The sequence below is a fragment of the Cnephaeus nilssonii genome (genome assembly GCF_951640355.1).
Source record: "Cnephaeus nilssonii genome assembly, chromosome: 9".
Lineage (NCBI taxonomy): Eukaryota > Metazoa > Chordata > Mammalia > Chiroptera > Vespertilionidae > Cnephaeus > Cnephaeus nilssonii.
Window position 1 is genome coordinate 14,536,083 of NC_137080.1, and position 138,525 is coordinate 14,674,607.

The following is a 138,525-nucleotide window of genomic DNA, read 5'->3' on the forward strand; positions in this document are numbered from 1 at the left end:
AAATCTTGATGCCCAGCACTGGTTATGGGAGTAACAGAAAACAAAGCACATGCTGGCCCATTGGCTTTTGGAAGTTCCTGGTCCACAATGTCAAGGAGCTAGAAGTGCTGCTGATGTGCAACAAATCATTCTGTGCTGACATTGCTCACAATGTCTCCTCTCACACCCAGAAAGCCACTATGGAAAGGGCAATCCAGCCCGGCCAGTGTGGCTCAGTGGTTGAGCGTTGACCTAGGAATCTGGAGGTCACAGTTCAATTTCCAGTCAGGGCTCATGCCTGGGTTGCGGGCTCGATCCCCAGTAGGGGGCATGCAGGAGGCAGCCAATCAATGATTCTCTCATCATTGATGTTTCTCTCCCTCTCCCTTCCTCTCTGAAATCAATAAAAATATTTTTTTTTAAAGAAAGGGCAATCTCACTGGCCATCAGAGTTACCAATCCTGATGCCAGGCTGCACAGAGCAGAAAACGAATAGACAAGATTGTATGCACATTGTATTTGTGTTACTAAAACATAAAATTCTGCCAAAAAAAAAATAGTTGGGTGACAGCTGTATAACAGATACTGTTATTCCATTAAGCATCTCACTACAATATAATTTTGTGGTGCTAATCATATTCCTAGACATGGTTATATAAAGAAACTTTTTATAAAATCAACAGAAAACAGATTTTTCTCTTGTTTTTGTGTGTCAGAATTGTAAAGGCATTCTGCTATATAAATTGTACATCACTTTGTGCTCATTGTATTGATGACAGTGCAAAACTAATTATGGGGCAATTCCCTGGGGCTCAGTAGCTTTGGTCTTCCCTTTAGGACCAACTACCTACAATAAATGAGCCCCCTTAAATAAGTGGTTTTGGCTCATGTCATTTCTCATTTTTGCCTTAGTAAACATGAATATTCATAAAAACTTGTCGATTTCTTAAATATGCTTTTTATTGATTTCAGAGAAAGGAATCTGATTGGCTGCCTCCTGCATGCCCCACCCTGGGGATCAAGCCCTCAACCCAGGCATGTGGCCTGTCGGGGCATCGAACCGTGACCCCCTGGTTCATAGGTCGATGCTTAAGCACTGAGCCACACCGGCTGGGCAACTTGTCACATTTTAAACAAGGTGTCCTGCTTCCAAAAGTATTTATTTGGATTCACTGACAAAAAAAAAAAAAAAAAAAAAAAAGTATGTCAGAAACCAACCTAAGAAATACAGTTATGCCAACATTTATCTTTTAGCCCGCGGGCAGCCCTTGGAGGGTCAGATTCACAAATTTGTTTCTTTAAATTCAAACAGTGCTGGGGCAGTTCCAAAGTTTTGAGGACCTGAAGAACTAATATTATAATTCAATTTAAACATATTAATGGGAACTTCCTTTCTCATCGGTATCATCAAGTCAAGCAAAAGAGAGATAGTGAGAAATTATGAGGCATTCTCTCAATTATAGCAATCTTAATACTTCTATGCAACGTAACATAAAAATAAGGAGTGTACACAATATAGAAGTAAATGTGTTTGAAAGGCAATAGGAGTATAGGTGACTTTTTCCCTTGACAACGCTAATAAAGCCTTCAAAAGCAATGCACCCAGACCATCAGTGGCTTCGATGTGTTTAATGCACAGTAAAAGGCTTCACTAGCCTCTCCAGTGAATGATTTGACAAAATAAAACTCTCAATTTAAACCATATTACATGGTATATTAGGCAGAAAATGCCAGGAGCAGAAGGCAAGCCTCCGACGCGGGATCCGTGAAGCAAATTTACTGGAACTGTTAGTAAATTTACTGGGTCATTGCTTTTGGAATGCCACATACATCATGCAGGTCACTGTGTTTAGAAAAAGTGTGTAACTGCCTAAATATAATGTCAAAGGATGGTAACAGAAGGCTCCCTGACATTACTTTTGTGGCGAGTGCCCTGCTTTTGGTTCAGCTTTTCCTTTCAGATCCAGACAATATGATTCAATTCTTATTCAAATAAATGGTATAGGATAGCTTTTCAAAACCAATAACGGAAAATTGCTTTTGGAAAGCCAAGTAGAAAATACACCTCCACTTGAGTTCCTTAGTGCATAGCCATCGCAGATTGCAGTCTTAATCTAACTTCAGGCGCTCTCCAACCAAAGTGTTTACGAGGAGCAAATACCCAATCACAGAAAGTTGCTGCCATCTACAGGCTTAAAAGAACTTTATCCTAACTATTCAACAATTTTTCTGAAATCAAAGGACAAAAATCTCATATGGTAAACAGATATGATGTATCAGCCTACTTTCCCAATAAATGATATACAAGAAATCTCCGTTTATTAGAAACTTCCAGATGATCTCTGAGATATTAGACTTTATGTTTTAAAACCAGATACATTTAATAAAAAATTAAAACCTAAAATAATTTTAGTAAATTCGCTTTCTTGTATCAAGTAACATACTGGTACAAACGGTAATAAATATCTCTCATGACCTTACCTATATTTTCATAGTACTCTTAATCATTATCTAATTATTCCTCTTATAACCACTTAATTAGCACTTATAAATTACTATTAAATGCAGTATGGCAAAAAAGCACTAATTGCACAGAATCTGAATTCAGAGGGCTCATCTTCAAATCCTGGCTCTATGACTTATCAGTGGTATTACCTTGTTGTAGTTTGGCATCTCTATACCTTGGTTTCTTCGTCATTAAAGTGGATATAATACATACTCGATAAGGGTATTATGAGGTTTAAATAAAAATTGCACCCTGGCTGGTTTAGCTCAGTGGTTAGATCAGGCATCCTCAAACTACGGCCCGCGGGCCAGATGCAGGTGCTTTTGCCGTTTTGTTTTTTTACTTCAAAATAAGATATATGCAGTGTGCATAGGAATTTGTTCATAGTTTTTTTTAAACTATAGTCCGGCCCTCCAACGGTCTGAGGGACAGTGAACTGGCCCCGTGTTTAAAAAGTTTGAGGACCCCTGGGTTAGAGTGTTGGCCTGTTGACCAAAGGGTCACAGGTTTGATTCCTGATCCAGGGCATATGCCTAGGTTGCAGGTTCACTCCCTGCCCCCAGTCAGGGTGTGTGCATTATGTGTCTCTCTCACATCAATATTTCTCTCCCCCCACCCCCACCGTTTCTTCCACTCTCTCTGAAAAGCAATGGAAAATATATCCTCAGGTGAGGATTAACCCCCCCCCCCAAAAAAAAGCATTTGTTGTAGGCAGAATAATGGCTCCCCCAAATATGTCCACATCTGGAACCTGTGAATATATTACCTTAAATGGCAAAAGGGACTATGAAGATATAATTAGTTAAGGATTTTGAGATGGAGAGATTATCCTTCATTAGCTGGGTGGGTCCTAAATTTAATCACAAGGTCTTTACAAGTGAACGAGGAAGGCAGGAGAGAGAGAAGGAGATGTGATGATGGAAACAAAGTTTAGACTGATGCAATGCTGCCGGGGATGAGCAAAGGAAGGCAAGTGGGCCCTGGAAACTGGAAAGAGGAACCAGCCCTGCCAACATCTTTATTTTAGCCTCATATAACCCATTTCAGACTTTTGACCTCCAGAACTATAAAATAATGGGTGTGCCTTTTTGAGCCACTAAATTGGTGGTAAATTGCTATAGTAGAAATAAGAAATTAATACTTTTCAGTTAAGGGGTTAAACTGGTTGCTGCTCTTCACATAAATGCTTGAGCTCTGGTATTAAAAAATCTGAAACCAAATCCCACAGCACAAGTGACTTAACACTTCCAGGCTTTGTTTTTCTAGTCTATAAAATGAGGCTAATAGTGCCTACTTCACAGTGTTGTTGAGAATATTGAATGAAATAGCACATGTAAAATACTTAGTGTCCAGCATATAGCAAGGGCTCAGTGAAAGTTAATTATTATTATGTCACATAATAAAGGATTAAGGCGTACCCTAGGCAGTGAAGAAGTTAGGCAGTAAGGCATAGAGAAATCTGAGACCTGAGACCTGTAGAAGCTCAGTGATCTCAGGGTCACAAAACTACTTTAAACTGATGCAAGTCATAGTCCCACTGATCTTGACCTCTGATCCAATAGAGTTTTTGCACTGTATCACCGTATTTGTGGCAAAGACTGCTTGCTAACTGTCCCCTTCACTCTAGTGATAGAAACCCTGCATTTTCTTCTGACACAAATCACACAACAGACTACCTTTCACAGCCTTCCTTATAGACAGATGTCCCATGTGACTATATTCTGATCAGTGGGTTGTAGATAGAAATAAATCATGCCACTTCTGAGCCAATCCTCTAAAAGAAATATGACTGATCTCTGCTTTCTCCTTTCCCCATCCTAAAGGCTGGAACATGGGCAAGGTGCTAGGGAAGCAGCTTCATCCAGGTAAGAGAAGACTTCATCCAAGCACAACATAACGAACGGGAACTAGACTCTACATCGCCTCACTGATCAGGGCCTTGAACCACCCACCTACCTCTGACAATCACATGAGAGAGAATCAAATTCAATTTTGTCTAAGCCACTTCATCCATCCTCTATATACTGGTACTCTTCCTATAAATAATTTAGTGAAATAGAAGAGAGGAAAGAAAAGAAATATAGAGCAAAAATAGAGGAACTCTGAGACTTCACATTTCTAAATCTAATCATTACTCTAGGAAAAGATTGAAAAATAAAATATTAATAAAAATATTAATAATAATGTTAATAGAAAGCATATTATGTTCCAGGCACTAGGCTAACCCCCTTTTTTGCACACATTCCCATTTAAACTCTACTATATGTCTATAAGAATCATCTTAATATATATATACCCTTTTATTGATAAGAAAGGTGGTTCTTAATGATATTAGCTAAATTGCCAAAGGTCACACAAATAGAAAGTGATAGAGTTGAGGTTTTAACCAAGGTTAGCCTAATTCCACAACCCCAGCTCCCAATCACTATATATCCTGCCTCTCCTGCAGGAATGGTAAACAACAATTTGGCCATCTTGGAGAGTAGCTAAAGTACTATCACATATATTTTATATCCAGTCATGGTTTTTAAAAATATTTTTACTGGGAAACATCCTATATAATAAAGATGTAATATGCAAATGGTCGTTACGCCATGAAGCATAACAACCGACTGCCTAACGATGGGATCACGGATCAGCAGGAGGGTGGGGCAGCGAGCTACAAGCAGGCAGCGGAGAGCTACATGAGGGGGCAGGGCAGCAAGCTATGAGGGGCGGTGGGGGCGTGGAGGAAGCTACAGGAGGGCGGGCCATGGGTGGAGAGCTACAGGAGGGCAGCAGCAAGCTACTGGCTACAAGCGGGTGGCAGAGAGCTACAAGAGGGGTCAGGGCAGCAAGCTATGGGGGGGCAGGGGAGCTACAGGAGGGTGGGGCAGCGGGCGGAGAGCTACTGGAGGGTGGCATCGAGCTACTAGCAAGCTACTGGCGCACGAATTCGTGCACAGGGCTACTAGTTTACATAATGATCTCTTACCCACATTTTATGAATATGTGGACATTTTTTTAAATTAGAAATGTAAATTTGAGCTGCATGTCATGTACACACACATACATACACATCCCCATTTTCAAGAAGTTAACAGTGGAATTGGCTGTCTCAAATCGTAAACTGAATGTGAGGGAACAGCTGTATAGGATTTAGAACCTAAACTGCTAATCTGCCACTTGTTCAAAGGAGCCAATATTAAGCAAATTATAATTTTGAATTATTATATATTTTTCAAATACACATTCTTCAAACAGTTACTAAAGATTATGTCTGGAAATTGAAGCCTATTTCCTAATTACATGTTTTTTGATCTTCGAATGAGACTTCTCAAAAGAATAGATTGTAGTTTTGTTTAAAGACTGCCCAGAAATTTCAGTCCTTTTTCTAAAGCTTATTATTTCATTCACATGAAATATATATAGTTAGGCATGAGTAAAGACCACTAATTTGAGATTTCATTTCTAGAGAAGCAGTCAGTTCAAGAAAGGACAGCTAAACCTGATTGTGACATTGTTACTGACTTTCGGGCCACATAGCAATGAAAGAGTATAAAAAGTCTTCCATTAAAACTATATTACTGAAGCAACCCAACGGCCCATCAGTAAATGAGTGGATAGAAAAGCTATAAAATTTACACAATGGGCCGAAACTGGTTTGGCTCAGTGGATAGAGCGTCGGCCTGCGGACTCAAGGGTCCCAGGTTCGATTCCGGTCAAGGGCATGTACCTTGGTTGTGGACACATCCCCGGTGCGGGGTGTGCAAGAGGCAGCTGATCGGTGTTTCTCTCTCATCAATGTTTCTAACTCTCTATCCCTCTCTCTTCCTCTCTGTAAAAAATCAATAAAATAAAAAAAATTTAAAAATTTACACAATGGAATACTACTCACCTGTACAAACGAAGGAAATCCTACCTTTTTCGACAGCATGGATGGACCTGGAGGGTGTTACACTAAGTGAAATAAGCCAATCACAGAAAGACAAATACCATATGATTTCAATTATGTCATGGAATCTAATGAACAAAATAAGCTAACAAAATAGAAACAGACTTAGAGATACAAAGACAGACTGACAGCTGTTAGAGGGGAGGAGATTGAGGAGCTGGGAGAAAAAAGGTGAGGGATTAATTTAAAAAACAAACACCTATAGACACAGACAACAGTAAGGTGATCACCAGAGGAAATGGGATGGAGGAGGTAGAAGAGGGTAAATGGGGGATAAATGGTGACAGAAGGAGACTTGACTTTGGGTGGTGAATACACAATGGGCAAGGTCACTCTTTGGGGTCTCTTTTATAAGGGAATTAATCCCACTCATGAAGGTTCTGTCTTCGTGACCTAATCACCTCCCAAATGTCCCAATAAAGGTGGTGTATTATAGAATTGTACGCCTGAAATCTATATAATTTTATTAACCAATGTCACCCAACTAAATTCAATATAAATTAAAATAAAATAAAAAGCTATATAATTGAAACCATGTAGCATATTCCAAATGAGCTGCAAATTTAGTGTTCACTACTAGATTTACTAGAACTCAAGTCTATACCTAGTGAAAGAGGTATCAGGTAATTCCAGATTTGTAATCAAAGCTTTGTTATTGCCATAAACTGTTTGTATTCCCCAAAGTTCATAAGATAACTCCCGATCCTCAATGCAATGGTATCAGGAGGTAGGACATTTGGGAGGTGATTAGGTCATGAAGACAGAACCGTCATGAGTGGGATTAATTCCCCTATAAAATAGACCCTAAAGAGTGACCTTGCCCATTCTGTCATGTGTGGACACAGCGAGAAGCAGGCAGTCTATGAACAAGGAAGCCAAAGCAAAGACCCCATTGTCTCGGAGCTCTCAGTCTACGGGGGGATTTGATTTCTCCTCAAAGCACCATGAATAAATGTTAAATCACAGCCGTGATATATTTTATGATGAACGACCATTGCAATAGTACAAAACAGGAGGACATAATATAGTTTGTGATATCAAATAAAACTTCTCTGAGGAAGAAATGTTTAAGCTGTGTCCTAAAAGAGAAAAGGAAGTTACCAGAGAGGAGAAAAGTGTACAGGCAGACGGAACTATATGGAAAAAGAAGAGAGCGTTCATTAAAGTAAAAGAAAGCCAGTGTAGAGCTTGGGGCCCGATGAGGTTGGCGTGGGAGGCCAAGCCAGAACTGTCGGGGCTTTCTACACCATATTAATGATTTTGGTCACTGTCTTAGGAAGAATGGGGAGGCAATGAAAGGTTTTAACCAAATAATGACAGGGTGATATAAAAATATTCTGGCTTCATCGTGAAATTTGAAGGGGAGCACGAATGAATAATAAATAGGAAAGCAGTTTGGAAGTGTATCAGTTCAGGTCTTCCAAGAAGTGGATGCCAAGATGGAATTAGAAGTGCAAGAGATTTATTGAGGGTAATCTATTTGAAAGATAAAGAGAAGGAGCTTGAGCCTGGCCCGCATGGCTCAGTGATTGAGCACTGACCTATGAAGCAGGAGGTCATGGTTCGATTCCTGGTCAGGGCACATGCCTGGGTTTCGGGCTCAATCCTTAGTTAGGGCATGCAAGAGGCAGCTGATCAATGATTCTCTCTCATCATTGATGTTTCTATCTCTTTCTCCCTCTCCCTTCCTCTCTGAAATCAATAAAAATATTTTTTTTCAAAAGAAAAGGAACTTGAATACCCAAGGAAAGATTTCATACTGCAATACACGAATGTAACCTTTAAAAGAGAAAGGTCAGAAGGAGGGAATGAGCAGAAAGGCCTGAGACTGCTATATGTCTTAGACAGAGTCTCCGTCAGCCCAATACAGAGCCCCAGTGCACAAACTGTTCATAAAGGTTGTTCCACACTGGTCATCAGAGACCAAGCCCTACCACCCCTCTGTGATTAGTCCTTGGCTCGGCCTCTTTATGGTTGATTCTCTCTTGGAGAGAAATCTGAGAAATGCCTCAGTCACAGGAAGGAGTTGACTTAAAAAATCAGGCAAGAGATGAGGTAGGCAGTGGTGAAGATGGGACTGAAGCCAAAATGATATATTAAAGAGATATTTAGGAAGAATAAAAATGAGTAGTGAAAGGAAAGTCAGCATTTAGTAAGTTCTTGGACTTCTGGCTTGCACAGGAATATACTTCTAATATCTTAACGTTGTGAAAGGATTTCAGAAGAGATAGAAAAAATTAAATGGATTTACAAAGACTATTTCTAATACTTTAAAAGTATTTTTATAGGACCTTAATTTCAAGTGATAATAAAATAGACAATAAACTCTTCTAGAATAAAAAAAAATTATAAAGAGGAATGAAAGAAAAGAAGGAAGGCAGGAAGGAAAAACCCAGAGAGTCTAAATTCTTATTTAGAGAAAAATACTCTCTATATTGAATTCTTGTCACTTATAAACTGATTAAAGGAACTGCTAAGACCTTCTATATTCCAAACATCACAATTTCCTCAACTTAAATCTTTTAGGTTTGGGGAAATAGCTATACCAAATAATGATAAAATATGGGCCTTTTAAGAAAGATTTCTGTATAGTAGGTGTTAAACTTTACTGAGATAATAGAGAACATTTAAATAAAATTTTAATGACAAGAAATTGTCTCTAACCGTTAGATACTGAGAAAACCTCATTTTATGAAATAGACATGCCATGAAACATTGTTCATAACTCTTTTTTTCTAGTGGAATCAGATTTCTCCACTAACTTGTAATTTCTAACATGCTTTATCTTTATTCAAAGTCATTCTTCAATTGGCAGAAATGACTAACAATTTGGCTTTCAGTTTCTTTGTCAAAAACCTGTCCTGCAGTAGATGATTTATAATTTTAAAATAAAAGAACTAATACCCACCTTTTTTAAAGGGGGAATTACTGTGAAGATTTTTATGACACAAAACTCATGTAACAGAATAGCAGTTCAAAAGAATAGTCATCTTACTTTTGAACTGTATTATTTAGAATTTGATAGCCTATTTTGCAACAGCAAATAAATCCCCACATATCAGTGGCTTAACATACCAAAGTTTGTTTATCACTTCTTGATATTAGTTAGGAGCGCTTAAAAGTATCTCTTCTCTCTTTCATGTGGTGACTTGGGGATTCGGATTCTCTCCATCTTAACTCGTGGCTCCGAGATTGCTGTGGCAGTAGAAAATGCAGCTAGAAGGTCATAAAGGACAACTTATGGCCAGGCCTCTAATTTGCACACATCATTTCTGTCCACCATCCACTGGACAGAATTACAACACATTGTCTCCATCTGTCTGCAAAGAGACACATAGCTATTTGGTGGGGTCTTAGTCTTTTAGCTACCACTTTTCAGGTTTTAAAGATGCATTTATAGATGCACTTCAAAAAGTATCTGCAGCACACTGGTTTCTATAAAGTGTGTATGTTTGCATGTTTGAACACACAGGAAATCACCGAACCATGTGCTGCCAGACTGAACAGTAAAACTCTCCTTCCCTCACCATTCCATTAATTGGAAGCTTTCTCTCCTCTTCCATCTCTTTTTCTTTGCCTTTCTTTGATTGTTGCTAGGAACAGCATCTCACCTCCAACTTGTCCATTCTCATTTAACCCCAGAGCTGGTCCAGCATGTAATCTACCACAGTAGAACCAGTTATAACGCAGGTGATTCAGGAGAAGAGAAAGATAGAAATCATTAGTCACCACTCAGTTACCCACTGCTACACTAAACCTTTAAACCCAATGTTGATTTGGGGAATAAGATGCATTCTCTTCTACACAACCACCAACTAACCAAAGGAAGGAAAAGCAACAAATAGACGTTTGGGAGTCCTGAGAGAGGAAGAGAATATTTTCTGCTTTATAAAGCACCAGAGAAAAAACAATATTCAAGAAATAAATGAATTTATGGTACATCTAGGCCAGGGGTGGGGATCATCCGGCCCTCGGGCTGTATACGGCCCTAGAAATCATTTGGTCTCCCCCTGCCAAGGTAACCACAGGTCAGACTTGAAATTCAATAAATCTAGGAGCTTTTTTCATAGCAACATAAACTTACAAGAAGTGAATTACATTAAGCACATGATGTTATAAATATCCCAATGGCCCTTGGCAGAAAAAAGGTTCCCCACCCCTGCTCTAGGCAGAGATGTAGTCTTTCAAATGATCCCCGTGCCTCAAGTGTGGCAACCAAGAGGCAGAAAACTGCCAGAGCTGAAAGAGCCAAACTTCTGGGAACACAGAATGTCATTGCTGCCACACACACCTGCGTGCCTGAGTGAGACCCGAGAACGCTGGCATCTGCTCGAGAGAGTTCCAGGAAAGTTCCAGCCTCAATCCACTGCAACAGCAGAGAGGAATGAAAATGCAAAACGCAAATTGAGCTGTTCCAGAGAAAATTTAGGTACGATCTGCTTGTAAACAGATCCATATCTACCACAGTTAGCTAGAATTCTTTTAAAATATGTGTATACATGTAAATTATAACAGGAAGGGAAAAACAAAGATAAAGCATACTAACTTCTAGGAATTATGAATAAATGTTATGGTTAAAATGTTTTAATGCAGTTTTAATATGCTAAAAGTGCATACTTTCTCAAATTACAGATGACTATGGTTGTCAAGCTCTCAATAAAACAATTTAGAGAAATTTAATAAAATATGTGAAAAAGTATTGGCCAATACTATTCTCTTTAGCAAAATTTCCAATGAAACAGTATAACCAGGCCGTCTTAACAGTTTTTAAACCATTATTACATTTTAAAAGTTGACTTACTGATGCTATTTAAATTCATGTTGATTTTCCTTAGCTTTAATATCTACCTTCGTTATGTAATAATTGATTCATGGCTGAACAAGGAAAAAATATTAATGTTTTCTTAACTGCGTAAAAATATTATTTTATTCTCTAGACATGCTTTATATTTTGATTAAATCTAAGATATTTGACTATCAATATTACCTACTGGTAAAATAACGAAACAGGCATTCTAGTGGGCAAACAACATCCTAATTATTTGGGGCATAAACAAAATTAGCATTGAATGAAAATGAGTCCTTGGCATTCAGTAAATTGTATCAGCCAGGAGAACTACTTTATCCTTTATTTTTATGAACAGTGAAAAATAAAATGTATAGCTCATTATAGCAGTAATTTAGGTTCTTGATGCAAAAATATTGAGAAACCAATAAGACACATAACTATTTTATGAGTCTCATGCAAGGGTCCTTTGGACTTCTTAGTAAATGTTGTTCTAGAAGCTATGCTGAGACCTCAAAGTGCTTTCCTCCACTAAAAATGTTGCTGTCTGTTGTAAATAATTTTGTTGCAACAAACCTTGTAGTAAATCAAGTAAAATGCAGCTCCTTGCTATCATTTAGTGAGGTAATGGTAGCTATTAAAAGACAAAGACACATATAATTTGAATTGCTTCCAGCTAAGCAGCTGTTATCTAGATATTATGCAAATAATACTCCTCTTCCTGAACTACTCTGCATTTAGTGCCATTAGTTGTTTTTGTTTTTAATATATTTTTTATTGATTTCAGAGAGGAAGGGAGAGAGAGGTAGAAACATCAATGATGAGAGAGAATTATTGATTGGCTGCCTCCTGCACATCCCCTACTGAGGATCAAGCCCCCAACCAGGACATGTGCCCCTGACTGGAGTCGAATCCGGGACCCTTCAGTCCACAGGCCAATACTCTATCCACTGAGCCAAACCAGCCAGGGCTGGTGCCATTAGTTTTATCTCCCAAACTTTGACACTGAAACAAAAATAAAAGTTTTTAAACAGAAATTATGCAATTAAACCACAAATAAGGTGAGGTATTCTACCTAACCCAATAAAATATAGTATTTCATTATGGCTAATATTATTTTTTTTATAATTTTGTAAATTCCAAGGCAAATATAATCATCTGATGTAGGGAAAAAATGTCTTCGTACTGTAAGGAATTATGGAATAAAATCATAAGCAAATATTTCAATTTATCAAATATACTGAATGATTATAAGAATGAGGCTTATAGTCATGAATAAACATGCTCAAATTTTAACAAATTCCTAAAAGCAAAATGTGGGCATATAACAATTTTGAATAATATAGATCCTCAGACAGAAGGCATCTCAAGTATATAAGAGACCTCTGGGACATTTCTACCCTCTTAGTCATGAATGGTCACATACTCAATCCTGGTATTGGAAAAGTATCCTTTAAATATGAAATAACAACAACAATAAAGAGAAGAGCTGCTGATATCATGACAATTATTAATACCAATTTTAAAAATTTATTTTCACATAAATCTTGTCTCAGCTATAACGAGTTAGAAAGGCTTAACCTCCTAAAAATTATAACAATCTTAAGTCTTTCAATTGCCGGCCTAAAAACTGTTAATTATCGTTGTAATGGTCAAGGAGCAAGCTGATTTAAAATAGCATTTTCTGCCCAGCTGGCGTGGCCCAGTGGTTGAGCATCAACCTATGAACCAGGAGGTCACAGTTTGATTCCTGGTTGGGGCACATGCCTGGGTTGTGAGCTCAATCCCCAGTGTGGGGTATGCAGGCAGCAGCCGACCAATGATTCTCTCTCATCATTGATGTTTCTATCTCTCCCTCCCTCTCCCTTCCTCTCTGAAATCAATAAAAATATATTTTTAAAATAAATAAAAATAAAATAGCATTTTCTTCTGTAATATTATTTACATAGTAATATGGGTGTGTTTTTGGAGTACAATGACTATACATTTCCCAAAATAATTCAACTCAACAAAAAAATACTTGGACACTTATTATATGCTAGGTACTATGAATAACAGCAAAATTTAAAAATATAAATATTTTCCCTTGAAGAATGGATATAATATTTGGCGAGAGAGTTACAGAAAAACACAAATATAAACACAAATATACATGTTAGCTATTTCCTTATACCTGATTTAAGTCAAAGTAAATGAGCTTTACAATGGTATGTTATTTTCTCCCACTTTGCACTGCCCACAGTTTGTGCAACTAAGAACTCCTCTTCTGTCTATATGTCAATCCATTACATTTTGCAACACTACATTAAAACAACCCATGTGAATCTATACTTAACAAACTGTAGGCACTTCTACACCAATTTATCTTGAACTTGGTTACACCTTCAGTATGCAGTAGACCCTGCATCAATGTTCACTGGCACTGAATGAAATTGATGCTGCCTATCCTAACTTGAATTACAAAAGGAGGACTCTAGGAAGTGTAGTAGGCAGCTGGCCTGTCTCTCTATTGTCCCAGCATGTTTCGAATACCCTCCCTGTGTTTGAGGAATTTCCCATCATTTAAGGCCTGCCTTGCGTACACAGAAAATATCCCTGCAGTTTGGAGCAATCCTGACACTCCGTCAGACATTCCAGTAGGAGACCTTGGTGAGCTATGTGAGGAAGCACACAGAATTCATTTTCCAGCGAGGGTGGAGGTGAGAATGTGACCAGCTTCCAGCCACAAAGGGACCCCAATGTTCCTAGTGCAAAATGGCAGCAGAGACATTTCTAATATCTGGTAGCAGCTTCTCTTCAGATAATTCTGCCATCTCTGAAAAGATCAGACAAGTCCACGTGAAGAGATCAGCCTTATGATCACTCCAGGCTCATGCAGGGAGAAACTTAATGGCCTATTTTTCATATTTCAACCACTATTCCCAAGATGTACTTATGCGCAGGAACTCGATAGCAAAATTATGCAAGGACAGAAACAATAACATTTCTGAGGACCTATGAAGCCAAACATATCCTATGCATGCTGGGTTCTTATTTAAATAATGTGGTGCACACTGTGTTTTCTCAGCTGCAGTCTATTTAATGGGGTAATTTGACTTTCAGTGTCTGAGTGATTCTCAAGTACCATTGGAGTGAATCCACCAGCTCTTGCCAATGGTGTGGGACAATAATCCTCTGACCAGTGGTTTCTCAAGTTTTGCTGCACATTGATATATCCTGGGAAATTTTTTTAAAGCTGAAGCCTGGGTCTCAGCATCAAAGATTCTAATTGTTTAGGGGCATGAGCTGAGCATCAGGATTTTTTCTATTTTCTCAGGTGTTTCTAATATAGGCCAATGTTCAGAACCACAGTTCTAGATCCTGTCTACTCCATAGACCAGCAGTCTGTGGAAGTTTGTTAGAAGTACACCATCTCAGGCAACACCTCTGGACTACTGAATCAGAATCTACATCTTAAAAAGGTCCTACATGATTTGTATAAACACCAGATTTTGAGAAACACTCGCCTAGATCATTTTACATCATTTGGGACATTTGCAAAAACTTCATAATCCGTGTTGGTAAATAAAGATTGTTCTTTCTTTTTTTAAATATATTTTTATTATTGATAGTATTATATACATCTCCCATCCTCACCCCCTTTCCTCCTCCTCCTCCCAGCCCCTACCCACCCACCCTCCAGGTCTTCGCTACCTTATTGCCCGTGTCTATGGGCTATGTGTATAAGTAAATAAGTTCTTTGGTTTACCTCTTCTCGTTCTCTGATTCCCACATCAAGGTATGTCAGTCTGTTCTATGCCTCCATGATTTGGATCTTATTAAAAGTTATTCTTTCAACTCACATCTTTTTCTTTCCCTTTTCCCTCTTTCTCCATCCTCTCCCATCATTTCCAGTTTGTTTGAAGCATTCTGAACAAATTTTTCCCTCCAGGTAATAATTTATATGACTGAGATTATGCTTAAAATCTTCATCATTTTCTGGAAATTAACCATTTCACAATTAACCTGGCTATGGCTTAAGGAACTGAATATACTGAAGCATAAGCTAGTACTAATCATGAAAGCAGCATATAATGAAAACATTTTTGATAAGGATATTTTGCATTAAAAATATATTTATTTTTAAATTGGAAAAATACAGTATTTTATACATTATTCTAATTTTTCGATTGAAAATAATTTTGTCAATTGAGATTTTTATAGAATGAAATAGCAAGCCTCTAAAATTTAAAAGTAGTTATATTTACAATGTCTCACACCAAGGAAAAATCTTATAATAAATTATTTTACAAAAAAGTAGGTTGGTTTTGCTTGGCTTTTTCTCTCGTGTATTATTGTTTTTCTTTTTTATATAAAAGGAGTAGCTTAAGAAAGAAAGAAATTAAGGAAGCATAGAAATCCATTCTTTCAAATTACCATTAATTTATCTCATGTTATTACACAGTATTTAATACTATTTTATGAGATCATGAATGCTAGATGCAAGTATTTTAAATTTTAAAAGTTAGGGTTTTAGCTTAGAAAGTGGAATATAAATATTTGCTAAGTAGGGGAATTCCAGAACCTTGATAACACTTTTGAATTGCAAAACCAAGAGACTCCCTTCGGAGGTGCAGGTCAGTTCCACTAGATTTAAACAAAACATTCTCTAATCTTTTGCTTGTCATCCCAGAATTTCACAGTATCTGGGCTAGGATAGGCTTCTCCATGCTCTAAGTTCCTGTCACCTCCACACTTTCCCATCTTAAGAGTGCTCACACTTCATAATTATTCTTTTGGTGCCTACCTTTCCTGGAAGACATTAATTTCAGTGAGTGAAAAGTACAGATCTAGTTGTTCATGGCTATATTCTCAGCCCCATAATAAAGTACCTGACACAGTGAGGGCCAAAAAAAATGTGTTCCAAAAAGCAAATGATCAACTAATAATGATATCCAGGTATATATTTTTATTTACTAAAGTTACAACAAAATTTTCCCCAATTGGAAGACAAAAGAATGTATAGAAGTTAGGAACTCTCTTATAAATCTCCCCATGTGTAATTATTGCCCCCCCCCCTTATCAATGTTAGTAATTAAAAATGAAGCACTCAGAAAGACAACAAATCCTGCTGCATTTTTCCAATTTGAAAGTTGTGCTACTCAGCACAGGATAAAAATAAGAAGTCCATCTCCTCATAATCATCTGTGAAAATTATACCTACAATACAGGTCAAACAGTTCTTACCCAGAATATAACTTAAAAACATTTCCCATTTTGCTTGTCCTAAATACATCCTTCAAGATTCTTGATATAATGCAAGGCAGATAGAGCTATGGTCTTCCAAAGATGTCCTCCTACTTCCCAGAATTCATGAATATGATAATATATCATTCCCATGATTACATAACATTGTGTGGTACCATTGGCCATAAGATAGGGAAATCACACAAATAATATAATCTAACCACAAAAGAAGAGAACTCTTGTAGCTGGTGGCAGAAGAAAAAGTCAGGAAAAGGACTAAGCATAGCATTGTGGGCTGAAGATGAAGTGGGCATGAGCCAAGGAATGCAGATAATCTCTAGAGGCTGACCTCGACTTCTAGCCAGCAGCCAGCAAGGGAGCAGGGACTTCAGTCTTAGAACCACAAGGAGCTGACTTCTGCTAACCTGAGTGCACCTGAAGAGGATTGCCTCTCTCCCATCCCCCACCCCTGAGAGCCTCCAGATAGAGGCCAAGGCTAGTTTTAATTTCAGCTTTGTGAGACTAGAGTACCCAACTGAACCCACATAATTGTAAAACAATAAACGACTGTTGTTTAAAGCCACTAGGTTTGTGGTAAATTGTTATGCAGCAATAGAAAACTAATATCATGGTGGGGGAAAAAACAACACAAAAAGACTTTGTCCTCTTAAAGTGGCATCCAAAATCATCTTGCTATGGGAATGCTATTCATTTCAACTAAGTAATGGATTTATTTTTTCTGATGGCAGTTTGTGGAAATCACTTGTAAGTTAATCTAGATGTAAAAAAAAAAAAGAATCTTCATGATTTTCTTTTCAAATTGAAATTTTAAATATGAAAACCAATAATTCAAAAGGATGATTAGGGTTAATGAAGTAAAGGAGAGATTTGGGGTTCTGAGCACCCACCATGTACCAGAGTCTTTATGTGTTGTTAGGCATGTAAAAATAGACCAGACATCGTTGCCCTCCTCAAGAGGCTCAGAACACAGATGAACAATAATCCTAATAATAATGGGCAGCATTTATTGGATACAACCTATGTGCCAGGTGTTTTGCTAATGTTTTATCTGTATTTTTCTTTTAGACAAACCAATAAGTTCACAATAACATGCATGATAGAAGAATATATTAGGCAATACTTATGATACAAAAGAAAGTAGCAAACATTGTTGATGAAGGAGACTGAGCAGGTTTTAGTTGTTAAATTAAATACTAATGACTCACAAAACAGATAAAGTAAGCATTCAAAGTAGAGAAAATAGTGTGCATTAAGTCTTGAGAGATGAAACAGTGAGGTTTATTTGGGAAAGTTAGAGGTACAATAGTTTAGCATGTGAAAAGGTCACATTAGAGAAAGAGGCAGAAGTCAGTCAATGGAAGAACTTGCATGCTTAACTAAGGACTTATAGACATGTGCTAGCTGTTTCAAAAAATAATTTTAACTTTAATTCTAAAGAATTAAAGCCTCTCTTTAATTCATAGAAGTTGAATGTACTCATTGTGGGCAATTATATTAGTGTCCAAATATTTTCAGCCTCTCTTTATGATGCCCTGTCCCTAAGGGAGGTTTGGGTATTCCCATCCTGTGTAAATCAGGTGTGGCCAGTAGACCTTCTTTGGTCAAATAAATGTAAGCAAAGGAGATGTGTACCACCATCCCCATCCCCACACATGGTGCTCCGGCAGGAACGTTAGGAGCCAAGACAGTGTTCACCATGAACTGCTTCCCTCAGCCATGTAAATGGTAATATTAAAGATAGAGATGCCCAGCTGGCATGGCTCAGTGGTTGAGTGTCGATCTATAAAACCAGGAAATCAGGGTTCGATTCCCAATCAGGGCACATGCTGGGGTTGCAGGCTCAACCTCCAGTGTGGGACTTGCAGGATATGGCTGATCAATGATTCTCTCTCATCACTGATGTTTCTCTCTCTCTCCCTCTCCAAAATAAATAAAAAATATATATATTTTTTAAAAAGACAGAGATAGCTCCATCACCCTTTTTCCTGGCATAAGGTAATGAGGTGAGAGCCATAGCTGACCCATAAGGAAGAAAAAGTATGAGCCCAACATAAACCTTTCTTTGCAAGCCACTAAAATGTTCAGGCCATTTGTTATTACAGCCTAATCTAGCCTATCTGAAAGTAGCGGAAAATGTCCTGTTTGTCTAAAGCAAAGAAGACACTAAATTATAAAACATTAGAAGAATTCTGCCTGGAATAAAGCTAAGGATACCCACAATCAACAATACTATATGATATTGTATTGGAGGTCCCAGCTAGCTCTAGCTCTGTAAGATAAGAATAAAAGGTAAGAAGATACACATACACACACACACACACACACACACACATATATATATATATATATATATATATATATATATATATATATATATATGACTACATAGATATATAGGTGGTTATTCATATGTGTGGTATATATACGTATGTATATATGTATATATATGAAATATATATACCTTTTGTTTCATTCTCCCAAGATAACTGACAGCCAAATAACTATAATTAATCAGAGAATTTAGCAATGTTGCTAGATGCATGGTCAGTGTAACAATCAATGCAGAAAATCAACTGCATTCCCATATACCAACAACAAACTAAAAATAAAATAAGCTTCCATTTATAATAAAAAGAAGAAGATACCAGAGACAAATCTAACAAAGGATATCATGAAGAAGTAAAAAAATATTATTGGAAAATATTGAAGATAACCTATTAAACAAATGGAAATCTATACCCCAAAATTAATCTATTAAATCATTCAGTTACATTCAGACTAACAGGTCAGTTCATTGAAGTTAACAAAACTGATTATCAAATGTATAAGAATAAGCAAAGACCCAAGAATATTAAATATAATATTGAAGAAAAATAGTAAGACTCAAGATAAATAAATATAATACTGAAGAAAAATAACAAGGTATGGAGAATCACCCTACTGATATCTTGGCTAACTAAAAAGCAATTGAGACAATGAGGAATTGGCAAAACAGAAAAAGAAAAATAGATCAGAAAGAAAGCCCAGAAACAGAGACATGTGCATATGAGAACTTGGACATGACAAAGATGAGATTATTAAACACAGGAAAATCTCTTTAGGTTTTCATAGTAGGAAGAATAAACCATTAAGAAAAAGACTGATAAATTAACTGTATTAAAATTTAAAACTAATGTATATAAGAGGGAGGGAGAGAGGAGGGGCAGGAAGGAGGAAGGAAGAGAGACGGTCTTGGAAAATATTTGCACTGCATATAAAAAATTAGTAGTTAATGTATATAATATCTAATCAATAAAAAGTACAACTTAAGGAACAACCAAGATGGTGGCATGGAAAACACCTGTGCTTGCTGCCTCACACAACCACATCAAAACTACAATTAAAAGACAAAACAAATATCATCCAGAACCATGGGAAAGCTGGCTGAGGGGAAGTTCTACAACTAGAAGGAAAGAAAAAAAGAGCACTGATACTGGTAGGAGATGCAGAGGTGCGGAGGTGCGGAGGCACGCACAAAACGGGCTGGCAACTGGGTGCGCTGTTGTTTTTTTCAATTGGGAGGGAGATACAAGCTCCCAATTGCTCTGAACTCCAGTTCTGGGTGAGACTCTGGGGACCCAGAGTCATATGAGGAGAAACTGGACTGTCTGGCATCGGGCCAGAACACAAGGGCGGCTTTCTCTCAGAGGTGCTTGCAGAGATCATTGTTTCTGCACAGGGTAGCGGGACACAGAAACCTGGGGACCTCTCTAGGGCAGGGCTGACTGACAGCCATTGCTGTTTGCTCCACCCTGGTGATTCCCTGAAACCCCCTCCCCACCCAATTTATAACCCCACCCAAGCTGTGCACAGCGGCTTTTGCATATGAATGGCCTGTCCTTTTGCAACCTAAAACCTAACAAACTGCATCTGGGTCAGAGAGCTCCAAAGCTTCCAAAAGAAGGCCTAAGGCCCAGCAGCAGCAGCCTGCCTTGCTTCACAGCTGGGCCTCATCTGGGCACTTCCAAACCCCAAACAAAGAGGTGGAATCTGCAGATCTCTCTGTAGCTCCTGCTGGGTGGCCTCAGGCAGTGGCTGACTTTGCACCTCCTTGGAGATCCAAAAGCCAGTGTACCCAGTGGTCAGTGTGAGACCATACCAGATTACAACTTTTCACATCCATAAGAGACACACTCAAGGGGCAGACTCAGTGAGCACCAAAGCCCCACTGAAGAAAGTCCTGCCCCATAAGGGTGTCTCCTGCACAAAGATCTTCCAGTGTAGACAGAGCTGGTCCTCACAGCCAATTAGTCAATTCCTCCCAGTGATACCAACAGCAATCAAGGCTTAACTACAACAAGACTGTGCAGGCCAGAAGGGAGTGGCAAGAAATATTCAAAGTGATGAATAGCAAGAACCTACAACCAAGATTACTCTACCCAACAAAGCTATCATTTAGAATTGAAGGTCAGATAAAGAGCTTCACAGATAAGAAAAAGCTAAAGGAGTTCATCACTGCCAAACCAGTATTATATGAAATGCTAAAGGGTATTTTTTTAAGAAGAGGAAGAAGAAGAAAAAGGTAAACATAAAAATTATGAACAATAAATACATATCTATCAACAAGTGAATCTAAAAATCAAGTGAATAAAAAATCTGATGAACAGAATAAACTGGTGAATATAATAGAATCAGGGGCATAGAAAGGGAGTGGACTGACAATTCTCAGAGGAAGGGGGTGTGGGGGGTGTGGGAAGAGATTGGACAAAAATCTTACACCTATGGACGAGGACAGTGGAGGGGGGATAAGGGCATAGGGTCGGGTGGGAACCAGGTCGGGGGGAGCTATGGGGGGGAAAAAGAGGAACAACTATAATAATCTGAACAATAAAGATTTATTTTAAAAAAAGTACAACTTAATAAAAATGAACATAGAATAAATAGAGTAAATGAAAAGCAAAACATAGTGGCCAATAAACATTAAAAAATGATAAAACATTAGTAATCAGAGAAATATTAAGTTAAATTAGTAGTCAGAGAACTACCAAGACAATTTCACACCCCTTGAATTGGCAAAAGTTTAAAAGCCAGACAATATGGAGTAATGGGAGATTTCATGTACAGCTGGGACGATAAAATGATGTAATCACTCTAGGGAATAACTGGCCTTATAATAATAAAAGAAAGATGTGCATTCCCTGAGACCAAACAGTTCTACTTATAGGTATATACCCTAGAGAAACTCTCACACAGACCACCAAGAGAGATGGGCAAGGAGGTCACTGCATTGTTAATATTGATGAGTTTCTCATCTGTACATTAGGGATAAAATTAACACATCTCATAGGGTTGTTGTAAGGAATAAATTAATTAGAACATGGAAATTCTTGGAACTGTACCTGAAACAGAGCAAGTGCTTAATAATGATTAGCTGTTGTTAATAAATCAATTTCTAGAGCTCCCTTTACTTTATCTTGATTCTCAGCATTCAGTACACTATGCTCAAAACTTGAGGTATTTTCCTTTGCAAGTTTTCTTCTCTTCACAATTGCTGACCTCATTTAATGGGTTGTTCCTTAAGCCCCAGACAAGTCGGACTGCCAGGTAATCAGACTGCAGCCAGGCCTGCTGTGATCTGGGTGAGACTTACTCATCCTCTCAGGTCATAGTTATACTAAACCTTTTCTCCCGAGGTGAGCTGGCATTCTCCCATCTTACATTCTCCCCAGTGAGGTCTGCCAGAGTTCTTAAACTTATTTTGATCTATGAGATGAACAAATGCTAAGTTGTGCCAATAGACTTTCAATTTTACTTTCTAACAGGATTTTTAATCATAAGGTTCTACCCTAAATAAATGTAAAATGAAAGAGAAATGGGAGGAAGAAAGGAAGAGAGAGGGAGGAGGAATTAAAAGAAGAAATATCAAATATTGTTCAAGAAGGGAAAAAATGCATGTAATGAACAACATAGATAAATGCTTTGCCAAATCTACCCAAAAGTTCGATGTGAGTAAATTTTCCATTCCACCTTCACCTACAGCTCTTTTATGACTCCCCTCCCTCTTTGAGTAACTACTCCCATTCCCTCAGCATCATGTCCTTTGAAACTCTTAATCCTAAAACAAATCAGTATTCAGAGTAACGGGTGCTAACATATAATGTCATACGTTCCATATAACATATTGACATTTTTAAATGGTCCTCTAGATTAGATACAGTCCTTTACCAGGACTCTTTAAAAGTCAATTCCTCCATCGTTAAAAGTTTTCATCACAATGACCATTGAATGTGGGAGAAATCTTGAGAGCAGAATTTTAGGAACCTACCAAACTGTATTACTTATCTGACTTCAAGTATTCTCCATCCCACTCCCTACCTTGCTGAGGAAAATTAGCTTAATTTGAACATAAAGGGAATATACTGTTCTTATTAATGACAAATTTATTTATTTTAAAACTAGAGGCCTGATGCACGAAATTCGTGCAAGAGTAGGCCTTCCTTCCCCCAGCTGCCGGCACCGGCTTCCCTCTGGCACCCGGGACCCAGGCTTCCCTCGAAGCCCTGGCTTCAGCTTCGTCTGGAAGGTTGTCCAGAAGGACATCCGGTCTAATTAGCATATTATGCTTTTATTATTATAGACATTTACAAAGCATTACAATGTGTCAGGCAAGTCTTAACAGTTACAAATCATTTGATTTTTGTTTTACTCTGTATTATACTAGCGTACCTTTTTCTATTTTTACAGCTCAGACTTACTTTTGCCCCTTCTCTTACTCTTTCTCCCCTTCCTCAGAACTAAGACATAAAGGTATGAGGTAGGGTCCCTCTCCTCGGGGAAAGACTAGCAAGGAGTAGACTAACAGCAGTGAAATGGGAAACAAACTAGGATTCAGTGAAGTTATGACACAGACACCTTAAATGAACCAAACCTCTCAACGTACAGATACTTTCTCTGGAGTTCTTTTTGCTAGAACATTGAAACAGTTTACAGAGTGCTTCTGCTGGGAGAAGCTGCTTGCTGAAAGAATCTGTGTGCATGTTTTGTAACCTGCCTGTACACGTATGGAGACGATACTGTGACACACAGGTTCTGTGGTCTCAAGTGGCACACCATCCCCGTGTGGCTGTGAAGAAGTAAGACTGAAAATTAACCTTAATCCCCATTGTCAGAAGGATGAAAACCACATAAAGAATTAATCAAATGTGGTTTATTCAGAGCTTACACCAGTAAAAAAGAAAGTCAGGACAGATCACCACCTACAGCACCACCCCGGAGACCAGACAACACACCTTAACTCCGCATTGCCACAACCATGAGCTCCCAAATTCCTCAGAATTATCCCACCGAGGTGGAGGCTGCAGTCAACGGCCTGGCCACGTGTTAGGTTTGATCGAACAATTGAATCAATACCCCCGCCCCTGGGAACTGACCTTTAGGCCACTTCACCATGGGCATTCCACTGGCCTAGACCACAATCCACCTGCTAATACCATTATCTCGCCCCTCCGGACTTCCCAGAATCCGGACCTGCACAGAGAAGTCTCCGCCCAGAAAAAGCCCTCCGAGAGTCCTTTAAAGCCGCTGACTCCCGTCACTGGGTGCTGGAGCCATCTGGGCTCAGCCAGCTGGTGTGCTGATGATGTAATAAATTCGTAATCCCTCACCATTCTGGCCTCATGCGTCCCTCCTTCGGAGACCCTAACACCAACCTGCCTCTGTGGGCCTCCCTCACCCACCTCTCTCTGGACGATGTGGCTCTCCAAGGCGTGGGCCACTTCTTCCGTGAGTTGGTGGAGAAGTGGGAGGGCGCTGAGCATCTTAACGATGCAAAACCAGCCCAGCGAAGTGGCCGCATTCTCTTCCAGGACCGAATTCTCTCCAGGATGTGCTGAAGCCTCCCCAAGAGGAAGGGGCAAAACTCAGGGCACTGTGGAAGCCGCCCTGGCCCTGGAGAGGAACCTGAACCAGGCCCTTGAGGCACTGCAGGCCTGGGGTTCTGCCCACGCAGCCCCTCAGCTCTGGGACTTCCTGCAGAACCACTTCCGGGGAGAGGAGTTGAAACTCATCAAGAAGATGGGCAACACCTGACTCACCTCCGCAGGTGCCGGCCCCCAGACTGAGCTGGGTGAGTTCTCTTCGAAAGGCTCACCCTCAAGCACAACTAGGAGCCTGTGGAGCCCAGAAGCCTTTGAGAGACCCCTCTGCATCCCCCTGGGGTCTGGCTTTTGCCTGAGCCTCTTCCTGAAACTACTAGCCATTCTTTTAACCACCCTGAAGCCCTCTCCCATGCATTGGACCAAATGAAACAATAAAGCTTTTTGCAGCCCAGCCTGCGTGGCTCAGTGGTTGAGTGTCAACCTATGAACCAGGAGGTCACAGTTCGATTCCTGGTCAGGGCACATGGCTGGGTTGTGGGCTCAATCCCCAGTAGGGGGTGTGCAGGAGGCAGCTGATCAATGATTTTCTCTCATCATTGATGTTTCTCTCTCCCTCTCTCTTCCTCTCTGAAATTAATTTTAAAAATATTTTTTAAAACTTTTTGCAGAGCCCTAACCAGTTTGGATCAGTGGATAGAGCGTCAGCCTGTGGACTGAAAGGTCCCAGGTTTGATTCTGGTCAAGGGCATGTACCTTGGTTGCAGGCACATCCTCAGTAGGAGGTGTGCAGGAGGCAGCTGATCGATGTTTCTCTCTCATCAGTGTTTCTAGCTCTCTAGCTCTCTCCCTTCCTCTCTGTAAAAAAAAATCAATAAAATATATATATATATTTTTTTTTTTAAAAAAAAACATTTTGCAGAGAAAAAAAGAAAAGAAAGTCAGCTACAGTCATTAGTTCTGGTAAACTGATGGGGTTTGAAAGGAAGGTGGGTTTTGAAAGTCTTGACTTGGTCAGTGTTCCATTAAACTGTTAATTTTTTGTTAGAATAGGATTTGGGGAATGAGGATGGGGAGACTGTGATTGGCTTTTGGCAGCCTTAGCTCAGTTCACTATCTGCTCACACATAAAGCTTTCCAGGCTGTTTTAACTAAAAGACTATCTGTTCCTCTCCTGAGGGGTTCAAATTTTGAATAAGAAATTCATAAAAATAATTTATTTTTCCAGTACATTCACTTTAATGAATTTTCACTTACCTCTCTTGCTTCATACACCCCATTTTACATAAACTTTTACAAAAACAGTGACTTTCAATTGTTCAGAAACTCCTTATTCAAGCACTTCATAGAAATTTTGTATATAAAACACCATTAGAACTAATGCAATAAAACAATGACTGTTGGTTTAATTATATTATAAATTAATAAGGCCACTAAAATGCTATGAAAACAGATACAGTTCATCATTTTCAGTCCACATCTGTGGCTTTTAAAAATAATAATAATTCTATGATCTGGATCTCTAATCTGATGGTCTCTATTCTTTAGCACGTCCTTGTTTTTTTCCTTTGGAGACAAATTTCTTTGGTGTGGTTTTTTTATTATTATTTAATCAACAAAGGGCAAGTGGACAGCAGCTTTTGTGTGTTCGCTCTTGTTGAAATGGTATTTTAGTCACTTTAAATAATTAGTGTTCCCTCCAACATGTCAGGATGACCGGTAATCCTCCCCACCATTTATTAGGAAAACTATTGCAATGTCCCTTTCCTTTCTCTAGTTGCATCAAATACTGTAATCATTTTATTCTGTATGTTGGTCAGCAATGCCTTCTGTATGCCCTTCAGCTATATCTCTTCCCACAACCACTCTAAACCTTTTAACTTTATACAGTTGTAAATGCTGAATTATTTCTGCCTTTCATCATAGGTCTATTCCTCCTAGACTCCTCAATTATCCCCAGACTCCTACTTTGAACATTGCCCAATTGGATTGCACAAACATAGCAAAGTTGGTCCAGATTTGCTTGTTCAGACTAACAAAGACTCTCACTTTGTGAGTTTGTAACTCAGATGAGTCCCTTTGCTAAGTTCTTTTCATACATCTTCTCATTCAATCTTCCCAATAATTGTATGAAGTAGGGATTTTACTAATAAGGAAAGTAAGATTCAGTGCATTCAGGAACAGGTATTTGTATGTGATCACACAGATCTGGGGAGCCAGAACCTCGTCAATCTGATCCCCAAGACTCTGTCCTACTTGAAACAATAATTAGGTATTGGCTGAGAACTGTATGCCTGGGCACAGCTCAGACCTTTGGAATTAATATATCTGAGGGGAAGGATCAGAAATATACATTTTTAACAAGTCCCCAAAATGATTCTTAGGCACAATAACATTTGAGAATCCCTGAAGGCCCACATCACCAAGCACAGAAGACAGAATTTTGTGTGATTTATTTTTTTGATTCTTTATTCTGATTTAGTACTTCCCATATTTTTTCTTTTTAATAAAAGAAAAAAACACACCAAATTTTAAAAATCACTAATATTTTTTAGATAATCAAAAATAATATAATTGATAAAAGGGTGAGTAAGGTACAAATTTTAGCTTAGTTTGATTTTAGAAATCTGCTTTCATAGTAAAAGTTGTATAAAATATTTCAAATATAATACATATTTTTACATACATAATGTAAAAGATATATATCAAATACATAGAGTTAGTGACTATTTGGGGATGGAAGAAGGGATAAAAAGGAGTGAATAAATACAAAACTGTTCTAAGAAAGGCATAAAACAGCTTCCTTCAATCATCAGCAAATAAGGCCCAAGCTTGATTGAGGCAAACTAACTTGTAATTTTAAGATTGTGTATATGTTTAGGTTTCATTGTTTACTTTTGAGAGGTTAATGACTGCTTTTTAAAGTAAAGTTTGTAAACTTTACATAATAAAGCAAAAGACAATGCCATACTCCATTTATAGCATGACAGAGTTTCCAGTCTGTTTCTAACACAATTTTCCCCCTTTACCCCAATTATTAACCTGAACTACAGTCAATCTGCTCAGTGTGACGGACAGGCACCTCAAAAGAATAACCCATAACTGGTCTAAGGTACTAGTATTTTTAGATAGATCTATCAGAAAAATTTTTAAAGTAACCATCACTTCATTCTAAGAGAAACAATTGTCTCTTTTATTCCCTTCTTTCTCAGTATAAGTACCTCACAAAACTGATGAATGAACATCAGTTTTTCCTTGATTGCCATTTCATTACTATCTTTTTTGTTTGAAAAGTCTAGAATTTTTAACATTTATAATAAAATATTTTATTTATGGCAATTTGAATAACAAAAAAATAAGAAATATGACAACATTTCGTGTTGGAGAGGATAGGGTTGACTATAACACATGTAATATGAGGAAAGGGCTCAAATGGAACCACCTTAGAACACAGTTTGACATTACTTTGTAAAGCTGAATATGTGTACATCCCATAACCTAGACTTTCCACTCCTAAAGAAATTCCCATGTATATTCCAGTGAAACTCTTGCACATGCGCTCCAAAAGGCTCACAATCACAATGTGTGTCATAATAAAATGGAATTAGAAAATGATGATCTAAAACAGATAAAGTGTGGTATGTTCACGCATTGGGATAATAAAACAGTATGAATGACAAAACTACCACTTGCCCACAAAATAGATGCCTCTTATTCACATAATTAAGTTAAAAAAAAAAGTTAAAATCAGAATTAATAAAAGAAGCCTGATACAAATTTGTAGCTCAAAAGAAGCAAAAATAATACTATATTGCTTAGGCATGCGTACATATGTGATTTCTTTCTTTAATTTAAGGCAGGGAAATGATAAATCTCTGTGCTGATTCTCAAGGTAGAGGGAGGAGCCCAGACGATGAGCTAGAAAGTGAGCTCCCAGTTTAGATGTAAAAATATTGGTAAACTTTCTAATTCAATGACAGGCTCCTTGGTGCACATTATATATACTTTAGAACTTACATATGTAATACATATATTCTTGCTATGTAGCAAAAACATTTTTAACTGATGATAAAAGGAAAATGTTCAGAAAATAGCAGCCTAAAAAAATTGGCTTGAGGGGAAAACTGTGTATAGCTTTACATGAATACAACTTGTAGGTCCCACCCTAGAGAAATGGCAATGCAATCGCAGATAATAGCAACGTTAAGACAATGGGAGATTCCGATTATAATGAACTTACTGCGTTCACTACTAGTTTTTATTTCATTAACTTTTTTGCCCCATCAAAGTACTTTGAACAATAAACTTAGTTAGTCTGACATGTGGGAAATATTAGACAGAAAATCTTTTACTTCACATTGTCATGCCCAGAACAATCTCTTTGTTTAACACTGGCTTTGTTCTCAAATTTACCAGGGACAAGTAGGAGGAGAAAAGTTACAACAAATGTCAATTGAATTGTTTTGGGGTTTTTTAGTTTTTCTATGTATTTTTGCAGCAATTTTGTCACAGGGAAAATTTTCAGAACTTTATGTTGTCTGTGTACAAAATCTTTATTCTTTGATTTAATATAAAGGTCCTTAGAGACTGCAATGTACCTTGAAATTCTTGAACCTGATATTTCTCATCTCCTTCCAAGAGCTTTTGTCACTATTTCCCCTCTCCTTGGATATACTAGGTACTGTCATCATGCCTGCCAATCTTATTATCAGAGTCCATGTCTCCCTTAGGAAATCATTATATTGCAGAGGTAATGTTTGCACTATCATATCACTTCAAAAGTAAAATTTGCTGAAACCGGTTTGGCTCAGTGGATAGAGCATCAGTCTGTGGACTGAAAGGTCCCAGGTTGGATTCCGGTCAAGGGCAAGTACATTGGTTGCGGGCACATCCCCAGTAGGGGGTGTGCAAGAGGCAGCTGGTCGATGTTTCTCTCTCATCTATGTTTCTGGCTCTCTGTCCCTCTCCTTTCCTCTCTGTAAAAAATCAATAAAATATATTTTTTTTTAAAAAGTAAAATTTGTCCTTGAATACCAACAAACCTCTAATGGCAATGATTCTTATATCTATGAATTTAAAATATACTCTTACAATAGTAAGTTTTTTGGGGAAAAAATAGTAAGTTTTTGTGTCCCCATGTTTTGGCAGATATGTCAAAATTTTTCTATTCTGAAAAGTAAGGGATATGAGTGAATAACTGAACAAAATGTTTTCCAGAAATGCAAATTAATTGTAATTACTAGGAACTAAAGGAAACTGAGAGAAAATTCTGCTTCATCAGTATTTCTAAATTCTTTATGTATTCTCTGTAGGAGAGAAATCAGTAAGAGGATTGCATAGAAATTTAACAACTAGAGGTTAACTGGAAATTTTGAATCTCCTAAATTATTTTAAAAGTCCTGGTCCTTCCTATCCTTATGGCCTGACCTCTCTCATCTTCTTTCATTTGGGCTCATTCAGATTTACAGAAGCAAACTAAGGAGACATTAACTCCTTAAAAGTTAACAAATACCAAGTTCAATAAATATTTTCTGAATAGTATAGTAAAATAAAAACAAAAATCTGCAGCCCATGCCCTAATGTGCTTAAGAATCAGAAATATTTTTATATTTTTTAATTCTTTTCAGAGAGGAAGGGAGAGGGAAAGAGAGAGAAGAAAAAACATCAATGCTGAGAGAGAATCATCGATTGGCTGCCTCCTGCGTGCCCCCGACTAGGGATCCAGCCCGCATGTGCTCTGTCCAGAATTGAACTCTGATCTCCTGGTTCATAGGTTGACATTCAACCACTGAGCCATGCCGGCCAGGCTCAGAAATTTTTTTAAGTAATCCTTCCATGCAATGAAGACCCCTTTACCCAGCATCCCTGACCAATGCTCATCTAGTCTCCAGTGATAGGAAATGCATCACCATGAAGGCAGGCCCACTCCTTCAGTGGACGGCCTTACTGGTTAGAAAATTCTTTCGTTAAACTACAATTTACTACTTTGCAGCTTCTCTACTTTTTCATTTTTCCATAAGGATTTTAAGATAATGCCTGTTTAAATTCTCCCTTTTTCCTTCTTTGTTACACTATAACATTCCCCATAGAACACACTTTTCGGTTTTTCTTCAACAGAGTTTCCAGTGTTTTCTTCTGCATTTTGTCAATGCAACTCTAAAAGCATGGTACTCAGAAGCAGATGTAATATTTTGGGTATGAATCATCTTATACTATAAACTCTAGACTCCTATTACTACAACCAGACATAAAGCTAGCTTTAATGTAGTTCAATAATAATTTGTTCAGCAAACATTTACCAAATATCTACCTACTAAGTACTATTATTAGGTTAGGTAGGCCTTAGGGATTCAAAATCAGGTAAGGCTTAGTTACTGCCCTCATATAGCTAGCTGCATTACACTATTAACTCATGGGAAGCATATGATCCGTTAGCACCCCAGCTCTTTTTATTTGTGTTTTTACAAGCAAATCGCCACCTCTGTTTACTGAGGAATTTGCCTCCAACACTGATGAAGTTCACTGTGACTTTAATTACAGCATTCTCTTTACTAGTAAGAACAACAATTTAACGAAATTGTTACAGAATATAAGTGAAACATCACAAAACCTGTGGGTGATCTTTGTCTATTCAGATATAGTGGCTTCTGCTTTATACATCATTCAAAGACCTACATGTGAGAAAGGGTCACCTCCAGCAGGCAGCAGGGCTAGTTGTCAATGTCAGATGTGTGACAACAAAACGTACCTCACTGTCCGTTTGCGTGTGCCACTAGGAGTGGAGAACATGGAGAAAAGCACAAGGAGAGAGCAGGATAAGAAGGGCATCACGGGTAGATAGAGTAGACAGAGGGCCATGGAGCACTCATCAATTAGGGTTTGCAATTTCAAACAACATAAACTGACTCTGGTTTTAGGGAAAACGGAATTTATTGCGAAATAGGCCAGTTAGAGAAAGATAAATATCACATGATCTCACTTGTATATAGAATATAATGAACAACATAAACTGATGAACTAAAATAGATCCAGAGACATAGAAGCATCAAACAGACCATCCAACCTCAGGGGGAAGGGGAGGGCGGGCGGTGTGGAGGAGGGGGAGAGATTAACCAAAGGACTTGTATGTATGCATATAAGCATAACCCATGGACACAGTCAGTAGGGGGGTGAGGGAATGTGCTGGGGGGAGAGGTCGATGGGGGAAAAAGGATTCATATGCAATACTTTAAACAATAAAGAATTTTTTTAAAAAAAAGAAAAATGAAATGGCTGCTCACAATTCTCTGAGTTGGAGAACAGGTGGATATGAGGGCAAGGAACCCTCTTCTACAAAATCCATCCAGGAAGTCACTGCTAATTCTACCACTAAATACTGGAGGCCATGAGTTGCTCTGCCACTGGACATTAAAGGCCATTGCTAGTCTAAGAAACTTGGTATTACTGCCACTGCTGTTGCCACTACCCATCACCAAAGTAGACTTTCTCCTGGGCTTGCTCTTTTGAATCAGTAACTTCTTAAAGTTGGAGGAGGATGTGTTTGTCTAATTGCTGAAACACTGGTCATGTGCTCACATTCTAGGTGAAAGGAACCCTGAGAAAGCAAACATCAAGCATTCTCAGCCTCTGTCATTTGAACAACAGTCTTTGCCTCTCACCAAGACTAATTGCACAAGGGAATTCCAAGAACATACGAAGGACTTCAGGTATTGGTCAGCCCTCTGGCCCCTTAAAACAAACAAATATCCATTGCAAGCAACCTGAATTTAATGAAAGGGAGAGTAGAATCCAATTAATGTTGATTTCATTCAAATAAGCTTGAAATCTTGTAGAATGGCAAAAGACAGAAAGATTCTTTCTACTTTCCCACTGAGTGCCTCTGAGCCACTACCTACAGCTGAAGAACATCCTTTGATACCTTAGGAAATTATACCAATGAGTCAACCCCAGGTAAGAGTCCGTACAAAAGATTAAATAAAGGCCTGGCCAGGTGGCTCAGTTGGTTGGAGTATTGTCTCATACACCATACAGTTGCAGGTTCAATTCCCAGTCAAGGCAAATACCTAGGTTGCTGGCTCAATCCCCAGGTAGGGCACATCCGGAGGCAACTGATCAATGTTTCTCTCTCACATCGATGTTTCTCTCTGTTTTCACCAGTTCTCTTGATCCCCAGTTTAAATATCATGCTCCTCTTATTAAATTACATTTAAATTTTATCAGCTAGCAAACATCTTACAATGGTCAGTATTTTACGAATGCTTTTATGATGCTGCCTCAAGAGCAGATTATTAGTTAAATGAACAATTGGATCAAATACAAAAAATCAAGAAACAAACTTTACTATTTGCAGAGTAATCGTGCCTGTGGCTAGACAAATATACTGTATTTTCCGGCGTATAAGACGACTTTTTAACCCAGGAAAATCTTCTATACGCCCAGTCGTCTTATACGCCGGAAAATACGGTATATGCCAGCTAACATTTGTTTGAGCCTGTCCTTCAAAATATAAATTGGTAGTTTGGCCTTATATTTTTGTGCTACCATTAACTGTGATCAAAGCATCCATTGACAAATTATACAGGGAGCACTGGAAAAAAGTCTGTTGAAGACTAGTTAGATCAAATTTGACGTGTTTAAGTGTGAAATTACATTGAAATGTTTTCCTGTTCCTGAGTTTGCTACATCTGTAGTAAAACAATATGTTTAGCCCTAACCGGTTTGGCTCAGTGGATAGAGTGTCGGCCTGTGGACTCAAAGGTCCCAGGTTCGATTCTGGTCAAAGGCATGAACCTTGGTTGCGGGCACATACCCAGTAGGGAGTGTGCAGGAGGCAGCTGATCAATGTTTATCTCTCATCCATGTTTCTAACTCTCTATCCCTCTCCCTTCCTCTCTGTAAAAAAATCAATAAAATAAAATAAATTAAAAAAAGAGTATGGGATCCCAAAGTGCTTCTTTTAATATATATATATATATATATATATATATATATATATATAGCAGAATATACTGAATTTTTTTGTTGTCTTTTTTCCTACAGAACAATACAGTTATTGTTTCATCAGAAATGTATCATTAATCTTTTTCAACATGTGATTTCAAAGTAACAGAATTTTAACTAGCCAGGTGTCCTCTTTAATTCACTAATAAAAATAGCAAGAAAAATATAACAATTCACTTAACGAAGATTTGGATAGCAAAGGCTTCTATTCCATTAAGGGAATGGTGCAAGAGTGGTTGTGTGTAGCTCAAACCATGAGATACTGTCTCTAATTAAGTAAATGCTTATTTATAAACCACGCATGTGAAGAAAGAATAAGAAGTACTTCCAACAGAAATTGCTTTAATTTTTGATACAGGCCAAGCTCTTCATCCTTGAGAAGCAGTTTGTATAGAGAAGTGTCCTAAATTCTTCCAACAGTGCACTTCCCAGCTGCTCCAAGTAATACATCTTGTCCTTGTACGTGCGAAAGTGTTTAGTAAAACCAGATGGCCCACTGTTTTTCCTGTCCTGCAACACTTTAAACTGGCAAGAATATATCTAAGGTCAAAAACCTTACAGATCTTAATGACATGAACAGACACTTGAAAACGCTGGTTCATCCATAATTAGATTATTTCAGTTATTCTCCACCCAGCTCTTACTAAATCTCAGTTCATTCCCTGGCAAATATTATCCTAGCACACACAGAGCTCAAGTCTCCTCCATCCACACCTTAGTGAAAGTCTGTACAAGACCTATGCTATCATTTGAAGCACTAAGAAAAATGGGGAAATAAGGCTAAATTTCAAACCAAAGTTTATCAGCCAGTCTTTATTACCAGATATTTTGATTGTCATTCCTAAATATTCAACTCAGAGAGATCCACTCATACACCAGAACCCAGCTCGATCATGAAATCTGGAGGCGAGACAAGCGGCTGTTCAAGGCCAGGGCTTCACAAAGGAATCGACCAGGGGTCTTGTTATTATGAAGAGTCTGACTCAGCAGGTCCGGAGTGGGGCCTGAGGCCCTAGCTGGTTAGACTCAGTGGATAGAGCCTCAGCATGTGGACTGAAGGGTCTGGGGCTCAAATCCCTGACAGGGCACATGCCTGGGTTGCCGGCTCAATCCCCAGTGGGGTGTGTGCAGGGGTCAGCCTATCAATGATTCTCTCTCATCATTGATGTTTCTATCTCTCTCACCCTCTCCCTTCCTCTTTGAAATCAATAAAAAATATATTAAAATAAAAGTTAGAGTGGGGTTTGAGGATCTATATTTCTAAAAAGCTTCCAGGCAATGCCAATGCTGCTGGATGGTGGACCGCTCCGAGTAACAAATTTTCAGGGCTAGACAATATTCAGAATTCTACTGCTGCCATTGCTGCCAACTTCTCCCAGGACTTGTTTCCAACCTATTAATTTTTCTCTCCATGACTCACCTTTCCTGACACACCAGCTCCCCTTCTATTAACTGTTGGTGTAATCATGAAGTTGGTAGCTTTGTCCATCTCTCCTGCCTCTGTGTTTCTCATCTCAGGTGAAGATTCTCTCTTCTAGTCTCTGCCGTCTGAAATCCCTCCCTGCATTTAACATCACCTCCAGAGCTCCTTGTAGGGTGGTGTCTAGATGATGAAAAGGGATATAAAGGGTAGAAGAAAACCCTAACTTACCAAGGTTCCTGAATGTCAAGCTAAAAAAAAATGCTTAGTTCTATTTATAGGTGGTGGGAGCACCGAGTTGTAGAGGAGAGTGGAATGACTAGGATGATCCACTTTGCCTGGGACAGTCCCAGTTTACACCACTGTCCAGGCACAATTATAATCATCACTAATATCTCCCCTTTCGCTGTTCAAAGTGATCCAGGCCGAACAATAAACTTATAAAATCTTCCTAGACACAATGAAATCAGTATTTCATTTTAAATGGATTAGAACAGTGTTATGCAGCCTGTCACCCCAAGAAACCTCACTCACAGATGGAGGTCTGTGCAGGATGCTAAAAGAGCATATGTGCTTGGTGTGATTATGCTGATTACTACATGTGGATCAAACTTTTATTGTAGTTACACATTACGCATCTTACATTTATAAAACATGGATAGATTAACTAAGTCCCCTGACACCTTATAAATCCAATTTATTTTATTATGAGGACCTTTAAAACTTTAATAGTGAGGCAATTAATAAAGGGAAGTGTGGAAGTGACCACTGAATTAGAATATATTGAGACTAAGTTAGGAAGGCAATGGCAGCTTGGGGGGGTATGGGAGGAAGTTAATTAGGACGGCAACAGGCATGAAAAAATGAGTTAGATGTTAGATATATTTTAGATGGGTAATCAATGGGGCTTAGAACCTAGTTGGCTACAAAAGGCCAGAGAGGGGAAAAGGTAAAGGGTGATGTTTTACCAAAATATCACATAAGTGTATTTCAGATGTAACAGCAATGTTAAAAATCAATAAGTTTACTTCTTAACTGTACCAAGTAAATTTAGCGATTTAAGTTATTTTTAAATTCAAACTCAAGCAGGGCTGGTTTCTTTTTATTTTTTTATTGAACATATTGGGGTGACATTGGCTAGCTGAGGGAGCTTTTCATTTCTACATACCATGGTTTCCCAATGGTTCTGTTTCCAGAGGACTTTCAATTGATGAGTAAACCGCTTTGGGAATATTTCAGAACTCCTTTCCCCAAATGAAAACTAATCTGGACAAATTGTATACTGCATAGATCTTTCTGCAGATTATTTTCTTTAGAACCTAAATGCAATTGCCATCCAGTACATTTTCTGCCCTTTTGCCCCACAGCAAAACTTAGCTGTCCTGAAACATATGATGGATATGTCCTGTGATCATCCAGTTAATAGAATTGTTTTACATCAATGATAATTTTTATCACATTTCAAAATAATCAACTCACATGGGACATTATTTCAATTTCTACTGATTCCTAAGCATATGAACTAGAGCCCAGCAAATGTCACTGTGACCTCTTCTACTGACAAGATTGGTTTATACCAGATCATTTTCTACATTTTTGATGGATGGATAACTTTTTGTAAGATAGGAGACATCAAATGTCTAATTTATTTTTTTAATTATTTTAATATATATTTTTATTGATTTCAGAGAGAAAGGGAGAGGGAGAGAGATAGAAACATCAATGATGAGAGAGAATCCTTGATCAGCTGCCTCCTGCACGCCCACTACTGGGGTTTGAGCCTGCAACCCAGGCATGTGCCCTTGATTGGAATCAAACCTGGGACCTTTCAGTCCTCAGGCTGATGTTCTATCCACTGAACCACACCAGGTAGGACCAAATGTCTAATTTATATTCCTAGTTCAGAGATGTGAAATGTTTCAAAACATTTATGTAATTAACTTGACACTGCTTTTTAAAAATTAATTTATTATCACTAGGAAAATTATCAATTTAAGTTAAGGTATATCCACTTGAAGATTATGTGGATATTACTTAACTTACCCAAATTCAATGGTGTCTAAGAAAGCATCTTTCAAAAAAAAAAACACACACAAAAGAAAGAAAGCATCTTTCATTAAAAATCACATATAAAGAAAAAACCTGGCTTGATTTACATTTGTAAGGATTAGTCTGCCTTCTTCTTTACCTAAATTCAGTTTACATCAGCAATCTATTCCTGCTCTGCTTTCTCTTCTTTCAGTTCTGAAGCCAGACAAAATTTGGATTGGTTATACCTGAATGGGAAGTGCATGAGGGGCCAGGGAAGGCAAAGTGTTACCTCAACTATTAAAGTGTCCTTGGAGCCGGTGCCTTAAGTCTATTCCTCTATTTATTTTCCCTACACTCGGGCTCTTGATAGCCCCTTTAATTCAGAACTGCTCAGATTTTGAACCCTCTGCCCAACCTTATCCTTGGCCACGTGTTCCCTCCTGAGTCCCAGCAGGGTATCTGATTCCCAGATTCAAGTACCCCCTAAATATTGTTTTCTATCCTAGTTTCCAATAGCATTTCAAACTGAGTCTTTTGTACTCAAATGTTTCTGGGTTTCATACCACTGAGTAGTTTGATATCTGTATCCAACTCAAGTCATAATGCTAATGTAGGAAAAAATCTCATGGAACACGGCGTAATTTTATAGATGAGAAAACTGAGCTCAGATAGATTCATCAGAACCATATGGCAAATTTGTCATAGAGTTAAGACAACAAGCCAAATGTAATGTCTTCTAGACTTTGTTTACCATAAAAGCTTCTTTATTTCTTAACTGTGGTCCCAGTGCTGAGAACAGATTTAACAATAATTGTATTTTGATCTTTAGCATAAACATCACCCTAACTTTCATATTCTCTAACTAAGCTTTGTTTATAAGATACAGGTACTTCATTTTCACCTGTAAAATTGAGATGCTCCTGGGTGAAATATTATAGCTACTGGAGCAATTCGCTAAAAACAAATTACCTGAATTCAAGCAACAGAGAAATAACATATTAACAATTCGAAAAGACATGGGGAATCTAAATGATGCTGAGTAACTATCAAAATAAAAAAGTAGATACAGCTCAAATACATTATCACCTTAGTAATATTCTTGGAGAACTACTATCATCAAGAAGTTTCATGGGATTTTTATACAAAGTTAGAACTTTAAGATTTCCCAGGAGCACAGAACTAATTAGATTGTAAAGTACTGATTCAGTACTATTTCAAAAGAATAATGCTACATTCTAAATCACCAACATTGATGCTCTAACAAGCTGAAAACTCATTTTGCTTGCAGACTTCAATTGCTTTATAGATAAATTAAACAAACAACAATATAAATAAAATACCCCAACGCTGATAGCTGCTACAAAAAAAAAAAAAGGATAAAAATCATAGTAGAATTCCAGAGTCTCAAATGTACATCTTGTTCCAGTAACAAACCACATAAACTTTGTCCTTCCCCACTGGAAACCAAAACACTAATTTAAGTGCTTCAAAGCTAGCATGGTTTTTGTGCAAAGCACTTATTGGATGCTTGATATGGAAATAAATCAAGAGATGGTAAAAAAAAAAAAATGTTTTGCATGAAAAAGTGAGGATTCAAATCCAGGTCAATGTATCTTTTTCCTCTTCTTTTTCTATTTTACATAGCAAATCCCAGATGAGAAAACTAGGCATAAATAATAAGGTGGGGAGAATAAAAATCTGAACACCTAAACTCCCAAGCCCTCAATAGAAATATAACAATAGCAAGGCAAGATAAAGGCTGAGATTTGCTTGGTCTCTCGGGTATAGTAGATAGGTGCTCTTTTTGCTTAAAACCCTTTTGTGCATGCATCTCTAAATAAAGTAAATAAAATTAACATTTCTTATAAAATACCTTTAGAAAAGTAACAAAATGAATTTCAATTTGAAGACGTTAGCTTTTTTGCTTTGAGAAAATTAAATACAGACTTCTGAGCTAATGAAAGATAAAAATATATTTCACATTTATGTCCTACATTAAAAAGTACTATGTCTGTGTTTGATGTTTTCTCTATCAAGAAGTCATAGTGTCCTGGGTTATATTTTTTCTTACAGTTTTAATCTCACAAATACAACAATAGAAAAAAAAAAAACAGGTCATAGGTCAATCCCCCTTGTTATACTTCTGAAAATCTCAGGAGAAAAAGTCACCCAATTCATCGAGCAACTATTTGGTTCCTGTTTTGATGCTGAGGGCATCAATATTTGCCGCAACCTTAGAAAGTAGAAATATTATTGACCTGCTGTTAGTAAAGATACTATTATGGTTTAGATAGAGTGAATGTGAATTCAAACCTAAATTTTTCTGACTCCAAACCCAATCTTTCTGCACAGAACTGTGCTGCCACTGAAACTGCAGGTAATCAACCAAATATGTGAAGCAGACAATGGTATGTCTGCTTCACATATTTGGTTTAATTAAATGAGATTTTATGATATCATAAAATCTCATTTAATTAAATTTACTGGTAGCTAGAGAGAAAATACTTATATAATTTTTTTTTAATCCTCACACAAGAATATTTTCTAATGACTTTTAGAGAGAGTGGAAGAGAGGGAAAGATAGAAAGAAATATCCATGTGAGAAAAACACATCAATTGGTTGCCTCCTGCACATGCCCAGCCAGAGCCCAGGGAGGAGCCTGCAACCGAGGTACTTGCCCTTCACCAGAATCGAACCTGGGACCCATTGGTCCACAGTCCAACGCTCTAGCCACTGAGCCAAACTGGCAAGGGCCTTACATAATTGTTTTAACAGTTAAATTATCCTGTGAAAACACCATGATTATTGTTTATTATTAAAATATCACTGATGCACATACAACTAATAAACTACTAGTATTGAGCAATTTAGAAAAATCCCCAAACTATTCAGTGCATCAAATTTCTGAATATGTTTTAATTGCTCTCTTATCTTTCCATGCATTTCCCTACTAGAAGGGACAGATAACAATAGGCTGGTTCCACAGATGAGATCCCAACAAGTAATCACAAGATGCAACTTCAAGTTGATTTCTATTATTAGAAGCATTTGCTCCAACCTTCAATTTGGAACAAGTATATAAGGAACCGCTAACCAGAAGCTTGAATACAGCATGTGGCCAAGGAACAGCATTTTCTGTGTGACACTAACTAGTACCTAGAGCGAGCTAAGTCATGGTGACCTCATTGAAATCAATCTGTCATCAAGTGAACTATCTGGCCTGAATAATCTATGACCTCTTGATGGCTTCTCCAGAAACCCATGAGTTAGTTACATGTATAAGTTCCAAAGATAGCCACATATATTCAGTTACCAAAACCTCAGTAACTCATGAAAATGTTAGAAAAAGCCTTCAAACCTACTTTCAATCCAGAATCACTTTCTGATTTATAGTAAAAAAAAATGCAAGTGTTGGTTGCTGCTTTATCATGCTGAGACGGCAATAATCCACATAATATTCAACGTTCAGGAGCCTTTTAAAATGAGATATCCACTCCTTTAAGACTCTGAACTTTGCTTTACTTTTAGAAAGGAGTGCTTGGCATTAGATTCATTTACCTCAAAGCCACATTACTGCTGAGTGAAGTAACAAAAGTAGATTATTTAAGCATGACAGCCTGCTAGGCAGCACATTTCTGAGTGGTTATCATAGTGGCTGTTGTAAGGCCCCAGGCCAAAAGCAAAGTGATTCACCATAACTGCATAAATCAACTAGAAATTGTTTTGTTAGCCTTCACATTGCCATTATGAAATGGAGTTAATATAGACTAATAAAGATCTGCTACATGCTAAATTCTTCCTGTGCCTTCTCCCCACTTTCTCAACTGCCTTTGATTTGACATGTACCAGAGGAGAGAAACCATGTATAAAACTCTCTAGCTGAAAACAAATTCTGCAGCTTACACCAGGTTTCTGACTACTCTACCAAGTAAATAATCTATGGACACCAGGAACATTGCCAAAGCCACCCATGTAATAAGTAAGGCAAAAAGGCTATTGTGTGCAAGGAAGTTAAGAAAGGGAAAGGTGTTTTTCATGCACTCAAAGAGGAACTGTCAGCCTTAAAGGACTTTTAGAGAAGGCTCATCGCCAATTTCCAACAGGAAAATGTGAGTTACCTTCTTGGGTAGCTACCGAGAGCTATGAATGAGCAGCATGCAACTGTGCAGATTGCCACGGAGCCTCAGACTTCAGCCCGCTCTACCTGGAATTTAGTAAACTTCAAAGAAATGAAAAAGCTTAGTCATGAACCAAAAAGAATATCTATACTAATAAAAGACTAATATGCTATTTAGACCTGGAGACCTTCCGGACGTCCTTCCAGACAAAGCCATGGTGGCGGGGCCAAGGCAAAGGCGATTAGAGGCAATCAGGCTGGCAGTGGAGAGCAGTTAGGGGGATCAGACCCACAGGGGAGGGCAGTTAGGGGGATCAGGTTGGCAGGGGAGGGCAGTTGGGGGTGATCAGGCAGGCAGGCAGAGGCAGTTAGGGGTGGTCAGGCAGGCAGACAGAGAGGTTAGGAGCAATCAGGAAGGCAGGCAGAGGGGCTAGGGACAATCAGGCAGGCAGGCAGGCAGAGGCAGATAGGGGCAATCAGGCAGGCAGGCAGGTGAGCGGTTAGGAGCCAGCAGTCCCACAGGGATCTGGCTTAAACCGGCAGTCAGACATCCCCCAAGGGGTCCCTGATTGGAGAGGGTGCAGGCTGGGCTGAGGGAACCCTCTCCCCCATGCACGAATTTCATGCACCAGGCCACTAGTAATGATAACAACAATATATACCATCTTGTGAGTTCATATTATGTGCCAGGAATTTAGCATTCATTATCTCATTAAGTCACAGTAGTCCTATTTTAGGGAAATTTATTTTAGAAATGAGGAAACTGGGGGCTAGAGATCAAATAATGTCTTCATTCACTTGGGTATTATCTTCATTAGGGCAGATTCAGTACAATTCACTAATGTAGTCTCAGCTTTTAAAACGGTTCTGGGCACACAGTAGATATTCACTAACTGGTTGTTGATGATGGTCTGCACAATTTCAAAGTTGAAGGTGCTTTCCCTGCGCCACATTTCTTTTTCAGAGATGTGTGAATAAAAATTTAAAAATGCTACCAACAATAAAAAACATCTAGAAAAAAAAGAAAGAAGGAAAGGAGGGAAGAGAAGAAGGAAAGAAACAGTATCATTTTCTTAGTGGGAACAAAATCTGTATCTTCAACTGTTTAAAACTAGTGGGAACTTATATATCCCATCCCTGTGTGGCGAATGAACAACTTTATGCTTGTAAATTCAAGAAGTTAGATGAAATTAATAAATTCCTTAAAAATAGAAACTACCAAAGCTCACTCAAGAAGAAACTGGTAACCTAAATAGTCTTTCATCTATTAAAGAAATCAACATTAACTTTCTCACAAAAAGAAAAACACAATTGGATTCCATTGTCACTATCTTCATCCCCACCCCACCCCAATATCTAATCAATTTTTCTTTAAAAATTATTTTCATGTCAACCCATCTTCTGCTACTACCTGGCCAAAGCCTTTTTCAACTTTTGCCTGAATTTAGAATTGTTAAAACATGCTGACATAATCCTATAATCGCTTAATAAATATTTTTGCAAACAGCAAAGAATAAAAAGTAAAAGTTGCAGTATTTATATAGGGCTATATCACATTGGCATAAAATATATAAATATTTATGTATTAAAGTATCAGGGAATGTCCACATCTAACTAATAATGGCTACCTCTAGGGAATGTGTTAGAGAGAGCTAGGAATAAGGAGGGGGAATTTTATTTTTTACATTATTAATTTCCATGTTGCTTAACTTTTTTTTGTATTGGCATGGATTTCTTTTATAATTTACACTTTATCAGGATGATAATGAGGAGGGAAAACTGAAGAGGAAAAGAATGGGAAAGGAGGAATTTCTTCCTCTGAGCCTTTGTTCATCCCATTTCTTCAAAGCCCATTGTGAGACTTTCTTTTCTACATGAGATCTCAACAGAACTCTGAGCTCCAGAGGTCTGTGCTATGTATCTGTGATTTAGAAAAGTCTTCCTTTAAATACTAGACCCTGGAATAGCAAGGTTCTCAGGAAATATGTATCATGATGATACTAATGCCTCATATTTGCAAAGAGTGGATTGTTCACAAAATATCTGCACCACATTATCTACATTATAAAGAAAGAAATAAAGAAGATTCTAATTTGAGAATCACAAAGCTTAATTAAGTACCATAGTCTTAAACTTCTGGGTCAATTAGTCATTTAACAGGGGGGAAATGCAATCTTAAAGAATTATTTAGAATTCATCTTAAAAAGGAAGTCTTTAGGGTTATTTGAACATCACTACTTTTCCCAGAAAGGCAACCTAAGTTTTAAAAATTATTGAAACTCATGTTAACACCTAAAAAGTGATTCTGTCCAGTCACACCAGTGCTCATCAACCCACTGCTGTACCATTTTCTACAAAAAGCCTGCCCTGCACTCTTGTGGATGCTTCCAACCCATGTAACAAGCATGGAGGAAAGATCATCTAAACTATGTGTGCCACTGCATTCAGACTTCCTGTGCCTTTCACTGAGGTTAAGGGAGAGATAGGAATCGTTTGATGTAGATGAAGGCATGGCAACAATGCACACCTTGAAGAGCTAATCTTCAATGTTGAACTGTTTTCCATTCTGCATTGCTAATTGTATAGTTGATGATGATATCAATATTTGGATATTTATCATTCACTTGAAAATAAATAGATTATCAAAATAAATAGATCTGATATATCAAAATTTTTATTAAGGAGGGCTAAAAATTAATTTTATCATGCTAAGAAAAATATTATACCTGCATTTTACTGTACTCCAAACAATTATTGTATGCATACCAGTACCTAAAAAATATGGCATAATGTTATCTTAACTATTAAAATATAATAGATAGATAGAAGAGATTTGGTTTTATTCAGATGCAGAATAAAATATAGACAGGCTTTTGCGATTTCCTATTGATTTTCCAACATAAATGTGCCTTGTGCGCCACCTAGAGGAAAAATGCAAAATTTCTATTGAACATAAACACACGTATTGGTTATAGAGACTAACAATCTAATCAAGTTATAATATAGAAACTTGAGAGAATTTTAATGTAGTCCTGATAGAATATTACTTCCAGTCTTATCTAAATTAATTCCGATGCCAATTGGAATCTAACAGGAATAATTATACTTGCAATTATTTAAAATTCTTCTTGAACATAATTCAAATTCTAATTTCCCTTAGAAAATTGGAGAGCCTTCAGCTAGATTTTCTTTTGACATTAAGCTAAAGTCTAATTATTTTAAATTAAATGTGACACTTGTGTTACCAATAGATAGTTTCAGCGATACGAAAAAACCTTTCTCTCTTTTGTTTTTCATATTTTTTAAAAAAGTATTACTGATAGAAAAATTGAAATGTAGATTATAAAAACTTCAAAACCTAAGTGTCTTATTACCAGAGCAAAAAAAGAATCCAAGTCCATCATCAAACATTTTTATCAAGTATCTTTCTGGGCCTCATGTAGCAAAGTCAGTTAAGTTAACAGTAACACTACTTTCTGTGAGTAAACATTTTTAATATGCAACTCTGTTTTATGGCATATATTCAAATTAAGTAAACACACTTTTTTAAAAATTAGAAGAGGCTCGCTCCTTTTACTAGGACATATTAAAGTCACTTAATCAGGACTACATCTCTATGCCTTCATTTCTTCTCACTATATCCTCTCTTCCTAATTAGTGTCAAAAAAAATTAAGTCTCTTTGGAGAAGTGTCTATTCAGGTCCTTTGTCGTGTTTTTTTTTTTTTAATATATTTTATTGATTTTTTACAGAGAGGAAGGGAGAGGGATAGAGAGTTAGAAACATCGATGAGAGAGAAACATCGATCAGCTGCTTCCTGCACACTCCCCACTGGGCATGTGCCCGCAACCAAGGTACATGCCCTTGACCGGAATGGAACCTTGGGACCCTTGAGTCCGCAGGCTGACACTCTATCCACTGAGCCAAACCCGTTAGAGCTGGGTTTTTTAATTAGATTGTTTGTCCTCTTGGTGTTGAGTAGGATAAGTTCTTTATATATTTTGAAAATTAACCCCTTATCAGATGTATCATTGGCAAATATGTTCTTCCATTCAGTGGGCTCCTTTTTCATTTTGTTGATGGTTTATTTTGTTGTGCAAAAGCTTTTTACTTTGAGGTAGTCCCATTTGTTTATTTTTTCCTTTGTTTCCCTTGCCCAAGGAAATATGTCTTACTGTGCATTCATGTCTTACTGTTAACGAAGGGGAGAAAATCTGATCCTAGGAAATACAACTCTGAAGTGTACTCAGTGATGTAGTTTTGCTAAGAATGTGCAATTGCAGTGCTGAGAAGGTGGAAATTAGGAAATATTCAGATTAAATACCATTTTGGGCTCTTAAAATGAGATTCAGGTTTCTTTAATAGACTTATTTCTTGTAATAATTTTTTTCTGCTGTGTTTCTTTTTAACTCAGCCGCCAAAAATAATGCATTTACAGGTCGCAGCAGTAACTCATTATGAACAGCAGAGGGAGCCAGATGCACTAGCCAGATGGTGAATGTCAGTGAGGCTAGGATTTCACTGCCGCCAAACCATGCCTGAATTTGTATCCAACAGGCATATGCAAAACCCCGCACGCTGAGGGTGTGCAAATCACATTGATTGAAATAATTGGGAGGTCTCTTTATTCTCAAAAGTAGCATAAAAATGTCAAACTATCCTTAATGGAGCTCATTCTTACCAAAGATTAAGTCTTGGGTAAATATAATTAGGAAAATATCTTGTCAATTTATTTTTTAAATATTTTAGAAACATCATTTTCAAATATTTAGCACCTCCACGACTCTTGTTACGAGTACCTTTGCACCAATCAGAGCAGAGTTCGGGCTCCTTATAGGAAGACTTTCCACCTAGGGGAAGTCTTGGGGGTTAGGCCAAAACAAATCATCTCACTCATGACTTCTATTAAGAAGGAAGGACTTGTTAGGGTGGCGCAATTACAGACTTATGCCCACAAACGGAGCATTTTTAAATTCCTGTTAACTCCTCTCTATGGTCTCATGTTTTCTCGCTTTTTTTTTTTCACATATTGCCTTTTCTTTGTGTTTTGTTTTTCCTTTTTTCCTTCATTTCTACAACTATTTTTCTCCAAATGTTTCCTATTTTTTTTCCTGTTTTTATTTTATGTTCCAATCATATAGTATTTCAGCTCTTGTTTTTGTAATGTTCTTTGTACTAATTTTCCCCTTTATCTGTTTTCTCCCATCCATAAGTTTTCTTCCTTCTATAATCTTAGCCATTGTCTCAAAATTCCTTTTCCTCTTTTCACATTTATTGAAAGAAATACCTCTTTTCAACTTTTGTAAAGTGGGAAGAATAATGCCTCTGGCTATATTCTATAATTTACTTATTTTATGAATGCTTACCACATACCTACAGCATATGGCATGTGTCAGGCACCAGGGTTGGGAGGTAACAATAAGGAATATGAAAATGAAAATGGCATGATTCCTTTCCTCTGCTGCTCCCAATACGATATTAAATAGATATAAATAACTATCAAGGCAGTATAATATCAGTGTCATCAGAAAAACAATCTTTTTCTCCAGGGAGATGGGATTATAAGTGAAAATTTTTAGATATCAATGAGTGTAAATGGGGAGAACAAGATGAATAATAATGAGGAGAAAGAGGGAATAGTTTAAGTATGTTAAGCATGGGCTTGTATTGCAGGGAATTTTGTGCATTATCTGCCAGACAATACGGATGGCTCTTCTGCAGGATTTAAAACAGACTCTGCCTGCCAGCAAGTCTTTTCTGCCTTCTTAGACTCAGGGGGAGAGACTGGATACCGTAATTACTAATCCTCATCCTTCATATGCCTCTTCCTTCCTTTGTGAAATGGGATAAAAATAATAGTACCTAATTCGTAGAGGTTTGGTGAGAATTGAATGAGGTAATAAATGTAAAATACTTATAACTGTTCCTGGAACATACTAGTATTAAACCCTGCAAGCGTTTCTTATTGTTGGCGTTGTTATATTAAGGGTTAATTGAGGCCTATTCAAATACTCTCTATTCTTTCCATGAAGCTTTTTCGAATCTCTCCAACCTACTCTAATCTTTTATTTCACTTGTACTCCTGCTCATTGTTACCCAGTGAATATTTAATTACTCCCCAATCATGTTGTGCATTTTCATTATGTGTCTTCATTAGAGCATAAATTCCTTTTGGCAGGGAGCATGAAGTTGTATTGTATATTTACTTGATTTGTTCATGGAACTAACATATTAATAAGCACTCAGAAAGCATTAGCTCATCAATGTAGTTCATACCTTATAAGTGAATGAGTGACTACTATGAAATGCAAGCCTGAACATTCATTAGTGGAAAGTGAAAATTGTGAAGAAGCTGAGAAGGTATCAGAGAAGAATGGCTCAAATAAACAGTTCCTTACTCTTTCAGGGTTCTTTGACAGTATTAGAAAACATTTATTAGGCATCCACTATTACACATGTATTTATCCACAATAAATTCATTACTCAATTAAAATTTTACAACAACCTTATGAGATTTTGTAAATGAGTGAGGCTCAGAGAGGTCCACAGTCATGTTGTCATTAATAACGATGGAGCTAGGGTTCTAATCCATGTCTACCAAATTCCATGTGCTCTTTCTTCTATAGTACCTTCCATTAAGGTACCAAATTCCATGTGCTCTTTCTTCTACAGTACCTTCCATTCACCCTTCTTTTTTGGAGTGAACAGATATATTACATAGTCAGAACAATTATGGAAGCACAAATAAAGTGAAAACAACAAGCAAAATGGAAATTTTAGGAAATCTAGCAAGAATTATCAAATGTTGAAAACTGATTTAAAAGGTTAGAGTTCAGCAAATTTATTGTAATATCACCAAAATATTAATATTGACATTTTTCAATGGTGGAATAAATGCTTTTTTTTTTTTACAGGTGGTATGGTAATCCTTGGGCAGGGGTTTATTGAGGGAACAAAGTTTATAATAACAATAAAGTACTTCCATTTTTATTTCATGTTTTTAAAGGTCAGCCTAAATTCTTTCTTGACCCCATGAGTAGCCATTTTCTTGTTAACTTGGAGTCGAATTACTTTATCACTGAATGGAACCTGCCTTTATGAGAGGCCCTTTAGCCAGCTCTGGCTATACACTTAGTTGATGGGGCATTACCTAAAAATCTGCTCCTCTCCTTCATTCATTTATTTATTTTTCAACAAATATTTATGGTGGACTTACAATGTGACAGGCACTCTTCTAGAACTTGGGGATACATCCACGAAAAAAACACAGATCCCTGCCTGCGCTGGCAGAAAAAATAGAAAGGGATTACGGGTGCATGGAGAGGTGATGGCGAAAATAGCTGCAATTTTAAATAGCCTGGTCAGAAGGGGGCTCAGAGAAAAGATGGTATTTGAGAAAAGACTTTTAAGAGAGAGGAAATCTCTGAGGAAATGTAGGAAAAAGGCATTCGAGGAAGGCAGCGGTCAGTGCAAATGGCCTTAGAACACGTGTTCCTGGTGTGTGAGCTACACTAAGAAGCCCAGGACACCTGGGAAGAAATGGGAGCAGTAATAGATGAGCTCGGAGGTAAGCACTTACTGGAGGGAGATGGAGAGCTTCGGCAGGGTTTTGCTGTATATTTGCAGTTAAAAATAAGTAGCATTGAGCCACGTAGTGGCTTGTTAAAGGATAATTTGAAAGTAGGAGGCTGCCCTAGCCGGTTTGGCTCAGTGGATAGAGCATGGGCCTTGAGGAATGCCTGGGTTGCAGACTCCTCCCCAGCCCAGGCTCCAGTCAGGGCTTGTGCAGGAGGCAACCAAACAATGTTTCTCTCACATCGATGTTTCTTTCTGTCTTTCCCTCTCTCTTCCACTCTCTCTAAAAATCAATGGAGATACATATGTAAAACTTTCAATAATAAAGAATTTTTAAAAATAAAATAAAAATAAATGGAAAAGTATCCTTGGGTGAGAATAATAATAATAATAATAATAATAACATAAAAATAAAAGCAGGAGGCTAGGAAAGGAAAAACATGGTTTGACTACATCCAAAATATTGATGGTCAAGTTTTTTTCTTCTTAGGTATCAAGTATTGCATAATTCATTAAATATTTTCTAGTTACTGTATCAGAGAAAAATAATTTAAATTTAATATAGAGAAATATTCACCTAAACTTAGAATAGTGCCTATCTTACAAATTTTGATGACTAAAATGAAAATATGAATAGCCATTAAAAATGTTTGTCAGTTTATCCAGCCATTATAAATCAACTAGTTAGTCAATATTTTTTTTTTTAGTTAGTCAATATTTTTATTAAAGTTGCTTTAATATGCAGAATGGTTGGAGTTTTGGGATAAGCTCAGGTTTTGATGCAGCTGAAGGTCACAGACCTCCTGCAGAGAGCACTTCAGTAATCTCTGCTTCAGGGTTTCCAGCAAGGCCAGTGTGCAAAGGGGGGGAGGAGGGAGAGTGAACAGGTAGAACCAGGTTAGGAGAGGGAGCCTGGCTACAGGCCAGTGGGAGTAGATGCCCAGCAGATCCTATCACATACATGATGGCTGTGGGGAACTGGCCCCTACCTGGGCCGGTACTGATACCCCCAAAAAAGAAGCCAGAGAAGAGTTGGGTTGCTGCAATGCTGCCCTAGGATATCCGTTTTCCAAGGCTGCCCTAACAGTGTCACAGACGGGTGTTTTAAACAGAAAGATTCCTTTTCTCGCAGTTGTGGAGGCTAGAAGCTTAAGATCCGTGTGCCAGCAGGTTTGGTGTCTTCTGGGGCCTCTCTCCTTGGATTGCAGAGGCTGCCTTCTCACTACGTCCTCGCACGCTTACCCGTCGGTCTCTGTGTGTCATCCCTGTCCTCACCTCTTCTTACAAGGACACCCGTCATACTGGATTAGGGCCTGCTCATCTGACCTCATCACCTCTTTAAGGTCTCTATCTCCAGTCACATTCTGAGGTCCACAGAGTTAGAATTTCAACATGTGAATTTGAGGGGGGAGAACACAATCCAGCCCAGAATGCCTAGCAACAGCATCTGAATCATCTAGCAGGCTGAAGCTAGACTCCAGACCAGAGCATCTAATTACCCAACTAACCATTAGGCAAAGCAGAAGAACCCAAACATGTTCTTGTATGTATTTCTTTTTTGTTGTTTATTGCGTATTTTTATATTTTCAAAACGCATCCAAGAAGTCATCGTGAAAAAAGCAGAACTTTATTGCACTTTCTTATACTTACTATAATAGAGTCTTGTAAATTGGCCTCTGAAAGTCTTAGCTGGCCCGTGGCCAACCCCAAGGGCAAAGGAGCAGCCCAGCCAAGGGTGGGGGTAGGTATTGGATTCAGAGCTCTGGGCCTAGCATGGAAATTGAAGTGCAAATCAGAAAACTCTGACTGAACCCTAGTTATAGGGTCCAGAGGAGTAAAGAGAGTCTGAAGAAAAGGCTACCACTATGGACTGGAAATGCTACGCACTCTCTCCTGACACATCCATCAGATGTGAGACCTGGGCTACCAGCTGTGGTTCGGGTTCCTTTAGGGTCCTCTGAAGGCAAATCCTAAACAAAGTGGTTAGAAGACGTGGGCTTTAAAATGAAAAAGCTCCAAAACAGAAAACTAAATATATATCATACTGGGTATGACCCTATGAGAATGTAACTAAATTATCTGAGAATGAAATTGTCTCCATTTCAATTAATATCTCTGTAACACTAATTCCTTTTCTTTATTCTTGCCTCTCGGATGAGTAGGGACTGGAGGAGCCGGTTACTGACAATTATAAATGTAAGCCAGTGGAAGTACACCAGAACGAGACAGGCCAGGAGCAACATGCAATGTATCTTCAGCCATCAGTACCCTCAGAGTCATATGGATTAAAATCTACAATTTCCTGGCTTTGCATTCATGCATTATGAAGATATTTTTTAAAAAGGTATCTCCTTTGATTTCTATCTGCCAAAGCTCTGCTGAGCACTGAATATTAGATTCTTTTCTATCAAGCTTAAATATTTGCTATTGCCATAGAAACGTGATGTTGACATTTCTGGTTGCTAGTAGCGTCACAGTATTGGATTCGTACACAATGGCATTCTGTTGGCTCAAATGTGGGGCTTTTTAATCGGCTGCCGATACAATAATGGAAAGTATTGATTTGCCATGCAAATTATACATGAAAATCTTAATCCAATAACCCAGAGAAATAAAAGCACCTGTATTTAAGGACTTATGTTTAAGGATTTTTTTTTTTTTGCAGCATCTTTCATAGTGAAAATAAATAAATAAAAGCCTTGAAACAAAGCAGATGCCCACCAGTAGCAGAATGGCTGAATATTTTGTGCTGCTCACACACCACAGAATACCATGAATCATTAAAATAAGTAAATTATAGCTATGTCAGTTGACTTGAAAGATTTTTAACATGCATTGCCAAGTGAGAAAAACAAAATGCATAAAATTATATGTATACAGCAATACTCATAGCAGCATTATTCACAATAGCCAAAGGGTGGACACATTTAAATTTTAAAATGTATTAATTATAATTTATACTTAATTTTTAATTGTATTACACAATTATGAATAATTTATAACTTAAAAAACATGCATATAACTTTACTCTTTCAAATTTTTATAATTATTTAAATAACATTTTATAAAATATAGGATATCCCAAAATATATATACATACACTGAAGAATTATAAAGGCAGCGTTTATTAAAATACATTTCATTTTCAAAATTTAGCTATCAGCTCTTAAAGTGTGTATACATGTTTTGGGACACCCTGTATATTCAATTTGGATTTTAAATACAATTATGTTTTGAATACAATTACATTTTTAATACTTTGATCATTACCATCAATAAGACACTGATTATATGAAAATCTTGATGACAGCCTAATAATGTTGCTGAAATAAAGGCAGGAAAAAACAAATTTATAGGCTAAGCATATGCCTTATGAATTATATTGTGTCTTTATTTTATTAGTCATCTAAAACACCAATTTCCAATCAACAGGACACCAGACAATAATTAAATTTGATATGTTTGGATTTTTTGCCAACTTAGTGTCTTGTAAAAACTATAACTTTACACGTATCTTTCAAATTTGTTGTTATGAATATATATTTGTCCAGGTAGGAAAATAGAACATATTTTATTTAACAGCTTGTTAACCTGATTTGTGAACTTCAAACGTTCTAAAATATGTATGTGGGCCTCCGTTTTTACTTTTGACCCAGGCTACCCAAATCTTCTGGACTGGCCTGAAAAGCACTTTGAACGAAGGACCTAGGAGAACCTAAGTTAGAGTACCTACAGAAAAGCATAGGCTACGAGGCTCGTGATGTTTTGAAGGTGCTGTGGTGAAGAATGGGATCTCCAAAACAGTTCCTAGTCAATACGCATTATCTTCATTTCACCGAAGAAAACCCATTCTTTCCATTTCTATTATCCTCATAAAACTTCTAAGATAAAACCTTCCTAGAGCGGGCTTTTGATTCGTTTTTCAAATGCTGACTAACCGCTCCTGGAGAAAGCTTTCCTAATTAGGGTGTTTCAAATGTTAACTAACTGTCCCTAGGGTGTAAATTTCAATGAACTATCTCAGTACGTACTGCTGTTTAAATCGCTGTATTTAAAAGTAATTTTTTTGTGTGCAAGTGTAACCATAATCAATCCCTGTAGACTTTCTTTTGTTTTTTAGCTTAAAACAACTGAAATTCATGCTCTTACAGAGAGGTCAGAGTTCAGAAATCAAGGTGATGATAGGGTCGGTGCCTCCTGGAAGCCCAGAGGAAGAATCTGTCTCATACCTCTCTCCCAGCCTCGGTAGCTGCCAACAGTCCTTGGCATGCCTAGGCTTGTGGTGGCATCACTCCAAAAGCTACCTCCACGTTCACAAGGCCTTCTCCTCTGTGTGTCTGTGTGTCCTCCCATAGGGACTCTAGCCATTGGACTTAGGGTCCTCTCCAATCTAGTATAGTCAGGTTGGTGTAGCTCAGTGGTTGACAGCCAACCTATGAAACAAGAGGTAACCGGTTTGATTCCCAACCAGGGCACATGCCCGGGGCTCTATCCCCAGTAGGGGGCATGAAGGAGGCAGCTTCTATCTCTCTATTCCTCTCTCTCTAAAAATAAAATAAAATAAAATAAAATAAAATAAAATAAAATAAAATAAAATAAAATAAAATAAAATAATCAATAAAAGTTGTAGCAAATGTGTCAATCACCATATATATAAGGGCTTTATAAGTGAAGACTTAGCAGTTCTTACAGGTGTTCTTGCAGTTCCTTAATTCAAACGATGCCAGACTTTTCTCTGAAAGGTCAGAAGTCACCAATTCTGTCCTAAGATGCCTCTATTTGACCTCTGCTGAACAGAACTGCCCTTGGGGCACACAGAGTAGAAAGGACATCTCCCTTTCCAGTTAGTCCCTAAATGCTGCTCATAGTACTTGGCTAAAATTTAAAGAGGTCAGAATTGTTCCAGATGTGAGAATGACTGTAGTATACAGTCATTCTCACCTCTCACCTCTCAGATACAGCACCCATCTCTGACAGTGGCTACCTCTTCAATGAAGCCAATTTCTCCGCTTTAATTTTATACTGAAGGTATGAGTAGACTTCCGTACTTAAGCCATATGACCCAGTTGATTTCATCTTTAAGGGGCCTCCGATCTTCTCCATTAAATGATTTCAATAAAATAATCCTTTAACCCCACCACATAGAAAGATCACGTCCAAACACCATCTATTTGGGCCACCGCCTCCATCTGGAGCAAGACCAGTCCCAGGGAATGGCGCCCTAGCTTGATACTATTTCAGTGGAAACAACAGAAGGCTTCCATCGCAGGCCATGCCGCTAATCAACATTTTCCTAATGCTTCCAGTCCTTTTTAAGTTTTCTTTCTCATCAACATCTCTCTGCATGGGCCTGGGCCTCCACTAAGATCTTGATCTGTGGGGGTACATAGATTCCTTCATTTATCAGCTGGCTGTAAGGGTGCCTAGGAAAGAGTACCTCCACTTCGTTTCCAGATAGGCTAAGAGCTGCGTTCAAGTTGTAGATCCCTCAGGTGCACTGGTTGCTATACATGTTACCGTCTCAGCTTAACGAGTCCCTGCTTCCTGTCCAGCATCAATAACTGGAAGAGGCTGGAGTTTGGGGATCAATCACCCTGGTTTGCCCAGGCTGAGGTAGTACTGAGGCAGTACTTTCAGTACTAACACAGCATGTCCTGCACAAACCTGGACTTCTGTGTCACCCGTAATGGGTGAGTGGTTGGATTCAAGCAAATTTGGCATACAATGGAATTTTCCTGTAAAACGGTCCCAGTGCAAGTCTAGTGCAAGTGGTACTAACACATTTCCTAACTTTAAAAAATCCTCTAGACAGTGACTTTTGCACCCAAAAGAAATTTTTTTCTTGAAAATTTTAAGAAATTAAGTTCCACAGTCTTCTAGCTCTCAACTTATTCAAAAGCATACTATACTATACTATACTATACTATACTATACTATACTATACTATACTATAGGGTGTTTAAGCATTTTGCCATTGTCACCAAAGAGTTGTTTATTTCAAAGACAAATGACCTCAAGCCTGGCACTCTATGACATTCCATTAATGTCTGGCATTAGTGTCAGGATTCTCATATTTGCACCACTAATAGCTCTTCAATCTCCACTAATAGCCTCTTTGTTAAGCTATCCTTACGCTCTCCTTGTCTTCATTGTCTTCTCTTATTAACTGAAGAGTTTATATGAACTGAGATTTAATTGTAAGGAGTTTCCTTACTAGGTAGAGGATATTTTATCCAAAGGGTTTCAAAAACTAAAATTATTCATTCAACTAATATTTCTCAAACAGTTCCTGTATTATTAATAATGTGTTTACTGCTAAATATAAAGATGCAAGCACAATCTGTCAGGCTATTGAGGGATTCTGAGAAGTAAATGAGCATTAGCAGTGCGGTGAACACCATAAAGGTCAAGTTCCACATGCTATGGGAGCATGTGGGAGAAACAACTAATCAAATTTGAGGGTCATGAAAGTTAAATGAATGATTAGTGCTCAGGTTAATGCATTCATTGATTAATTCAACAAGTACTTATTGAGAGTCTAATGTGTACCAAGCACTGTGACAGCCATTGTAGATGAGAATGAATATAAATATGACATAGTCTTTATGCTGGATTTTCATAGCCTAATATAGAAAAACTAGAAGCCCGGTGCATGAAATTCGTGCATGTGGGGGGGGGTCCCTCAGCCCAGCCTGCACCCTCTCCAATCTGGGACCCCTCGAGGGATGTCCGACTGCCCGTTTAGGCCCGATCCCACTGGGATTAGGCCTAAACGGGCAGTCGAACATCCCTCTCACAATACAGGACTGCTGGCTCCCAACTGCTCACCTGCCTGCCTTCCTGATTGCCCCTAACCACTTCTGCCTGCCAGCCTGATCACCCCCTAACCACTCCCCTGCCAGCCTGTTTGCCCCTAACTGCCCTCCCCTGCAGGCCTGGTCACCCCTAACTGCCCTCTCCTGCAGGCCTGGTCCCCCCCCACCACCAACTGCTCTCCCCTGTAGGCCTGGGTCCCTCCCAACTGCCCTTCCCTGCAGGCCCAGTCGCCCCCAACTTCCTTTCTCTGCCGGCCTGGTCACCCCTAACTGCCCTCCCCTGCAGGCTTGATCGCCCCCAACTGCCCTCCCTTGCAGGCCTGGTCCCTCCCAACTGCCCTCCTCTGCTGGCCTGATCACCCACAACTACCCTCCCTTGCGGGCCTGGTCCCTCCCAACTGTCCTCCCCTGCTGGCCATCTTGTGTCCACATGGTGGCAGGATCTTTGACCACATAGGGGCAGCCATCTTGTGTGTTTGAGTGACAGTCAATTTGCATATAACTCTTTTATTAGATAGGATAGAGGCCTGGTGCACGGGTGGGGGCCAGCTGGTTTGCCCTGAAGGGTGTCCCAGATCAGGGTGGGGGTTCCCGTGGGGCGTGGGGCAGCCTGAGCGAGGGGCCTGTGGTGGTTTGCAGGCCGGCCACACCCCCCGGTGACCCAAGCAAAGGCCCTGGTATCTGGGATTTATTTATCTTCTATAATTGAAACTTTGTAGCCTGGAGCGGAGCCAAGCCTCCTGCTTGCTCCATGGCCACAGCCATTTTTGTTGGGATTTATTTATCTTCTATAATTGAAACTTTGTAGCCTTGAGTGGAGGCCTGGGCCCACCAGGGTATGTGGAAAGCTTGGCTTCCTCCATTGCCGGGGGCAACTCAAGCCTCCTGTTCTCTCCAGCTCTGTGGCTGCTGCCATTTTTGTTGGGATTTATTTATCTTCTATAATTAAAACTTTGTAACCTTGAGTGGAGGCCTGGGCTCGCCAGGGTGTGTGGAAAGCTTGGCTTCCTCCATTGCCGAGGAAACCCAAGCCTCCTGCTCTATCTGTGGCTGCAGCCATCTTGGTTGGGGTTAATTTGCTAGCAAAATTACAGTTATGAAGTAGCAATGAAAATAATTTTATGGTTGGGGGTCACCACAACATGAGGAACTGTATTAAAGGGTCTCAGCATTAGAAAGGTTGAGAACCACTGCTCTAAAGTGTCCTTGAAGCTGGGTCTAAACTCAGATATGCTGACTCCTTGTCCATTTTCCCTCCCACTATAACTAAACTATCTCCAGCAAATAAAAATATACCTGTAAAATACGTGTGGAAACAATTATTTTAGTTGATTAAAATAGTGTAAGGAAGACTGTTTGTTATGTTGAACATATAGTGAATTAAATGCATGATGCCTATTACAGATCCTAAGTCATATTAGTAAGTACATGCTTAGGAATTTAGTGAGATATTTAAATTCCTCTTTTTGATAAACATATTTTAAAGGGCCCATTTTGAATCTTAAAAGCAACAAGAGGAAAGCAGGGAACGCCCATTCAATGGTCAGCTGATTTCTCAACAGAAACTTTGCAGACCAGAAGGGAGTGGCAAAAAATATTCAAAGTGATGAATAGCAAGGACCTACAGCCAAGATTACTTTACCCAGCAAAGCTATCATTTAGAATTGAAGATCAGATAAAGAGCTTCCAAGACAAGAAAAAGCTTAAGGAGTTAATCACCACCAAACCAGTATTATAAGAAATGTTGAAGGGCATTGAGAAGAAGAAGAAGAAGAAGAAGAAGAAGAAGAAGAAGAAGAAGAAGAAGAAGAAGAAGAAGAAATAAAAATATGAACAATAAAAATGGCAATAAATACATATCTATCAACATTTGAACCCCAAAATCAAAATAAACGAACAAGGAATCTAATGAATAAAATAGAACCAGAGGCATGGAAACATGAAACAGACTGACGAATCTCAGAGGGAAAGGGGCGGGAAGAGATTAACCAAAGAATTTACATGCATACACGCCTATCCTATGAATACAGACAATAGGGTGGTGAAGGCCTGGGGCAGGGCAAGAACCAGGTGGAGGGGGACAATGGTGGGAAAAAGAGGACATCTGTAATACTCTCAACAATAAGGATTTTTAAAAATAAAATAAAAAGCAAACAACAAAAAAACTTAAGAACAAGGTTTATTATTATTATTATTTTATGTTTATTATTTTTAAGATAGTTTCAATTTAGGGCCTAACACATAAAGCCGCTCCCCTCTCCCATCTGAATTATTATACTCTTTCCTGCTAACTGGCTCCAAACACACCTGCCCACCCAGCTCCGGCCTGTGAGGACTTCTTGTAGCCACAGCCCCGGAACCGCTCCCACGTGAAACAGCCCAACGTGGTCCCTCAGCCAAAGGTCCGCTACAAGTCAGGGCTCTGGTATAAAAGGCCAATGAGAAGGCAGCGTCCCGCTTCTGCTCCCACCCCCTCGGCTCCCCTCGTATCCAATCGCTTGTCTCTTTCGCGTAGTGGGCGCCCGGGATTGGCTGAGAACGCTGACCGGCGCGGGACCAGTGCGCACGGGCGGAGCGTGGCGCCCTGTCCATCACGGGCGGCCGTGGGGCCCGTCCTCCTCGCTGCGCGCCCGGCGAGGCTGAGGGGGGCGGGGCCCGGGCGCTGCTGCGCCTGCGTCGTGGGCGTTCTCGGGGAGCAGCTGCCGTCGCCGCCGACGCCGCCGCTGCGTTCGGGTGTAGAACCTGGAATCCCTGCGCCTCGTTAACAATGAAGCAGAGTTCGAACGTGCCCGCTTTCCTCAGCAAGCTGTGGACGCTCGTGGAGGAGACCCACACCAACGAGTTCATCACCTGGAGCCAGGTACGGGGCCGGGGCCGGCGGCCTCCGCACCCCCTGGCTGGCCGCCTCCGCCCTCGCTCTCTCCCGCGGGGTTGTCCCTCGCGGCCTGCGTCTCGACGCCCCCACGCGAGGCCCGCGGGGGGAGGGGGGGCGGTGGCGGGGCGGCGCGGGCCTCGGCGTCCGGCCTCGCGGGGGGGGGACCCCCTGTGTTATTGTTCGCGCGGGGAGTCACGGGGCGCCGCGGGGGTCCCGGTCGGCGCCGCGCGCGCCCAGGCCGCGGTGGGGGAGGGGCGGCCCGCGCGGGGCCCGGGCGGCCTGCGAGGCCTCCTAACGGTCCTGCGGGGTCGGCGTTCGGCACCGGCCCGCCGGAGCCGAGGGTGAGGGCGCCCCGCCTTCCTGCTCCCTCATCCTCGGTCCTCCCGCCCGCCTCGCGCGGTGCGACCGGGCTGCCCCAGCCCCGGGGCCGGCATCCTCCACGCCGCCGCCGGGGTTCCTCGGAGAAATGGACCTCGGGGACCCGCTCTCCTCCCTGAAACGCGCACACCCCCCGATGGGCGTCTTGAGGAGGAGAGCAGCCAGGGAGGGGGGCAGGTGTTCCAAGGCAGGTCACTGCTTGTCAATGGTGTCTTTTAAATATTATGTGGGAAAGAGCAGCACGCTGTTGTTGGGAGGTCCTGAGCCATTTGTAGGAACGGGTTGTTTTTTTATGGTTATTTCATAAAAGTGCGAAGGGACGATCAGGCACCTGGGGAGGAGCTCGAAGGATGGGTGAAACGCCTGGGTCGTGGGCTGGATCCCAGCTCTTGTCAGGAAGCATGAAGGGCCTTCGTCAGCGCCTTATCTTGTCCGGCCTGTGCGCCAAGGTTGGGGGCATGAATGGGTGGCCTTGCACTTGCAAACACTGAGACGCTAAAAGCTGCGTGGTTTTTACGTGAACTGTGTGTCGGCGTCAGAATTCCCTCGCAGGCTGTTGCAATCCTTTTGTAAAGGGGAGTGGCTTTCATCTGTTTGGGATATGTCCTTGTTCAGAGGGCTACACTGTATCGGGCACCTGCTAGGTGATGAGTAAATGTTACCTCCCCTCTCTCGCCCTTTTCTTTTCTGTTCCTTTCCTGTAATTCTGTTTCATGGTTGACGCTTGTCTCAGCAGGGAGCCATTATGTTGACGCTTTGACTACTGTAACACCATATTCTGTCATTTGTGTTTTGTTGTTGTTTTTTATCTTCCTTCTAGGACTTAATTTTCTGGTAGGTCGGTATGGTCAGCTTGATGGTATTAAACATTTGATGAATTGTGTACAGTTGTACAAAGAAAGGTGAAAATAGGGAAGCCAGCTGCCTGCATGCACTTAAAAATAAACAGATGTCTCATGCTTTCATCAGTCGGAAGGATTAAAAGCTGACAAGGATGGATGGGCACAGGCTGCTACTACTCAGCCTTGCATTCGTGTTGGAGATTGGACTGAGACTCTTCCCCCTCATCCAAGCTGACTTTATCATACCTTTTTGGCTGGCATGTGCCTTCTTATGTTTATTGCCTAGGAATGGTACATAAATATATTGGCAATTGGTTTTAATTAAAGGGCATTATGTTGGTGACAAGTCTAATCAATTCTCATCAGCCGAAGTATTTTGGTATTATTTTATGAGCAGTATCAAATGTGGAGTCTCATACTAATCCATAAATGCATCATTTTATGAATTCTATGCTAAATAAGCAACTTAAAATCATTCTTATCCCATTATTAAGTCTAAGCTTAAATACACATTTTCTAATACATGATGGGACAATTAAAATATAAATTCAGTGAGGGCAGGGACAGTATCTATGCCAGGGACACAGTAGGTACTTAATAAATGCTGAATCAATGACATCCTTGATATACGTAATGAGAGTGGTAAGAATGATAAAGATAGAACTATACCTGAAAAGAATCTTAGAAATCATCAAGTTTAGCCTTATCATTATATAGATGAGGATTTGAGGCCTAGACAGGTTAGTTATTCATAATTACAAAGCCAAAATCTAACATAGATATCTGACCTTCAAGATCAGTGTTTCAGCAACATCACTACACTTAATATAGATTGACACAATATTTAGTTACCAAAGTGTTACCCTTTCACAAGTCAGTGGACAATTCTGGATTAATGTTGTCTAGGGCTAAAGCTTAGTGGCTTAGGGAAGCTGTCTCACTCTGCCACAGATTTTTCCAAAAGCAGTGACAGTGAAAGGTAGAGCTTTAATTAAACAATGATGTTAGATGAAAAAAACAACCAAAGTTACTCTCATCTTTTAGAAGTTGCTATTTTAAAAAAGTTGTTTCTGGTTTCCCTCAAACTTGTTTGGCTGAACTTTTGTTGATGTAATTTAGCATTTATACTATTACAGTGAAAATCATATTAAGACCTTTAGAAGCAGCAGATGTTTTCAAAAGGTAATTTTAATGCAATTTTTTTTCTTTTTCCACCAGTGGGAAATAATTTACTCCTCTAGCTTGAGTGTAAGGCAATGGGAGAAAATTCTTTCAAACTATAGTTTGAAAAGCTTGGCTTAATATTCCTCAAGACTTATATAACTTTAGTATTAGATCCAGAGTGTCTTTAAAACACATTGTACATGTTTTATTTTTCCCATGGATGTTTCTTTTTACTTTCTTTTTTCTTTCTTTCCTTTTTTTTTTTTTTTTTTTTTTTTTGGTTCTTTCAGTTCCTGTAACTTTTATGTAGCTATTTTGGCCTTGGTGGGTAGTAGTCTATTGCTGAATTGGGACTGATAGTAATATTGGACAACCTAAAGCTGTTTCAATTGTAAAAGAGTCCTAAATAGAGGACACAGGTTTAGCTTGGAAGCAACTGAGGAAACTTGATACTCAGAGTTGAGACTGTGGAAGTTGAATGGAAGTTCTTGCCATTGATTGTGGGAAACAGCCTTTACTGCTATTGATATTTGATATTTATGTTGAAGTGAAGCACTATAAAAATTAGAAAACTGGAAAGTTGTTTTGCCAGTGTTATTACCTTTGTCTCTGTTCTTCAGATTGTTTGAAAAGACCAAGAAGTGATTTCCCCTGACCTTATATCCATGTGCCCCTTTGGCATTCTGTACTTCCCTATCCCTCTCAAATCAGCAGTGACAAATCAGGAAATAGGAGGGAAAAAATGCAAAAACAGAATTTGTCCAGTATTCTCTAGCTGTCTTGGTTGAGTTTGTTCTGCAGGCCCTTAAACCTCCCACTGTTTTGGTATCATTTTGAACTTCTCAGCAACAATCGGGTTATTACAGTATTCCCTACTGAAATCAAGAAAGGCCACAAGAGTGGCAGAAAGCCATCCTAGATGGGCCTACAGAAAAACTGAAAGATTCATTGAGAAGTTTTTGTTTTGTTTTTTAGTTTGTATCTACACAAGAGAATGAGCTCAAGACTCAAAAGGAATGGTTGTTGAACATTAAGAAGTTGTAGACTGATTGTTTTTAAAAGAATATTGCAAGTTTCTATTCTGAAAAATGTTTTAAAATAAGGGGGCTGAAGTATTAGATTATTAGTAAGAATTTTTAGATGTCTTTAAGAGGACCAGTTTGAGCAGTAACAACTATTACTACTCTTCAGAAGTTTGTCAACATTTATGGATGAGGCCTAAAGAAAAGCTACCCATTTCTCTCACTGCATTAAGTAATGGCTTTCTTCCCCTTGTAAAGTATGTAGGGTGAGTCCTGGGTTGTATTGCTTGAGCCTCACAGGTCTAAACAGCAGTAAGGTGGAATGTTTGCACTCAGAGAGGTTATTTACTAATTTTAGAGTGGTGACTGCAGGAATACCATAAGTGGAGACAAAGAATGATATGAGTGAATGAGGGTTGTGTGTGTGAGAGAGAGCAAAAATAACCAAGAGGCATTCATCTCTTCATTTGATATAATCCAAGAGTTGAAATTCTAAAAATAAAATTTGCTCTACTGTGACCACACTTTATTTATTCAGTTACTCACAAATATTTATTGTGAATCTCTCATGGCCAAATAGTGTGCTAATACTAGGAATTTATTCAGTGGTGAACAGAATGTCTACCTTCATAGAGCTTACCTTCTAGCGAACGGCACTGGTAATTAACAAGTAAGCAAACACAAATAATATAATATAGTTAGTGTAAGTACCATAAAGAAAATGATTCAAAAGAGAATGTATCAATTTAGGGTCCAGTTAGGAGACATAAGTCAATGCAGTTTTTTAACATGAAAAGTTTACTAGAATTGCTAACTATATTGGTGAATTGGAGTAAAGAAAACTCTAAAATATAGGAGTAACAGTTGTTAAGAAGCAGCCACCATTGCTAGGGCTAACAGAGTGCCAAAGTAAGAGTCCTCTCCCCAAGTGTTAAGATCCTGGCCTTGTTAGAGAGAGTTATGACTATTTCTCACTGAATGGCAAAGAAGTTACTGGTGCCACACTGGTGGAACTTACTGGAAATTCATCCTTCAGAACTTGCTGGGAAATATAACTTCTAGGGTAGAGGTTGGCAAACTATGACCATGAGGCAGCTGTTTTGCAAATAAAGTTTAATTGGATTTAGCCATGCTTAGTTTATTACATAGTGTCTATATAGTTGCTTTCTTGCTACAAGGGCAGATTTATGACCCTATGATCTACAAGTTGAAAATATTTACTATCTAACCCTTCAAGAAAATGTTTATCAGCCTTTGGCCTAGAGCAGTGGTCTGCAAACTTCGGCTTGCGAGCCACATGCGGCTCTTTGGCCCCTTGAGTGTGGCTCTTCCACAAAATACCATGGCCTGGGAGAGTCTATTTTGAAGAAGTAGCGTTAGAAGAAGTTTAAGTTTAAAAAATTTGGCTCTCAAAAGAAATTTCAATCGTTGTACTGTTGATATTTGGCTCTGTTGACTAATGAGTTTGCCGACCACTGGCCTAGAGTATCCTAGAAAGCTGTTTATGGGGAGATGTCATATTAGAGATACTCGAATTTGAAATGTCCCAAGGAATAGGGAGAGTCAAGGGAAGCTGCTGCCCTGAAGGAGCCTGTTAAGGACAGGGCATCAGGAAGAGGAATCCTTTCCTCGTTTAATATCTCTCTAGTATCTTCCATTGACAAAGCTTAATACCACGCCAGCTAGCAAAAGAAAGGTACTTATGGGACTCAGTTCCGTGTTTGCAGAGCAGACAATGAAGAATTAATTTGGAGCAATAAATTGATAACTAGCATGTAAATGACAGACTTGTGGGTATTTGAGGTAGAGTAATAAGCTCCTCTGAACAGTTGACTTTTGAGCCAAGACTTGAATGATTAGAAAGGATGGACTAAAGGGGAATGGCACATCTAAAGGCCTTGAACATGGCATTTTCATGGGATTGGAAAAGGCCCAGGTGATTAGAGTATCCTTAGAGAATGTGGGGTCAGAAAGGGAGATGGGAACAGATGATATAAGGCCTTATGGGTATGGTGAGAAGATTGGAATGAGGGAACTAATTAGAAGATTATCACAGTTTTCCACTATGGTGTTGAATATAGTGTGGCTGAGACTAGGGTAGTAGCAGTAAAAGTGGTGAGAAGTAGTCAGATTTGATAACTACTTTCAAGGCAAATCTGCATAACTTATTGATAAATTGGCTGGAATTGGAGGAGGGACAGAAGAATTAGATTTGGCCTGAACAACAGGATGAATAATGGTACTATTTGCTGAGATGTGGGAAGATTTGGAGAAATGCAGGTGGGGCCATATTAACTTTGAGATTACAGATGGATCACTAGTAATATTTGAAAATTATTTTATCTTGCTTACGTTTTCATATTCATATGGCCACACCTAATTTTTTTTTAATTATCACCCTGGGATATGTTTTTAGAGAGAGAGGAAAGGGGGGAGGGAGAGAGAGAGAAACATCCATCAGTTGCCTGCCTTACACACCTGGACCAGGGATCTAATCTGCAACCTAGGTATGTGCCTTGACGGAATCTAACCCTCTACCTTTTGGTGTACAGGATGATACTCCAACCAACTGAGCCACCCAGCCAAGGCTGGCCACATCTAATTTTAAAGGAGATGGGGAAGTGCAGTGTTAGGAAGGACAACAAATATTGCTGAAGAACCTGAATGACTTCTGCACTCCAAGACATTCATGTGAAAATGTTGAATAGGATGTTTGGATGTAAGACTGGTGTTCAGGGTGGAGTTTGGAGCTTTGAGGTCTTAATTTATAATTCCCCGATTACTAATAAGTTCAAACACTTCTTCATATTTATTAACCATTTATGTTTCCTCTTCTATGAAATGTTTGATAATTTTTCTATTGGGTGGTTTATCTGTTACTATTTGTAGTAATTCCTTGTATATTCTGTATATATTTTTTAATATATGTGCTGCCTATATATTTTCTCAGTTTGTGGCTTATCTTTTTACATTCTTTTGATGACCAGAAGTTCTTAATTTTTGGTATAGCTTAATATATAGTCTATTTTGAAGTTTATGCTTTTTTTTTCTTCAGGGTGTGTTCTCTAACCTGCTCCAAAGAAAGAAAAATACTTTTCCATCTCCTTTTCTTCTGAAAGTTTTAAAAGTTTACATTTCATGCCCTAACCAGTTTGGCTCAGTGGATAGAGCGTCCGCCTGCGGATTGAAGGGTCCCAGGTTCTATTCCGGTTAAGGGCATGTACCTTGGTTGCAGGCACATCCCCAGTAGGGAGTGTGCAGGAGGCAGCTGATCGATGTTTCTCTCTCATTGATGTTTCTAACTCTCTATCCCTCTCCCTTCCTCTCTGTAAAACATCAATAAAATATATATTTTTTAAAAATGCTGACAATAGAAAATCCAAGTGTGAAATTTGAGATGGTCAGGGGCAGAGGTGTAGATGTGATAATCATCACACATAATAAAGTCTGTAATTAGATACACTGGTGTGGATGAGATTGCCTAAGGAAAGAGTGTAATAGATGCCTTGGTCAAGGATAGAAACCAAAACATACACTACCTCTTGGTAGATGGAAGGCAGTTGTAAGAAATAAAAGTCAATAATGTATAGAGCTTCAAAGCCAAAAGTAGAGAGGAAGAGATTGTTGGTAATGCCAAATTAAATGACTCAGAGGTGTAGGAAGATCAGGACTGAAAAGAGGGCATTGAATTTGTCATTTGACATTTTAGAAAAAGTGGTTTTAGTGGAGAGAAACAGAAACCAATTTTTAGTGAAAGTTAGTAGATGGTCCTGAATTGCAGAAAGAGACTTCAAAGTATTTGTTTGATAAATTTTGCAGTGAAGGAAAAGACAAATGGGGTGGGTAGATTGAGAGGAAATTAAAGGAAAAGTCCTTTGAAAATGGGGGGAAATGTATGAATTTATAATTTATTACCTAATAACCAACACTAGTTACCAGACTTCTTAAATTTTGCCAATCTAATAAGTAAAAATTATTTGTTTTGCTGTATATTCAATTATAAATGAAACAGTCTCCCTAAAATTCATATTGGATTTTTCATTTGTTAGAAATTTTTAATCAGTGCAGTTAAATTTTGTTAATAGTCTTTCAGCTTTATTTAATCTATTTTAATAATTTTATTATCAGTTAAGTTGAGACACAGTAATAGAAATCCAAACAAGAGTGGTGTAACAAAAAGTGTATTTTTCTCTTACATCTGAAGATGCCCAGTCACCCTCTGTTTTTTTCAGCCGTACTTTGTTCCTCTACTTCAGGGGTTTGCTGGAGCACTGGTCTTTAGCTCCAAGTTCCAAGCAGGGATATGGGATATAGGGATTAGATAGTTTGAATCTCTCCCCTTTTAGAAGCTTTTCTGAAAACCTCACTGAATATATATTCTACTTTTATTTTGTCAGGTGTGTTATTTGGCCACCTCTTATTGTAAGGGGACTGAGAAATGTAGTTTCAGCATCAAACAAAATTATATTTCAGTAAGAAAACAGAGGATCATCCATGTTGTTGCATATGGCAGGATCTCTTTCTTTTTTTTAAAGATATATAATGTGACATTATGGAACATTTTTTATATATATATCACGTACATTTATATACTTATACACTTACTAGAGGCCCGATGCACAAAATTCATGCAAGACTAGGCCTTCCTTCCCCTGGCTACCGGCACCGGCTTCCCTCTGGCGCCCAGGACCTGGGCTTCCCTCCGGCCACCGGCAGGCACCTGGAACCCAGGCTTCTCTCGCAGCCCCGGCTTTGTCCGGAAGGATGTCCAGTCTAATTAGCATATTATGCTTTTATTATTATTATATATATATATATCACAACTTTTTAATTATTATAGATATATATATCACAACTTGTCAATGGATTGACACTTAGGATGTTTCTGTATCTTGTCTACTGTGAATAGTGTTGCAGTGAATATGGGAGCACTGATATCTCTTTGAGATACTGATTTCATTTCCTTTGTGTATACACTCAGAAGAGGGGTTGCTGGATCATATGGTAGTTGTATTTTTATTATTAATTTTTTAGGAAACTTCATACTGTTTCCCTTAATGGCTATACCAATGTATACCCCCACCAACAGTATACAAGGGTTCACTTTCCTCCACATTCTTGCCAACCCATTGTCTTTCATTTTTTTATAATTAGCCATCCTAACAGGTATGAGGTGATACCACATTGGTTTTGTTTCGATGTTCCTGATGTTTAGTGATGTTCAACACCTTTTTATATACCAGTTAGCAATTTGTATGTCATTTTGGGAAATATGCCTATTCATATCCTTTGCCCATTTTTTAATTGTGTTGTTGGTGGTTTGTTGTTCATGTTTTTTGCTGTTGACTTGTATGCTCTCCTTATATATTTTGGATCTTAATCTCTTATCAGATAAAATATTGCAAATATCTTCTCTTATTTTGTTAGGTTATTTCATTTTGTTGATTCCTTTGCTATGTAGAATCTTTTCAGTTTGATGTAGATGATATGTTAATTAGCTTGACTAGTAGTTATTTCACTGTGTATGTATATATATCAAATCATTGTATTCTACACCTTAACTATATACAGTTTTAGTTTTGAAAGATACAAAAATAAATTTAAAAAGTAAAGGCGTCTGGAAATAAGGTAGGCAGGTAGCAGTCTCCATCAATAAACTTACTACTTTTTACCTGTATGGCTTCTGGGTTTATTATGTATGTAATGCTTCCAAAGCTTGGTTGTAAAATGTGAGGTAGCAGAGAGCTTTTGTTTTTTTCCTTCCAAATGGAGAATTTATTAATCCTTTTCCCTCTTAATTATATCCCCTGCTTTGAATGCTACCCTTACTTAATTATCTTTTAAATTCTCAGACAGATTTGCTTTCTCTGTCTTCTCTAGTCTCTCCTTTCTTTAGTACCAAACTAAAGAAATACCATGGTTTTGTAAACACCATGATTCTACCTCCTGTATGGGATAGGATTAACAACTCCCAATTGTTTTTAGTATTTTCTTACCTATTGTTAAATATTTTTACAAATGAACTTCAGTACTTAATATTTCCTTGTGTTAGCAGCTCTTCACCTTGCCTCCAAAAATCGTTTTTGTGTTTTTTTTTCACCTGAGAGAGAATTTAATGTATTGGTTAATTTAGGCAGAATTAACCGTTTTACAACCGTGTATTCGTTTCTCAGTAGTTTAATATTTTCTGAAAGGTCTTGTATATTTTTAAATTTTATTTTTAGAAACTTTTCTGTTATTGGAATCTTTTATTCCATTTAAGTTTTAATTGTTGTGGTTGTGATAAAATATACATAACATAAATTAACCATTTTAATCATTTTTTTAATCCTTATCCAAGGATATGTTTTTATTGATTTTTGAGGGGGAGAGAGAGACAGAGAGACAGACAGACATCCATGTGAGAGAAACGTCAGTTGGTTGCCAGTTGTTTCCCATACACACCCCATTCAGGGATCACACCCACAACCTAGGTATACATACCTTGAGCGGGAATTGAACTTGTAACCTTTTGGTATATGGGACCATTCTCCAACCAACCGAGCCACCCGGCCAGAGCTTCCCATTTTAACCATTTTTAGGTATATAGTTCAGTGCCATTAAGTACATTCATATTGTTATGCAGCCATCACTACCATCCATGTCCAGAATGTTTTTCATCTTCCCAAACTAAAACTTCATACTCAATAGACAATAACTTTCAACTCCCTCATTTCTCCTAGCTTACTAACTACTGTATCTATTAATGACTATTCTTAACTCATATAAGTGGAATCATACATTATTTGTCCCTTTGTGGCTAGTTTATTTTACTTAGCATAATGTCTTCAAGGTTTATATACCTTGTAGCATGTCTCAGTTTCTCTTTAAGGCTAAATAATATTCGTGTGTGTGTGTGTGTGTGTGTGTGTGTGTGTGTGTTTGTGTGTGTGTGTATCACATTTTCTTTATCCATTTACCTGCCAATGGACATTTGGATTGCTTCCACTTTTTGTCTACTGTAAATAATGCAGCTATGAATATGGGTGTACAAATATCCTTTTAAGTCTCTGATCTCAACTCTTTTGGGTATATACATAGAAAGGGAATTGCATGGTTAATTCTGTGTTTAATTTTTGAGGAACCACCCTACTGTTTTCCACAATGACTGCTCTAATTTCATTTTCACCAACAATGCACAAGCATTCCAATTTCTCTAAATACTTACCAACACTTATTTTCTGTGCCCTTCCTCTCATGTGTGTGTGTTAATAATAGCCATTCTAATGACTATGAAGTAGTATATTGTGGTTTTGGTTTTCATTTCCTTAATGATTAGTGATGTTAGGCATCTCTTCATGTGTTTATTGCCATTTGTATAGCTTCTTTGAAAAATATCTATTCAAGTCCTTTGCCCATTTCTAATCAGGTTGGTTGGTTTTGCCATTGTTGAGTTGTCAAGTTTCTTTTTATATTGGGGATATTAACTCCTTGTAAGATACATAATTTCCAAATATTATCTTTGATTCTGTGGGTTTCCTTTCCACACTCTTGATAGTGTTTTTTACACAAAAGTGTTTATTCTGAGGTAGCTCCATTTATTTATTTTTGCTTTTGTTGCCAGTGCTTTGGTGTTATCCAAGAAATCACTGCCAAATCCAGTGTCATGAAGCCTCTCTTTATGGTTTCTTCCAAAATTTTTATAAATGTAGGTCTGTCATCCACTTGAGTTAATTTTTGTATATGATGTAAGATAAGGGTTCAGACTTCATTCTTTTGCATGTTAGTACCCAGTTTTCCCAACATCATTTGTTAAAAAGACTGTCCTTTCCTCATTAAATGGTCTTGGCACCCTTATAAAAACCTTTTTGGCTGTATATGCGAGAATTTATTTCTGAGCTCTCTATTCTATTCTTTTGGTCTGTCTGTCTTTGTGCTAGTACCATGCCGTTTTGATTATTGTATTCTAGTACGTTTCAAGTTGTTTATTTTTTTGGTATGAAAGAACACTAGTGAATTTAAGTATTAATTAGTAACCAGGTACTTTACTAAAGTCTCATGTAGTTTTTCAGTTGGTACAAAGATACAATTATGCTTACAAAAATGATAGTACTTTTCTCAAATTTTATCTTATTTTTGTCTAATTTTGTTAGCTTTAAAACAATCCTCTCTAATAAAATGGTAATATGCAAATTAACCATCACTCCGCTACATAAGCCATGCCCACCAGCCAAGCCACGCCCACCAGCCAATCAGGGCAAGTATGCAAATTAACCCCAATCCAAGATGGCTACAGCCACAGAGAGCAAGGTTTCCCAGGTAACAGAGCAAGCCAAGCTTTCCATAGCCATTGCAGGCCTAAGCCTCCACTCAAGCTACAAAGTTTCAATTATAGAAGGTAAACAAATTCAAACAAATGGCGGCAGAATGGAGCTTGAGAGAGCAGGCCAGGGTTGCCGGCGGCAACAGGGGAAGCAAAGCTTTCCGCACACCCTGGCCGGGCTCACCCGTTTAAGGCTACAAAGTTTCAATTGTAGAAGGTGAATTAACTGCCACAGAAATGGCTGCCGCCCCAGGCTACAAAGTTTCAACTGTAGAAGGAAAATAAATTCCAGATACCAGGGCCTCCCCTTGGGTTGCCAGGAGGCGTGGCCTGCCTGCAAACCACCACAGGCCCCTCGCTCAGGCTGCCCCACGCCCCACGGGAACCCCCACCCTTATCTGTGACACCCTTCAGGGCAAACCAGCTGGCCCCCACCCGTGCACCAGGCCTCTATCCTATCTAGTAAAAGAGTAATATACAGATTGATCATCACTGCAACACACAATATAGCTGCCCCCTGTGGTCAAAGATCCTGCCCTCATGTGGACACAAGATGGCCACTACAAGATGGCCAGCAGGAGAGGGCAGTTGGGAGGCACCCGGCCTGCAAGGGAGGGCAGTTGGGAGGGACCAGGCCTGCAAGGGAGGGCAGTTGAGAGGGACCAGGCTTGCAAGGGAGGGCAGTTGGAGGTGATCAACCCTGCAGGAGAGGGCAGTTAGGGGTGACCAGGCTGGCAGAGGAGGGAAGTTGGGGGCAAACAGGCTGGCAGGGGAGCAGTTAAGCATCAACCAGGCTGACAGCGGAGTGGTTAGGCGGTGATAGGCTGGCAGGCAGAAGCGGTTAGGGGCAATCAGGAAGACAGGCAGGCAAGCAGTTGGGAGCCAGCAGTCCTGGATTGTGAGAGGGATGTCCGACTGCCCGTTTAGGCCCGATCCGGATCGGGCCTAAACGGGCAGTCGGACATCCCTCCAGGAGTCCCAGATTGGAGAGGGTACAGGCTGGGCTGAGGGACAACCCCCCGCCGTGCACGAATTTCGTGCACCGGGCTTCTAGTATTAAATAATTATGCTATGTAAATATTGTATTTATTTTTCTTATGATTTAATAGGAATTTTTCTAATATTTCACTATAGAGCATGATGCAGGTTTTGGTTTGAGATGTACTCCTAAGCTTTTTTTTACTTGTTTTTTGTTTCAGAGAGGAAGGGAGAGGGAGAGATAGAAACATCAATGATGAGAGAGAATCACTGATCAGCTGCATCCTGCACACACCCCACACTGGGGATCGAGCCCACAACTTGGGCATATGTCCTGACCAGGAATTGTGATCTCCTGGTTCATAGGTCTATGCTCAACCACTGAGCCACACTGGCTGGGCCTGAGCTTTTGAAGTGGCATCAAAAGCTTAATTGCATTTTGGCACTTAATTGGAGTTTGTTTCTGTTGCCATTAACAGTTATAAATTGTTGGTCTGAAGTTATCATAAAAGAATTGCCCGGTTTGGGGGTTCTTATATACAATCTCATGTCAGAGGACCTTAACTATTTGACCTTTTTATTTTTTTCAGAATGGTCAGAGTTTTCTGGTTTTGGATGAACAAAGGTTTGCAAAAGAAATACTTCCCAAATACTTCAAGCACAATAACATGGCAAGCTTTGTGAGGCAACTGAATATGTGTGAGTATGGTAGCAGTTTATTTGGAGTACTGTCATCAGCCACTGATTAAACAGCTTTTTCCTATTAGAATGATAAAGAGGAAATATACTGCATAGAAGCACTATTAAATTTTGACTTCTCTGTTTTAGTCATCTGAATTTTGAATCTTTTTCAGATGGTTTCCGTAAAGTAGTACATATTGACTCTGGAATTGTAAAGCAGGAACGAGATGGTCCTGTTGAATTTCAGCATCCTTACTTCAAACAAGGCCAGGATGACTTGTTGGAGAACATTAAAAGGAAGGTGGGTATTGTTAACATGATTTAATTAGGGCATTACAATGTCGTATACTTGGCTGAGACATATATCAGTATTGAAATTGAGAATGTATAGAAATACATTGGTGTTCTTTGTTAGGATGACTTAGACTAATAAAGTTTTAATTATTTTCCACTATTTTTCCCCCCTGGTGCTGAATTATACTGAGTGCTCAAACACCTTAAAAGGGAAGGAAAATGTTTGCATGCTGACTGAGGATGAGGAGTCATTCATATTGGGATAGCTCACTCCTTTTAATTTAGCTTAAAAAAATGTAAGCTCCTACTAGAATATAAATTCCGTGGAGGGCTTTTTATGTAGTTCACTGCTGAATTCGAATGCCCAGAATAAGTCTCTTGTATATAGTAGGCATTTAACAGTACATTTTTAAATGAATTTTTTACTGAAATAAAATATCTTACCAAATCCAGAAAATGGGGGTGGGAGGGTAGAGAGGTAAAAGGGCAGTGGGCCATGAAAGAAAATAGCCTAACAAGAAGCTATTACTGCATAAATTTAATTAGACATGGAATGTGATAATAAAGAGGCTTGGGGAAATTACAGGGAGTTTGACAGAATGAAATGAAGGGGGAAAAAGCCCTTAAGGTGTTCCTGTTTGTGGAAACTGGAAACTTACCCACATTTTAAAAAAATAGACTGATTATTCCTTATCCTCTCTCTGAGCTATGAAGTGTATTCTCTCCCTAGAATCTTATCCAGGTCTTTTTGGAACTGGATTACTTCCTGAACATGCTATAAAATCCTCTTTAATAAGGAAGCTTTGAATTTCAGTCATGGCATTTGTTTGACATGCTAAATATGCTTTTTGAAAGGTTTCATCTTCAAAACCAGAAGAAAATAAAATTCGTCAGGAAGATTTAACAAAAATTATAAGTAGTGCTCAGAAGGTTCAAATAAAACAAGAGACTATTGAGTCCAGGCTTTCTGAGTTAAAAAGGTAAAGTATTATTTCCAAATATAATTCTGTTATGGGGTTGGTGTGTTTGTTGTGTGTTGGGAATTGGAGGTTAGTGCTTTAAGTACTTTTAGATTATGTTGTTGAAGCCAAGGTCAAAGATAATTTTTCTGTAAATATTGGTTCCCTTTATTTTTAATGTATAGCCATAAACTTTACCCCAATATTGGATCTTCATGATGGTGGTCGAAAGAATATAAAAACCTGAGCTTTTGAAACAATATTATGCACATGCCTTATTTGATGAAAGAGTAGATCTTGAAATTAGTGTAGGAAATATGATTCTACATAGGTTAGCTTTTTTTCTTTTTTTTTTTAATATATCTTTATTAATTTTAGAGAGGAAGGGAGGGAGGGAGAAAGAGAGAGAGAGAGGAGAGAAAGAGAGACATCAGTTGGTTGCCTCCCGCATGCAACTTCAGACTGAACCTGCAACCTAGGCATGTGCCCTGACCAGGAATGGAACTGGTGATCTCATGGTTCACAGGACGGCACTCAACCAACTGAGCCATACCAGCCAGGGGAGGTTAGCTTTTATATGATCACACACATGAGGGCACACAAAGTACTACATGTGCTACCTATTCTTTCTTTTAAAAGACTTTTCTGTGTGACCTATCTCTTAGGAAAAAGTAGGACATAAAAAATAGGGGGGAAAGGACACAAGTCAGAAAAAGTACAGTATTTTTTTTTGTAAGAAAGTCTCATTTTCAATACCCCCTATTTGTAAATATAGTTCTTTTTGTAATAGTTTGGATTGAGGAAGATGGCTTTTGTGGAAATTAACAAAAGAATGAATATTAAACATGTAATAGGTGGATTATCTTTTATGTCTTCTCAGCATTATCATTGCTGCTAACATTCAATAACAATGTAATTTCAATAAATGTTGAATGAAGGAAAAGAAAGTATTACTCCTGGTCCAGTTAATTGATTTGTCATATATTTGAATATGCTTTTCAAAGACAAATATTTTCTAGTGTTTTCACATGCTTGTTTTTGAGACAGATCTTAAGATAGACAGTTTTAGAATCTGATAGACTTTAGTTCATCTTTAACCCTTAGCAAATTATCTGTGTGATCTTGGGCAAGTCTTCTCAATTCTCTGAGTCTCAGTGTCCTAATTTATAAAATAGAGATAAATAATTCCCTTCCTGATGGATTTGAGGGATGTGTAAATGATTAGTACATATAAAATGTTTATCACAGTGCCTGGAGCATATTAAGTGCTAGGTAAATATCACTTCCCTTTAAGAAATGTTTCCTAAGCACAAGTACTGAATTCACTTGGTAGCCATAGTTGAAAGGTTAGATTAAGCAAGAAATAATGAACCAGATTGTCAGAGGAATAAATTGCCTACTACTATATGGATGGAGGCATGAGCCTTAAGTTTTTGTGAATATAGTGTCATGAGTAGAAGCTACTACAGTTACGAAGGAATGATTCTAGATTTGTGTCAAGATAGTTGTCATCTTTATAATTGAACCAAAGATTTTCTGGCTCATAAAAATATATAATAATAACTACTTAAATTCTCTGGTATTTTTTATCTTTATTTTTAAAAATTTGTTATTCCCAGGTCTTTAACCCCTCCCCCCCCCCCCCTTTAGCAACCATCAGCTAGTTCTTTATATCTGTGGTATTCTCTGTTATGCTTAATTAAATATATTAGGATCTGGCTTTCTGACTGAATTTTTATTTTTTTGTTTTTAAATAAATGATAACATAGTGAGAATGAGTCCCTTTGGAAGGAGGTATCAGAATTACGAGCAAAACATGCACAACAGCAACAAGTTATTCGAAAGGTAAGCTTTTTCCCTCATGATCTTAATTGCATGTTTTAATAAGCACCATTTGTGACCCAAAGAATACTTTATTGAATAGTCCGTGGTTGATTTTAGTTTCTTATATATTAGGTGCACAGTTAGAAATAAAATTATGAAATCAAACAAATTAGGCCAAATGTTAATATTTTTAATAAAAATATAGTAATTTCTTACTCCCAGTTAATATGTCATTAACTTTTAATAAAGATCCTTTTGCCTGATAGAACAACTTTAAAATATTTTATTCTTAGATGCATAATTAATACATTGCCAATTTCTTACACAGTTTTTACTATAAAAAACAAAGCCTTATTATGTGGGGACTCTGTTCATTTTTTTTTACTATTTTTTTACTCTAAAAGGCATAGATACAGGTTAGAAGATAAACAATATTTTCAAATCGGTTGACCAAATTATGAGTTCAAAAAAAATGAGTTATGAATGTATGTCATTATTAGTCTTTTCAGAAAAGCAGTTAATATAATGTTGTAAAATAAATCCTATATTTTAGTATTTGAGCTGAAAATTGCTGGAGGAACTGAGAATCCCTTTGTTGCATTGTTTCCTTGTGATTTAATCTATTCATATAATAAGAGGTGAAACATAAAAGTAATTAAGGTAGCTATTTTTTGCCCGTGAGTAAATTGGACTCTAAGTTTAAACAACAGGGTTTTCTTTGCGGGGGGTCATAGTCGGAGGCTTCAGCTTGTCCATGCTCAGAGGTCTTTAGCTAAAAATAGCATTATGACTGACAGGATTTGAATCTAGTGGAACAGGCTTAGAAAAGAGATGAATGGTAGTTGCAACCTTTGGCTTATAGTCAAAATAGCTTTTTTTTAAAAAAAAAATTATTATGCAAGTGAAGTTTGAATGTAAAATTTAATTCTGAGTTCCAAGTTACATATATTTTCAAAACTTTCCATAGCTAATTTCACACGCAGTCCTGTTAAGAATACCTGATTTTAAACGATAATGTACCTTAACCTGTTACTTTATTTTAAAAATCTGTTCCTCATTTTTCAGAAAACAATATTTTGCTTAAATATTAACTTATAATATTCTGTAATTTGTTGTTTTTTCCCCCCTAATGGCAAGAATAGTTTGTAAAATATTTATATAACATTTCAATTTTTCATGAAAGCTAACATTCTATCTGCTCAGATTTGAGTTTGAATATGTGTTTTGTTGGGGGTTAGGGACTTTATATAATCATTTTTTCTCTATTCCTGGAATTGGTTTTTAATTCTGCAATTTACTCTTGGCCTTAGATTAATTGAAAATAGTGTGTGTGACTTGTCAGGTGCAGAAGTCAAATGTGGTATATGTTAGATGCCTCATCTTCTTCCGGTTATAAAGAAGATGAGGCATCTAACATGTACCGCATGTGCAGTGGGATGGCGGAAGTGTAAAAAGAACTGAGATGTAGAACAAATTTCAGAAGAAATTTAGCCAGTGATTCATGTTCTTATAAATTCAATTACTAATGTTTCTAGAATTTTCCCCTAACACTTTTTTATAAATGAAAAAAAATAATTGAAGTTGAATGATTTCAAAGATATCTTTAAGCATAAATGTATTTTTGTCAGCCCTCAGCATTTTCTTTTGAGTAAGCAATATAGTGGCTAACCTTTTCATATACTCTAATGTTGTCTGACTCTTTAGTTTAAAAGCTTATATTTTGAAGTGATTAAGGAAAAGAAGAAAAAAGAAAATAAGGAAAAAACCAAACCCCCATAGACAGACAACTACATGAAGATTACCAAGGGAAAGAAGGGTTAGCTATGGTGGTGGAAGGAAACTTGACTTGGGGTGGTGAACACACAATATAGTAGTACAGCTGATGTATTATAGAATTGTACCCCTGAAACCTATATAATTTTATTAACCACTGTCACCCCAATAAATTTAATAAATTATTATTAAATTTAATAATAATTAAATTTCATTTATTAAAAATAAAATGAAATGTTTATATTTCTTTTCCATGAAAAAGCTCATATTGCTTTGTAAGGTGTGCAGTGCCAGCACAGGCAAGGGTTCGGCAAGCCTGAGGGAGGGCAGCGAAGGATGTAGAAAAGACAAAGAGAATAAGCTGGGACTAGGTGGATCTTCCTGTGCCTGGCTGAGGCCACAGAGAAAAGATCCAGATGGCAAGCTGAGCCTTTATTTTATAGTCAGAGGTAAACAAGGTAGTGGTCACCATAGTTACAATGTTCTTATGAGTTTCACTTGTTTTGGCAGCACTTGCTGCACCTCCCACAGCCCATTAGCTACCCAGGAAAGATCTAGGGAGTGCCATAAGGTCAAGCTTAATTATGCTAAGAGGGCTGTGCCCTCCAAGCTGGGACTTGTTGGTGGCTTTGCCAACAGGTCAGTCTGAAGCTTAACCCTATAGCCTCTCCCTACAGTAAGGCAAACTATTTAGTAACTTCTTTGGGGGAGAACACAATATTAAAGCTATACAATAGGTTTTTCTATTTGACAATTTTTTATTTTAATCATGAAATTACATTTCACAAAGCTTACATGAAACTTTTCTGCACAGAGTCCATATTGTCCCCCAATCCCTTTTTTCTTTATTCATAGCCTCTATACTGTTTTTCATTCTCCATGTGGTACTCACTTTTTTAGCTCCTTTAGGAAGTTACAGTATAATTTCAAGGCATACCATATCATATATGGTTCTCATTCACATTAGTACCATCTGGAGGGCTTGCTAAACACACATATTGCTGGGCCCCCTCCTCAGAATTTCAAATTTCAGCAATTCTAGAGTTGGGCTAACAATTTGCATGCAGTGCTTCTGCTCCATTAAGAAATACTGTCATAAAGTATGAAGGAATGTGGCATATCTTTCTCTGTTTAATAGTTTTCTTCTAAATTTAATCACACTTTGAAGATTAAATCAGCTTCTCTTGATTGTCAGCAGGAAGCTTTGATAGATACTTAGTGCCTCAACAATTTTTCTAGAATCAGCCAATAAACTTTCTAACTTGAAAATTTTATGGTCTATTTTTCTTTTGAGTAAGCAATTTAGTGGCAAAGAGTTAACAATTTTTTTTATCTCTAGTTATATTACCTGGTATAAGAAAAATGTTGCCTGTCAAACACCAGTTTTTGTTTGATTTTTGCATCATAATATTCTTGAAAGAATTTTAAAAGTTGGGATCTGTATTCAGGCATGCTTGTAAGTATCACCAAAACAACTGAACTGAATATTGGATATGTAAGTGGATGGGTGTGTTAGGCATCTCTATCCTAGGTAGTAGCATCTTTATCACAGGTTATTCTTCTATACCAATTTTAAGGTGCATCCAAATTTCAAATGTGTTAATATAGGAGAAATTATGTGACTTGGAATAGAGGACATGCAATATTTGAATTAATTTTGTAAGACGTGTAATGTGGACTAAAGAACTAGGAGTCTATGATGGAAAAAATTTATATTTATATTTTCCTTTTAGATTGTCCAATTTATTGTTACATTGGTTCAGAATAACCAGCTTGTGAGTTTAAAACGTAAAAGGTAAGATTTTATGATAAAACATTTTGACCTACACATGGACAACCAAAAATTTTACTGTTTAACCATGAATGGCCTACATTTGCTGAGTGTACGCCTGTTTTCCTGGATGAACAGTTCTCCCTTGTTAAATTACATTCAGATTTCAAGAGTATGTTACTTCCTCGTGCTGTCATCCTGCTCATGTTTTTGAAAGATAAGGATAGCCTAAATGATCACTTTACAGATACATACAGTTAATAAAGAATCTGCATCTTATTACATTAGCAATTTAATGTATCTTTAGGAAACCTGAGTGAAATTTTTTTAAAAAGGCCATGTCTTTAAAAAAGAAAATAAACCTTTTTTACTTGATGATATGTTTAATCTACTCATAAGGTCTTTAAAAGACTATATGTCAACCATGGATTGTGATACCTATAATTGTCAGTTACTACCATTGTTACAGCTAATACATAAGAACAATAGTAGACAAAGGAATATTTGGAAGAAGAAAAAGATTATCTTGTAAGGCTAAGATTTTAGCAAAGCTTGGTTATGCTCACAGCTTATGCAGTGGCCTTAATTAATCTACTTCCACTAACTAGTTCTTATGTTATTACCTATTTATTTTTTTACCATGTAAGCACTGTTCTTAAAACTAGACCACCAACTTACCCCATACACAAAAATAAACTCAAAATGGATAAAGGACTTAAATGTAAGATGGGAAACTTTAAAAATCTTAGAAGAAGCCATAGGCAGCAAAATGGCAGATATTTGTCTTAGCAATATCTTTACCAGTAGAGCTCCTAGGGCAATGGAAACTAAGGAGAAAATAAACAAATGTGACTACATCAAAATAAAAAGCTTCCGCACAGCAAAAGAAACCATCAACAAAACAACAAGAAAACCCACTGCATGGGAGAACATATTTGCCAATGTTATCTCCAATAAGGGTTTAATCTCCAACATTTACAGGGAACTCATATAACTTAACAAAAGGAAGATAAACAACGCAATAAAAAAATGGGCAAAGGACCTAAATAGACACTTTTTGGAAGAGGACATATAGAAAGCCAAGAGACATATGAAAACATGCTCAAAGTCACTAATCATCCGAGAGATGCAAATCAAAACAACAATGAGGTACCATCTCACACCTGCCAGAATGGCTATCATCAACAAGTCAACAAACGACAAGTGCTAGACAGGATGTGGAGAAAAGGAACCCTCCTTCACTGCTGGTGGGAATGCAGATTGGTGCAGCCAGTGGAAAACTGTATGGCATTTACTCAAAAAATTAAAAATGGAACATGCCATTTGACCCAGTAATCCCACTTCTAGGAATAATATCCCAAGAAAACAAACACCAATTAGAAAGGATATATGCACCCCTATGTTCATAGCAGCACAATTTACAAGAGCTAAGATTTGGAAACAGCCTAAGTGCCCACCAGCTGACAAGTGGATTAGAAAACTGGTACATCTACGCAATGGAATACTACACTGCTGTAAAAAAGGAATTCTTACCATTTGCAACAGCATGGATGGAACTGGAGAGCATTATGCTAAGCAAAATAAGCCAGTCAGTGAAAGATAAATATCACATTATCTCACTCATTTGTGGAATATAAAGAACATTATAAACCGATGAACAAAAATAGATACAGAGGCAAAGAAGCATCGAACAGACTGTCAAACTACAGCGGGAAGGCAGGGGAGGGTGGCGGGGGGAGGTAAGAGATCAACCATAGGACTTGTATGCATGCATGTAAGGATAACCAATGGACACAAGACACCGGGGGGAGGGGGAGAATATGCTGGGGGGTAGGGGAGGCCGGGGGAAGGTCAATGGGGAAAAAAGGAGACGTGTACTACTATTTGTAATACTTTAAATGATAAAATTAAAAACCAAAGAAAAAACAAAAATTAAAAAAGAATCATATACTTCAGTGAGCAATGAAATATATCTGGAGAGAGTAGTTGATTACATTTATTATAGCAAAAGTAGTAAAAATGAATGAAGAAATAAGTTTTAGGCACACTGATCCCCCAGTTTCTATTTCTAAGATATAATCATTTTTAAGAGTTTCTTTTGTATCCTTACTAAAATTTATTTTATCCTTACTATTCATTATTACCATGAGTATATTTGTAGTAGAAGCAGTTTAAATTCCTTGTATGTTTGCTTCAGTGAATTTCATAGATATCTTTTGATTTTCAGGCCTCTACTTCTGAACACTAATGGAGCCCAAAAGAAGAATCTGTTTCAGCACATAGTCAAAGAACCAGCTGATAATCACCATCATAAAGTAATTTTTTTAACTTTTATATTCATTGTCTCAAACTAATTTTTATTAATAGTAATATTTCATGCATTCATATAAGTTTATTGAGTAATAATCTAAGTGCTCATCCTCTAGCTTTATTGAATCATGACTTTTTCCATTGTTTGCATTAGATTATTTTAAGAGCTAAACCATTATAAATATAGTTGTCTCAGTTGTCTGTTCCCAAGTTTGCTTCTTTCCCCCTATCCAGTCTCCCGTCACCTAGAGATAATCAGTTTTGAATTAGTATTTATTATTTCCATAGTCATTTTATATTTGTGAATCCATAAATAATATTGCTTGTTATTTGTATACTAGGGGCCCAGTGCACGAATTCATGCACCTTGAAAGGAACTGTGGGCCATGAGACTGCGGTATGCCCAGTGGCAGGTCTCGGCCCATCCTTCGTGTCCCCACCCAGCCCCTCACGCCACAGCCCCTGGTCCCCTGTCTGCCAGCAGCCCTATTCCCACCGCCGCCACTCCCACGTGCTGGCCCCGCTTGCACCCGCTGACAGTGCGGAGTGATTGGGGCCAGCGCCAGCAGCAGGTGCGAGCGGGGCCGGCACTGTCAGCGGGTGCGAGTGGCAGCTGCTGCCCCGATCGCCCCTCAGAAATAGGGGGAGGTGGAGAAGCCCTCAGTGGCAATCAGGGCTGGCAGCTTCTGCTTGCACCCACTGATGGCGCCGAGTGATTGGGACTGGCACCGGGCACTGGCAGTGGTTGCAAGTGGCGGCTCTGGCGCCGGTTGCGGGTGCAAGCGGGGCTGGCACTGGCAGTGGGTGTGAGCACAAGACGGGACCACAACACGCGGGAGCAAAGAATTTTCAGTAACCACCAGAGGCCTTGATCTGGCGTCCCTGCTCACTTGCTCCACCATCCCGCCACAGCCAATACCTGCCATGTTCCACACACGCCTCCTGGTGGTCAGCTCACGTCATAGCGACCGGTTGTTCTGCCATTTGGTCTATTTGCATATTAGCCTTTTACTATATAGGATATCTAAACTTCATACAAATGATATCATTTTGTACATATCATTTTGCCTTGTGGCTTTTTTCACTTGGTCTTGGTTTTGAGATTTATTAAATCGAGAATTATTTAATCTTAATTACTATATATTAATTGAATATTATGATAATGTAATTACACCTTCATCCATTGGTTAAAGTTATTTCCAACTTTTATCATAAATGTTCACAGACTAGACTTTTTTACTATAGCAAGTTTAAAGAGTATTTTTGTTTCCTGACCAGCATGGCTCAGTGGATTGAGCGTTGGCCCATGCACCAAGAGTTCATTGGTTCAATTCCCCGATGCCTGGATTGCGGGCTCTCTCCAGGGGGAGGCATGCGGGAGGCAACCCGTTAATGTTTCTGTCTTCACCCCTCCTTTCCTCTCTAAAAATCAATAAAAACATATTTTAAAAAAAAATATTTTTGTTTACCTTTATTTTTGTCATAGGCTCTCTGGATAATTTGTCAAACTTACATCCAATGGAAAATCAGTCCAGGGTCCAGACTTCTTTAGTATCTGATTATCATTGTTACTTTCAAATCTTAGAATTTTAAATACTGCTAGACATTTATCATTAAAGTTTCAAGATTTTTGTTCTCAGAAAAATCAGTTAACCTAATATCTGGTTCCTCTTCCCACTGCTGTTTCTAATCAAGAATACCTAATACTTTGTTTTTAGGATTGAAGATTGTTTGAGATTTTTATTTTAACTAGATTTATATATTTTTAAAGATTTTATATCTTCTGCCTCTATACTTTCTAGTGTTAAAATTGATAGATTTTTTTTCATTATAATGACTTCAGTTTGCTTTAAAGAATTGAATGCTTTTTTGTTAATGTACCTATGGTTTGACTGTAGCTTATTTTTAAAAAATAATCATTACTAAAATGCCAGGCTGTTATTTAACTGTGTAATAGTTGAAGTTTTTTGGTTTTGTTTTTCTATTTTGAAACCATCTAATGAGTAAGAATAAAATATGTATCAAACAGAGTATCTTGAGTTGTAATAGCACAGTGCCCTTCTGGTGTATGCTTGAAAATTTCTGGTGAAATCCTGACTTTTTCGCTTTGGGGTGTAGAAAAATACTTCAAAATTTGAAGCTCTTTCTTATACAAGCATTCTGAGGCATGCCATCTTCAAGGTCCTTTTTTAAAAAAATAGTTAAGTAGAATGCACAGAATATACCTTATACCTTTGCACTGCTAATACTAATTAGTGTATAAGTCCAAGAAGAGCAGAGAATATATCTGTTTTGCTTACTGTTGTATTGTCAACATTTAGTAAATAGTAGGTTCTCAATTAGCATTTTTAAATAATGTTTTGGAGTTAATACAATTTCATTTTTTTATGTATTTTTTTCTCCCTGATTGTTTAGGTTCCACACAGTAGGACTGAAGGTTTAAAACCAAGGGAGCGGATTTCAGATGACATCATCATTTATGATGTTACTGATGATAATGCAGATGAAGAAAGTATCCCAGTTATTCCAGAAACTAATGAAGATATTATATCTGATCCCTCCAAGTAAGGAGATTGTGAAATAACATTTATGAAAATAGTTGCTTTTCTTACCAAAGAGCTAAATCCAAAACCACTTTATTCTCTGATGAACTAATATCTGACTCATGTTTGGGTTATTAAACTGAAAAATTAAGCTAAATTATTTAACCAGATATCCCTCCCCACCCCACCCCCAAGCAAAAAGACTCAACAAAAAACTAATGAGAATTCTGATTTTTTAAATTTTGTAGCTAAGCAGCTTTAATTGATTCTTTGTGGTCTTACATCGTATGAACTATCAATATTTGTGATCAAGATACTCCCCCAAGAAATTTAAGCCTTTTGATAAGTGGTTTGGGGAGAGAATTCCTAAGGAAAATGAATGGTTAGAATTAATTTATTGAATTGGTCTGTAATTGGTTCTTTCTCCTATTGCTGATATAGCTGTAGCCAGTACCCTGATATTGTCATTGTTGAAGATGACAATGAAGATGAATATGCACCAGTCATTCAGAGTGGAGATCAGAATGAGCCAGCCAGAGAGTCCCTAAGTTCAGGCAGTGATGGCACTAGTCCTCTCATGTCTAGTGCCATCCAGCTAAATGGCTCCTCCAGTCTGACTGCAGATGATCCTGTTACCATGATGGATTCCATTTTAAATGATAACATCAATCTTTTGGGAAAGTGAGTGTTCATTTAGATGTTGTCTACATTTATTTTCTTTCTTTGTTTACTTCATATATTCTATTTCTCTTTGATTGACCTTCCTTTCACATTATGAACCCATGTAGTCTACCTTTCTGTGTTTTGGTCAGGGCTGAGCTCCACAAATGCTGTTTTGAGAAGGAATTAATCATTCCAAGAGCAGTCTTGGGATTTTCTTGGCAGTTCCTCAGATTTTCTTAATGAAATATTTGTTTTGAATGTCCATAAAATATATGTGATTGTATTTGTGTTTATATCAGGGTGATGGAATAACATATCTCTATTAAGGGACTTATTTTTAGCATTAAAAAACACATAGAAATTAGTAGCAATGACCAGTAATAAGAGGTTAAACATTTAATAATTTATAATATAGAGGAAAGAAAAAAATCAGACTGTTTTTGCAAAACCTTTTTTCTGTAAACACTGAAGTTTTATGTAAAAGTGCTGTGAGTTCTTGGTTAACCAAATTTTTAGGAATCCCAAATACTGAATAGGACCTCTAAGATAAGAATTGATAAGGATTCCAAAGTTGCTGGAAATGTTTTGCCTTGCTAGATTGCAATATAATTTAAACATAAAAACAGGAAAATCTAATTGATTTCTTTTTTTTAATCTTTTTCCTTAGGGTTGAGCTGTTGGATTATCTTGACAGTATTGATTGCAGTTTAGAGGACTTTCAAGCCATGCTGTCTGGAAGACAGTTTAGCATAGACCCAGATCTCCTGGTTGATGTAGGTACTTTGAATAATCTTAGCTGTACTGGTAGTTTGTGTGTCTGTGCATGTTATTTATAAATCAGTATATCATTTTCTTGTATTCTACACTTGTTTTTGCATTTTTTAAAAAATTAATGGTTTTGTGTATCAGAAAGATTGAACAGATGGGTTCAAGACAATGAAGGAAGGTAATCACTACCCATCTGTAAATAGCAGTTCAGTTAATCCCCCTGTAACAACATATCAACTCTGTTCAGCAGTACTGTTAAGTCTTGTCTGGACTTGTTGCTGTATTATGGTTTTCTTTAGAATAAACTGTCATTGAATAGAAATTGGTGGAAGTTACTAATAGAGATATGTGGCCAGGAAACACCATAAAGGCACTTTGAGAATGTTTTCTATTCAAATGTATTATACTTGCTATATTTTTATAATGTTTATGTCCTGTGTCCTAAGGTTCTCCTGCTTCAGTCCCCACTACCACCTCTATGAACTTGACTCCAGTGTTGTTTGGTCTGTGAATCCTCATCTACCATTCCTGGCACTAACCACCTTTCTTGTTCCCGTCCCTTGTGTAACTATTACTCCTCCTCCCCTTGCCTAAAGCTTCCTTTGTGACCTGCTCCCATCCAGATGAATCTGGTTCTCTCCCCATTTTCATTTTCTGTTGTGAACATATTTCTGCCTTTTGAAGGTTTTGACATATTTTTTTCTCCTTAAAATGCTTCTCTCATATCAAGAGTGTACAGTCTTGTCATTTTAAGAGCTCTATGAGGCTAAAAGGAATTAGTTGTTTCTTACTCTTCAATCTTAATTGACCACCTTATCTCTCTACTCATCAGTCTGTGTGTCACAAGACTTTATTACCTTTTCCAAATAATCAGTGCCTCTCAGGATGGATTTCATATTCTTTGAAGACTTCTTTTCCATGCCGACCTTTTGTTACCATCTTAAGTGAATTCAACATCCATGTTAATGACCTACTTCAACTTGTTAACAGTAACTTGACTTCCCTTCTTGATTCTATCAGTCTTTATCCTCACTCTGGATCCAGGTTCCCAGAATATCTGTCCCTCAGATCACTAAGAAAAAAAGAAAATCCTATTACCTCTACAAATCCTTGTAATCTTCAACTAGGTTATTTTAATTCAACTTTGAAACATTTATCATACTAGTTTGTCCTCAAGACTTCATCCAGCCAACTATTTCCTATTCACAAAGGATAATTCACCTCTTCCTGGTCCTCTCATAAGATGTGGAATCTCATCTTACAGAAAGTACTTGCTCTTTAAAGCCAATTTGTACACCTGCCCCCTGCATCTTTGTTTTTCTCTCCCTATCCTTGATCTTTCCCATCTGCCTTTAATGCTTCCCCATCTTAAAAAGCATTTTGATATGTTGCTCTGCTCATTTACCATTCTGCTTTTCTAATCCTTTCACTCATTTAGAAATGAGTGGCTATGTGTGTTATTTCTTTTTTACTGTGTATTTCATTTGAAACCCTGTATTGTCTTCTTATTTACTCTAAGCTTGTGCTGCCTTGGTTTATCCATAGTAAGTAGGCTGTGATTTCCTGCCTCTCCCCTCCCCCCCACCCTAATTAAGGTCTCTGGGCTAGTGGAAGAACATTTGTTTTAAATCAGATTTGGGTTCTACTTTTGGCTCCTGTTACTTACTATACTAGCTATGTTATTATTAACCTTGGAAAAATTAAGCTCTCTTTCCAAGTTTCCCTATCAATAAAATGTAGCTAATGCCCAGAAGGGCTGTTACAAGAATTATAAGTAATTAGCAGCATTATTATTTACACTATTGATTTTCTGAAACAGAACTTGTTCTGTTGATTTTAGAAGCCCTGGGACCTTTGTTATCTCCTGTCGCCCTAAACATTCTCCATTTCCTCAAAAACTGTTCTTTTTCCTGCTGTTTTCTACTTCTACTTGGGTCTTCCCCAAGGTACTCAGTCTTTTATCCTCTTATTTTCTCTTCGTTTTCTTTTTCTGTCCTTCCTCTCTGAAGGGATTTATGCTTGTAGAATTGCTCTCAAATGTATATCTCCAGCTCTTAATACTTTTATTTCCTAAATATATTTTATTGATTTTTTACAGAGAGGAAGAGAGAGGGATAGAGAGTTAAAAACATCAATGAGAGAGAAACATCGATCAGCTGCCTCCTGCACACCTCACACTGGCGATGTGGCCACAACCAAGGTACATGCCCTTGACTGGAATCGAACCTGGGACCCTTCAGGCCAAAGGCCGATGCTCTATCCACTGAGCCAAACCAGTTAGCGCTCTTAATACTTTTTAAAGTAAACTTGCTTGAATTCTAAGTCCATGCCTTTAAGAGTCATCAGATCTTGCCTTAGATTCTGTTTAACACCAAATTTTTCTTTATTCTCTAAACTAGATACCCTTTTTAGCTTTTTAGTTTTCTGTAGTGGTACCAGACTTCACTTCCAGGATAGTAATCACAGAGGCATCTTGGCTTCCTGATCTTTATCTCATCATTCACCAAGTCTGGAGTATTTTCCAAAATAACATTCACAAGCATCCCTACTTTTTGTTTCTAATATTGGCTCTCTTAACAAGACCTTAATTATCTCATCCTTGAATTATGCTGTATTGTTATAAATAAAAAAATTCATGTGTAGGTTGCCTTGTTCTCTGAGATGGCAAAGATGATAAGGGCATAAATAAGTATGCTGAAGAGTTCATGGGTTCTCTCTGCAAAGTTTATTTATGAGTGATCCCATGTGGAGTCAGCAGAAGAGGCCTGACCATAGAATTCAACCCAACTATGTCAGCTCCTCCTCTGTGACCTACTTTTTTTTTTAGTTCAGACCATGCATCTGCTGGGAATACAAGAAAGCAATCCTGAGTCAATGTGTAGGAGGAGAGGGGCAAAGAATGAGTGGGGATCTTTTCACTGTTGGGCCTCTTTAGATGCCACTCCCATTAGGGACAAAATCTGGTTAGGCCTCTAAGCTGAACTGCAGAGACTGGCAGTCTCCTATAGCTATCTACTCTTAACCCTTTGCACTCGCTTTTTTCTTCTACTCGGGATTTAATGCTAACTGTGTCGAGTCACACTCGACATCTGAGTGCAAAAAGTTAAGGAACCGAGTCTCTTCCTCTTCAAAGATCAGTAGGTGATAAAGTTAATGAAAGAAAAGAAGGAGCTGGGATATCTTTAGGTCTACCATGAATGTGGAACTTTGAGAGGAATCAGTATCTAGACAGGATAGAGGAGGAACTTGCCTGTGGCCTCTGCATTTCATTGTATTCTGTGAATCGTTTGGTGTGTTCTCTGGAAATGCTGAAATTGCCAAATTTCACTGCTCCGACCACTTCTTACTGCGGAGAGAATGTGGTCTTGTTCCCTGACTGGCCTTGCTTTACTTTTTGAACCTTATGTACACAACTTACTATTCAATTTAGAACTTGTGTGTTATTTGGACTGGTCATCTTCTTGGTAGTTGCTAATGTTATAATGTATTCTTCTCTCCTTCCTTCCTTTCCAAGTCATTAATCATTCCCCAGGGACTGATACATGTTGCATAGCTTTATCCAGACCTTTTGTTTATTCTGTGTATGTATGTGTATGTTTGTGTCTGTGTGTTTTTCTTCTTTCCTTCTCTTAACTCCTTGGTACTTTTGAGCTCCACCATCCATTATTATTATAATACTAGAGGCCCGGTGCACGAAGATTCATGCAAGAATGGGCCTGCCTTCCCCTGGCTGCTGGCACCACCATCGCTCTGGCCGGGCCGCCTTTCTGCCTTCGCTCTGGCCCAGAGCCGCCTTTCCGCCTTCCCATGCTGCCCAGAGGCCCACAGCTGCTGGGGTGGTGCGGAACGCCTGCGTTGTCGCCATGGCAACAATACAAGCGTCCCGCCCCTGGCCGCTCAGCGCCTGTGTATGCAAATCAACCCTCCATCTTTGTTGGCACTTAAGGGTGTAAGCAAATCAACACTCCATCTTTGTTGGCACTTAAGCTCTTTTATTAGTGTAGATGGGTTGTATATGATCATACGTTTCTGTTTGCTGTTGTTCTTGTATTTTAGATTGTAAGCTCCTGAAGAGCAGGAACAGTGTATTCATTTTATATTCTTTATGATGTTATTATATGGTCAATAAACCCTATGGAATGAATGACTTTGACACTTAAGGTTTAAACAAAAGTTATGTCTATAAACTGGCTGGCCTGAGGAGTACAGTAAGCAGTGATTTTAGCATTTATAGCTTCCCTTGCTAGGCGAGGTGAAAAGAACCAGCAAGGAGGTATACTATTTGTAATCTAGGAGCCACTATCATAGAACAGATTCCATAAATTTATCACATGATTAGCAAATAGTCAGGGAAGATAGTGTCAGGGCAGTGAACCCAGTCCTGGTTGGCACTTAAGGCCCAAGGCATTTAGGGAGAAGAAAAATTAAGGAAATGAAGGAGAACGGAGCTGTGGAAAATCACCATTTGTCTCAAGTTTTTACTTTATAGTTTTATAGAGAAACTAGAGGTCTGGTGCACAAAATTCGTGCACTGGAGGGGGTGGTTTCTCAGCCCGGCCTACGCCATTTCACAGTCCAGGAGCCCTCGGGGGATATCCTTAGTGCTGCCGCGGAGCCCGGCTTCTGGCTAAGCAGCGCTCCCCCTGTGGGAGCGCACTGACCACCAGGGGGCAGCTCCTGCATTGAGTGCATGCCCCCTGGTGGTCAGTGCGCGTCATAATGACCAGTCGTTCCGCCATTCGGTCGATTTGCATATTAGCCTTTTATTATATATGATAGGATTCTTTATAATGTTTAATTCATGGGCTAGCTTGCTCTCTTTTTCTTTCTGCTTTTCTCTTCCCAACTTATTTTACTCTATGGGAGCTTCCTAGTGCAAGGAACTACATCTCTTCACCCAACATGGCTGTATACAAATTTTGAATACAGTTAGCTTTTTAATATTTTTTAAACTTATCATCTTTCTTGTTTGGTCTTTCAGCTTTTCACTAGTTCTGTGCAGATGAATCCCACAGATTACATCAATAATACAAAAGTAAGTTTTAATTCATGTTGCTCAGGACCCATAGCTATAAGAAGTTTTAAGAAGTCTTAGTAAGCATAGAGCAATGCCTCTCCCAGTTACAAAGCATTTTATATTACCTAATATGTGTGATCAAGATAGTAAAATTCCAGATGAAAAATTAGCTTTGGGTTATGGGGTGAATCATTACCCACTTTTACTGGCACTTAACTATCAGTGCCATTAACTATTAGTATGAAATTAGCCCTCAAAGTGCTGGGAGATCACTTGATTAAATTATTTGAAACTTAATCTAGAACTCAAATTTAATTTTTCTATATATTTTGGAGCAATATGCATTTTGCTGTTTAACTGTATTTAAGGTATTGGTTTTCGGAATAGGGAGGAGATCCAAGAATAAAGAATGACATACTGTATACAAAAAGTAAACACTATATCACATCACTAAGTAAATGCAAGATATGGGTTCATTCAACTTAAGGTCTAACATTTAATAATACCATATTTACTGAAACATAGTGCTAAAATGGTCCATAGAATCTTATAACATAAATCTAGGCAAACTATGGTCCACATGACAAATTTTGGCATGCTGCCTGCTTTTGTAAATAAGTTTTATTGGAACACAGCCACACTTGTTCTTTCATGTACTGTCTATGGCTAATTTTGCACGAAAATTACAGAGTTGAGTAGTTAAGACAGAGAACACATTTATATGTATACTTACATTTACTAACTGGCCTTTATAGAAAAAGTTTGCCAACCCCTAACATAAATCATCCAAAGTGATGTATAATTTCTGATTCAAAGTTCACAAATTCTTTCAACTCTAAATTACCCAGGATTAGAAACTACCAAGAACAATGACACATCAACTGCTATTCCCTTGCTCATGACAGATATTATGTGACATGAATTATAATGTTCTTTCCTAATAAATCAGGATACTCCTCAGTACAGGAATCTAAGTGGCCCCTACTAATGAATAAGAGTCTGCATGGGAGCTGAAACCCATTTGTCATCCTGGTTCTCATATGTTTTAGTGGTATCCTTGGAAAATACCTATTTTAGGAAGTATAAAAATAATGGTATTATTGCTTTAATATTTATTGTGAATGCTAACTAAGAAATATTTTAATGTAAATTTTTGGAAAGGTTTAAGTTGTTATTATATTGTGGCATTGTTATTGTTTCTGAATCCTGAAACTCATACTGCTTTATTTTACAATGAATATCAGGGAATTACTGGAATTAGTGTGTTTGTTACACCATATGTACCTAACCAGCACCAGCTATCTGGGATTTACAGCTATTTAGGAGAAGTTGTGAACCTCTACACCTCACTTTGAATATCCTTGAAAAGAGCACTGAAGAATTTAACAGCATTAGTGATTTAATTCCCTTACAATCATATGTAAGGAGAGAAGACATCACTGGTTGAAAGAAGCAATTTAAATGACAGAAAAGAACTGAAAGAGCCACATAAACGAAATGAAGAACCACCTCAACTATGAGGCTTCCAAATATAGGGATAAATAGTTTTAGGATGTCATCATGTTATCCTCAACTATTCTAAATGTGTTCATTTACTCTGTGAATGAAATGTGTAATACATTTTTAATGAAAACTTTAAAATTGGTTTGTTTAAAGAGTGATCTCTTTATTAGAAATTTGAAACCAGCCATCTTTGACTTACTCCCATCTTTTGTCCTTGACAAATTCTATGTATTCTGCTGTTGAAATGCTCCCTCCTTTTCATACTATTGTCATCCTAGTTCAGGATCTTTGTTTCATCCACTTGATGACAGCAATAGCTTTTTAAATCAGTCTTGTTACACTTCTACTCAAATCTCTCTCTCTAGTACATCTTTCCTGATGCTCCCCCTTCCCATATATGTCAGATAATATACCAATATTCACATACAGGTTTGTTTTTATTTTTTGCTCTTTTCAGGAACATATAAAATATGAAAAAGTATTTTTGTTATTTTTCTCTCTTTTAGTCTGAGAATAAAGGATTAGAAACTACCAAGAACAATGTAGTTCAGCCAGTTTCAGAAGAGGGAAGAAAGTCTAAACCCAAAACAGGTAGGTATAAATGTAATACTAATTTCTATAGAATTTCAAAAGTAAAAGTCCTACATAGAAGCTAATGCATGCCAATGAACTTCTTGCCATACTTAACAATTGAACACAGATATATTGATCTCAGTTCTTTGCATAATGGTTCCAGAATACAGAGAAAATTGAATTGGTGAGGTAATAGTTCTTAAAATTTAAGTTGTGTGTGGGGATTTTCTATTTAACTTTAGAAAGAACCTTCATTTCTTGTTGAATAAAAGACTATTCTGACTTGAACATTTTTTAATTTACTGACAAATACCTTATTTCGTTGGGTTAGTGATTACACATAAGTAGATCTCTGTTTTTGTATTTTCCACTTACATCTTGAACTCTGTATAAGCTGGTGATAAAAGTGCTTTTTTTCTAATCTTTGTTATAGATAAACAGCTTATCCAGTACACTGCCTTTCCACTTCTTGCATTCCTTGATGGGAACCCTGCTTCTGCTGTTGAACAGGGGAGCACAGCATCATCAGAAGTTATGTCCTCTGTAGATAAGCCCATAGAAGTTGATGAGCTTCTGGATAGCAGCCTGGACCCAGAACCGACCCAAAGTAAGCTTGTTCGCCTGGAGCCGTTGACTGAAGCCGAAGCTAGTGAAGCCACACTGTTCTATTTATGTGAACTGGCTCCTGCGCCTCTGGATAGTGATATGCCACTTTTAGATAGCTAAATTCCCAAGAAGTGGACTCTACATGTATATATTCATCAAAATGATGAACTATTTATTTTAAAGTATTATTTGGTACCCTTTTTTTTGTAAATTGCTTTGTTTTGTTTTAATTGGATACTGTGGAATCAAAAGCACCTTTTGCTTTTCTCACTAACCACACAGTCTTGCAAAGCTTTCAGATATTACTCAGCTCTATAGGTACACAAGATTTAATGCACATTATTGCATATCTTTAAGTTGGATTCAGATGGGCATTTTTTTCTGATGGTAGTAAATTTGAATTATTTTTTATATATATGCCCATTAACCCAGGTTAAACTTTTGTTTGTTTTACTTGTTTGATGCTGTCTGTTGGCATTGAGTGTAAGTCACTAAAATTAATGGTAGAACTAAAGCTTTCTCTGTTCCAATTACTTTTACTAAGTATTTTTCACTTGGCTTATTTTTAAAACTGGGAACATAAAGTGCCTGTATCTTGTAAAACTTCATTTGTCTCTCTTGGTTCAGAGAAGTTCATTCATGTTCATCAGGAAAGGCAAAGTATACATGAGTGCTTGCTGTCTGATATGGTTCCAGTTCTGTATACCTAGAAGGGGATGGGATGGTGTCAGCCCAATCCACCTAGTTGGACTAGTTTTAAGTAAAAGTTTTTGGTTTGTTTTTTTGAACCATAATATTTAGTAAAATAAATATAATGAATGTTGCATACTAGTGTTTATTATGTGTCTTCTTTGGAGGTGACATCCACATGAACCATTTTTTCCCTTTTTATATGAAGTAGACTTAAACTGTAAACTGTGTTGTCCTTAATAAGAGTTACATCATGATCTTTGTGCCTCTTCTCAGAAGATAGACTATATTGCAATAAGGGAGGAATATAAAGTCTCTAAACTTAATGTTTTATAGTTCTTTAAGAATTATAGTGGCTTGCTTTCTGTTTCTAATAAAGAACTGAGAGAATTATGCCTCTCATTGTTCCAAATGAGTAAAGAACATTATCACTGGATGCCTCTAAGGGCCTATAATTTTTGTTCTGAGAGGAAGTCAGGTCAGTCTCTTTGGAACAGGCGCTCAGAGGATTATAGACACTTAATGCAAGAGAAGTCCATCTTGAAGATCAGGCAGGGGGCTGGAAGCAGTGTGGTGCCTGAATATTTTATGGGGCTACTTAATGAGTTATTACACAGGTGGCTTCCCTATTGGCCATATTCTGTCTCTTGATACCTTGGAATTTTTCTTACTATGATGCAAAAATTCAAAGTAAAGCCTAGCACAGAGGAGTAGAAAACCCTTCCTTAGAAGATTATAAAATATTTGGCTCAGACAATGGGATCTCAGTGAAATAATTAAAGACCTCAGATCAGTTTTCTGCATAAGCTTTCTAGATGTTTTCAGGTGAAAAGAGTTGAGAAACTTAGAGAACTTTAGAGACCTTTTCTTTTTCTCTTCCCTTCCTCACTGGAATATGATAAAGTTTCTTCTTTATCATTTTGAGCTGTGGAAGTATTCTAAAATGGACATTTTGGAGCTGTGGAAGTATTCTAAAATGATTTTGGAAAACTTTATATTCCTTAGTAATTTTCTCTTCCCTTCCTCACTGGAATATGATAAAGTTTCTTCTTTATCATTTTGAGCTGTGGAAGTATTCTAAAATGGACATTTTGGAGCTGTGGAAGTATTCTAAAATGATTTTGGAAAACTTTATATTCCTTAGTAATTTTAAGTTGACATTTTAAGATTCAGGATAAAATGTGTTGTTTTGTCTAATGTGAAAAGAATAATTGTTAAGGGGGATAAAGCCTTGTCCTGAGGCATCTTTTCAGGCAGATCAAGTTTAGGAAAGTACGCATGGAAATTGGAGATCTAGAAACTGATTCCTTTAAAAATAATTTAGTTTGTGTTTACCAGAGAAAGTCACTGTGTACTACTTGGAAAACAAATTACCACATGAAGCAGTTAATTTAGAGGATAACTCCCATCTCCATCCCCCTCCAACTTTTACCTGAAAGAGATAAAATAGGTGGTAGCCTGTAACTTACAGAGAGCTAACCGTTTTTTTTCAAGGTATGTTGGTACAGCTGGTCCTCCAATATTTCATTCACTGTTGTTTCGTTATAACGTTGATGAGGAAATCAATTCCCAGCAGGGACCACTGTGTAGTTTGCATGTTCTCTCCATGTCTGCGTGGATTTTCTCCAGGACTCGTTTCCTCCTATGTCCCAAAGATGTACATGTGAGGTTAATCACTATCAATAAATTGTCTCAGTAGAGTGAGTGTGGGTGTGAGTGTGAGTGTACCCCATGATGGAAGTTTCCTGTCCAACTTTGGTTCCCACCTTGAGCCCTGAACTGCTGTGATAGGCTCTGACCACCTGCACATGAACTGGAATAGGCAGACTAGAAAATTACCTTGTTTTTATTAATCTTTCTTAATTACCTTGTTTTTATTAATCTTTCTTAAATGCATGTATAGAACACATTTCTATGTGTAATACTACAAGTATTTTGGGTCTTTATTTAGAAGTTTGGTGATTTTTTGTGACCAGATATATGCCAGATTAACTTAACTATTGTTTGTATCAATTAGCCTATGATAAAGTTGGTTTTGCTGTATGACGTTTTGATGAACATGCACAGAATCCTGCATTTAAGAATTAGCACCTAGACCTTTGTTTCAAACATACATGATTTTTTTATTTTTTGAGAACTGGTTGCACATTGGGCAATAGAGCAAATCAACCTATTTCAAGAAATTGGTATCAAACAGACTACAATACAAATAAGCTAGACTTTGACAGTTTTGAGGAACAGTGCCTGGTATTTTGTAGTGTCCCCCAATTTGGGGTTACTTGATGTTTTTTTTTTTCATGGTTAGACTGGGGTTATAGGTTTTGGGAAAGACTACAGAGGTGAAGTGCCATTTTCAACATATGTCAAAGTACATGCTGTCAATGTTAACTTTTCACCATTAACCTTAACTTAGATTGGAATTTCAAAGGGAACATTTCTATGAGCCCAAAGGTTCAACAATATCTTCCATGCCTTCTCAAAAACGACCCGAGTGGCCCATGGCGCCACTGCCTTACACACGTCAGTTTGTGTTTTTGTCTGCCAGCTACAGATTTTGAACTCATCAGCTTTGCAATTAGTGAGCCACTTCCATACATAGGTCCTGTTGGTTCTAATAACTAACTAAAAAATTAACAGAAGCTCTCTTTATGCTATATGTATCTTAGAAAATCAAGGGTGAAGGAGTAGAACAGCTTTTGCCCAGTAAATAAGGATGCTTTTAGAGATGTCACTGGGCAGTACTAAAAGGTATAAATAACACTGGCCAAATACAAGTCGACCATAGGACAGCAAGACAAGGATAATGAAATCAAATCAAAATTAAACACTTTTGCTCTGCAGAGACCCTGTTAAGAAGATGGAAAGACAAAGCTACAGACTGGGAGAAAATATCTGCAAACTGCATATCTGATAAAGTACAAGTATCTAAAATATATAAGAAACTCAAAAAACACAAATTTAAAAAAATCCAATTAGAGAAAGGCCAAAAAGACATGAATTGACATTTCACGAGAGGACACATGGATGGCATATATGCACATGAAAAGATACTGTCCATTAGCCATTTGGGAAAGGCAAATTAAACCACAATGAGATACCACATTTCTCTCAGGACAGCTAAAGTAAGTGATATCAAATGCAAAAATTCAAAGAAACCAAACTCATATATCAAAGATTTGACTATGAAATGCTACTGTCACTCTGGAAAATAGTTTAGCAATTGCTTATAAAACTAAACACTTAACCCATCCATAAGGATTCCTCTATCCCTTCATATCTGACTCTGGGGAACCAGTAACCTGTTCTCCATTTCTCTAATTTTATTGCAAGCATGCTATATTAAGTGCAATACGACATGTGACCATTTGGGATTAGTTTTTATAACCCAGCATATTGCCCTGGAGATCCATTCAAGTTGTACCAATAGTTCACTCTTTTTATAGTTAAAATAGTAGTATTCCATGATACAGATGTACCACTGTGTTTAAACCTTCACCTGTTGGGCTAGTACCAATAAAGCTCCTATGAACATTTATGTAAATTTTTGTGTGAACATTAGTTCTTCTGGGTAAACATCCAAGAGTTTTGTGGACATTGTTTTGTGTATAATACTGGAGAAACTCAGACCATTTCAAATGAGTTGTTGAATAAAATGTAATAAAACTAAGTCATATGGAATAGAGCATTTATTTTTTTTAGTAAGGGATTTAAAAAAAAATACTATCCTAAGAATAAGAGAAAGAAGCATCAAATGGCAACTTAGGGAAAAAAAAAATGCCTGGAGGATACAGCAAATACAGAATTATCTATCAGGTGAATTAAAAATATTCTCCAAACTAAGCTGGTCCACCTAAAAGTTCTTCAGCAGAACCCAACTTTAATCACCGTTGAGATCTAATGTTAGGGGTTACTTTCAGAGGACAAAAAGAGTAAATATCACCTTTAAAACAATTTTTAGGAGAGAAAATGGTCAGTTAACCCTCTAGTGCCAGGTTCTTTTGTACACAGGAGGAACACAGGTCTGAGTATTAAAGTCACCTAAATTTGAGCTGATAAAGAATTAATACACTGCACACTTCCTCTTAATTCATTTATTTAGAGAGAGAATACAGTCATTTAAATCATGGAACACAATATCAATACAGAATAATGGGGAATTAAGTTGAATTGTTATATTTCGTTTAAATAAATATATTAAAAGAAGTAAAGGTAGATTAATATACTCACTAATGACACAAGTAACTAAGTTTCTAATTGGCTGTTATACTACTTGATTTTTAAGATTATAATAACCTATATATATTAATTAGGTGGCAGCAGATACAAAGCATTTTAAACACTTTTTGAACTGTATAGTATACTATAAGCAGTTTATTGTACAGCATTCCATCATTCTCGTGACCTCAGTTTAAAAGTAGACGGCAAGCTGGACAACAGCAATCCATATCACATAAATTACCCACCAGTACTCAGGTGTAAAATCTATTATGTGGTTTTTTTAATAGAAATAAGTCTTGAATGTCAGCTATTTTTGGCTAAGACTTCCCAGCTTTGCCACTAATTAGCTATCTGAGTTAAGTCTGTGCCTCAGTTGCTTCATTTTTATAACGGGAGGATTGGACTAGATTTTGTCTAAGTATCTACTGAAGCCCAGTATTTGCAGTTTCTTGCTGTCCTGTCAAAAGTTTAACACCTTTGATTTTCAAAATGAACTTTCAAGGTGATTTTCACCAACTTCCTTCTAATTCATGATTATCCTTTTCAAAACCTTTGTCTAAATCCTTCAGAGTTCCCAGCATCTCCACTAACCCCTTACTTTCACACGTGTTTACAATGACCAAAACAAAGTTCACTATGTTGGTGTGGAAGGTCGTCTCTACCCAAGGAAGATTATAACCTAAGTGAGTAATTTAGTACTCACCACCAATCTGAGTTTCTTTGAAGTCTCTGTCTCAATCTTCATAACCTACACTATTGTCCCTCAAACACTCCCCACCTTTATAAGTTCCCTATATTTATATAATGGAAAAACCTGAAAAGATTTTTCAGACAAGTGTCATTTAAGTGACTTGTTTACATAATTTTTAAATAGCCCATGTTCTTTGAAATCTCCTGTAAGGCAAGGCATCAAGTATTTCAAAAGGCAGCCACTTCCTTTTATACTTTCTAAGACAGCTTAAGTTCTAACAACTTAAAAATCAAATTGTCAAGTTTTCTTTTTACTATTATTTTCACAGGTACAGAACAAGATGAACCTAATGTCCACTTTTCTTAACTTTCCACCATACTCATAAAACCTCTGTGATTCATTCTAACACACCTATCAATGCACTTGGCAAGAATGAATAAAATGGCAAGCAGCAAAATCTCATGCCAGAACACTGGAGAAATTTTATGGGAAGCACACACATACACAACTTTACAAAAGTTGGAAATACTATTAATTTCCAATAAGCAATGATCAAACTGGGACTTTCATGCCGGAAGTCCTGTTCAGTCAAAATCACGATTTGTAAGAACAAGTGGCGCCACCAGTGTCCAAACATAGAGTACGAGGCCAATCCAACTCGAAGAGATTTTCACCCAGACAGCTGTCCACTGACTTTTCATCTCATGAGAAGGCTCATACCTGGAATTCAAAGAAAACAAAAAGGAAGTGTTGGATGATGAGCCATCAAGCTATATTACTTCAGAAGTGTTCTTTGTATACAGTTTGTGATAAGAGATACGATAGTTACTGACTAATCTGTTGCCTTGTTTTTCGTACTAACTTTAATAATGTGAAGCTAAAAAAGCAGTAATTTTCTTTAAAGGAGTAAGAGACAGGCATCTAAAGTATTTTTTTTACATTAACACTCAGAGGCTTTCTGTGTATTTCTAGCTTAGTGGTTATGACATAGCAGAGAAATGGAGCATAACCTCTAGATAAGATGTTATAACACAGAAGACAATATAATCTGTTCAAAGTACATACGGGGAACTCACTCCTCCCTCATCCCCCTCTCAGATTTAAGACTGGGAAGGATATACATCCCAAACCTAGCTGATTTTTGTGTTAATGAAACATAGCAAGTATACTTTTGATAGAAAGTCTTTAACATTTACTCTTATTACCTGAGAGCCAAAAGCTGTGAATTACTGAGAACTATGTGGATTCTTACAACTTCAAATTTTAAGAAATTTTTTTAAATGTTCATTTTTCAATAGTAAGTGCCAGTAAAGGCTGCTCTCAAAGAAACGAAGCAGAGTAATTTTTTGCTGGTACTTAAAGTCTTATTACAAGTTAAAGGTATTATGCATTAAAATTTATTAAAAACAGAACTGCCCAAAACATAGTTCACCTTGAATCTTAGTTCAATTCTTTCAGTAATCATTTGGACAAAATTTGAATTTTCAAAAATAAAATAATATAAATTACTACCTTCCTCTCATCGGAAAAAGATTTATGGATTAGTTTTGAAGTAATAAAAAAAAGCATAAATTCATTTTGAAGAGGTTCTATGGACCCATCTACATTAATGTATTCACACTTCAATTTTAAAGCCTTAATGACAAAGTTTGAACAAACCAGAAGACATATCTTTTACTGTATTTTGTCAGGAATTTAAAAAATAAGCTATTGGATAAACTACCAACATGTATTTCTATAGGAAATGTTAGTTTCATGAAGATATATTTTAATCTCTACAAGATCTAGAAATATTTCAATGTTATCACAAAAGCACGGAAGGAAAGTGCATTTCGCACACTAATCTCAATATTCATTTCGCTATAGTTCTGAAATACACTGAAGGATAAAAAGTACTTCATAACATATTTTGCAATGGAATTAAGAAAAAGCTATCAGAATTTCCACATGCAGTTTCACGAAAGATAAGCACCTGTACCAGTTGGTAAGGGTCATCATGATGTAAAGGGAAGCCAGGAAAAGCATGAAGTGAAAGAAGGAGTAACTGTAAGTGACCCCATCCCTCTCGTTATCTACAGCTCGGTGAACATCATCGCCATCCTCAAGTGATCCATCATTTCTGGGTCCGCCATCTTCTATTAATGTTGATTCATCACTTGTTAGAGTCAGTTTATTTACCTGACTATTGTTCGAAGTACGGATGCTGAATGGAAAGACAGTTTAGGAAGAGAGAAGAAAAAGGGCATTAAAAAATGATTTATAAATGAATAGACTTCTTGTCTAAAATAATTCCATAATTTTTCTTACCTTGAATAAAACACACACAATAAAAAGAGGATTAGTCCTATTATTCCTTGAGCATGCCACCACTGGACAGACTCTCCCTCCTTTGGGACAATTCTTGTTGTATTGTACCCAATTATGCTTAGTAGACTTGGGTTGCAATTTGTTTCTGCAATGTAAATTAAGATTATAACCTAATTGAGTATTCAATTTAGTACCCACCACCAATCTGAATGTTAGAATAGTTAAAACATTATTTTTCAAGGTATAATTGTAGTTCTTTATACCCTTACAAATTCAAAAAGGTTTTCTGAAAAAGGGCACAAGAATAACAACAAAATATTTTAAGACAAATTGTATTTATATTAATAATGAAACCTTCCAAGTTTTATATTGTTAATTTTATAGCAGTGCTTAGAAAAGTTTAAGTCATTTCATTTTCAACCTCAGGCAGAGCTGAGAAATATTAGTAAGCTCTCAAAGTATAAATGAATCTCTAGCTAACTTAGAAATTCAGGTGTTCTACACCAAAATTCACTAGCTTTTTATATTGTGATATATCAATAGTGACTAGGAATTTTATCAATCTGTCAAAGTACATTGTTATAAAAGAAAAAGCTTACACATAATACCAATTATTAGAATGCTAGCAAATGCTTTGTGCCAATACATTAAGCCATAATGACCTGATGCTTATTCAGTTTTTTAACTCTTCTAAGATAAAATTAAAGTAGGGTTGGGAAAGTATTCAGTAAAGTTTCCAAAAAGTTTGTGTGGTGGTTTTTTTTTTTAAGAAAACTAATTCCTCAACCATTTTATCACCTCAAATGACATATATTGGCTTCTATTCCCATGAAAAAAGAGATTCATTACAAAGCTCAATTATATTCACTTGCAAGGTAGTAATAGATAAAAAAAAAAATCTTCAGTGAAAAAAAACTGTACTGTCTACAACTGAATATTTTATTTCTTCAACTGAATCCATATTTTATTTCTTCCTATTTATCATATGAACTGTGCAATTTAGGTATATTTGTCATGTTCATGTAATTTCTTATAATTCTGTTAGTGAAAGAAACTAAAAAGGATATAGCAATACATCAAACATGGCAATGGTATTATTGCCACACACTCTTCCTCTAGGAATATAATCGTCTTCTCTACCCACCGTAATAGTTGATCCCCTTTACTCAATTTGCCCTCCCTCTAGCACCCACTGCCCTCTGGTCACCACCAATCTGTTTTCTGTCTCTATGAGTTTGTTGTTCTTTTGTTGTTTTTACATTCCACATATGAGTGAAATAATGCATTTGTCTTCATCTTTAAATAGTTTAATTTCACAAAATGACCATCTCTGGAAAAAATAAAAGTTGCAGGATTGATTAAAAAAAAATAAACCCAAGCAAACAAAACATACCTGGTTCATTGGTCATAGCAGACCATGTCAAATACATTGTGTAAACTGTAATCACTGAAGACTGTAATAAACCAGATCTTGGTTGTGATTCCTACAAGAAATAAGCAATGGAGATAAATATTCTAACATCATCTAAGATATAGAAAAACTCGGAAAAGTAGAAGTTTCATACAAACTAATTATATAAAGAGCATACTTGGATTTTTGGCAGTATAGACATTATAGAAGCACCAAGGCAGAGGAGCATGTTGACACTGATGAATGCTTTGTTTTCTGAACAACTGGCTGGATGAGTATAGTAAACAAAGAACAGGATGATAGCAACTAAAGACAGCAGATAATTCAGAGCTGTAGCTGATAACAAAGCTGTGGAAGAAATATAATTGGACAATTAGATTTTATCACAAATACTAGAGAACTGCCTAATCTTGTTTTACTTCTATTTAAGCAACTAACATTGTGAGCAATATGCAGGTTATAAAAGGAGGAAATATTCTGAACTTTATTACAGAATAATTTTATACTCTTTACATATAGCTCACTGCTATTGTTTTCAAGTTAGTAACATACTAATATGATTGGTTTTAGAGAGTGATAACTAGCCCGGCCGGCGTGGTTCAGTGGTTGAGCATCAACCTATGCACCAGGAGGTCACGGTTCCATTCCAGGTCAGGGCACATGCCCAGGTTACAAGCTCGATTCCCAGTGTGGGGTTGTACAGGAGGCAGCCGATCAATGATTCTCTCTCATCATTGATGTTTCTCTCTCTCTCTCCCTCTCTGAAATCAATATATAATATATATATGTATATTTTTGTATGTATAAGTATGTGTGTGTGTGTATATATAGTATATATATACACATATATATGTATATATATACATACACACATATATGTGTGTGTGTGTGTATACACACACACACACACACACACACATATACATATATTATTTATTTATTTATTTATTTTTTAACTGTCTGCTCCACTGTGGCAGTGTACCTGCTGTAGACCGGTGGGGTCAGACCAAAGAAAAAGTGGTAACTGTATCAACAGATCTTATAAAAGTCACATATGCTAAAAATTATTTTCAAAATACAGAAAAAAAAAACAACTAGAAGGGGAATATTAAGGTTTTTTTTAATCTTTATTTTCCCCCATCACCATTTATCCCCCCCTATAGCCTCTTCCACTCTACCCCCTATAATCTCCACACTATTGGCTGTGTCCATGAGTTCTCTCTTTTTTAATTTTTTTTTTTGCTTAATCCCTCTTCCGCTAACACCCTTCACCCACCCATCAGGGCTGTCTGCTTGCTGTTTTGCTTGGTAGTTCGGTTTGTTCATTACATTCCACATATGAGTGAAATCATACTATAGTATTTGTCTTTCTCTGATTGGCTTATTTCACTTAGCATAATGGTCTCCAGGTCCATCTATGCTGTCACAAAGAGTAAAATTTTCCTCCTTTGTACAGCCGAGTAATATTCCATTGTGTAAACTTGGGCTGCTTCCAAATCTTGGCTATTGTAAGTAACACTGCAATGAACATAGGGGTGCATATATGCTTTTGAATTAGTGTTTTGGGCTTCTTCAGATAAATTCCCAGCAATGGAATTGCTTGGTTATAAGGCAGTTCCATTTTTACTTTTTTGAGGTAACTCCATACTGCTCCCATCTTCAAAATTAAGCTATCTTGAAGATATTCTGCATGACAAAAACTTACCTGCATACCAACATCTTGAGTTTCCTTCTTCCATTTTTTCAACCCATGATTCATTCCATGAATGGGCAAAATCAATCAGTAAGACAAGCTGTATGAGGATGAAACAAAAGGCACCCGCCATGCCTACATAAAACCACACTGAAAGGAAAAAAACATGCAAATGAGTGGCAGGTTCAGTTTTATTATGTGTCACTATCACAATACACAAAAGGGGAAATACAATTTTACATAAATGCTTTGATTTTGCCAACTGGGAGAAAAGGAAAACAAAACAAAGAAACAAACAGTTATAGTTCCAGGCAATTTTTAACTTTCTTTAAAAAATATCAATATCACACAATTTTAAAAATATGTATTTCTTACCAGTTGTAAAAGTTCCTTCTGGAATGAAGAAAGCCCCAATAATAATTGCTATTGCTGCAGAAAATTTAAAGAACCAGAATCTAAAAGAATAGGAAATATGATTTTTTATTAATAAACAAGTCATTCAATAAATAATGTCATATATAAAATCTTTTAAAAGCACCTTGAAGAATAGCTATACTTCATGTTACTGTTCTATTTTTTTCTGATGATACCCAGAGAATGAGAAGCGAAGACTACTATGTACACTGTTTTAGGACAATTTTAAGGAAAATATTTTTATATTTAATTGGTTACAATAAAATGAGACTCAGTTCCATTTCACAGGTTTATTTTATGTAATAAGTGCAATAATATGTGAAAATATAATGTACATTGTACAACTAAATAAGTTTGATTGATTTTTGAGAGGGGGGGAAAACATTTGTTGTTTCACTTATTTTTGTATTCATTATTAGTTGTTTCTCATTTGTGCCCTCACCCAAGATAAAACCTGCAACCTGGTGTATCAGGACAAGCTCTAATCCAACTGAGCTACCTGGCCAGGGCCTTTGATGTTGTTGTTCTAACTCACAGTACAAAAGTAATAAGCACCACTATCAGTACAAAAACACATAGTCTGTAGCTCATCTTTTAAAACCAGAACAGCCAAGTGAAAAATCAGTACAGATTCTTATTTTTACTTAAGCCAATGTACTAAATCAAAGCAGATGACCGGAGAACTGTTTGCTATTTCAACTCATGCTGAGCTAGACCAGTGGAACACTGTCTTAGTAGAAAGGTTTTGATAAGAAAGAATTGCAGAGTCCCTACCCTAACAGAATACCTAACAAAGAACTGATTTATACAGAAAGGGTTTTAAGCAAATCTGTACAAACACTTAACATGCTATAAGAAAAGAATACCTGTTACTCTACTTTCAGCATAAGCACACATTCACCAGTGCCCAGTAAAACAGGAGTGCCACAATAAAAAAAAAAGCATTTTTTCTTTAAAAAGCACACAGCACAGCCTGGCCTGCATGGCTCAGTGGTTGAGCGTCAACCTATGAACCAGGAGGTCACAGTTCAATTCCTGGTCAGGGCACATGCCTGGGTAGTAGAATTGATCTCGTGTGGGATGCACAAGAGGCAGCCGATCAATGATTCTCATCATTGATATTTCTATCCCTCTCTTTCCCTCTCCCTTTCGGAAATCAATAAAAAAAATATATATTTTTTTAAAAAGCACGTAGCACATAACACTTCATCTTTAAGGGAGTAATCATGGAAGTTCCAATATTATATCTACTAGGATAGTCTGAGTATAATAATAAAAGCGTAATATGCTAATTAGACCAGATGTCCTTCTGGATGAAGCTGGGGCTGCGAGAGAAGCCCAGGTCCCTGGTGCCTGACGGTGGCCGGAGGGAAACCCAGGTTCCGGGTGCCGGAGGGAAGCCGGTGTCGGCAGCCAGGGGAAGGAAGGCCTACTCTTGCACGAATTTCGTGCATTGGGCCTCTAGTTCATCTATAAAATGTTTTTTCAAAAATGCTTAAGAGAGATTTCTAGAAACAGTGGGACTCCATTAGGATCAGCAGAAGACATAATGATACAAGGACTGCAAATGTAAGACTAGGAATTGATTTTCACATGTAGCTTTTAGGTCAAGAACATCTCTTCTCAGTTGATTCCCAGCCAAGATTAGCTGTGATAACAGGAGCTCCAGAAATGTCAAGGCAGGCGCCTGGCTTCAGTAATACCCACATAAACATTCCCCAACAGTCAAAAACTCCATTGAGAACTGAAACTCTGATGCATCTAAAAAGCTCTGAGTGCCCAATATCCATGCAAAGCCTTCTGGAACCAAGAGGGCTGGTGGTGGTGGTTGCTGACACGCCACCATGTATGCTGTGGAAGGCGCCCAGGTGGAATGCTGGATGTGGGCTTGCTCCAGAGGAGCCTGACTCAAAGCCCCTGGGAGAGGTATCTACTGACACACAAGGGTTTTCAGGATAACTAGGTCCCAGGAAAAGTCAGGTAGTTTTTTTGACCCATTAACACTTAACATTAATGAAGAGTGGCAGAACAGAGCTAGTCTTTCCACGATGTATTCTTCTGTCATTAGCCGACGCCTCTCCCAGTATATTTGGCTGCTGCTCTCCAGAACAATCTCATTGCCTGGAGGTGGGACATAGTGCCACAGATTGTTCTGGAAAGCCAGCAAAGAGGATGATTTGCACAATGAAGTTACCACTAAACCATTGCGTAAGTCCAGTCCCCAGGCTTCTTCTTCTGCTCTGTAGTCCAAAAATATTTCTTTAAAAGCCAGAAAATCGGTCAATGTCAGTAGCATGTCAAATATGTCATCAGCCACTTCGTCTTTATGGTGCTATAAAGTTGTTGTGAACGCCACCATGTTATATCCAGGAATCCGCTCCAGCAGCTCTTCATCAATATACTTTTCTACCAAAGAAATATATTCATTAAAAATAGGCATGTAGGCCAGTTTATTCTCTTCTGTGTCTTCAAACTCCTGGTAGTAGTTGTCCATAAAGTTTCTCTGTCATAACTGGAACTCCACAATAATGTCCTCGAAATATCCAACCACAGCATCAAATTCTGCGTAGAGGCAGAAGAGAAAGCACGAAGTTCTTTCCATCACCGCTGTGGCCGCATCCACTCTGCGTAGGGTGGGTGGGTCCGTAAGGTTTCCTACCTCCATCTGCTCCGGAGAGCCCCAACTGGCACAGGGGAAGCCTCGTCACCGAGGCCACGACCAGCTAGCTGACCGCCAGCTCAAGGCCAGCCCGGTCAGTGCCTGCAAGCCACCCTAACCTCGAGAAAAGAAAACTACAGACTAATTTCCCTGGTAAGTAAATAAGCAATAGCAAATACTCAAAAATTTTTTTAACTTATGGGGGGGGAAAAAAAGAAATAAAATTTAACATTTTCAAACAGAGTACCAGAAATGGTGTTCTATATTATAGGAGACTAATAAAAGGGACCCTGAAGTTTCCTTCTAGGTTGTTCAGTACAACCAAACATTTAGAAAAGTAATCAAGGATGCCCACTCTCACCACTCCTGTTTGATACAGCACTGGAAGTATTAGCCATTGCAATTAGACAAGAAGAAGAAATAAAAGGCATCCAAATTGGAAAAGAACAAGTAAAGCTGTCTTTATTTGCAGACGACATGATATTGTACATAAAAAATCCGAAAGACTCTGTCAAAAAACTAATAGAAAAGCAATCAATCATTGTGTTTAGGAATAAAGTTTTTCATTTTGGCTGCATTGTATGTCTAAGGAACTGAGTTCTATTTTATGTAGTAGTTAAAGTACATACCAAAAACTAAGAGAAAGAGGAATAACCTCCTCATTACTAGTCACAGATGTGGTGATTCCGTTTAAGATGAAAATATAAAACATGATGTATCAGAGATTATACTAATAAATGACCGAAGGCTTACATTTAATGTTTATGTTTCCAAAGTCTGACATTCTCCAGTAGACAAGAGGATATTCTTACTTTGTCATTCATGAATAACAAAATATTCTATAAATTGTTTAAGTTTATTTGGCTTTAATGTTTATTTAGATAGATTCAAAATTACTGACAACAGGCTACCCAGACTTCTATATTGAAGTTTACAGTCATGCATCACGTAACAACATTTAGGTCACCAAGAGACCAACAATCTATAGGACAATGGTTCCATAAGATCATAATGGAGCAGAAAAATTCATATGGCCTAATCTAATAACATTATAGCTGAGGTAATGTTGTAGTGCAACAAATTACTCAAGTATTTGTGGCAATGCTGGTGTAAACAAAACTATTATGCTGTCAGTCGTATAAAAGTACAGCACATATTAGTACAATCATGTATAGCACATAAACTAGATAATGCTAATAGAGAACTGTTATTGGCTTATAGCCTATATAATAAAAGCCTAATATGCACATTGACCGAACAGCAGAACAACCGGTGGAATGACTGGTCACTATGACACACACTGACCACCAGGGGGAAGACGCTCAACGCAAGAGCTGCCCCCAGCCCACAGGCCCCAGGCCATCCAAGGCGGTGCCAGGAGGGGTCCCCCGATCACCCTGCCAGTCGCCCCATAGATAGGTCCTGATTGCCAGCTAGGCCTAGGGACCCTACCCGTGCACAAATTTCGTGCACCAGGCCTCTAGTATTTACTATAATATACTTTTTAAAAATATATTTTTTAATTATAGTTGACATACAATATAATATTAGTTTCAGGGAATGCTATACTCATTATTTTAGAGTGTAGTCTTTTCTATTTACAAAAACAAGTTTTCCTGTAAAACAGTCTGTTGTTATGCCAGCAGCAGCCTCATATCTCTCATGTTTACCATGTCTCTTGATTGCATCATTTTATCTCATGTTTGATTTAATCTTGTGTTATTTTACATTCAGTGCAGCCTAAGTGTCAGTATTCATAAAGTTTATCTACAGTACTGTCCTAGGCCTTCACATTCACTCACTACTCACTCCCTGACACCTTGAGCAACTCCAGTCCTGCAAACTGCATTCATGATTAATTGTACCATTTTTTATCTTTTATTCCATATTTTTACTGTACCATTTCTGTTTAGATTTGTTTAAATACACAAATACTTAACATTATGTACAACTGCCTACAGTATTAATAAGTACAGAAACATGCTATCCAGGTTTATAGCCTAGGGGTAATAGGCTACATCATATACCTTATTTGCTTAGCAGGCTATACTATATAAGTTTGTGTAAGTGCACCCTATGGATGTTCGCAACAATGAAATCGCCTAACAATACATTTCTCAGAATGAAATGTATCCCATCATTAAGCAGCATTTGGCTATATTAGAAAACTTACCCATTGTGTATTGCAGCTCTAGGATCACTGCTGCTCTTCACTTTGATCATCAACAGAGAGAGCAGAAGATAGAACATAGCCAAGCCAAAGCACAAACGGTATACAGCTTTGTAGCCAACCAGAATATTACAAGGGACGACACCTTTCTCATTCTCACAAAATCCCGGAATCTAATACAACAAAACAAGAGTTTGTGATCTAGAATTTTTTCAAGTAAAAATAAAATTTTTATGTAACCAAGTACTTTAAGTAAAAATTTAGAAAATTAAAGTTTGCTTTTCAGTTAATACTAAATATGTAATCAAGATAAGTCTGGAACATTTTTATAGATAGAAGTTTAATTCATTTTTCACTTTATGTGAGCACATGATAAACTACAAATGCAAATCCTAAAGAGAATATTTATTTTGATTTGCAGACTTATTCTGAATTTTTTAAAACTTGCATTCTGCTGTGATATACTGAATTGCCTAGTTAAGAAGAGAAAAATATAATCAATAAAAGTTTAAAGAATTACAGAGCAACTGAGTCAGTTTTTAAACCCTAAAGAGAATAATAATGGCTTTTCAAAAACAATGCTATGTAAATAACAACTGGTATTTCTGATAATTAATAAATTCAGATTAACATAATCGCTGGCAGTGATTTTATTTTTTAACTTAGAATCTTGAAAAAGACTGATGACCATTTCGGAAAGTCACATTGGAATCAGAATACAAAAAAATAATTTTTTTTTAAGTGAAATAAATGGGGGTAGTCCTCAGAGCTATATACACTATTTGTATACATGAGAACATAAAATTACATTTAAGCTAAGGCGGCATTACTTCCTTTTGGTAGTTTCTACACAGTCAATAAGCCCTTTCTTGGTCTAGTTTAAATCCTACCTTTCCAAGCCAATTTAAACTTTTGGCAATATGTATTGACCCATAATCTGCAACATGTACTCACTAGCACCCTTAAATATCCCACTCCCTTAGAGCTGCACACCACTGGGCCAATTTCCATCAAGTTACTTCAGCCATCTGTATTAGTCAGGTTAAGCTGGTACAGTTACAACCCCAAAGTATCAGCTTAAAACAGCAAAGGTGTATTTCCTGCTCACGTGCAGTCAACTCAGGAATCCAGGCTGCTGGAGAAGCCACCATCTCAAATGTTGCACATGTTGTAATAGAAAGGGAGATCTTAACATCAGCAAGTAGAAGCTGAGGTGTATCATATCCACTCACAACTCACTGACCAGTACTAGGGACATGACCCTACATATCACAAGTACTCTAGGAAATACAAATCTTTGATGACCTTCAGAAAGCAGAGAAGTAGAAATATTTGGTGATAAGAATTAACACCCACCAACTAAACTATTATAACCATTGTCAACTGGATCCATTACAAATCATATGAACATCTCTTGGCATGATTTGCTTACACACAGGACTTGAAATAACATTAACTGAGCATCCAGCTATGATGCTAGCTACTTTCAAAATCATAATAATCTAATTATCCAAACTTACCATATTTTCCTCACCCCAAAGCCAACTCCAAGCATACAACTATATGCTTTGAAATGGAGGTTCTCTGACATAAATATTCTCTTTCAGCATCAAATGTTCTATTATCATTCATCTTGCTTTGGAAGGTAGCTAACTTCTATATTTCCTCTCTTGATCACCTTCTTCTCCCTCTCCCTCCTTTCTTTCTCTCTCACACACAGATGAGATCTCTTATCTGTGACTACTCTCAAAATAAAAATTACTAAATCTCCCCATTCTAAAAAAATCCTTTCCTTAACTCAGTTTCCTGCTAAGACCACCATCTTCACTATAAAACTCCTCAAATCAGCATTTTATACTCACTGGATATATTTCCTCATGGCCTACTGGTTCCCCTCCCACTCCCCTCTAGACCCAACACTCTGAAGAAACTGCTGTCCAATACTCTCCTTCTGAAGACTGCACAACAGTACATGCTCTTGGTTCTCCCTTTTCTTCACGGTTTCTTCAGAGGTTCCCTTTTCTCTACCAACCCCCTTTCTTTTTTAAGTTACATACTCATGTTTTCTACTTCCTACTGATTCTCTCTCTCTCTCTCTCTCTCTCTCTCTTCACATATGTAGTTCAGTACTCCCAAGTCAACATGCCACAAACTATAATAAATTGTATTTTCCTCATCGCTTTTTACAACCTGGCTCCATGAAAAAAATCTTAAAAATATAACACGCTTTCTTCTTATTGCTTTTTTCTGGGTTAACAGCAACAGTTTCATCCCAGCTGTCTAAGACCAGAACCTTGCTATTATTTATAATCCTATCACTGCCGATACTTAAATCCAGATTTGTCATTTCTACAATCAAAGTCTATTTCAGAACCTCTACACTCTCACTCATTAAATCACTGCAATAGCCTCTACACGCAATTGCTTGACTTCTATCCTAATTATCAGATCGATCTTCCCAAAGCATACATACTAGGTTCAAAAAGTTCTTTATCTTCATTCAGGTTCCTATTTTTCAATCTCTGAATACAAAAGTTCTACTCATTCTCAGAATGGCCTCTTTTCCTTGACACCCGCTGAAATTGGCATTTATTTGGTTAGAATTACTTATTTTCTCTTATTAGCACAGCACATTTTCTTTATCACCATCACAGAATTTAATAAGACACCTATACTGTCTGTTTTTCCTAAGATTATGAGCAATAAAAATTGAGATTATGTATTATTTTACTTTGTACATTATTCTGCTTCCAATACAAAAAAAATCAGTTTCATGCATACACACACTATAGGTGTATTTAGTTAAAAAAAAAATACTAACCTTATTCAGTTGTTCTTCCATTCCTGGTATTAACATTACACATGCCACACACACTCCAACAAACAAGAAGAACACATAGATCAGCCTCGTGATAGTGGAGTTGTTTCCACTAGGGCAGCATCGGCACAGCAAACACGGGGCACTGCCACACAAGCATGGTATCTGAGAGAAGAACATTAAAAATAAGAATAGTTTAACATGATAAAGGGGAAATTAAATTCTTTCCATTAAAAAAGAAAAAGAACTGAAGTTAAGGGAAGTACCAAGGGATAAAAGGTATTTGGCTCACATGTATTATCTGAAAATTATAAAACTTAGTATCATCTGGGTAAAGATTGAACAAAGTCAAACATAAAAGTGCTTGCTCCTATGTCAAGCAAAATTAATAAAATCAGTTAAAACAACAAAGGGGAAAAATCACCAGCAGCAATCAATGTTTAGCTAAAACAAAACAAAAAGGGAGGGGGGGGACTGACAGGATGGGGATGAAATATTCATGATTACAAGCCCATCTCCAGCTCCCCAGAATTCATCCTAGTGAATTCACAAAATTCTGAGAAGTCTCAAATACTCCAGAGGAAAAGAAGTAAATTGGTATCCTTATCTTTTCCCTCTTCCGATTTGGTAGTAGTGATAATTAGGCAAAGTAAGATAAATGAACTGAGGCCAGCTAACTCTCTCTAATGTAGCTGCACATAATCTCAGGCCAAGACAGAGAAACAGTGCCTTAATCAAGAGGAAAAAAGAAATGAAACAATGATTTTCAGACAATTAACAAGAGGCAACGCAGGATAGTAATTTCTCAGAGAGGAAACAATGTGAGCTCTATGATTGGCCCATCTTGCTGCCGGGAGTTTCCAGTGCAGGGTATGCGATCCAGGCTGAGACCAGCAGTCTGAGTTGAGAGTTCAGGGAAATGAAGACAACTTTACTGGGGAGAATCCTAGAGAAAACTACACAAAATAAGCCCTGGAGATCTGCAGGGGCTTCAACTTGAGTCTTCAGGAGAGCACTGATTGGTGCATACATTTGAATAAATTACCTTTGGGAAGGGGGGCAGGAAGAGGAGTTGCAATTCCCACCAGCCAGAAAGAAAAATCCTTGTAATCCATGAGGCATTGAGTTATAAGGGTTTACTCATTATTGGGGGGAAAAAAATCAGCCATAAACTAAAGGCCACTCCAGTCTCACTTAAAGTCTAAAAGCAAATACCAAAAAGATCAAATTCTCTTCAAGTAACTCACCTATGTTCAAGAATAAAGCCCAAGAGTATTTTTTTAACACAAGTATTTTCTACTTCCTACTGATTCTCAAAGCAAGTATACCTATTCTCACCACTTGTATTCAGTAAGTATCAGCTGACTATATTTACATGGGTCTATTTCTGGGCTCTCTATTCTGTTCCACTTATCTGTCTATTCTTTTGCCAATACCACACTGTCTTGATCACTGCTATAGCTTTACACTAAGTCATGTAGCTGGGTAGTGTCAATCCTCCAGCTCTGGTTTTCAATACCGAGTTGGCTGTTCTGAGTCTTCTGTAGCTCCATATAAACTTTAGAATCAATCTGTCAATATCCAAACAATAACTTCCTGGGATTTTGACTGGGATTGCACTGAACCTATAGATCATATTTGAGAAACTGACATCTTAACAATAATGAGTCTTATTAACATATGAACATGGAGTATCTGTCCATTTAAACTTTGCTCATCAGAGTTTTCTCGTTTTCCTCATATCAATCTTGCAAGTATCTAAGTACTTACAAGATTTATACCTAAGTACTTCAGTTTTGGTGGGGGTTTTTTTTTTTGGATGCTAATGTAAAAGGTATTGTATTTTTAATTTCAAATACCACATTTTTAACTGCTGGTATATAGAAAAGTGATATACTTTTATATATTAACCTTGTATACTGCAACCTTGCTATGACTGCTTAGGAGATCCAGTTTTTTATCTTTATTCTTTTGGATTTTCTACGTAGATGATAATGTCATCTGTTAATCTGTATACCTTTTATCTTTTATTTCCTTTTCTTGTCTTATTGCACTAGCTAGAACTACCAGGACATGTTAAAAAGAAGTGGTGAGAGGAAACATTCTTGCCTTGTACCTGATTCTGAGAAAGATTTTAGGTTCTTACCATTAAGTATGATGTTAGCTGTAGGTATTTTGTTGATATTCTTTATCATGTTGAAGAAGTTCCCTCTACTTCTAATTTATTGGGAGTTTTCATGAACAAGGGTATGAATTTTGTCAAATGTGTTTTCTGCATCTACTGACGTGATAATGTGATTTTTAAAAACTTGCTGATGTAATGGATTACATTAATTGATTTTCCATTGTTGAACTAACCTCCCATACCTATGTTTATAGCAGCTTTATTCATAATTGTCCAAACTTGAAAGTAACCATGATGTACTTCAATAAGTAAATGAACAAATAAAACGTGGCACATCCAGACAAGAGAATATTAATCAGGGCTAAAAAAAAAAAAAAATGCTATATGATTGCCACTGTATGATATTCAGGAAAAGGGAAAAAATTGGAGACAGTAAAAAAAAAAATAAAAAAAAATCAGGGGTTGGGAGTAGGTGAAGGGATGAATAGGCAAGCAAGGAGGATTTTTAGGGCAATAAATCTATTTTGCATGCTCCTATAATAGTGGATATATGTCATTAACCTTTTGCACTCGGATGTCGAGTGTGACTCGACACGGTTAGCATTAGAATAAAGGAATCGAGAAAAAAGCGAGTACTAAGGGTTAAATATTTGCCCAAACCCACAGAATGTCCAACAGCAAAAGTTAACCCTTATGTAGACTATAGACTTTGGATGATTGTAATATGTCAATGTAAGTTCATTAATTGTAAAAAATGTACCATCCTGGTGAAAAATGTTGATAATCAGGAGGGCTATGTATGCATGGGGACAGGGAATACATGGGAAATCTCTGTATCTTCCTCTCAATATTTCTGTGAAACTAAAAAACTATTCTAAAACATAATCTTTAAAAGGAGTATATAAAAATAATAACACACTGATCAGATGGGATGTAGTAGGGAAAAGAAAGGCTGATTAAGCATTTGAAAACTGACCAATGCAATTCACATTAACAGACTAAACACACACACACACACACACACACACACACACACACACACACACTATGATCATCTCAATGGATACAGAAAAAGTATTTTAGAAAAAAATATTTTACAAAATTCACTTCCCGTGATAAACAAATATAGCTTTCTACAAAGGAGTAGCATATCCTCAACTTGATAAAGGGCATTTACGAAAAATCTATAGCCATCCAAACTTCATAGTGAAAATCTGAATGATTTCCCCTAAGATCCAAAACAAGGCAAGGATACCTGTTCTCACCACTTGTGTTCAACTTCACATTGGAGGTCCTAGCCAATATAACAAGGCAAGAAAAAGAAAGACAAGATATATACACTGGAAAGTAAGAAATAACAGTGCCTCCATTCACACATAATCCTCTGCATGGAGATCCCAAAGGACTTACAAAACGCTTATCAAAATTAAGTGTGACCCACAAAAAAAGGAAGTTGATAAACTGGGCCTCATCAATACTAAGAACTAATCTTTAAAAGGCAGCATTAAGAGAATGGAAAGACAAGCCACAGACTTAAAGGTAGTATTTACAAATCAGGTATCTAATAACTCGTTTGTATCCATAATATAAGGAATTATCAAGCTTAATTAGAAAAAAAAAGGCAAAAACATTTGAACATTTAAATAAAAAAGAAAATATATGGACAGCCAATAAGCACATGAAAAAAGTACTTATTAGTATACAGTTGGCCCTTGAACAACATGGGTTTAACCTGTGTTGGTCCACATATATGTGGATTCTTTTCAATAAGTACCTGATACTATTTTTAATCTGCAGCTGGGAGTCCAAGGATGGGAAGGGCTAACTACATGTATTTACTCACATTGTATACAGGGGACTTGAGCACCCATGAATTTTGGTATCGGCAGGGGTCCTGGAACCAAACCCCTTCAGATACCAAGGGTAGTTAAGTTTTGGGGGAACCAAAGGCATACTTGGAGTTTCAACTGCTTAGGAGTCAGTGCCCCTAACCATCCCCCCTTGTTCAAGGGTTAACTGTACATTATAGTACCAGGGATCCTCAAACTTTTTAAACAGGGGGCCAGTTCACTGTCCCTCAGACCGTTGGAGGGCCGGACTACAGTTTAAAAAAAAACTATGAACAAATTCCTATGCACACTGCACATACCTTATTTTGAAGTAAAAAAACAAAACGCCAAAAAAACACCCGCATGTGGCCCGTGGGCCGTAGTTTGAGGACGCCTGCATTATACCAATCCACAGTGTCTCTCAAGAATTTAACAGACATTTTTAAATATGAAAGAATTCAGGGATTACAGCATCCATGATCCTTTTTGAAAACTTTATATGACAAAATTTGGTTTATTAGGAGATGACATTAAGATTTTTCAAAAATTGGGGAGAAGCCATGGTAAAAAGGTATCCTTTTTAGCTTTGAATCCACTTAAGTGGAGGGCTTATTAAAACAGGATGCTGAGCCGTGGTCAATGTTTCCAATAAGTTTCCCAGTCTGGTGATGCTACTGGGTCTAGGAACACACTTTAACAATGACTAGTTTAGTGCAGAGACTAAGCAACTGTGGCAATTACGGTCATAAAACATATGGGCCACATGGCCACATATAAAAAAAAAATAATAATACAAAGGGATTCTGGTTAAAGATGGCAGGCTGAATATATGAATATACTCATGTTCCCTTTAGAAACACCAGTAGAATGAAAAAGGGATTTTTACTTAACTAACTGATCTAATTTAATAATGTGAATACTTAAACCTCTAGGTAAATGAGCATATTGGCTGTTAAGACTACGGAAGAAATGAATGTGTATATTAAAAGGCAAATTATCCTTTAATTGCTGTGCAACTGCGTTACAACTCTTCAGGAAGAAAGAGACAAAGGCGCCGGGAAGGGAAGGGAGATGATGATGGGAACGGCATACTACAGATACAGTCCTAGACTGGCCACAATAATCTAGAACCCTGAATAACCTTGGCCACCTAACTTCTTTATCTGCCAGGGATCTAATCACTAGAAGATAAGAAAACTGCCTCTTTGTTACTATCTTTCCAATGTACCTTGCAAAGGCAGTATCAATTCTATCACAGTATTGTGGTCAACAAAGGTGGAAAACTGAATTTTAAAAACATATATAGCAATATCATTTTCCCCACACTGTCCACTAGAGCTACTATCTTTCTGACTTAAAACACATACACATGACGAATCCTTAAAACTTTTTTTCTTTAACCTGTTAATTGTCCTTTAGGTCACCACTGATCTGGAGATGAGAACAAAATGGAAAACATCTACTCCTCCTTTTAAAGCTTTCCTATATACAAAAAAAAAATGCCCACTTGATAACTGGACAAAATCTAACTTTATGAATCAAATTACACTATATCTCCCCCCCCCCAAAAAAAAAAAAACCCAATCTTATAATAGTCATTTATTATTTTGTAATACATTTTATTACACTAAATATGCCTCTCTTGTATAAAAGTCAATAGATACAAGTAAATTCCCTAACCCAGATTTTAAAAAAAATACACCTAGTTTCCCTGTCCAATTACAAGAACGACCTGGATCGGAGTAACAACCTCCACTTACTATTTTATTAAAATTTAACATTTATAATTCAAGTCATATTGAGATCTTTTTGGGGGAAAAAAAGAACGCAAAATAAAATGCTGGGAAATGTACGTAATGATGTAATTTGGGAAGTGAGACAAGCAATTGCTAGAAGTGGAAATTAGAACTCATAAAGGAATATGATTTGAATCCAAACATCTCACCCCAAATTACAAATAATCTTTATTAACTGTAATATCAATGTTTTTTGCTTACCTTTTATTTGGGAGAGTGTGGTTATTTTAAACTAAAGTTTATCTGTACCACCTAGATCAAGAAATCTTGCCATTAAAAATGAAAAATGGTTTCATTCTTAACGCTGCACTCCAACCAACATGCAGAGTACGCATAATAAATTTCAGATCACACAAGAATGCTTTATGTCAAAGCCGCGAGGTATGCAATACTGCAGAACGGACCGCTTTCCCGGCCACCTAAAGCCCCTGGGCGGTGCAGTACCGGAATTTCTTCACACCATTGAGGTCAGGACCCGGTCGCAGGGCAGGACCACTTATTTCAAAAGGCTGTTACACATCCCTGTGCCAGCCCGGCCGGCCCCGACCGCGGGCCCTGGGTCCGAGCGACAGAACAAAGCGGCCCCCAGGCCTCCGGGGCCGCCCGCGCTGCAGCGAGGCGCCGGGAAGGGAGGCGCGGGGAGACGGAGCACCCCGGAAGGAGAGGGCCTGGGATCTGTGTCCAGATGGCCTGGGCGGACAGGAAAAAAAAAAGGGGGGGGCCTGGAAGAATGGGGAGCAGCTTTCCAGACAGACGGGTGGTGGGGGGGGGACCATCAGCTCTCTTCACTCCTCCCATCGGAGCCACCTTCCCATCTCCTCCGCTCCCCGCGGCCACCCGGGCAGCTCGGAGCCCGACCCAGAGCCCGACGCTGAGCCGGCGAGATCGGGAGAAAGAGAAAGGAAAAATGGGGGAGGCAGGCGCTCCCTGATGGGGGGGGTGCCACGTACCCGCCGGTCCTCGCCCACCCACATCCCTTTCTCCTCCGCTCCCACGCCAGCGCCCCGAAGGCCGCCCCACTCCGCCTTACCCAGCTCGCCATGGAGCACAGCCCCAAGACGCTCCCCATCTCCACGGCGTCGCAGGAGCTGCAAATGCCAACAAAATGGAGACAGTGCCTCGCCCGGTTGTTTTTTTTTTTTTTCGGGCTTATTTACGATCTGCGAGCCACTTCCGGCGCAGAGCGTGCCCCGCCCCTCCTGGCGTCACGTCCTCTGCCGCCCGGGTGGGGGGGGCGGGGATGAGGCCGAGGGAAGCGTAGTGCTGAGACTGCGCATGCGCAACCCTGGCCCCGGGGGCCGGCTCTTCCCAGGGGGGCGTTCTAATACCCGGAGCCCTAGCCAGTTGGCTCAGTGGGTAGAGCGTCTGCAGGTAGACTGAAAGGTCCGGGCTCCACGCCCATCCCCGGTAGAGGGCCTGCAGGAGGCAGCTCATCAACGATTCCCTGACATCCTTGATGCTTCTCTCTCTCCCTCTGCCTCTCTCTGAAAGCAATAAAAGTAGGTTTTAAAATTATTTATAATAATAATACCCCGGTTTGATAGCGTCTGGCTAATAAGAAGGCAATGGGCGGAAAACTCACCTTTGCTTACTTTTTATTGGAGTACTAGGAAAGGGTAGAACTGAGGTGGCGGTTGCTGTTCTGCCCTCCTCCTTTAGAGAAACCTCTTACCGATGTGGGAGGACTGTTTTCTCTTTCTCGATGTTCATCCCTCCTACCTCCACTTAGTTCTCGTCTTTGTTTTTTGATTTTTCCACTATTGCGCCTCCTCCCCCCCTTACCTGCTAAGTTTATTCCTGCAGCCCACTGCCTGGGACACGTTTTATTGTAATATTTCCATTCATTTGGGTGTATCACTTCTGTCTGTATGCTGTTGACATGCATTTTAATTTCTTATCCTATTAAGATATTAAAAGAAGTTTGCACACTCAATACTTTCAAATTTCTAAAATTACAGGAACAGCATCTTTTATTGCAACATAAAATGACCTCCTACTGATTATTTAGTGCTTAGGCCTCAAGTACTAAGGATTCAATGGCAAACAAAACAGTACACTAGTCCAACAAATAAATACAAAATTAATAGTATCTTAGGAAAATCCATGAGTATGACCAAGACACAAGTCAGAATAGACATGCACAGAGTGGGCTGAGAGAATTCTATAGATAGGCTTAAGGTTTTCCTCAAAGCAGTCTGGGTTCATTCTCTCACATGGTTAAACAAAGAATCAAAGCTCCCAAATAGAACTGGAGAAAAATGTAAAGCACGATTATCAAGCTTATTCTGATAATAGTAAAAAATTCAATAATGCATTCATAAAAGTTAAATTAAACCAATATAATCTCCAGGAGACTTAGGCACAAAATTTACCCTTATGAAACTGAATAAATTACTTTGAAATATAGACTTGACTATCACTCTCATAAGTATATGAGAATATCTACACCCAAATAATAATTTCGGTTTCACAACTTACCCCTATGGCAATAAAACGATATCTTCGATGTACAAGAAAATATTTAGCTTTATATTTTCTATGGCAATCTATGCCTGGCTTCAAGTCAAAAGAAAGGTCAAAACACATCTCTGCTTTATAATACTCTGGAAATTACTGTCTGCTCAGTAAGGAGATCATTTCTATTATCCCCAATTCTCATATTAAAGTACAAGTTTAAGAAAAATATAGCTGGGCTCCATATTGAATTCACATAGCATAGTCCATGGCTGATGTTTTTCTACAGAACAAGTGTGAATAATGAAGTATCTTTCTAAAAGTTGGTTACCAACACCTTGTAATAACGCTCTAGTCTTCATTAAGGGTTTATGATGATAGAGTAATATGGAACCAACATTCTGGAGTTCGTGGCATTGGGCCTTTGGAACTACCACACATTTACTCCTGAGCTACTCTAGGAGTAGGCTCGGAAGAAATCAGTTTTCTATCTCATGCAAGGTTGGCAATTTTAGGAAGCATATGATACGTATCGAGTTCCTATTGCATAGGTAAATTTTCACTGATACCTTGGCAGGGTGCTGGGGTCACGCTCCTTTCTGTATTGTCGAGACCAGTCCTTCCCTACTACTTGTTTCTGGAAATGCCTATGTCCAGAAGTGAGTAGTCTGTAGCCTTTCACCCTCTCCTGTAATCCCTCATCCAAATCCATAAGGAAATGATTTAGAATCTTGCACACCACATTAAAAGTTCCCTGTTTAACCTAGAATCAGTGTCCCTCCACCAAGTGTAGCTAAAATCAGACTTACTTTGGTCGTAAGTCTTTTCTGCTTTTATACACATCTCTGCATAAACTTTAAAGTTAATTTCTTAATGGACTATAGCTATGAAAATTATGAGAATAATACAGATTTTGGGGAAAAGAATGAGGTTAATCAGAAATCATGTTAATTAGAAATTATGCTACTTATTTCCCCTGTCCTCAGTAGACCAACATTGAAACTGATGTGGTTTAAAACATCTTGGGTCTCCAAAATAAATTGTCTTACATTAGGATGGCTGAAATTTGTGCATAGTTAATGTTGTAAAATATAAGGAGAGAAAGGGCCTATGAAAAGTATTTTATGGCTTTACTCCTAAAATAATTAAATTCTAAATGTAAACATATTTAAATATTGTTCAACTTATGTTCTGTGAGAATAAACCAGAAATAAATTAGAACACAATAACCTATAGGGGTCAGTATAAACTTAGAATTGGAAGAGCATATCCTGATTAAAGACAAGCTATGTCAGTGAAGACAGATTTGGGTATTTATTAAAAAAAAAAAAAAAAAAAAAAAGAACAAGCTATAATGTTAAAGGTACAAACACTCTCTTAAATTATTATCTTAATGATTAAAATAGCAAGTGAACAATTTTCTTTCTACACAGATTTTTTTTTTTTTGGCCCAAATCTGAACCAGTAATTCCCATGACAATCAGATATGTTTATACTAGTGAAGCAGATGACTACAAAAATATAATATTTATTTCAGGCAGAACATATATAAATTTAGAGAACAAAAGCAAGTACTCATCAAGTAAATAACAGAGTAGAGAATTCAAATGTTTCTAATGTTTAATATACTAGTTTATAATCCTTGAGAATGATTACTTGAAGAAATGCTAATGGCATTTACAAAACATTTTGTATCTCAAGGGCAGTTAGCTAAAATATGTTTAGCACTAGGCCGGTGTGGTTCAGTGGTTGAGCACCGACCCATGAACCAGGAGGTCATGGTTTGATTCCCAGCCAGGGTTGCGTGCTCCATCCCCAGTAGGGGGCATGGGGGAGGCAGCCGATCAATGACCCTCTCTCATCATTGATGTTTCTCTCTCTCCCTCTCTCTTTCTCTCTGAAATCAATAAAAAATATTTTTTTAAAAATCTGGAAATCATGTTTAATTTTTCCCATATTGATTTATTATTTTCTATTAAAAAACCAATTATGTTGACAGCCCTAAATGAATAGCTGTTGCTAAACCTTGTAATATCAGCAAATGTAGAGAAATGCAATCTATATTATCTATTGAGAAAATCAGTAGGGTTTCCTTCCTACCTCTTCTCCCCTCCCCTAAATGCCAATAAAATAAAAGAGCTTTAATGCAAAATAATATTAAGTTGAACTCTAGCTCACAAAGCAAAATTTCATTTTTTATTTTTTCTTCCTCAGTGGTAAAAGGGTTATATGTGGTATATTATGATGAAACATCTCAACATAACTTCATTTGTCTACTGAATGGAACCTAAAAACATTTGACCACCTTTATATGTGCTGGGGTAGAACAAGTGACTTTCTTGGAAACAAAACTGAATCTAAGGCTTGTTTTGGAATTTAACTTAAAAAGTCAGAAATACAAGTTGCCATGAATTAGAACTTTTAGAAAGCCAGAAATATGAGTTGCCACAAATTTTTAACTAAGAAATACCTTGCAACCTTGAAGAATTTAAAAACTTTTCTTCTTAGCTTATAGGAATATCAAGACAATTTAAAGGTTCACAGCATTCAAATCATCCTCTATTCTAGAAGTCTTGATTGAGGAAATTGGGATTAAAGATATGTGGAGAAGGAAGCAAGTCTTGCAGAAAGTATGGTTGTTTTGACAACAAAACGCATGAGATGCTTTCAATCATTGAGGAGAGAAGCAGAAAGATAAACAACTGGAAGAATAAAGCTTGATTGTGAGCATTATGTAAGTGAATAACAAAACACTTCACCCAAAGTGTGATTGCCAATAATTCCATCATTATAGGTACATCTTATCTGTTATTTGTCGTTTTCAAAACCCCCAGGGGATTTTTAATTTAATATTTACTTACAAGTAAAATAAGATTTTTCAAATGCATTTATTCCTTCCCCAAAATGCTTTCGGCCAGTGTTAGTTGTTGCAAATGGATTGATCTTTTTATTCTTTAAGAGCTTTTCAGTTCTTCTTCAATAATACCCTCTTCTGTAGGCCTTGGTAGTGGAACAATGTCATAAATTCTTTTGACTTTCACAGCTTGACCTTCCTTCTGTGGTTAAAGTCAGAATGAAGGCTTCATAAAAATCAGGCATTATGCTTGAGAGATTTGTGTAGGCATTATATGTGCCAACCAATAAATATGGTAGCTCTTATATAAATAAAACCAATATCTTGTCTGAGAAAATAAATAGCTGACTATTCTAAAAATCAGTTGTTGATTCTGCATATATTAATATTTAAATAAGTATTTCAATTCCAAATAAGAGTTTTGTTCTATATACTAGTAGATGTTCAAATTTTACCTTGAAACTACATGTTAAGATACTTGCAACGTGAGTCAGAATGTTTAAGATTGAGAATCCTGACTTAATTTATAAGGTTATTGATTATGTCCTGGGGTAGAGGAGAAATATTTAGAGTACCACATGCCAACAAAAGAGTCTGGTGAACATTCATTCAGTTTCTCCAGATTAGGAATGCCCTCTCCTTCAACACGCATATAATACCTCAACCAGAACTTTCATAATTACTATAATGCATTGAAATGGTCAACTCTTCTTTTGTGAAAATAGACGCAGCTTCAGTGACAATTTATATAATACCCTCAATAAGCTCCTTCTCCGCCCTCCCCACCCCCATAAATTTGAAAGGCTCAATCAGATCTGTGTTGCTGTGTGTGTGTGTTTTATTCCTCAATAAATGTTTGGAAGATATAGATATCTATTTTTAATTAAGTTATGTCTTTGAACCAGTTTGGTCTTTCTTTGTAAAATGAAAATTTAATTAACCTTATCTTTAGGGACTTTATAATCTAGGTAGGAAGTTCACTTACCAGATACTAAGTTTTGACTACTAGTACCCAATTTAAAATTTAGTTTTTAAAACATTCTGTGTAAATCATTGACTGCTTCCTTTTTCTTTCCTAAAAAAATATTCAATTATGAATTTATCTTATAGAATCACTATTCAAAAAATATTTGCTTTTTGTTCTTTACTAGTTTTTTATTAGTAAAGTTTGATTTGATTATGCAGTTAATTATTACAATGACGATTCTCAGATTTTGACTCCATGATCTTACATGCTCATGTATGTAATGATTGGCAGAGCCTGTATTCCATCCACAATTTGTGTGGTTAAAAGATCCACAAACCTTTCAACATGATGCCTTCTTCCTCTTTTTAGACTCTTCTATTATTCCTGCTGTACCTGCTGATGGTTGTTCTTTTCAAGAAAGCTGTACTGTCTGGACATAGGAGAGGCAAACTGAGAAGAGGGTAAGCATCAGGACTTGGAAATTAAGGCATATCTAGGTTTAAGCCCTTGCACCCCTTAGCAGTGGCACTTGGAGACACTTTCTTAAGTGGTCTAAGCCTGGGTTTCCTCATTTTCAAAAGAAGAGTCATGATACCGGTCAAGTTTTTAATGTGAAGGTTAACTGGACTAATATCTGTAAAACACTGGTACTGACTGCATTTGGCACTTTGGGTCAACTGACAGGCTTCCGAGGGCTTGGGAACTGGACACTCTAATGTCCTGAACTGTAATTTCCTTTATATTGTTTTAAAAGTTGTCTTTGCAGATAAAATTCAGTGGAAAATTATGTTATTAAAACATTACTTGAAAAATATATGAAATGCTTGTACTTAATTATCAGGTATAATTGGTAATCAGCTCTGGTATCAGTTCTAGAAAATATTTCCATTAAAAAGAATTATAAGAAATGCATCCTAACATTTTGAATAAGGATACCTTTGTGGGCATTTGGCCTAGAGCAATCACCCTTGTTGGCCATGTCTATAGTCAAGGGGTATCATCTGTGGGTGGGGAAGTCCCAGGAACAGGAAGGAAGTCTTCTCTTAAAGGCTCACTTATTTCTCTTTAATGAAAGCTTCCCACGTAACTATGGGGTGACGCAGTGTCTACTAGGAAGGAACTGAGGCAGTGTAGGTCTTCGGCTGCTGAAAGTTGCAAACTGTTCCTCTTCTTGAGAAGGTCAGTTTTGGGGTGGTAAAGATAGAAAATTAGGAGAATAATAATATCTGAGGACCCCCAGTGTCTCACACTTCAGAGCTGTGGATAACACAAAGATTCCTTAGTTGGGTATAATATATGCTAAAACCTACATTTTGAGATCTGGTCTTACTAAGAAATTGCTGGGCACACTTCTATCCTCAAAATGACTCAGAGCATTTCAAAAACACTGGGGATTTCACAGCTCAATGTGGTTTGCAACAACCTTTATGCCTCACCATAAAAGAATGATGAATAATTTTAGGTTTTAATATCCTCTAAATGAAATGTCATGTAGCTATATCAGTTTAGTCTGATTTTAAAATAACATCAGAGAGAGGATAGTTCTCTCATCATTGATGTTTCTATCTCTCTCTCTCCCTCTCCCTTCCTCTCTGAAATCAATAAAAATATATAAATAAATAAAAAGATAAATAAGAGAATATGCCATTCTTAAAGAGTTGTGTTGTAGCACAACATGGAGACTGATCATGTTATGATGTCTACCTTCACATACAAATCACGCAAACATTATAACTATATAAAAATGGCCACAAACAGGAAAACAGTAAAGGAGTGGTAATATTTCAAAACATTGTCTCTAGTATATTTAGATGAAGAAACTGTGGTTCATGTGATTTAAAAAAAAAACACAAAAAACTTTACTATGTTTTTGAAATATTCTTTAGTAGACAGATTTTTTTTAAAAAAAAAACCCACTATAATAAAATAATGTATTGAGTGCTAAGTATGTGCAAAATCAGAGCTAGGTACAGTGGGAATAAAAAGATTAATAAGAGCTTGGCCAGTGTGGCTCAATATTTGAGTGTCAACCTATGAGCCAGGAGGTCACAGGTCAATTCCTAGTCGGGGCACATGCCCAAGTTGTGGGTTTGATCCCCGGCGTGGGGCATGCAGGAGGCAGCCAACCAATGATTCTCTATCATCATTGATGTTTCTATCTCTCTCTCTCCCTCTCCCTTCCTCTCTGAAATCAATAAAAATATATAAATAAATAAAAAGATAAATAAGAGAATATGCCATTCTTAAAGAGTTGTGTTGTAGCATGGGAGATGAGACTTAGACAATACAATGTAGGTTGTAGGATGTAGCGAGTGTTACAGGAGGGCTCAGAATAAATGCTGTACAGATGCCGGGAAGAAGGGATTATGACTACGGCCTTGTGCTATTTTTTTATTTACTTTTTATGCATAAAGGTCAGCTTTAGACCAGTGAATAACAAAACTAAATCCATAAAATAGATCTGTGTGTACCTTTAGAACATTTTATTTACTATTCATATTTTAGAGACTAGGGACCTTGTTGCTGGTATTTTATTGAATCTCTTTTCTCCAAGGTTTGGAAATGTGTTGTAAAGAAAGACAAAGGTAATTTAATTCCAACAGACCTGTTCTGACATGACTCTAATAAATTAGAAACACACCTGGGAATTATAGAAGCTTAAAGACAACTCTCAGTTCATTTCCTGAAATAAATAAATAAATTCACACTGAATTTTAAATATGAAAATAACCTTTATTGAGACTTATAGTGAGGATTTAAAAAGCTTTTATAATTAGGCAGTGGTTTATAGACTTCCAATGGCTGACCTCATGACTTCTTGAACATTTCTGAAGCATTAAAAATAAAAAAATACATCTCTTAACAAATGTGAAATCTCATCCTACTCTTCCCAGAATGGTCATCTGACATCAAGATGGAAAGCATACATAGAGAATAAGAGGAGAAAGGAAATCAAATATTTATGGTACTTATCACTCCATTTCAATTTAGAACACAGTTTTCTGACAGTTATAGTTATACAGGTCACATGTATACACTATTCAAAGTGTTTTAAGAATAGGATGGCAGAATGATTACAAAATAGAATTAAGCATTTTATTTTATTCAATTTTCATCCTTTATTTTAGGTTATAAAGAGAGACAAATATGGCAGGTGCACAATAACTAAATTGACAGGAAAATGGAGTTAAGTAGCTAGAGTTTAAATTACTTTATTCAGAATATATTGAGTACAATTGACAATACTAGCATTTTAGGAATTACAAAAGAAGAGAACACAAGAATATTTTGATTGTGTTTTGAATTTATTCTCATGGAAATTCTAAGAAGTTTACTTGAAGAGAAAAAAAAAAGAAATTCTTTGGTAACTATACATGTATCTGCAGTGACCAATAATTATAATATTGAATTTTTAAAGCATTGTTTTACATGACAAAGACATCATGCTCTAGCACACAGGTCTATTTCAACAGTAGGTCTATTTCAATTGTGAAGTTCTGGCAACCTACAGCGGTGACTTTTCAACTTTCTTGGGCTACAACCTACAGATAAAAATACACTAAATGCACAGTAAGATAATCTAGTTCATTCCCTCCCTTTGAGGCTGAATCATGTGTTAGCCATCCACTCAGATGTGAAACTTTTCTATTCTTAAAGCTACTCTGATTCAGCTCCTCGGTAAAATGAGGCTAATAATATTTGGCCTCATTAAAGTTAGGATTAAATCAAAGGATGTAGGTAAAAGACTTAGAATCTGTGTCTTACACATATGAGAAAGTAAAAAGAAAAAAATAGCAGCTATTACGATTGTTGTTCTAATAAGCCAATACAGTACCTCTTAAATTATTCAAACATTTCTTTTCAAGAAACTTTTTCTCTGATATTTCTTTTAATCAATTGAAGTCCCTATGCTACAGTTCAGTCTATATCCAGCACTTAAAGGCAAGGTCCTCTAATTTGTTTTTTTCTAATTTTTCAATTTCTAACCTTCTGAGCTCTCTCAGGGTAGGACCTCTGTCTTCAATTTTTTCCCCAGTTCAAAGCAGTGAGCCAAGCAAACATGTATAACTAATATATAACTAACATATTATTTTATTCCTTTAAAATTGATTTTATTTTTGAAAAAGTAACACATACACATAGTTTATAAGTCAAATATGTATAACAAAATACAGTAATTTTCTGTCAAACTCCTCCAATTCCTTTCCCCAGAGGCAATCACTATTGACCTTTTTAGAGATTTCTTCTTCATGGGTGTACGTATTTCTCAGTACTATGCATATACTCCTATATTTTTATTATTCAATTTTAAGTATTGCCTATTGACTTTCTGATATGGTGATTAGGATTTAACTCCTGAAATTTTCCATCTCTGCTTCCTCCCCTATTTCCACAATCAAGTTACATTAAAAGTTGCTATCACGTGTTTTATCATGTTCTTTTGTCTCTCAAATATTCCTTTATATCTCTTATTTCTTTGAGAATATTTGAACTTTTTCTCCTTCTAAGGTAATGGCTGCTTGTTATAGCTGTTACTCCTGTATTCACTAGAGTTCTTTGTACTTTTTGCTAGCTTTTCCTTGGTTACTGCAATCCCCTTGTTAAAGTCAGTATTTCTTTTGTTGTTGTTGTTTTTAATCCTCACCTGGGGATATTTTTCTATTGACTTTTGGAGAGAGTGGAAGGGACGGGGAGACACACAGAGAGAGAAACATCAATGTGAGAGAGAGACATCCCACACACGCCCTGACTTGGGCCGGGAATCGAGCCTGCAACCTAGGTATGTGCCCTTGACCGGAATTGAACCTGGGACCCTTCAGTCCGTGGGCCAACGCTCTAGCCACTGAGCCAAACCGGCTTTATCCTACCTAATAAAAGGGTAATATGCAAATAAGCATCACTCCGCTACACCCACGATTGGGCCGGCGGGAGGCTGGGGGGTGGGACTCAGGGTGGCCTATCCGGCCGTTGAGAAGATCAAGATGGCGGCGCCCAGTCTGCTCAGCTCTGCTGCTGGAGTGTCCAGCCTGTCAGCAGGAGCAGCAAAGCTGGATCCACCTCTGGAGGGGTTTTTGATCCGCCCCCAGACACGGCAGTCAGAGCCTGGACAGAAGGGCATGGAGGCTTCCCTGGCAGCGGAGAAGCCCCAGGCCCTGCAAACAGAGCCGGGCTGGGACAGCAGGGCATGGAGGCTTCCATGGCAGTGGGGAAGCCCCAGGCCCTACAAACAGAGCCCAGACAGCAGGGCATGGTGGCTTCCCTGGCAGCGGGGAAGCCCCAGGCCTGAAAACAGTGCCTGGACAGCAGGGCACGAGGGCTTCCCTGGCAGCGGGGAAGCCCCAGGCCTGCAAACAGTGCCCAGACAGCAGGGCATGGCAGCTTCCGCGGCAGCAGGGAAGCCCCAGGCTCTGCAAACAGAGTCTGGACAGCAGGGCATGGGGGCTTCCTTAGTGTGTCAGTGTCCGCAAAGCCCCCAGGCCTGGCAGTCAGAGCACACTGCAGGGCATTGGGGCTTCCTTCGCATGGCGCATGGGGAGGCTGGCAGAAAGTGGAGACCAGGGCATGGGGGCTTCATCTCCATGGCTGCAGCGAAACCTCCAGGCCCGCAGAGAGCAGAGAACCATGGGAGTGGGCCTAAGCCATCAGTAGGACATCTGCTGAGAGCTCCTGGATTGTAGAGGGTGCAGGTTGGGCTGAGGGCCCCCCATGCATGAATTTCATGCACCGGGCCTCTAGTTTTTAAATATAAAGTTAGTAATTCTTTATATTAAACTATCCCTGTTCAAATTACTGTGATTCAGACCTGACTGCTGCAGGCCCTTTGAGCCTGTACTTTAAGCCCAAGGCGGCCGTCTGCCACCCTCAGGGTAATAGTGTGGTATGCATACTCTTCTCCATCCGTCTCTGACCATCTACCCATTTATTCCCTTGGCTATCCTGACTGCTTTGTACTCTGCTCCTGTCCATCCCTAAACACTTACTGTTTTTTCCCAAAGTACTAAATTTCCTGTAGTTTTCAGGGTTCACAAAGCAGATAGACACTCCTGGGCCTGCAATGCATGCAGTTTCCTCACTCTAGAAATAGCTGAACTCAGCAGCATAGTCATCTGCCAGCACTGCCCAATGCCACCATTTCTGAAAAGAAAGACTCCCGGACCTTTTCTCTCTCTTTGAATTAGTTGTTTTTACCTTTTGCTCCCTTAGGGCACAGCCGTTCACAGGTCTGTCTCTCTGAATTAACAGTAAACCCGTTATCTTTCCTTCTATTTCCAGACTTAGCACGTTGCCCTCTAGTTATATATTAAGAACTCCATAACCTTTGTGGAATGGATGAATGTGTTTAATTTTTCAGGAATCTAATTTATAGTTTCTTCCATAGAGAAATGAACCATGAATATAAAGCAAAATCAAGTTAAGATTTTAGGAGAGAAGGAAATGTTAAATGGTAGGATGATGCTCCCTGGCTGTGTAGCCTCATTTCCACTGCTGTCTCCACAACTACACCTGCCCTCCCCTGCTATCCCAGAGCAGCTGGCAGGCCAGCGTGAGCCAGCGTGGAGTTTTTCACAGCTCATAAGACTGAGGCACAGTGACACTTCCAGTTTAATAGGGGTAAGGTGACACTTCTAATTTAGGCAAAACAAACTGGCAGTGTATTGCAGTTCTCTGGTGAACATTTACATTTATAGGTCTACAGGTGTGATGGAGATTCTGTAGTTTTCAAAAAAAAATTCAGAATTTAACATGTCATAGAAACCTTAAATTTGTCAATTTAAGATTCTATAGTACTGACCTGGAATATACTTGGGTTAGAATTTTACCTAGACATGAAGACTGCTACATCAGACTACTATGACTACAAACTACCTGATTCTTTTGGATGGAGGTAAGATATTAGCCACAATAATGGCAGAAAAAATGAACTCCAACTATGAAGCAAAGATTCCTGGATTTTCCAGGGACTGTCTCAATGATCTTCTTTGAAATGCAGATATTTAAATATGTGTTAATTAAGTTCCTATTCTGTTTAAACACTGTGCACGCTGGTAGAGATATAAGGTTAAATAAATCTTAGAGTACACAAGTTAGTTTGGGAATGACTCACAAAATATACCGATATACTTATTAAGCACACAAAATATTACTAATACTTGCATTTGACTAGGGTTTATACTCACTTAAAAAACTTACATTTAGTTTTTATGTAACTACAGGATGGGACAAAAGTAGCTTTACAAGTTGTTCATGTGGGAGATAAAATAAATAATAATACAAGAATAAACTCTGTGTTTCATGTAATCACAACTGTAACCCTGTCTTTGCCCTATCTTTATAAGTAAAGAAACATTACTGACATTTATTTGTTTAAAAGCATATGTTTAACATCACATTAATTTTGTTAAGCATATTCTATATTATCTTACGCATTTTTAAATTCTAACTTGCTTGGCTTTACATGTAATTAAACAAATTGAAACTATCAAAGGAAAGAGAATCAAGGAAATAGATATGACATTTTAAGCACAGTTCTTCCAAAGTACTATGGCCTGCATGGCCATTCGGTTTATCTCCATGATTTACACATTAATTTATGGATGTATTTATTCATCAGACATTAGGCCACTTATGTGTCAGGTAGTAGGCCAGTAGACATATAAGATGGGGTGGTCACTGTCTACAAGGATTCACAGTTTGATGGAAAAACAATGACTGCACATAGCTTATGGTTTGATTAGGACACTTAGCTGAACAGTGCCACGAGATTAGTAAAATGAGATTAAACCTGACCTGTGTTACTCTAAGAACTCTATGGTGGAATAACTTTTTCCTAGGATGAGGAAGGCAGGGTTGGAGAGACCTCGAAGAAAAAACAATAAAGTGACAAGATTCTAACTATGGGCCTTGAGTTTGGGCTTATTATGTTTGTATGTTGTCCTAGGAATTTATAGTTACACTCTATTTCAAACAGATTTGCAAAACAAAGGTAATAAAGATGTTCAGATTTGTGAGTTCGTCAAGTCTTCCCAGAAACAGCACCCATTTGCTGTGAAATATCAATGAAAACACACACACACACACACACACCCCACAGAAAACAGCACTGAGGGAAAATTAAAAGTTTTTTTCATTTTAGATGGGAAAGATACACTTACTTTAAATGCATTAACTGGAGAGAAACAGAAAAGAGCATAGTTAGGGGGAAAAGATAATTCACTGTACAATTTATGATAAAGGGGTACAATTTCGTGGGCAGAAATTACGTTATGATGATGTAAAAAGAAAAGATGACATGTGATTGATGAGAAATTAACAAATATTGTTTGAGTTAGAATGAAATGTGGATAGAAACAGTAAGAGCCAGGAAGATCGATTGTACTTCAATTGCAAGTGAAATGAGACTGGGGAGCTCTGGACAAATACAAAGCCAGGGTTCAACCACGGCAGAGGATTTGGCAAATGAGTTAGCAGCACATATGGTGATTGCATAGCCGGGATATCAACTCATTCCTCAAATAGCCCTAGTCATTTTGTGGAAATAAAAAGTTAATTGCTACATCACACTGTGATTTGGAACAATTATAATCCTATCACAACTTTTCTACATGGAGGATAGAATAGACTTTTTTTTTTAAATATATTTTTATTGATTTTTCACAGAGAGGAAGAGAGAGGGATAGAGAGTCAGAAACATCGATCAGCTGCCCCCTGCACATCCCCCACTGGGGATGTGCCCACAATCAAGATACATGCCCTCGACCGGAATCGAACCCGGGACCCTCCAGTCCGCAGGCCGACGCTCTATCTACTGAGCCAAACCGGTTTTGGCTAGAATAGACTTTTAAAACAGCAGTTTCTTGGTAATAAAATTTAAAACCTCCTGGGGGACACAGATTTCTGTTTAGAGCACTTCCTCTCCTCTATCAGTTACCTCAGAGTTGTTTTTATTATCACATTTCTTTTACAGTGTCAGATTTTCCTTTCCATCTGGACTTATGATTGCTAGTTATTATCATTGTTGAGACAGAAAAAAAGTCATGTAAATTACTTGGTCAGAGAACCTCTCAAAGGACTTAAAAACAGATTTAGAATGGAAGATGCCAGACTACTTTAAATTTAATTAACTTGCCATATAAATGTTGAAAAACAATGACCAGATCTTTAAAATTTCAAGATCAAACATTAAACCACTTATGTGTCAGGTGCTAGATTAAAGGTTTAAAAGATTCATTTTCTTTGTTACACAAAATTAATCCTCCTTTAATGTGCTTTGTTCTTATAATTTTGTGATTTATCCATGTGCATTTAAACTTACCATATTTTTTTCTTATTTTATTGTAATCTCCTTGGTGGGCAGGGACCACTGAAAACCTTTAATTGTGCCATGTGTCTCTGACTGCTGAATAAATAGTAGTTGACTGAGCCATGAGGATCTGTTTCCATGATTGCCATCTTTCTACACATAACAATTATTACATTTTTATTCTAGTTTTCTATCTACATGGGCAAGAGCGGTCTGAATGTGGGCTGGGAAGTGGGTATAGGTGTGGACTATGACATCACTCTATTTTAAAAATATTTATGCCCTTTTTTACATATATATCATACATATATATGAACATATATACATACACATAAATATGCATATATACACACATGAATCTATAAGTATGAACCATGACCCATACATTGTTCATAGTGGTAAAATGTATATCTATATCTATATCTATATCTATATCTATATCTATATACACTATATATCTATATATCTATATATCTATATTTCTTTCTTTCTTTCTTTCTTTCTTTCTTTCTTTCTTTCTTTCTTTCTTTCTTTCTTTCTTTCTTTCTTTCTTTCTTTCTTTCAAGTGCAGGGATTGTCTTTTACCACTGTGAATGATTCAATGTATGGGTCATGGTACATACATGGGAGTTGTTCAAAAAATGTTTGTGCCTCTTAAATAGATGAGAGGACTCCGCGATTTATTTTCTGTAATCTCCATGGAACTGCTTTGATAATAGTTAACATCCTAATAATGAAAGTTAAAGACCTAAAATCATCCAGGTCCTCCTTGAACCTAAGGTGTCTCTCCAGAATCCAGTGATGTTCTTCACCAAGCCAAACTTACTGTAACCGTAGAACCAACCCAACTGCTCCTGTTCTGTTTCTAACAAGACCCAGAACCAAAGTTTAAACCTTAGATACACCACTTAGGAGCAACGCTTGTGAAACACCACTCAGGAATAACTCTTGTGGACCCTTAACTGCTACCCCTCAAAACCCCGCCCAAACCCTGGATTGGGGTGATGCCTTGGAGCCTTGGATGTGAGACTCGGATGTGTCACTTGGATGAAGAGCTGGAGAGTACTTAGTGTCTTTGCAGTATGGGATAGTCTAACTTAGAAGCTGTAGAGCAATTAAAGAAGGTCTTACCTATTATTTTTCGTGTGGTGTGATACCCTGCCTCTTTTTTTGAAATGTTTGAACGTATTGGATCTGACGCTAGAAGGAATGCCAGCTAAGTTTAAACCTTTCTTAGCTTGTCCATAGCCAAGGAACTATCTTTTGTTAGAGGATGCTTTTAGAGTTTAAGAAATCAAAGAAGAGATGGCAGCTCTGCTGGAATCGATCTAAAATGCACTGCTATCACCACTCCTACCCCTGTCAGACATTAGATTAAGTTTATGCCTTGAACTATCTGTGCTACTTTCATTGTCTACCTGAGATGAATTTTTGGCTGATGAGTATACAATACTCACTTGAATGTACAATGCTGGGCCCAGCATTGGACTTGGAAGAGATGGAGATGAATGATTTAAATGGAAGTCTTTGTAAGTCTGGTGCACAACAAACCACTTAGCATACAAAGTATATACAGAACTATGTCTGAATGGACCTAATTTTACCTATAAAATCTTATACACCACTAGTAGTTATGAGTGAGGCAAATAGCTAAAGTACACATTTACTCTAAGTATATAAGAAGATCTAATAAAAACATTTACCTTCTAGTCAGAAAGAAAATATATTAAAAATGAGAAGAATGTAAGAATGGTTACATGTACAAGATTTTATGACAGTATCTCTACCTTATCACTATATATTTCCCCAAATAGGTATCATTTGTCTTATCTCATGGGAACATCAAATATATAAATTAATTGAAATTTATATCTACAAATCAGAGGTTAAATGCAATACAAAATGAAATATCATTTGAAAATTATAAATCTGTGATTAACTGAACAATAAATAGAATTCTAACCAGGTGTTTAATTTTTGCATAAATTAATTCAATAAATAAAGAGCATAGCAGCAAGCTAAAGACCCGTGAAACACTGATTAATAATCTTATGGATTTTTTTCTATATTCCTTATTTAGAAGAAAGATGCAAAGGTAAAAATGCCTTCTATCTCAGATATTACTTTTACACCATGGAGATTTATAGTTCTAACAATGAATAAAACCAAACAAATGTTAAATTATATTTACCCTACTACTTATTCACAGAGAAGTGGCCTCAGTCACTTAGGAAAGGATTTTGAAATGGGAGGTTGAGACTTAAGTATGACGTGTCTGATGAACTTACTGTTGTTCCAAAGTATTAAATGCATTATATACCTTATTCACAAAGTATAATGATCAAGGGAGGAGTATTTGTCCAATACAGTGAGGTAAAATATACAAAGAGCGGCATATGGTCTACTGAATAATTGAACACCTTTCAACTTGACTTGGCTTTTGTTGAACTGACTTACGTAGGCTACCTTCATCTGCTACTTTTCTACACAAACAACTGAAACCCTAATAGCTGACTCATTTGTTGGGTTAAAGCTGAAACGGGTCATAGGTTTAATTCTCTCCCTCTCTCACAACTGAAGAAAGTTAAGTCTATAGATGTGAAATAAAATTATTTTAAATATGCATTGCAAGTTAATAAAAAAAGCCATAGCTAAAACCTAGTTTCTTTACTTCCAATCCAGTGTTCTTTCCATGCTACTATCCTGCTTCTCCCAAGCACTTAGTTACAAAATGTTAAAACTGGGCAAAAAAATTTTCCTTGAGTTCCACCAGGATGGCTCAGTAGTTGAATGTCGACCAAAGACCAGGAAGTCACGGTTCGATTCCTGGTCAGGGTACATGCCCAGGTTACAGCCTCCATCCCTAGTGTGGGGCGTGTAGGAGGCAGCTGATCAATGATTCTCTCCCATCATTGATGTTTCTATCTCCCCCTCTCCCCCTCTCATTTCCTCTCTGGAATCAATAAAAACATATTTTAAAAAATTTTCCTTGAATTATCCAGACCAGTAATTTCTAATGTTTTTAGAGCTATTACTTCCTTATTATGTTAATTATGCTGAGGCCTTGCAAAATATATATGCTACCTGTTTCTCTTACCCTCTTTGTTTTTATTTTCTTTGTTTAAAGATGACACACTCTGAAATTAATTTGGTTTTGAGAATTGAGAAGTTTGAAATACTTCCAATGAAAGGTAAACTCTTTTTGGTAGAGATCACATTTTATCACATGGTGCATAATAAATGTTCTCTGAACTGAATTAAGCTTAACCAAGTTTATATAATTGACAAAGGCTTAGTGAAACATGCTGCAAAATCACCCACTCAGGGAGTGTTTCAGCTTTCCACTTTGGGTGGGTAGACACGGTCTATATCGAAAGTAAACGAATCTGATCGATTGAACCAAGAATGGCATTGCTAAACAGGAACTTACTTATGGTTCTATCCTAAGTTAGGTTTTTTTTTCATTATCTGTGTTGTAATTGTTAAATGTAGTTGTGATACTGTCATGTTTCCCTCATTTTAATATAGCTATATGTTACATAATTTATTTCTGGCCGTCCTCTGGGCAGACTGATAATTTCAATGTTTTGAATTACTTTACCTTGTCTATGTTTTGATTCATCTTTTTGTGTCTTCAAAGTCCTTTTGCCTTTGAAGATACTGTAACTTCAAAAAAAGTAAAATAAAGAGATACAGGCTCAATGTTAAAAACTTGGATAAAATGGTTATATTTTTCTTTCTTTCCTTTTTTTTTTTTTAATAAGTATTATAACCACACGTCTCTTATTGAGGAAGTCCATCCCCTGGACTTCCTCCTCCTTGACCCCTTCTGGGTTCAGTGTGTGTGCGTGCTACCTATGTTTGATGATGTCGCAAATGAAAGGACATTTCTTTAAGAGAACAGTCTGTCAGATGGGCCTTGAGACAGAGTTTGAGTAGCTAAGAATCTTGAGAACACAAGAAACAGCCAGAACTCGAAGTCTTAGTGTTGGCCACAGCTCTTCCAGGCAATTACCACGTTGGGGACAGAAACATGTGAGCACTTGTTAGAACAAATCTCCCTATGCCTCCACCTGAGTGGGGTGGTGGGAGCAGGCAGCAACTTCACTGGGGATTTTATTGTTTGCAGATAAAGCTGTCCAAAGCAGCTGCTTTATTCAGACAAACAAAGAAAACCAAATAAATGATGTGCTTATCTTTTTTACTCTTCCATTTTTATTTTTGGAAAGCACACATTTTGCTTCCTAGATACATTTGTTTAAGTGATATCTCTCTGTTTATACATTGCTTTGTCTCCTGGTATTATTTGTTGCTAAGTCCTTATGGAAACATATGTAGATTGTAATGCCTTATCTATGCTTGTTGAATGAATGAATAAAAGAAGAACAGAAATATGCCATGCCGATCTGAAACATTTCTGAGAAACAAGTCATCTAGTCCCATCGCCTAATGCTAGCGAAGGAGGAAATGAAAATCTGGAGAGGCTGTGTAACTTCTAACTTGCTACATAGAAGGGGGCTAATGTCCATTTCCTTCGATTTCCACTACCATATGTTTTCCGTTGGAAAAATACAGCTACAGCTAACTTGATAGACTTTTTTAAAACTCTTGACTCCAGGATTGAGGAGGTTCTTACTTTAGTGCCTGAGCCTTTATGACCCTGTAACTGTCTAGACAGAAATACCTCTTAGCATAAGACTATGCAATAACCCAGAAATTCTACTTCAATATCTACCACAGAATAACACATGCATATAAGGATTCATAAAAACAAGTATTTCAGCAATGTATATAATGAGAAAATCCTGGCAAGCACCTAAATGTTTCTGAGTGAGGAGTGGTTAAATAAATCTTAATATTTTTATCCTATGAAATACTATGCAACAGCTAAGAAGAATGAGTCAGACCTGTTTGGTAATAGCAACATAATTCTAAGACATTGTACAATAAAAAATGAAAGTTATAAATAGTTCTGGATCCATATCACAATTATGTAAAAGGTATTAACAAAGGGTGGAGAATGAATATGATGAATTTATAATAGAAATAGTTACCTCTGGGGATGGCAGGGTTAAAAGTTGAAGGTGGCGACGGCTTGATTTCATCTCCATGTCTTAAACCTGTAAAAAATAGAATGCATTCATGAATTAGTTGTGTAATGTAAAAAATGTTTCTTAAAAGCTCACTATCCAGGCATGTAGGAAGCGTTTCATTGCTTCTAGCCCAGCCACCAGCATTATGAGAATAGAGCTTACATGAAAGGGGCTGGATTTTGAAGATCGCAGGGCTCTAAAATGCTTGGAAGCACTGCGAAGAACGCTTTGGGCAACTTTTAGCAGGAATGGGGGTTAGCAAGACTCAGTAGGTCTCGGGTAGGGCCAGAGGTTTTACATTTCTAACAAGTTCCCTGATGTACGAATTCTATTGGTCTGGGGAATCTCACATAATGATGTATGTAATACTGATATTTAGGGTTAGGTAAGGTTAATATTTTTATTTGAAATCTAAGAATGTTTAGAGATCACTTTCATCAACCTTCACAGACTAAAAGTATTGATGGTGAAGGTGTGTGGTACCAAGCTAATATTTTCATCCATAAATTGTCCCTTTACTGAGAGGATTTGTTTACTGTAGTGAAACTAAATCTTCTAACACACCAGGCCAACTGTGTCTACTAATCTATGTACATGGGTTTTCGGGTAAATACAGAATTCTTTCATATACCTGTGCTGTTTAATTTTCTGTATGTAATTTGGATGCCCCAGATGGCTTGGTATGAACCTGAAGACAGGGTGGGAAAGAGTTGAATGCAGCAAGTTTACATGCTTTTTCTTTTATAATAAAACAGAAATTTGCAGAAGCTATTTATATATAACTATCATAGAAATGGTTTGTGGGGAAAAGGTAACATGTATTAGTTGTCTTTTAGTTCATGTAAAAGCTGAGATTCTCACTGTTGAACTGAGAAATAATTTTTATTTGTCCCCTTTTTTGAGATGCAACCTCAGTGTTGCTATTA

General features: G+C 37.6%; 2 protein-coding genes across 3 annotated transcripts; one reads left to right on the forward strand and one right to left on the reverse strand.

The window, feature by feature from the left end:
- The first annotated feature begins 57,951 nt into the window (after positions 1-57,951).
- On the forward strand, positions 57,952-93,696 carry HSF2 (heat shock transcription factor 2). 2 transcript variants are annotated; one of them, XM_079781405.1, is made up of 13 exons: positions 57,952-58,123; positions 71,415-71,523; positions 71,679-71,806; positions 72,655-72,779; positions 74,528-74,603; positions 78,089-78,150; positions 80,354-80,441; positions 82,852-83,000; positions 83,421-83,660; positions 84,310-84,415; positions 89,392-89,445; positions 91,437-91,521; positions 91,937-93,696. In XM_079781405.1, exons 1-13 carry the CDS (start codon positions 58,031-58,033, stop codon positions 92,227-92,229), a joined length of 1,608 nt encoding a protein of 535 aa, XP_079637531.1. In that variant the 5' UTR covers positions 57,952-58,030; the 3' UTR covers positions 92,230-93,696. The 2 variants fall into 2 exon arrangements, with proteins under 2 accessions (XP_079637531.1, XP_079637532.1); XM_079781406.1 differs by lacking the exon at positions 89,392-89,445 and having other exon boundaries at positions 91,937-93,695.
- Positions 93,697-96,875: 3,179 nt separating this feature from the next.
- On the reverse strand, positions 96,876-118,112 carry SERINC1 (serine incorporator 1). The gene is made up of 10 exons (XM_079779852.1): positions 117,961-118,112; positions 111,184-111,345; positions 108,366-108,535; positions 103,495-103,574; positions 103,132-103,269; positions 101,605-101,774; positions 101,409-101,499; positions 100,016-100,160; positions 99,681-99,911; positions 96,876-98,428 (listed from the first exon to the last, which is right to left on the reverse strand). The coding sequence occupies exons 1-10, from the start codon at positions 117,997-117,999 to the stop codon at positions 98,293-98,295; spliced, it is 1,362 nt and encodes a 453-aa protein (XP_079635978.1). The 5' UTR covers positions 118,000-118,112; the 3' UTR covers positions 96,876-98,292.
- Positions 118,113-138,525: the final 20,413 nt, after the last annotated feature.

Bases quoted from the DNA above. Each gene is read 5' to 3' on its own strand.
- SERINC1 (XM_079779852.1), bottom strand. From the start codon at position 117,999: ATGGGGAGCGTCTTGGGGCTGTGCTCCATGGCGAGCTGG. The intron at 101,500-101,604 runs GTATGCTCTTTA...TATTTCTTGTAG, and splicing joins CTATACTGCCAAAAATCCAA to GAATCACAACCAAGATCTGG. The intron at 99,912-100,015 runs GTAAGAAAAATT...CTTTCCATTCAG, and splicing joins TTGTGTGTGTTTTATTCAAG to CATCCGTACTTCGAACAATA.
- HSF2 (XM_079781405.1), top strand. From the start codon at position 58,031: ATGAAGCAGAGTTCGAACGTGCCCGCTTTCCTCAGCAAGCTGTGGACG. The intron at 58,124-71,414 runs GTACGGGGCCGG...TATTTTTTTCAG, and splicing joins AGTTCATCACCTGGAGCCAG to AATGGTCAGAGTTTTCTGGT. The intron at 80,442-82,851 runs GTAATTTTTTTA...CTGATTGTTTAG, and splicing joins CTGATAATCACCATCATAAA to GTTCCACACAGTAGGACTGA.